This window comes from Panicum virgatum, chromosome 2K, assembly GCF_016808335.1.
Source record: "Panicum virgatum strain AP13 chromosome 2K, P.virgatum_v5, whole genome shotgun sequence".
NCBI lineage: Eukaryota > Viridiplantae > Streptophyta > Magnoliopsida > Poales > Poaceae > Panicum > Panicum virgatum.
Genome location: NC_053137.1, coordinates 44664491 through 44805157, shown reverse-complemented (window position 1 = coordinate 44805157; position 140667 = coordinate 44664491). Strand labels below are relative to the sequence as shown.

The following is a 140667-nucleotide window of genomic DNA, read 5'->3' as shown; positions in this document are numbered from 1 at the left end:
AGCCGCCCACGGCCGGAGCGGACTGCCCTCCTCAGCAGATCTGAAGGTATTCCAAAAACTTTACAGGTGAAATTACGACGTCGTGTCTTTGGATGAGCTGATCTCAGCCTCAGCGTAATAGTATCATCACACATTTCCTCTTGTACGTATGCTAGCTATACGATTATAAGCTGTGCTGATGCTCACCTGAATCCGTGAGTACATTTGGTACAAGGAAATTGGACGTGCTGATTGCCACATGGCGTCGAAATATTGACAGTGCTTTTGGAGACGCAATAGGTCCCCCAAACATATTTTGGGCGCTACATACTGCCTTGTAGGCTGTGTCACAAAATGTATTGTTCTCTTTCTAGTAGTAGTTTAAAATGGTCTACTGGATTAATGTTTGCTTGGGACTCAAAATAGTCACACTGGCACACTGCTAGTGAAACAACATAGGAAAGAGATCATAGTAGTGGTTTGGATGAATCCAGAATGTTGCTAAATGCTAAACTTATCATCTGTTCTAACTTACATTTATGTGCATTTTGGTGTTGATCCATGTAATAAGGTGTTGACTACTAGTACTTCTTTGGCCCTGTTTGGATACTCTAACTTGGTTAGAAGTTAGAGTTAGTTTCTAGCTCTAGACTAACCCTGAACTAACTCTAACCCAAGTGGTGTTTGGATGAAAGGGTTAGAGTTAGATTAAAGGCACTTTTTCAATTATTTGCCTCCTTTAAACCTTCTTTGCAACCGGATCTGTTGTGGCAAGTTTTTGTGGTGGCGGACTTGGAGGCCGCGACGCTTGTGGGCCGGCGCTCGGAGGAGTGCCGCTTGGACAGCCCGCCGGCGCTCGGAGGAGCAGCACTTGGACGGCGGACGGCCAACGCGGGGCTCGCTGCGGTGCGCCGCGTGCGGCTGCCACCACCGGGTCCCCGAGGCGGCGCCCCTCCTCGCGCTACCCCCCTCCACCACCGCTGCCGCAGCCGCCCGCCGTGCGCCGTGGCGAGGAGGCGCCCAAGGACCACCTGGCGGCCGCGCGGAGGGGCGGTGAGGGGGAGGGGGCAGGGCGGCGCTCGGAGGAGGGGCGGAGAGGGAGGGCGCGGAGGGGCGACGCTGCAGGCCTCCGCCAGCGGCTCGGCGACGGTGAGCACCACCGCCCGCGAGGGGCAGACGGCGAGAAGGTAGCGGGCGCGGGGAGGGTCGTCGAGGGGGGGGGGCGCTGGCGGCGCGCGCGGACGGGTGAGGCTGCCGCAGAATGATCCGAAGAGGGGAGAGAAAGAAGGGAAAAGGTGGGGGCCACTCCAATCTAACCCAAATAAGCACCCCTTGGAGAGGATAGTTTTTTGGGGTGGGTTAGATGCATCTAACACAATCTAACCCACCATGTTTGGATATTTTTGGGTTAGATGACCCCAATCTAACCCAATCTAACTCTAACCCATGGATCCAAACAGGGCCTTTGTAAAGAAATCACGGTTGGAATTGCAAGGTAGGAAGCAGTTATGTAGCTATGATACTGTGCTTTCTCTGGAATGGGGATTTTTTTACCAGCACTTGCGGCCTCTATTCTCTTTTCAATTGTCATTATTTATTAAGTTTGAGATGCATGTCATGATATCCGTAAGCTGGTAGTAATTTACGGACCACCTTTCACGGTCTGTTTTACACAAACAAGTATGATTATCTGACTATTAAGCTTTATTTTATTAATAGGATGGTATGGGTTTGATTATATGGTTCACTATCTTTTGCTTTTCTCCAGTGTCACTTCCCCTTTGTAAACCCACTCCTATTGTCTATTTGTCTAGCATCATGGTATGTTTTTTTTTTTGAATTTCAGATTTCCAACACAATGGATCGGCAAAAGCACAGGATACTGATGGTGTCCGACTTTTTCTTCCCAAACTTTGGTGGTGTTGAAAGCCACATCTACTATCTGTCGCAATGCCTGCTTAAGCTTGGCCATAAGGTCCTAATTCTCCTCATGAACTGTTTTGCTCGGATCAAATAATAGGAACTATATAAACGGTCAATTGAAAACTATCTTTTTCTTGAAAAAAATAAGACAGTTTTGTTTGGTTTCTAGGTTGTTGTCATGACGCATGCATATGGAAACCGATCTGGAATACGTTATGTCACAAATGATTTAAAGGTTTATTATGTACCGTGGAGACCATTCCTGATGCAGAATACACTGCCTACATTATTCTTGACATTTCCAGTTGTAAGAACCATTATCATACGTGAGAGAATTTCTGTTGTGCACGGACATCAGGCTTTTTCTACATTGTGCCATGAAGCATTGATACATGCCAGGACGATGGGGTACAAAGTTGTCTTCACAGATCACTCACTTTATGGTTTTGCTGATGCCGGAAGCATTCACATGAATAAGGTGCTGCAGTTTACACTTGCAGATATTGATCAGGCAATATGTGTTTCTCATACAAGCAAAGAGAATACTGTACTGAGGTCTGGGATATCTCCGGAGAAAGTTTTTATGGTTCCTAATGCTGTTGATACTGCAATGTTTACTCCCTCCCCTGAGCGTCTAAGCTGTGATGAAATAGTTATTGTAGTGATCAGTAGGTTAGTGTACCGAAAGGGTGCAGACCTTCTTGTGGAAGTAATTCCAGAAGTATGCCGTCTATTTCCAAAGGTGAGTCGTAGCTACATCAAAATAATATAGGTTAGTGCATGCATATACTAGGGGAGAAGCCTTTGTTATGGAGCATTATACACAGACTGTCTTAATATTATAAATTTGTCAATTTTTGCACCATTAAAACCAAGTGTATGTCAGTCATTTGACGTTAATGTCCAGCTGTTCTCGTCTTGCATCATTACTTTCTTTATGTATATGATGTGTTGGATCGGATCAGGTGCCTGTATTTTGTAAATAAACAACTCCATGGACTCAGGTTCGCTTTATCATTGGAGGTGATGGTCCAAAACGTGTGCGACTTGAAGAGATGAGGGAGAAGTTCTCCCTTCAGGATAGAGTTGAAATGTTAGGAGCTGTGCCTCATGCTCAAGTACGGTCAGTTCTGATCTCTGGTCATATATTTTTAAACAGGTAAGTTTTCTAAAATTTCACCATTTTTTATTAATATATGGTTTCTACCTTTTATAGTGCGTTTGTCCCTCATTTTCTCATTGGATACAGGTCTTGAGCCATTTTGAATATAGGATATCTTTTCTGCACTTGCAGTAGGATTTTGACATTTTTACATCAGATTCATGAAGTGCTTTATGATCATGTGGGCTGTCAACATATATTTGACATATGATTTAATGTCTGGGAAGTTTTTTTTAGGAGTTTGAATTTACGTTAGATGGATCATGGGTAAACAGAAGTAGAGCTATTTTTTCTCATCTTTTATATTCTAACCTCTTTTAGAGAAACTAGATTGTTCTCGTGACTCAGATGAAAGAAGTGTGTCCTGTATGTGGATAAACCACAATAATAGTGAAACATTTTTTTTTACTTTCAGTTCACTTACGGAGGCATTTTGCATTGCCATTTTAGAAGCAGCTAGCTGTGGACTGTTGACTGTAAGCACTAGAGTCGGAGGTGTCCCAGAGGTATATGCTTTCTGATACTCCCTCCAATTTTAAATATATGACATTTAGGACTGTTGACAGTAAGGTTCTCTTTTATAGAGAATGATTTTAGTCAGATGATTTCAGAGTTTCCTGCAAACCATTCTTTCCTTTTCAGGTTCTTCCAGATGACATGATAGTACTTGCAGAACCAGCTCCAGAAGATATGGTACGAGCTGTTAGGAAAGCTATTGACATGCTGCCTGGAATAAATCCTCAAGTTATGCATCTTCAGGTGAAGTTTGACTCTCAGATCTCTACACATTGTACAAACTCAACAATGTACCACGTCACTTGCGAGCATTTTACAGGAGCTTTTTAAATCAGAGATAACTATCCAAGTTTTCTGATATTCATTCAGTTGTCTCTAATGTGGATTAGATGAAAAAACTTTATAGTTGGGATGATGTGGCCAAAAGAACAGAGATTGTTTATGATCGTGCAGTGCAATCCTTGACAACAAATTTGCTAGACCGCCTTCCCCAGTGAGTAAACATAAACTGTCAAAAACTCACCATGACTACAGCAAAATTATTTTGTATCATTATCTGATGTTCCAATTCTAAATCCTGCAAGATAATGTTTGGCTTTAGGCCTAGGCAATATCACTACATATTTGCACTGACATCAAAATTGATATATAATTCACTCACACACCTCTGTAATGGTATTAGATATCTCACTTGTGGAGTTTGGGCGGGAAAATTGTTTTGCCTGGTTCTGATAATCAATTACCTACTATGGTGCCTTCTAGAATTCTTACAGGTAATTGTGTATTCATGCTATTTTTTTCTTTATGAGATTTGAAGGAATCCTTATACGACGAGTTCCCTCCACAGCCTGCTGAAGGTATTGAAGAAGTCCCAGATATAGGGCCGCTACATGCTCATTCAGATTTAAGAGATGATTTATGAAGTTTGGACAAAGTGAGTTAAGAAGAGAGATGTGATCCTTCTCAGAAATTTCTTTCAACGTTTCTAAAAGAGAGGACACCATTCCTCATTTTGGATTTTTTTTTCATGGTGGTTAGAGCCTCAGAAGCAGACACATCTGAATGTATAGTTGGGTTGGCTAGTTGACTCTATCAGCCATGCATGAGCACGAATCGGAACTGTCTAAAGTTCAATGAAACATATCAACCCAGTTGTGCATTGGTGCAATGTTGAAATGAGCAACATGATTTAAGAGCGCATGTTCTTATTTACAAGCAAGCCCTGCTATCAATTGCAGCTGGGAGTCTACTAAACTAGCTATCGACTGATATGATCATTGCTTTGTAATTGCCTAAGCTAATCTGGGGCACTGAAGTTACTGCTGATCTCTTCAAGAAAAAAGGGTGTTGCAGTGCTATTAACTTATATATAGAATCCTGTTCCGTCACCTAAGAAAAGACAGGAAAATTCGGTCGTGTAAACATGCTAACTCAAGAAATATTTAACTACATTCAATCATGATGAAAGATAGAGAGCTCCTTGAGATTTGAAATGAAGGTCACTTGGCATTTTCAACTTAGTAACTTACGTTCTTGTTAAATCTATTTGCCGTTGCTATATTAACATGTTCCTCTGATCAATACGAGTTGGCAACGTAAGATAATAAGAAAATTGCCCAGTTTTCATGCCTTTTATGTGAGCACACATTACTTCGGGGTGATGAGCGGCAACACAAAGTTAATCGCTTACAAGTAACCAAGTAGAAAGTAGGAACTGAGTGAATACGAAAACGTCAACCTGCAGGATTTACCTATCCTAGCCTTCCAGTCGGCACTCGGCAGTCAAGGAGCCATGGCTCCAGATTCAAAAACTAGCCAATGCAGATGCAGGTACCCACTGCAAGGATAATTGGAAGGGAAAATTGGTTCCATAGCACCCAAAGATCACAAGAATCGGATAATACCACTGAAAGAACTCAGTTCCGTGAAATAGCACTGAAAGATGCGGACGTTAACCGGAAATAACATTTCGTTAAGTATCGTCAAGTTTGGAGCTAACGGTGTGAAGCCCGTTCACCTCCATGCGCATAGCGCACAAGCCGGCGCTCGTGCATACGGCCGACGCTCACGCGCTCAGGCGGAGCTCACGCGTGCGGCCAGCCCGACTGCCCGAGCCACGCCACCCCTCATCCCTCTCCTCTGTGCAGCGCCCCGACGGAGTGGCGGCGGTGGCACGCAGCAGCTGCACAGTTGAGCTGAGCAGCGCCCCGACGGAGTGCAGCTGCGCGCCGCAGAGGCTGCGGTGGGGATTTGCCTTCGCTGCCGTTGATGCTTCGCCTGTTTGGTGCTGCCACCTTGCTGCCCTGCTGTAGGCTGTAGCACGCACAGCCACGACCGCAAACCTGGGAAACGAGCCGCCGCAACGCAAACACAGCCCGCAGGCACACTTCAGCGGCAGCCTGTGTTAGAAATCTAAGCTTGACATTGGCATGGTTAGAACTTGCGTGCGTGAGTTGTGTGTGTGCAGCTCAGTGTGTGCGCCATGGGCGCGGGCGTGTCGCGGCCGGCGAGCACGGGGTGGCTCGGGTCGGTGCGGGCGACGCGAGAGGTCGAGCTAGCGCGTGTAGGATGACTAGGTCGAGGTCGTTGGAGTGGTGGCGGGGAGTGCGCCAGGCCGTTGGGCGCGTGTGCGGGTCGCATGGGCGGAGCGCGTCGCCCGTGCGTGACGCACAGCGCACGGCGCGCGCGGCGCGCGCGGCCCTGGCGGAACTGCCGGGCGTGGAGGAGAGCCCACGCGGCTATAAGAGACGCCCTCCCCTCCTGTGTAAACTTGGCCCGGTCTAGTTGAATAACGAGAGCCAACATACAGGCGAGATTGAGCTCGCCGGGGCGTTCCTCGCCATACTTACTGTTCATCTTCCACCTCCCGCCATCACGTGTTCTAGCGTGTGTGAGCGACGGCCGGTGTTCGTGAGAGAGCAAGGGCGTACGAGAGGAAGCTAGGGGCCCGACGGCCTGCAACTCTGAAGTCTGAAGTCTGAACCACCCAAAGCTGATTTAGTACATACACAGAAGAACACATCCGCGAAGAAGGTCGGCAGCAGCGTATCCGACGGCGCCGCGTGCCCTTCCTCTTTGCGGATGCCGCCGTCACGCACATCTCCTCCGCTCCGTCGACGCTGCGGCCGGCGGTCCTCACCTCAGCCTTCCTCTCGCATCCACACTCCGGGCTCGTCATGCCAATTTCGCCTCCCGCGCAGCGCCGTGGACTCCGCGGTCCTCACCACAGCGGCCTCAGCTTTCCTCGCATCCGCACTCCGTACTCGTCATGCCCCGCCCACCTGCGCGGCCATGGCCCTCGTCGCCGACGCCGCGCTGTCTGGAAAGGACGCTCGGGGACGCCGTGGCGGCCTGCTCCAAGGGAGGAAGACGGGCCTTGGCTGACATGTAAGCCTAGATGGAAAGCGTTCACGGCGTGAGACAGCCACCGGACAGAATGATATTTGAAGGTGACGGATGCATCTTTCGGTGGTATTTCACGTGAGGAGGTTCTTTCGGTGGTATTTTCCGATTTTTGTGATCTTTGAATGCTACGGAACCAATTTTCCCTAATTGGAAAATTGATGTACCCCAACAGTCATCACAGCATGATATGCACCCCAGGAAAGAAGTTTAACCATGTACAAACCAGAAGTTACTAATCCCGGGGAGGGATCCACAGGCTGATGCTAGGCTGATGCTGATGTTTTGCCACAACACGATGACAATGTCTAAGCATCAATGAAAGAACAATTATACCACCTGACCTAGGTTAAAAGAGCAATGTACATATTGCAACGGAAACAAGGGTTGTAGAGCAGCATAAGGGCTGGCGGACGCCCTCCTTGGGATGGTGCCTGTCACACCCGGTTCTTAAAAGAAAACTGAATGCATAACTATATGTATGCTAGGATCAAGTTTCATACATATAGAGACATTATAAGTGAATAATCAGTAACAATATCACGTAAAAGAGAAAAAAAACAACAAATAAAAGACTATCAGAGTTATACAGCTTATCCTGAAAACGAAGACTCCAAACTTCACAAGCAATCAACTGGGGGTTGCGTACGCCTAGAACTCAACATCATCTTCAAAAGACTTCACAGCAACTTTTCCTTCTGAGCAGCAGTAAGCAAGGGTGAGTACACTTATGGTTGGTACTCAGCAAGGCCACAAGAAATAACTAGAAAATGATGTAAATCCATCTTTAAATTTATTAATCATGTGAGGGTCCAAGCCGCTCTTGACCGTGAGCACGGCTAATATATCAGTTTTACACTCTGCAGAGGTTGTACACTTTCACCACAATTCGCGTAAAAGTTCCGAAGAACTTTGAACCCAACCACGCATATGTGCTGATCAGGCACAATACCACACTTCCGAGGTGTGATTGCATAGGGACACTACGAGGCCTTTACAAAGAATCACTATATATACGCACTGGTCCCTTGCTAGCTTCTTTTACACGCTCCTCAAATATCGATAACCCAAAATCCACCAATCAAACGCCCCAGGCACGACATATAGATCATCTAATTACTTAGCCAAGACCAGAGCCATATAATATTGTGGTTGTACGGTTTTCTTGGGTGGTTCTCCATGTTCCAATTAAATTATATCATCTTGTAAATAAAGCATAGATAGAAGTATGGTTAGGGTCACTTGACTTTCTCCAACGAAAAGCTACTCTTACTGCTCTTCAGCTTTTGCTCACTTGGAACTCTTGAGCTTCAATCTTCAAACAGCGATCCTTCTACTCGAAGCAATCAACGAGCAACCATACAAAGCAAACAAAAAGATACAACTAAGAACATTACACCATAACAAAAGAAAGGCTTTAAAAGAACATATTAAAGGATAGAGCTCACTGCTATAGTTACGAGAGCGCAAGAAACACGGAAAATGGAGCTAGGACGTGGAAACTATGGGATAAACAATGAGTAAGGATTTAGTCGCGATTAACCAAAGGGTTAATGACTAATGGAAAATATTTGTGAGACACAACAAAGTGTGCTCACAGAGGGTAACGAGGTGATAAAGCTATTGCACACGTCATAAGGATCACGTGAGCGCAAGAATCGATAAAAACGGAGCTAAAACAGAAAAGTTATGGCTAAAACAAGATCTAAGGACTTATTTGTAAGAGAACAGAGCTTCCAGGGGCTAGATCTGGAGAAACCGGGGACTAAAACATAATTAAACCCTATACTTGGGGGTTAGTCTGTAAAACTACAGCTCCTGGACGGCAGGTTCAATTTTGTAAAAGCGCAGGGGTTAAAAACAAAAGAAACAGGACTGGTTCGCAAATACTTTTGAACTGCCATGGACCGTGGTTTGATTTCTAGAAAAGAGAGGGGCTCTTATGAAAAACTACCTAGGGTTGACCGGTACGGGAAAGATTTGACTCTGGTTGAATCTAATCTGGACGCTAGGTTTTTGATCGGACGGCTGAGAAAGATCGAGCGCGGCTGAGCGGTGGTGCGGTTGCCGGCGGCGAGCAGGACGCGGCGGCGGAGCATCGGAGTAACGCAAACCTGCGTTCCCGGGCTTGATTTTGGACGAGATCCAGACGAGGAGAACGGGCGCGATGCGAGGAACACGATGGTGGGGTTAGAAGGGCGCTGCGGTGGCCGGAGTGGGCCAGCGGCGGCGCACGGCGGGTTTCAGCTCCAATGAGCTAAGCGGGCACGCGTAGAGACGAAAAGAAGGGCAAAAAGAGGCCGGCGAGCTTGCTTACCTCACGGCGAAGCTTCTAGTCTAGCTGGCGGCGGCGCGGAGGTAGCAGGGAGGCGGCGCGGCGAGCTCCGTGCGACGGCTATGGCGGGCGCAAACTGCTGCTAGGGTTTGCAGGGGCAATTGGAGGCGGCTGCTAGGGTTGGAGCTCAAGGGGGCCCGCGGGGTCCTATTTATAGGGGCGCGGGGTCGAGCCTTGACGTGCACACCTAGGGCATGGGAGTTCGTGTCCCGTCCGGACTCGGGTCCGAGTTCGGTGTAACCACGCAAGGGAAAAGTGGGTCCGGCCTGGCGCGTGCGCGGGTAGAGCTCCGGGGAACCTCGATGCGTGGCCTAGCTCGGGAGGGGGGAAGGCCCACGGGCAGAGGGGCACTCGGCGAGGGCTAGCAATAGCGGCAGAGGCACTGCGCGAGGTGGAAGAAGGCCCTGGCAGGTGGGGCCCACCTGTCAGCGGCGGCAAGAGAGGAAGGCGCTAGCGAGACGGGCAGGCGCGCGGGGGACGTTGTTGGGCCAGGGAGCTTGGTTGGGCCGGAGGGAAGGAGAGGAAAAAGAAGTACGGGCCGGCAGTGAGGCTCTGGGCTGAAACGGAAGGAGGGAATGAAAAGGAGAGGGAGACGGGCCGGACCAAGCTGTTGGGCTGAAAACGATGTTTTTCTTTTTATTTTCTTTTGCAAAAGAACAAAACAAATTCAATTTGAATTTAAACTCAACGAATTCAAATTCAAACTGAACATTAGGCAAAGAAGTAAGGCAAAGCTGCAAGAGTGCAAACACACAACCAACTTCAATTAATTTTTGAAAATCACACAAACTTTACTTATTTTTACTAAATTCCCTGCGAACAAAAGAAAATGTTGTGAAAATTTTAAAAACCTGAGAAAATTGTGGTTTTATTATTTATTTTAGTCACATCCAGAAATTTGAAAATTTCGGGGTGTGACAGTGCCTACGCATCCGAAGATTGCTTGATATGTCCAAATCGCTCAAGGCACCACAAGGCCCCTTGAGCAGCATGGTCTTGTGCGGCTTTCTTTTGAGGCTTGGGGTCACCGAAGCACTCTATGACAGTGTTGACAAGTCCCTCTAAGCGGACAGTCACCTTGCAAGTGAACCTGCAGAGTTAACGCGAAAGCAGTCATTGCCATTTCAAAGCATAATTATGAGAGGTTATGAGTATATAATAACCAGGTTATCATGGACAATCATGAATTATTCTAGCACACAGATGACAAATGATGACCGCTAACTGAATTTGAGCCACTTTACATGTGCTACTACTTAAGGAATTAAAGGTGAACATCATGATTAGAATAGTGGCTAAAAAAGAAGCGAAGGAAAAAAAATGTCCCCATTGCCGTTTCCTATAACCAGAAATTTTGGAAAAGTCAGATAATTCTCCGTTTAATTCTTTTTGAACTAATTATATTGTTATTTCTCATACATACTAAAAATGATTTGGTTGTTTTATTCTCAGAAACAATATTGCTTTCTTTTCACCTTTGTTTATTCTTTCAGCCAGCTAGATTGGAAAGAGCTTTAAGGTATTCAGTGTTTACATGGCCAAAGTACTTTTCATGCATTTGCAGCGATCATATTCCAGCATTTGCATTATAATATCTCCCAATAAAATCCACCATAAAAGGATATTGTATACAATGTTATGGTTAATCTTTTTTTGGGTGTGTGTGCGTTGGGGGGGGGGGGGGGGTACAGAAAATACTGCATCATAGGTTATTCGGCTGATGTTATAGCATTTTTATACACATGGAAATCACATGAACGTTAAATTTAACATTCATCAGTTAATAGGAAAACTCACAATATGTTGTGAGGAGGTCCTTGCTTTTCGAAGTCAAATGATGGTTCTTTCCAGCCAAATGCAGCGCATATTTTTGGCAACCTCAACCTTGCTGGCCCATTAACTGTATAACCTTTGAATTTCAGTAAAACAATAGCTTACAGGAGAAGTGTAGCATTAGATATCTGATGAAGGAAGAAGTAAGAACACTGATGCATATACATTAAAAAAGCATGCTATAGCTCCTCACCAACTTTCAAGAATGAAAGAAACTAACGCACATAAAGCCAAATCATATCAATTGCCATGTAGTACCAATCACCTGTAAATGAGATACTACGAACGCGCCCCTCGCTGCGACTATTCGCTTCACCAGAGCTTTGCACTGCACAATCAGTGAGTACATCCATGGGATCGTTGCCAGTAGAAACTTCAACTGGAAGACCATCGGGAACATTGTTCTCCATGGCAGAGACTTCAATTTCCTGTTGTGGTTGGACAATGGACCCTGAAAATCCAGTCTTCCTGCGCTTGACTAACTCAGTCTACAAGGACAGCAATTGATAACATCAGAATACAAATATATAGATTTAATCTGCTGAGATTAAAAAAACTCAAGATGCCGCAGTAAATTCAAAAGGTAGATAGGAAAATGGATGCGAGAGATTTTGGCAATCTTTTACATTTCTATCTTGTAACCCCACTTCCTCCTCTGAAGTGTTGATTGGCACAGCACTGGGCTTATGCTTCATGGGAGGCTCCATAACCACTGAACTGAGAGGAGTGGTCCTGACAAAATGTTACTGGTTAGTTATATGCCATTGTTGCGACAAAAGTGTATTGAACATAGTAAAGGTTAGTGGCACAAACAGAAATTGTTCTTCTAATGACAATTTATCCAAAGACAAGTTATTATTGAAACTGTTTACTAAGCTAGCAAGAGAATCATATTTTATCACAGTAACGATACCTCATCAACACGGACTAGAATAATTGTATGCTCAGTAGCATATGGTACAGAACTAACCCTCCGGAGAACATATGCCCCTGGTGATCATGCACCTTATATAAAAGATAGCCTGCATGGTGCTTAGTAAACTCACCAAAAACATAATAACCACTGCAAATTCCACTCAACCACTATGAGGTATGGTTAATGTCATTTGGTGTATCATTTATCAACAGAACTAGTACAAAAGTTTCTTGTTCAGAATGTGTGAAACTTTTGTGAGGATTTCAGCAAAATGCATAGGTCTTTCACGAATCAAATTAAATTTGAAGAAGTTTTGTCAACTTTATAATCCATGTGATAAATAAATTATAAAAGGTTATGCACGTGTGGTGAGGGAAGGGAGTTAACACTGACATTATTGCACTGCAGACTACTAGTAACGGTAGTGACGACAGAACAACTTGCTTTAAGGGGGTGTTTGATTACTTGAGGCATAATACGCCCCAAATAAGCCTATCCAAACACTTAGGTTTAAAAGGTGAGGCTTATTTCCTGTGGGCCCACCAGGAAAAGAGCACTTAACAGCCCCTACCCCTCCACAACCCTATCCATTCAGCCCCTTTTAGGACATTAATGAGGGGCACAAATGTCATTATCTACTACAGAGGCTTATTAAGCCCATAAAACCAAACACCTATTTAGGCTTATGGGCTTATAATAAGCCTCGAGGAACCAAATAGGCCCTAAATAACAAAAAGACAGCCGCAATAACACAGTCGACCATTAACAATCCTGAAAAGGTTCGGCCGTTGCAAGCTCTGATTTGTTGTGAGAGAAAAGTACTGCTGGCTGGCTGCTGGCTGGTGCTGGTTTGTTGTGAGAGAAAAACACTGTTGGCTGGATGCAGCGAACAGCCTTGGACGAAATACTACAGTGAGCAGGTGATGACAAAATACTGCATTTTTGGTTAGCAAGCAGATTTGGTTCCTGCTTGTTATAGAACAAATGCCATTTCTGGTAACCCATCTGCACTTATTCACAGTGTCGTGGTGTGCAAACCCACAGCCGGGTGGCGTAGTGCACCCGCCTAAACCCTGAGGGTGAGTACTCGGGGTTAGCTAGGATTAGTCCAATTTAGATGCAAGAATACGATGAACACAGCAGGTTTAGAGTGGTTCGGGCCGCTGGAGCGTAATACCCTACATCCACTGTGTATTGTATTGCCTGTGCTCTCAAGAGGTTGAGAACGGAATTGTTCGGAGTGAATCCGAGCTTGTGTGTTGTATCTGGCTTTGCTTGGCCTTTTTTTTGGCTTTACGTACTCCTCCCTTTTATATTTCAAGGGAGGAGTGTACATAGTCGTTGGGTCCCCGACAGATGGGCCTAGCGATGTAGTATAAAATAACATACTGTACAGACATTATGGCGTTGCAGGCGACGGAAATCTTATTCCTAAATTTCCTTGCTTTGCCTGTGGGAATCTTCCGTCCTGCATAGCCATGCCCTGTCTTGTCGAAACGGCGCCAGGACGTAGCTTGCGGCGTAGCTTGCCGTAGCCTGCCGCGTAGCTGAACGGCCGTGTAGCTTGCGGCGTAGGCGGTATGATGAAAAAGTGCCGTGCCGTCGTATCCATTTAATGCGGCAGACGGGCTTTGCGCGGATGCGGCGCATGCGGCTGCACTGTACCTCGGTAATATGCGGTCTACAGTGAAGCCTGATAAAAGCTGCCCCGCGTGCCGCCGCGGCAGAGCACGCCTCAACCACCCACATTGAATGCGGTGGGTGGGCGAGTCTTCCAGCGGAAGACTCGCGCCCGCGCCTGCGGCTGCGGGACACGTGGCGCCCCCGGACCCCGCCCCGGCGGTATATTGGTTCTACGCGCGTGGGAGGTCCGGACAGACGCGGGGAGGTCCCGGACCCATATGGGGGTTCCGAGCCCTCGGCTGTTGGCGCGGAGCTTCCCTTCCTCAGGGACACGTGGCGTCGCCGGACCCGTTCCCAGAGCGGAGAACGGGTCCGGGGCCGTTGGCCTGGTGAGGTAAGAGCCGGACCCCTGGGGCCCGGCTGCTTCGCCCCTTAGGGCGTAGTTATGGATGACTACGCGAGTTCTGCCTTGCTGCAGTAGAAGTGGGTATCCCTGCTATAGAGTACCGACACACAGCCTTCAACCTCCCAAGTTTTCTAATCTAGAAACCATCAAGCTGTCTGCTCGTTGCCATACAATCTTGCGTCAACTATAGACAGTAACCTTTATATTGCAAAAGAAATAAAGATGCAGAGGCATGTATCGAACTACGAATAGGGATTTATTTTTACCCCGAGCAAAAGAAAATATGAAATTGTTTTTTTAACAAATAATATGAATTAAGAAGAATTTACCATCACAAAAAGATGCATCAAACGTAGGGAGAGGAAATGTCTCCACGGATGAACGAAGATCCTGATCCTTCTTCAAACCCAAGGCCCAAGGGGATTGGTGCTGCGCGCTGAAGTAGAACCGAATCGAACTACGGGCGGTTAGGTCGGATTTAGTGGGGGGTGAACCACGCAGCACACAAATCATCCACAACCAGCTGATATGGTGAGGAAGAAAGAGCAAAAATACGTCCAATGCTAGAACAAAACCCTAGACCAAACCATCCAGGCGAGCTTGGGTTGCTTACCGGCGAAAGTAGAAACGGGATGACGGATCTCCACCCGCGCGGGTAGAGGAGGTTGCAGACGCCGCCAGGCGAAAAACGATTGCGGTGGAAGAAGGGCCCGGTTTGCCGCGCCGCGCCGCCGGCGGTGAGGTCGCCGGTGGTGAGGCGCGAGACGGGAGGGGAGAGCGATTGCTTAAAAGTGTGTGAGTGGGGGAGAGCGATTGCTAAGGCCTAAGGCACGTCCAACGGGCCGATAGCAGGTTGCGGTTAACAGGTCCACGTAGGAGCGAGAAGATGAGAGAGGAAAGGATGCTAGCCAAGTTGGTTAGTAGCTCGGGCGGCACCCCTAAAGTCGTGAGTTCGACTCTCCGTGAGAGCGAATTTCATGCTGATGATAAAAAAATCTCCTCGCTGGTCTCGTGTGCCAAATCACTAGTTGTGAGACGGCACAGGTCGGCCTGAGGACCCTTAGAGGACCCTTATATGGTCCAGGCACAGTTCCCAAAGGTTACGTCTCCCAGTGTCAGGACGGGGTTAGGGTTCGAGAATTTTCTTGGTCAGAGAAGCCGAGGCTTCCTCTTAAGTTAATACCGGTGGGGTGGTATTTCTCCACCCGGCCGAGTTTTTTTGAGAAGATGAGAGAGAGAGAGAAAAAAAATTGTCGAGCACGGGTGACAGTGGGAGAGGAGCTCGGCCGCCGTCGCGCGGACGAGTGGTGGTGCAGCGATGAAGGAGCGTGGCCTCGGGCGGGGGCCGGTAGGCGGCGTGGCCGAGCTTCTGCGGCCGCCTGTACTGGCCACCCCTACTCCTCGGTGGAGCTCGAGCTCGCCCGCCGCCGCCAGTGCTGGGGAAGCGGGAGCGCAGGCCGCCAATAGCCCAATACCAGGGCCGCTAGCGAGCAGAGCAGTGCGGGCGAGGGGAAGCGGCCCTAGGAGACGGAGGGGAGCAGCAGCGCCGCTGCCGGCAGCGGCAGGGTCCGGCAGCGAATCCCCCTCCAATCCCTCAGATTTTCTCTTTCCGGTTTTGCCCCTAGGCCTGGGGCCCACGCCACCACGCGGGACCACGCGGTGGACCCTGGTCCGACCCAGGCCTCGTTCGGTTGCAGCCGGAACGGCCCGGAACGAGGCCCGTTCCGGCCGGATCGGCCTGGCCCGACTCGAAGTCAGGTCTGACCTGGAACAGCTGTTCGGTTCGGCCTGGTCCGGGAAGGAAGCCGGCCCGGTTTTTCTCCTCCCCCGTTGGAAACGTCCTGGAATGGAGCCAGGAGTCCTACCCTCCGGCTCCAATCCGGCTCCACGCGCGAGGGAGGCGACGCCGACACGACTGGTGGTGTGCGAGGCGACGGCTAGGCGGGGCGAGGAGACTGCGTGGCTTCACAGCGGCGGCGAGGTGACGACGGCGCGACCTCCTTCTCGCCGGTGATCCCCTCGCTCTCCCCTTCGTCCTCCTCCTCTCGCCCTCCTCTAGGTTTCTTGGATCTTGCCGCTGCTGTGAAGCCACGCCATCTCCGCCATGGGATCTTGCCGGTGATGGGAGCGCAGCCTCGCTGGCCGCGGGGGCCGGATTCGTAGGGGCACTCCTCGCCAGCGCGCTCAGTGCCTGGGCCTTCGTGCGCGGCGGGGGTGGCGCCGGCGCCGTCCTAGCCACCGTCCTTCAGATCGGTCCGTTGCTTGCTTGCTGCTGCCGCCGCCGCCTCCGCCGATCCCCTTCCTCCCCTCCTCTTTTCCTTCGTTGGCTTGCCTTCTCCGCCATGACGAATAATCCCCATTACCCCATGAAGATGCAGTAGCAAGATGTAGATTAGATTGTTCCGGTGTCTGAAACATGGATGCAGCTCTTAACGCTTGAAATCTTACCTGTAAGTTGCGATTATGTTTTATTATTCTTGCAGCTGGCCGAGTTGCCTCACGCTAGTTATGCAAGGCAGTAAGTTTAGCAGCTGCACATATCAAGAGGGGCAAACCAGCTCCTGGCCACTGGAGTTTAGTGGTTGGGGTTGAGAATGCTTCACCACGTTACATTATGTTTCTTTACATGTGATTTTTACTTTTCTGAGAATGATTGATTGTTGGCTGACTAATTGAGTTATGATCCCCTTCGAAAGAATAACATCCTCTGCACTGTTTCAACAACATTACCTAGAATCTATTATACATCCTTGCACACATAAACACACTTTTTAATCAGATGGGTTATTAATGTTTTCTGTTCACTTATACATAATTCAAGGGATTTTATTTATCATTGCAGGTGGCCCAGTTGGCTGGCTCAAGTTCTGCTAGTCAGTTCAAGGGATTAGATTATTACAGATTAATATCCTGATTATGGGTTGCCCGTCCTTTGGTGTTTAAGTTATGTGAGCTTGTGTACTGTGTAGACCTGGTATTTGAGCTTTAGCCTAGTTAAACTGGTATTCATGGATGCCTGAATATTTCTGTTAGTTTGATCCATGGTATTTGAGCTCTAGCCTAGTTAAACTGGTATTCAGTTTACTTGCATCTTACTTTTTATGGGAAAATTGTGACTGTGACAAGCTAGCCTGCTTGTAGTATAAAACCGCCAATTATATCGTGATGTGTTAGAACAAATGAGCTGACTTGTTGTAGTACCAAAAAAATTATGTTCATATGCATGTGTCAGGCTTGAAATCTTGTTCTTTGTTTAATCTATCTAGGATGCCTGGAAAAGTAAATTTGTTGGAGCAACAACATTTAACCTTTGTAATCTTTGTTCATGCAGGTTGACGAAGGCAATGATATGCTGCATCAAGTAGCTACAGTGCTTTGTCGCATTTGATGAAGCCCGCATAGCTAGTAGACTAGACTTTTATCATTTTGTGATGGCTAGGCATGATTTGTTCGTAGTTTGGTTGCTTCTTTTCATTTGTTAGCTCTGTTGTGTTGCCCTTTCTTTTAGTTCCGAGCAAAGCCAATGGAAAAACTTCTGAAAATACGGCGCTCTGCGAAAACTCGCTTGTACCATGTGCTCAATGTATGTTTTTACTTGCATCAAATCCAAAATATATATTTATCAACTATGGCAGCAGCAAAATTTCAGAAACAGTAAAAGAGGATATGTGTAATGCTCAACCATTGTTGTGCTCTGCTATTGCTGTTGAATGGTTCCAGACCCAGCAGTCGAACCGAACGGCACCAGCAGGATTGGTTCAGGGGCAGGATCGGTCCAGGCCAGGAATGAGTGGATCCACTCGGTTCACTGGATCCTGGTCTGGATCGGATCTGGTGGCAGGAAGCGATCCAGAGCTCCCGAACGAGGCCTCAAGGTTCGGATTTCGGAACCGATTCCAACGGGCCATGGCGCCGTGCCGCCGTCTCACCGGTATATATCCCCAATTCCCCATGCCGCCTCACCACGATTTCGTCCGCTCGTCGAGCTCGGCGCCGGTGACACACGAGGCGAAGCCGATCGACCCGTCCCCTCGCGCACCGGCGGCGAACCCCAAACCCAACAAGTGAATCAGCTCCGCACGTCCGGTACCACCCCCCGTGGTGTCGCCATGGCAACGTTGTGCGCCCGGCCCGCGGACTGCTTCGCCGCCCGCGCGTTCTTCGAGGCTCCTCTCCGGCCGACGCCGCAGCGGAAGTCTCCGGCCACGGCTTCCCTGCCTGCGCCCGGGCCGACGCGCGGACGGGCGACGGCGAGCAGCGGGCGGCAGCGCGGGCGCCGGTCTCCCCCGGCGGCCGGGGCCGGCTCGCCGCCGCACGAGCGCGCCATGGAGAACGTCGTGATCCTGAGGCGCGGGGAGCGGGTCCCGCCTGTGTTCGCGGAGGCGTCGACGGGACCCACCCCGGCCGAGGGGGCGGGCTTCGCGCTGGCGGGGAAGGATAGCCGCGGCGTGCACGAGTCCGTGGTGGCCGCGAAGCAGAGCACCACGGTGGCGGCGGAGAAGGAAGAGCTGGTGGCTGTGGCTGCCGCAGAGCGCCACGGCGCCGATGCCACGAAACCAGAGGCCGTGGCGGCCGCCGCGCGACGGACGCTCCCGCAGGCGGAGGAGGAGGAGGCCGGGCGGGCACCCTTGTCAGCCGCGACGGCTCAGCCGGCTCCGTACGCGGGCGCGTCGTTCCTCGTGGCCGCGCCCGATCCACGTGCGCTGCCCATCCCGGCGCTCTTACTGAAAGCCCGCGGCAGGGGCGCTCGGCCTCGGATCCGTGCGCTCGACGACGAGCGCGCACCAGCACCCGCGGCTGCGGCAGCATGAGCTTCGAGCAAGCAGTCCGGGAGACGAGACCTTCCACAGGCGTAGGCTCGCTTCCTTGTGCTGTGTCGTCAAGATTGTTGCGTGCCCAACTGTTGTTTATGTGATGCCCCTTTGTCTGTCTGTAGATTTAGAAATTTGGAGCATATTTAGGATCGTCCTGAAGTGACACTTTCACACTCTGTATGCGATTTCAGGCCAGTCTCAGCGAGAGTTTTATGGAGGGTTTCATGACATTAAATATCATCAATTTTATTGACATAGCAAGAAGAGAGAGCGATGAAATTTCATGGGATGTGAGGAGAGTTTCGTCATCATAAAACTCATCTGGCACACTCCCACTGAGACTGGCCTCAGAACATGTTCGTGTGTCACCTATGTGATCCTTCAAATTCCTACTACTCTGTACACGATTTTTTTTCTTTCAATTGAAAATGACAAAATCATCAAGGCTTGAAGAGCATTTTCGCCTTGTTTTCCTAAGGCAGCATGATGTATGTATGGAGTATATCTATGTCCCTGCAACTATGGTGATATAGGTGAGGAGAAAAGGAATAACTGAAGATGTTTTTACACTCTTACCGCTGTCGCCACGCACAAGCATGCACACCACCATGAAAACTAGTACATACAACTTTCACATAAGATGGGTACAGTAAACATCCTCATAGAGGCTACAGCTCGCTCTGCCCCTCAGCTTTCACATAAGTCTACCTATGTCACTTGTGATTCTTGTTGGCAGGCGCAGCGTTGGCCTCAGCTGCTGCGCCCCAGCCGTCCTCGAGCGGCATGTCCGGCATGACCTTCTTCCAGAACCAGTGCTTGCGCCAGAGCAGCACCATCTCCTCGATGGGCACGCCCTTGGTCTCGGGGAGGAAGACGTACACGAAGACGGTCATGACGGTGATCCAGCCGGCGAAAAAGAGGAAGATGCCGAACTTGAAGGCGCACAGCAGCGACAGGAACGCCTGCGCGACGGCGAAGGTGAAGAGCAGGTTCACGGCCACCGTGATGCTCTGCCCCGCCGACCGCGTCTCCAGAGGGAAGATCTCGCTCGGCACCGTCCACCCCAGCGGGCCCCACGACCACCCGAACGCCAGCACGAACAGGCAGATCACCACCACCACCACGATCGAGTAGCTCCGGGACAGCTGCTTGTCCGCCCCGAACTTGACGCCCAAGATCACCGCCACGATCACCTGGCAGACGACCATCTGGATCCCGCCGCTGATGAGGAGCTTCCGGCGGCCGAGGCGGTCGACGGTGCCGATGGAGATGAGCGTGGAGGAGAAGAGCACGGCGCCGGTGAGCACGGAGGAGTAGAGGGACGCGTTCCCGCCGAAGCCCATGCTCTGGAACAGGACCGGCGCGTAGAAGAGGATGGAGTTGATGCCCGTCAGGATCTGGAACGCCGGCATGCACACGGCCATCACCAGCTGCGGCCGGTTGCGCCGCTCCAGGATGTTCCGGAACGGGTGCTCGATGGTGTTGGCCAGCTCGCTCGCCTCCACCATGTCCGTCATCTCGGCGTCCACGTCGGCGGTGCCGCGGATGCGCTCCAGCACGCGCCGGCCCTCCGCGGCGCGCCCGCGCTCGATGAGGCTGTTGGGCGTCTCCGGGAGGAGCAGCCCGCCCAGGGTCATCAGCAGCGCCGGCGCCGCGGCCAGCCCCAGCGACAGGCGCCACCCCCACGGCTTGATGTTCTGCGTGCCGTAGTTGATCAGGTTCGCCGAGAAGATGCCCAGCGTCGTCGCGAGCTGGAACATCATGTTCAGCCCGCCGCGGAGGTGCGCCGGCGCCATCTCCGACAGGTACAGCGGCACGGCCTGGTTGCCGAAACCGATGCCGACGCCGAGCATGATGCGGCCGAGGATGAGCATGGCCAGGTTCACGGCGGCGACGTTGAGCGTGGCGCCGACGAGGAAGCTGACGCCGCCGCAGACAATGCTGGCTTTGCGGCCGTAGTTCCTGGTGACGGGGGACGCCGCGAGGGAGGCGACGAGGCCGGCGAGGTAGAGCGAGGAGGTGAACGCCGCCAGGCCCTGGTTGTCGTACTTGCAGTAGTTGTTCTTGCTACCGGAGTTCTTCCTATGGAACACCGCGGGGAAGAACTTCTCCAGAAATGGGTCCATCGAGGTCACTCCTCCTGCAGCATTCGGTCAGTCAGATTGGCACAAACTTCATCATAATAAAAATGCTAAATTTGTGTTCTCATGTTGTGGCATGCGAATCTTCCTATCTGTGGCGCGACGCACCAAAATTTTACGTTGGATCAGTGAAGGCCCTGTTTAGTTCTCAAAAAAAATTATGCTGTACCTGTCATATTGAATGTTCGGACACATAAAAAAATAACTAATTACACACTCTAACTGATTAGCACAAGATGGATCTTTTAAGTCTAATTAATCTATGATTGAACATTATTTGTCAAGTAACAACGAAATTGGTTACAGTACCAAAACCAACAACTTTTCACCAACTAAACAGGACCTAAAGCATTTTTACATAACCATTGCTAAAGTGTCTTTTTGGAGACCATGTCAATGACCGATTCGACTTGTATTTCTGGAGACCATGCCAATGACCTTTCAAATTTCTGCTAGTGTTGCATCCAAAGGTTCCAGTTTCATCAAATAATTCCAATCCTATCTTTTTTCTTATTCATACATTGTTGATGGAAATCTTGCATGCCAAAAGCCCATGTAGCAAAAACGCATCTTCAGTGTTCAGTTTCAATCTCATGTGCCGACTTCCGAATTTAAGGAGGTTAGCTGGACTAACAGTGTTTGCCTGCCTGATCAACACAACCACTAGCATTTTCTTTAGTTTTCTTTTATCTACAACAGCGATGAACTTCAGTACCTGTTGTTGGAGATAATATCCATTAAAAAAAAGGGCGTACCCAGTGCCGTAGGCTTCCCGCACTGTGCGGGGTCTGGGGGAGATAATATCCATTGACCACAAATATTATTTTTATAATCGCATCGAGCTGGTGGCCATGTATGCTGAGGTAGGTTTTTGTTAAACAAAGCCAATCACGAGGTTATTGTAATTCTGTAGTCGCGATACGATAGAGTAGTTATCGCCGACGGTTTTGCATGCGACGATGTCTTGACTTCGTATCCAACATCCTTTTTAAAAAAAAAGAAATATACAGTAATACTAGTACTTTCTAACAATATGACTTTTGCAGGTTTTGTCTTCGCCTGAGCGGCGAGTATGGCTCCACCAGTCAGTGGACTCTCCAACCACTCCCGGATTTAAATAAAAAGTTTATACAAACCAAAGATTCGCACGGCGTGCGCGCATGTCGTTTCTGCATCTTTTCCCCTTCCCTGCCGTGCGTCATCTGCTCTCGTGTAGGTGTAATCGTGTCACTTGGACCAACCACTACCCAGTGCAGCAAACCGTGTACTGAGAATGACCGGTGGCCAGTGGGTCCGGCGGTCGACCTCGACATCTGCTCATCGGTTCTGGCGAGTCGCAACCGATGTTCAAAGATTCTACAGGGGTTAGTGAAGCGCAAGCGCTCATGCAACACGAGCTAAAAACATCTTTTCGAGGTCGGGTCAAATAATCGGGCTAAAAACATCTGCTCATCTCTGCACTGACGAGGGAGGAGAGACCAGCAGGAGATGGGAGCGCAACGGAAGCTGACAGGCGCCGAACCGAGGCGGGCAGGCCGAACACCCCCGGCCGCCAGCTCGGACTGCAGAGCTTTGCAGCGTCCGCGTGTCGCCTTCCCTGCAGCCTCGTTCCTCCCTCCGAGTCCCTACCCCCAAATCCTAACTCCCTCCGAGTCCGAGTCCCTATCATCCGGTCGCGGCAGGCAGTGGGGGAAGGATTCAGGCGTGTCCGCTCGAGACGCCGTGAAATCCAAACAGGCCTGCGCGACGGGCGCTGATGCGCGGACAGCGTAGTCCGGGCCAAAACTGTTGCTGGAGCGAGCGAGAGAGACGGCCACCTCACACCTGGCCTCCGCCGAGGGCTCGACGCCGCGGGGCTAGTTGCCGGTGCGTGCGAGCCTGCCGGAATGATTGCGGAGCCGGCCAGCGCCCGGCGGCGATTCGGCCGTCCATCCCTGGCTGAGATTTAAAAGCAGAGAGCGGCAGGCTGCGGGGGGGGGGGGGGGGGGGGAGGAAGAGAGAGAAGCGTGCGTACCGGAGATGCCGATGTCGTAGCCGAAGATGGCGCCGGCGACGGCGGCGACGAGGCAGGTCATGGCGACGGCGAGCGTCATGCGGCCCTTGTACTGCGCGGCGCGCTCCGTGTGCACCCCTAGCGCCGCCACCCCGCCGCCCGCCATCGCTCCTCCCACGCCGCTCAGCTAGGTCCTCTGCTCGATCTCCTCCTCCGAGGATCGGACCGGCGGCTGGAGTGGACCGAAGAGCGACGAACCGAGCTGCAGACTGCAGCAGCCACCAACCGCGCCAACGGCCCAACGCCACACCGAAGCAGTGGTCCAACTAACAGCGCGCGGACATATATAGGAGTGGAGTCTTATCTCGCTCGCTCCCCCTCCTCCCCGTCTGATGGCAGCAGCAGCAGCAGCAGCGCTTGACCTGACTTCCCTGACGGCTCGGGGAAGATAGCACCCGGCAACGACGGAGGAGAGTGATGAAGTGAACGCGGACAGCGTGGCTGCCGCTGCCGGGCAGCAAGTTGAGGGATAGGATGGCCGCGGTTGGGGATGCGGTTGCCTTGCCTACAAGCAGCGAGAGCAGGCCGACAGCTAGGCCGTTGCGTTGACCCAGACCCACCTCCCGCGGCTCGGGCCCCGTGGCCACTGCATGTGGGTTGCTGAGCCCAGTCTCAATGGGAGTGTCATTGACATAGTTATTTAGACTAGAATTTTAAAAACTGTGTTAATGGAGTGTTTGATGATGATACTCCTCTCATATTTTATAATATTCCTTTTTTTCATACTATTAATATATATTAGCAAATTTAATATTTATAAAACTTTTATGACATTCCTGTTAGAGACTAGCCTGAGCGAGCGAGGGAGGCGCGCGTGTCGAGTCTCATAAATGACCAGGAAATGGGAGCGGGAGCGAGCGTGACGCGCGCGGCGACGAGCGGCGCCTCCTCGCCCGCGCCGCAGCCGCCCACCGCAGACCCCACGGCCACGGCTCCTCCCCGTCTCCACACGGCCAAGCGCCCAAGCCGCCCAGCCGGTCACCGTGTCACTGTCAGGAACCGCCTGTAACTTTCTGTCCTTGTTACCGGCCGGGAGATCGGCGTTGGTTAGAGGAACAGTAACATTTTAATTGCTAATTATGATGGCAAACAAAACTAGTTTACAAAACAAACTTTAGAACTCTGCGTTATGAACCCTAAAGAATTTTTTTGACCGTGTAATTAGAGAATGATTACTGTAGCATCACTGTAGACAATCATCGATTAATTACCATCATTAGATTCGTCGCGAAAAGTTACACCCATCTCTTAAAAAAATTTAAATAAATTTCATTTAATATTTCATACATACCAGATTTTTTTCTCAAAAAATATGCTGTGCTAGGTTCCTAGCGGGAACCAAAACATGGCCATCGCCCTCTGTCACTCTGGCACTGCTCTGCCGCTGCTTGGCAGAGGCAGTCAGGCAGCAAGGGGAGCCGTAACAAACGGTTGCTGAGTTGTTCAAAAAACAAAAGATTACTACGGCGCGGCGCATGGGATCCTCGAGTGCAAGTTAGGGGGTGTTTAGAAACAGAGACTTTAAAAAAAGTCCCAGAAACTTTTTTAGTATTTAGAAGTATTAAATAAATATTAATTATAAAACTAACTGCAGAACCCTGAGGCTAAACTGAGAGACGAATCTAATGATGTATCTTAATTTATGATTAGCGAATGGTTACTGTAGCATCACTGTAGCAAATTATGAATTAATTAGGCTCATTAGATTCGTCTCGCGAAAAATCACTCAGCTGTCAAAAAACATTTATAAACAGATTTTATTTAATAATATGAAATAGTAAGATTCCTTTTGATGTGATAAGGACTTTTGGAAAAAGTCCTGGAGCCAAACAGGCCCTTAGAGCAAGCCTAATGGTCTGCACGGGCTGTTGAATGTAAAAGTGTCAAATCAGCGTACATGGCAGCGGATTCTACTAGCATTTATCGCACAACACTAAAGCTAAATAGATCGCACCCTATAAACCTCGTAAACACAAAAAAACATCACATCGAATGTTTCGACACATGCATGGAGTACTAAATGAAGTTTATTTACAATTTTTTTTGCATGGATGGACTGTAAATCGCGAGACGAATCTAATAAACCTACTTAATTTATGATTTGCAACAATGATGCTACAGTAACCATTTGCTAATTATTAATTATTTATGAATTAATTAGCATCATTAAATTCGTCTCGCAATTTACAACTCATCTATAAAAAAGTTTTATAAATAGACTTTATTTAGTACTTCAAATTAGTAAGATTTAAAAAAAAATTACATCGAAACTAAACACGGCGTAAGAATTCGGAGTGTTTACGCCGGCTCCCGACTCCCCGGCCAGCGCCTCGCGAGCAGCCCGCAACATTTTCTTTCCTGCTTTCTCTCTCCCCCGCGTAGAATCTCGCCGGCTCTTAAGCCACTCCTTAATATCCGGTCGGCAGCTGCGGCTCCGCACACCGTGTCATCCCGTACTTTTGTGGCAAAGCGCACAAGCAGTGCTAACTGAGCAACCTGATCTCGATCAGAACGTGCTACTTGCTTGGCAGCGTGACATGCCGCTCACGGAGCCACACCAGCCACGGGTCTGCTCTGCAAGTTGATTTTCACTGAGGCCCTGTGTCGGTGTTCCGGCCCGGGGCCCAGATCCCAACTAATAAATATTGTGTGTTTCCTCGTCCCAGATGATGATGCAAGAGGCAACACAGTAACACACGGTTTATTCTGGTTCCGGCCGCGGGGCCGTACGTCCAGCAAAGAGGGTGTGCGAGGGCACTGTATTATCTTACACCCGGTGTGCTTGTAGTAGGGGATACAAGCGAGGCGAGAGAGAGGAAGGCTCTCAAGTCTCTGCTAGAAGAGGGGTTGAATGTGGCGAATATGGATGCCGGAGCGTAAGTGATGATGGATCTCGTCTGGAAGCCTCTTGGCGTCCCAGCGTCCCGTCTAAAGGAAGCCCGCCTCCTCCTTTTATAGTCACAAGGAGGGGCGGCGCACATGAGTAGGGGAGCGTGGAAGTCGTCGTTTTTCCCCGAATCGCGGGGGTACAGTGCTCGGATACTGTAGAAAGTACACTGTGGGGCATGACGACTGGCGAGGCGGTTGCCATGGATATCGTCCTTCGTCCTACGGAGATCGCGCCGGTGTCCTGCGGTCCTTGCGGACGGCGTGGTCGTTGCTGTTGGAGGTACGGTCTTCCGTATGTGGCGTGGTGACACTCGGTGGGTCCCGTAGGTCAAAGTCTTGCGTGCTCCAGCGGGGGTGGGGCACGCGGCGGTCCTGAGCCCCCTGGACGGAGTGCAGGCGCACGCACCAGGAAATCTGGGAGACACATGGAGGTCCCGGACCCCACGAGGGGGGTCCGGGACTCCGGCTGCGGGTGATGGGCATCCCTCTTCGAGGGGCCCGTGGCGACACCGGACCCCCTCCCGAGCAGGAGGTGGGCCCGGGGCCATGCGTATGATGAGGTAGAGTCCGGACGGCCGGAGTTGGCAGAATAGTGACGGGGACTGTGCTGAGCGCGTCTTGTCCCGCGTCGCAGGTTCCACAGTACCGTCACAGCGTCCGGGATGGCGGAGCAGTGACCGTAGGTGAAGGATGGGACTCCTGTCACAGCTACTGTGGGAATGGCGGCCTGACGCCGCCTGTCCTGAGCACTGTGTAAGAGTGATGGGGATTCAATGCCTCCGTAGGGCGAGCGGTTGGGCATCGGGGACGTTCGTCCCTTGTGCCGAGGGGTGGCCTCGAGCGAGGCGGAGATGTCTTACCCGCTTGAGGGTAGATTCGCTGCCCTCGAGCGAGGCGGAGATGACTTACCCGCTCGAGGGTAGGTTCGCTGCCCTCGAGCGAGGCGGAGATGACTTACCCGCTCGAGGGTAGGTTCGCTGCCCTCGAGCGAGGCGGAGATGCAGGGCGCAGTCAAGGGGTCTCGACGGGGACCCTCGAGCGAGGCGGAGATCGTCCCGCGGGTTCGAGGGGGATGCGAATGGGCTGCACGCTGGGCTTCTTTGAGTCCTTTCCTTCCTTCCAGATTTGGAAGGAGGCAGTGAGCCTTTGTGGGCTCAGTCGCTTAACATGTGTTTGCGTTTTTTAAAGCGGTATGAGTACCCCAATTAGGGTGTCCCTAATTGTGGTACCCGACAGTAGCCCCCGAGGCTTTGGTCGAGTCAAAAGACTCGGCCAAAGGGTGGTTTCGGCGATTTCTCTCTTGACGTGATCGGACGAAGTCGTGCACCTGCTAGGCGCGCCTGAGCGCGGGCCTGGCGGATGTGACAACTCGTCGGTCAGAATAGTGCGCCCATGGGGGGAGTACTTTGAGGCGCGCGCCTCTTTGTTTGTTTGTTTCAAGGACAAGACGTGTCCGCGCACTGAGGGGGGCCAGGGCGACGACGGCGCCTGCTGCTCGGCAGTTGGCGCTTTCGTCGCACTGTCCCGCACTTAGAGCCTTGGCCCTGCCTTCCCTGGTTGCCTTGCGGCGCGCCGTTCGAGGGCGGTCGGCCTGGGCCGATGCTGTGCCGCCTAGCGTCCAGGGGCTCAGCTTCGCTTTATTTTGTTCAGTCGTGTCTTGGTGCGGTGGCCGAGGGCATCCTTTGCTCGTGGATTGCCACGCCGTCACGGGCGATTCAAGCCTCCGCCTTTCGACAGGCTTGAAGCTTGGTGCCTGGCGCAGCTATAAATAGGGGTCGTGGGGTTCCCTTTCCTCTCCAACCTCCCAGCTCTTTCTTCCAGCATCGCCTAAATCTTGTAATGTTTCCTTTGCCTTTTTGTGACCGGCCCCCAGATGGGGTGGCCTGGCTTTTTTAGGCTTTTGGCGCTAGAAGAATGCTTGAGAGTGGTGGGGGAAGACCGGAGTGGGCGTGCGCACCATCCCTCAGCTTAAGTGGGATCAGCAGAAGAGCATTAGGCCCATGGGGTCCTGCTCCTGCGATGTCCCCTAGCCTGAAGGGGGATGGAGACGCCTGACCGTGGCCCTGGCGCCAGGTCTGGCGGCTGTTTTTCGCATCGTCCCCCCGGCAACAAGGTTGCTCTCGGGGAGACGGTGCGGAGGGCGCTATCCACCAGTTCGACCCTCCGCGTGGTCTTTGGTGGAGGAGACGCTAGAAGAAGGCTTGCGAGGAGAGCATCCCGTCGGACTCGTGCGGCCTGGGGGCTGCTCCTCGCATCCCTAGCAGCCTGGCCGTCGCGTCAGCCAGGGGCTCGGCACCTTTCTTCGTCGCTCACTCCTCCCTAAGACAGGGAAAATTGCCACGTAGGTGGCAACGTGTTTGTATCTTTCAATGGCATCGCGCCGGTAACCCTTTGTAATCTTTATTTGCATTGAGCAATAAAATCCCCCTTTCTTTTTTACGGGGAGCATGATCGAGGGTATAGGGGCATACAGAGGGTTACAGGCCTCGAATATGTGTGAAGTCTCCTTCGCGGGGCGCGTCAGCGCACCCGCGGGTGTAGCCCCCGAGGCCTTGGAGGAGAGTTTGTGCTCGTCCAAGGGCTATAAATGTTGTCCCAGTGGGTTGCCTTACCGGGGTGGCCGTCCAGCATCTTTTTTTAGCCGGCAACGGCACTCTTTCAGCCACCCTCGTCATTCTCCATGCTGGTAGTTGAGAGTCGTCGACTTATTCGAGGGTGCGATTTGAACCGTGGTGTGCGAGGAGCCCCCGAGCCCAGGCCCACGTGAAGGCGTTCAGGGGAACCCTCGACTTTGACTACGACCCTCGTCGCCCTTTCGCATGGAGGAGGGGTGAAGCGCACCATGCTACCCATGCCCGGGCCGCGAGCAATGGCTGCATCGGTGAGCTATTAGCGGGTAGTTCAAACGGACGTCCGTGCCCCGTTCGATAGGGGTCGGCTCGTGGTCCATGGACACGTCTCATAAAGCGCTCGCGAGGGTTCGCTAGGCGGGGCTCGGACCCATTCGATAGGGTCCGAGGGCTCGATGCTCTCCCTCGATGGGACCCCCCTTCTAGGCACCCTCGACTGGCCTTGAACACTGCGTAGGATGTCTCGAACTCCGCGTTCGAGGGTGGCTTGTACGGCACATCCCCGCAGTCCCTGACTCTGGCGATCTGGGGCGCCTGTCGAACCTCCGAAGGGCCAGGCTTCGAACCCCTGATCAGTAAGGCCTCGAAATGCGATTCCTTCGAGAGTAGAGGGACCCCTGAAGGAATATTCCATCTTGATTCGAAAACGACGCAGAGTCGCGAGTCACGCGTGCGGGTCTTCCGCTGGTGGTAGGCGACGTAGCCTGATTCGAGCGATGCGGTGCAGGCGCGCCTTTTCAGGCGGCAGCCTCGGGCAGACGAAGCGGCGTGGGCGGCGGCTGACGGATGGGATAGTGCAACAGTCGCGCCGCGCCCGCCGGTTGCCGTGCCGCAGTTATTGTTGCGTGCGCGCGTGGGAGGCTCCGCGGTCGTGGGGCCCAGCCGTCAGCGACAGCGAAACTTGCCGCATTCAATGCGGCAGATTCGGGCTGAGGTGGCGGACCCGCCCATTGTGGTGAATAAAAACGAAGAGAAGGGGGATGTTTGGGCTCACCTGGCTGTTTGCCTTCATCTCACTTTGCCTTCTCCGCCTCCCCTGCATCCTAAGCTCGCAGCCAAGAGCGAAAGGGAGGAAGAAGAAGGCGAGGAAGAGAGAGAGAGATAGAGAGAGAGCACCTTAGCCATCCCGGAGCTGCCGGACAGCAGCGAGGAGTACGGGGACAAGATGGACATCGACCCCGCTGCTGCGGCAAGCGCCGCCGCGTACATTGCCGAGTTCGCGTCGGCCAGCGTGGGCATGCTCGAGGCGGGGACGTCCGAGGGGCGTTATCTCGGGGCGATCGTCCCATCCGGGATCCCCTTAGAGTTCCTCCGCAAGGAGCAAGAGGAGGAGGAGGCCTGGAACACGCAGTTTGGCGTCGGCCGCGATATCCTACAAGCTCTTGACCGCGCGTTCCAGCTCCATCAGGGGGCGGATTACCAGGTCAGCCAAGTAAATGCTTTCCCCTGAAAATTGCTCGGATTCGATTCGTCCTATACGTGTTTTTTACCCACGCTTTCCCACCTGCAGTGGCTGAGGGACATCTCGCGTGAAAAGAGCGCCGAGATGACCCAGATGTACTCCCAGATGAGCCAGCTCGAGCAGCTCAACGCCGAGCTGGTGCTCAAGAACATCGACGCCAACACGAAAATGGCAGATCTGGGAGCGCGTCAGCTGGCGCTGGAGGAGGAACTGGCGCGGGTTACCGGTGAGTGGAATATCCAGAAGGCGGCAGCGGAGCAGAAGGCTCGGGAAGCCGAGGCACAAGCTGCCGAGCTGCAACGCCTCCGGACGGCACTCGAGGAGAAGGCTCGGGAAGCCGAGGCGCAGAGTGCCGAGCTACAGCGCCTCTGGACATCACTCGAGCAGCAAAAGACCGAGCTCCTCCACAAGGAGGTGGCCATAGCTGCGCTCACCGGGACCCTCCGGGAAATGGGCGAGGCCCTCGAGGGGAAGGAGGTGGCCCTCCAGAATGTGGGGGCCACCCTTAGGGAGAAGGAGGCCTCCTTGTCCTCGCTCATAGAGGCCGCCCAAGGCCGGAGGAAAGAGGCGCGGAAGAGTATCACGGGTATGTACCTTTTAGGTTTAGTTGGTTTGTTTCTTTTCGTAGCTGACGTTGATTTCCTTTGCTCAGAGCTGAGGCAGAAGGTGGCGGACGAGTCCGCGGCGAAGGAAGCAGTCCACACGGCGCTGACGGCGGCGCAAATGGAGTTTGCTGATCTGGAGCAAACCGCCGTGAGCGTGTGTCAAGAACTCGAGTGGGAGGGTGCTGTCTCGGGCAGTTCGGTGATCAGCCGCCTGCGCGCGCTAGGCGGTCGGATCGCTGAACACGCCAAGAGCACCTTCCACCTCGGTGTCCTGCGGGCTCTCGCCGTGGCCTCGACACACTACCTCATGCATCTCCAGAGGGTGTCGTCGGGGTACGTCGTTCCCGATGACGCTGATGCGGACGCCGCGTCGGCCATTATGGACGAAGCCGACACAACCGTAGAGGAGTTCGCCACCGTACTTGCTGAGAAGCTCGAAGCCGACATCCCTCCCATTGCTGAATTCGACGCCCCTGAAGACCCGCAAGGGGTGGATGGTAGCCTGTAGGAAATCTGGGCCTCGAAGCCCATGTAATAGATTAGTGAATATATCATAGTCGCGCTTTGTAATCGCATCCTATGAATACAAGAGATTTATTTTCGTTAAATTTACTGTGTGGCCCATCGAGGCCTTGTACGTTCGAACCTATGTTTCTTTACTTTATTTCCGTGTTCTCGTATGCGACTTAGATAAATGTCTGCGAGGAAGTTCGTGTTCATAAGCAACGTAGGCGTACGGTGGTGAGGGGGGTGCCGTATCCCGGAGGCGTAGGCGGCCCCACGACTCGGCCGGCCCCGTACCGTAGTTGCTTACGCCTCGCGTCCGTTTTTTTCAAGGATATGAGAAGCTTAGGGTCGAGACGGAAATATTTCGAAAAACATTGGCGACTTTTTGGGGACGTTCGGGGGTTCCCCCCGTAGTAGCCCCCGAGGGAGGCTCGGCTTTGCCGAGGGTAAAGCCGAGCTTACCTCAGTGTTAGCGCGCATCCGATCCTTCGAGGGTCCGGAAGGTTCCCAAAAATAAACAAGTAATGTGTACTTCTTCATTATTTCGGGAAAATTAAAGTGCAAGTACTAATGATGTACAAATAGCTTGGAATGCTAAGAATAGAAACGATGTAGCTGTTGTATGTTCCAAGCGTTGGTGAGGACTTCGCCTTTGTCGTTTGCCAGCTTGTACGTGCCGGGTTTGAGCACCTCGGCGATTATCTACGGTCCTTCCCATCAGCACCAAGTCCCCTTCGTTGAGGTCTCGGCGCCGGACCCTCTGCGCTTGATACCTTCGTAAGGACTGCTAGTAGCGCGCAGAGTGGAGGAGCGCCACGTCTCGAACCTCGTCCACTTGATCCAGCGAGTCTTCGCGAGCTCGCTAGTTTTGTTGCTCTTGGTATGCCTTGAGCCTTGGCGACCCATACTCCAAGTCAGTGGGGAGTATGGCCTCGGCGCCATAGACGAGGAAGAACGGGGTAAAGCCCGTGGCTCTGCTTGGTGTTGTCCTTAGGCTCCAGATGACCGAGGGTAGCTCCGTGAGCCACCTTCGGCCAAATTTGTTCAGCGTGTTGAAGATTCGTGGCTTCAGTCCTTGGAGGATCATGCCGTTGGCACGCTCCACTTGCCCGTTCGTCTGTGGGTGCACCACGGCCGACCAGTCCACACGTATGTGGAAGCTGTCGCAGAACGCTAAGAACCTCTTGCCTGTGAACTGGGTGCCGTTGTCGGTGATGATCGAGTTCGGGACCCCGAACTTGAAGACGATGTCGGTGAAGAATAGGACTGCTTGCTCGGATTTGATCTTGCCGATGGGTCGAGCCTTGATCCACTTGGAGAATTTGTCGACTGCCACCAGCAAGTGGGTGAAGCCCCCGGGCGCCTTCTACAGCGGACCGACGAGGTCTAGTCCCCACACGGCAAACGGCCACGTGATGGGGATGGTCTGCAGGGCATGGGCCGGGAGGTGTATCTTTCGAGCGTAGAACTGGCAACCCTCGCAGGTCCGCACGACGTCAGTGGCGTCGGCGACCGCGGTGGGCCAGTAGAAACCTTGCCAGAACGCGTTACCCACGAGGGTGCGCGGCGCAGCGTGATGGCCGCAGATGCCGGCGTGGATGTCGCGAATCAGCTCCTTGCCCTCGGGGGACGGGGATGCATCGCTACATGACGCCCGAGGGACTGCGCTTGTATAGCACGTCGTCGATTAGAACAAAGGACTTGGCCCTCCTGGCGAGGCGCCGTGCCTGACCACGGTTTGACGGTAGAATCCCTCGAATCATCCAGTCGAGATACTGGACGAGCCAATCATGCGAAGCGAGGGTCTCGTTGACTTCCATTGCTTCGGCCTCGTCTGCGGAGGTGGTCTCGAAGTCAATGTCCATGGCCTCGGCCTCGTCCACCGGGGGGTTCCCGCTGGGGGACCCGGTGGACGAGGGGTCTGGCTCCGCCGGATCTTTAAATTCGGCGGAGGGCTTGGTGATGTCGCGGGCGAAGATATTCGGAGGGACGGTGGTCTGCCCCGAAGCGATCTTGGCCAGTTCGATGGCGTCCTCGTTGTACTTGCGCGGGATATGATTGAGCTCTAGGCCGTCGAATTTGTCTTCGAGGCGGCGCACTGCATTGCAGTTGCCTCCATCTCCGGGTCGTGACAGCTAGACTCCTTCATGACTTGATCAACGACGAGTTGAGAGTCACCGCGCACGTCGAGGTGCTTGACGCCGAGCTCGATGGCGATGCGGAGGCCACTGAGGAGGGCCTCGTACTCCGCCATGTTGTTCGAAGCAGGGAAATGCAAGCGTATCACGTACCGCATGTGTTTTCCGAGGGATGAGATGAAGAGGAGGCCGGCACCGGCGCCGGTTTTCATCACCGACCCGTCAAAGTACATAGTCCAGCATTCGCTCTGGATTTGTGGCGAAGGTAGCTGAATGTCCATTCATTCAGCCACGAAGTCGGCCAAGATTTGGGACTTGATCGCTTTGCGGGGGGCGTAGAAAAGAGTTTCTCCCATCAGCTCCATGGACCATTTGGCAATCCTGCCCTCTGCTTCCCGGTTGCGGACTATCTCCCCCAAAGGGAAAGACGAGACCACGGTGACGGGATGGGCCTCGAAGTAGTGGCGCAGCTTGCGCCGAGCCAAAACCACTGTGTAGAGCAGCTTCTGAATCTGCGGATAGCGTGTCTTAGTTTCAGACAACACCTCGCTGATGTAGTACACCGGCCGTTGGACGGACAGAGCATGGCCCTCCTCTTGTCTTTCGACCACGATCACCGCACTGACCACTTGGGTGGTCGCAGCTACGTACAGATAGAGGGGCTCGCCGTCCGTGGGTGGCGTGAGAATGGGGGCGTGAGTGAGCGATGCCTTCAGCCTTTCGAGGGCTTCTTGGGCTTCAGGGGTCCACATGAAGCGTTCGGTTTTCCTCAAGAGTCGATATAGGGGTAAGCCTTTCTCGCCGAGACGCGAGATGAACCGGCTATGGGACGCTAGGCATCCCATGACCCTCTGTACCCCCTTTAGGTCTAGGATCGGTCCCATCCGAGTGATGGCCGAGACTTTTTCAGGGTTGGGCTCGATGCCCCGCTGGGAGACAATGAAACCCAAGAGCATGCCTCGAGGCACCCTGAACACGCACTTCTCGGGGTTGAGTGTTACCCCCTTTAGGTCTCGTGAGCTGGTCGGACTCTTTCATCTTGATTTGGTGGTAACCGGAGTAAGCATCAAGAAAGGATAGAAGTTCGCATCCCGCAGTAGAATCTACAATCTGATCAATTCATGGCAAAGGAAAGGGAACCTTCGGACATGTCGTATTTAAACTAATGTAATCTACACACATCCTCCAGTTTCCACTCTTTTTCTTCACTAATACTAGATTAGCTAGCCACTCGGGATGGATTACCTCCTTGATGAATCCGGCCGCCAGAAGTTTCTGCAACTCCTCGCCGATCGCCCGGCGCTTGAGCTCGTCGAAGCATCACAGGCGCTGCTTCACCAGCTTGGAGTTGGGTCGGACATCAAGGGAGTGCTCGGCGACCTCCCTCGGTATGCCAGGCATATCCGAGGGGCTCCACGCGAAGATGTCAGCGTTGGCGCGGAGAAAGTCGACGAGCACCACTTCCTATTTCCCGTCGAGGGTGGCGCTGATCTGCAACACCTTGTCGTTGGGGTGGCTCGGGTCAAGGGGCACCTTCTTGATACCCTCAGAGGGTTCGAAGCTCCCGGCGTGTCGGTGCGTGGAGTCCAAGGCCTCGCTTGCCATTTTGTCGAGGGTGGCTGCGAGGGCCTCGTCCTCCGCTTGAGCCTCCGCGCGCTCAACGCACTCGACATCGCACTCGTAGGCGTGCTCGAACGAAGAGCCAATGGTGATGACGCCCTTTGGACCCGACATCTTGAGCTCGAGGTAGGTGTAGTTGGGGACGGCCATGAACTTGGCGTAGCAAGGACGACCAAGGATAGCATGGTAGGATCCTCGAAACCCCACCACCTCAAAAGTGAGTACCTCCTTACGGAAGTTAACTGCCGTGCCAAAGCAGACAGGTAGATCGATATGGCCGAGGGGTTGGACTCGCTTTCCCGGCGCAACGCCATGGAATGGCGACTTGCTGGGGCGAAGCTTGTCCAGTCCGATCCCCATGAGCTCCAAGGTATGGGCGTACATGATGTTGAGGCTGCTGCCTCCGTCCATGAGCACCTTGGAGAAGCGGGTGTTGCCGATGATGGGATCGACAACGAGCGGATACCGTCCCGGGTGCGGGACGTAGTCGGGGTGGTCCTCGCGGCCAAAGGAGATGGTATCCTTCGACCAATCGAGGTAGGATGGTGTGGCTTTGGTCACGGAGAAAACTTCCCGGCGCTCGCGCTTGCGCTGCCGAGAAGTCATGTTCGTCGTTGCTCCTCCAAAGATGAAGAAGGCGTTCTCCACTGGGGGGAACTCGTCATCTCCACCTTTGTCGCCGGATCCTTCTTCTTGTCTTCGTCGCGATGTGCGACGCGGTTGTAGTATTTTTTGAGAAATTCACACTGCTCGAGGGTATGATTGACCGGGCCCTTGTGGTAAGGGCACGGCTTCTTAAGCATGTCGTCGAACTGTCCACCACCGCCTCTAGGGGGGGCCTCGAGGTCCTTTGCGGTCCAGGGTGGCAGCGAAGGCCTCCTCGGAGTCCTCTGCCTGCCCCGACCCGCGCTGGTTCGGTGGGACCGGCTTCTTTCCCTTCCTCCCCCGCTTCTGTTTCTTGGCGGGGGCGTTGGGCTTGACGCTGCCGCCCTCCGCGGGCGCATCGTCCTTGCGCTTGCTTGGCTTGTCGTCGAAGGTGGCACCAACAGCTTCTTCGCCGGTGGCGTAGTTGGTGGTAGCGTCGAACAGCTCGTTGGTGTTGGTCGGACGGCTTCTCGCGAGCTCATGCACCAGGTTCCTGCACGTCATACCCTCGAGGAAGGCGTTGATGACCTCGACGTGGGTGACGCTAGGGAGCTCGGTGCATCGCTTGGAGAAGCGCCGCATGTAGTCGAGCAGGGACTCGTTGGGCTTCTGACGACACCCTTTGAGGTCCCAGGAGTTCCCAGGGCGCACGTATGTGCCCTGGAAATTGCCCACGAAGATCTGGACCAAGTCGGCCCAGTTATGGATCTGATCCGCAAGCAGATGCTCGAGCCACGTTCATGTGGCGTCAGCAAGGTGAAGAGGGAGGTTGCGGATGATGACCGCATCCTCCGTTGCGCCGCCTAGCTGGCACGCTAGGCGGTAGTCGTTGAGCCAGACTGCAGGGTCGGTCTCGCCCGAGTACTTGACGAGGGTTTTGGGTTGTCCAAAGCGCGGGGGAAAAGATGCAGTTCGGATTTCCCGGCTGAACACCCGGGTGCCCGGAGGCTCCGGTGACTCACCCCTGTCGTGCTCGGGGTCGAAGCGTCCACCCCGTCGAGGGGTGTACCTCCTACCGTCGATGATGTCGCGGGCATCGCCGTCACCGACATGCCCGCGCGTGTCATGGATTCGCTCCCTTACGGGAACTCTGCCGACGCGCTCGTGCACCGAGGGTGCCTTCGCACCGGGCGCTACGGCTACCTTGCCCTTCCCTGCTGGCGGTGTGTGCACAGAATCCTCGCGGTCCTGGTGCGCTGTCCCATCAGCTTGCTCCGGGGCTTTCGAGCGCATACAAGACGCAGAACTCTCGGCTTGCTGCACGGTAGCTTGCTCGATGAGCTCCTGTGCCTCGCGGCGCAGGTTGCGGCCCGAAGGCGTCGATGGCTCGGGCATAGCTTGGAGTAGATAGGCCGCGGCGACGAGTTTTTCGCCGGCCGTCTTCAGTTCCGGAGAATTGTCGATGTTGTCGTCGGCCAGGATGTGCTCCCGGGCAACACGACCCGCCGCCTGGGCATGTGCACCATGCGCGGTATGCTGCTGCTCGAGTGCGGCGCGCAGCTCCAGGGTTTGCTGACGCTGCTCGTCGAGCTTGGCTTGAAGTTCCTTGAGCTGCGCCAGCTGAGCTTGCCGCGCCACCAAGCTTGATGAGGAAGGGGCTGCAGGCGGGACCACCGGTTGGTTTGCCTGCGCGTCCGCCCCGCCGCCCCCGTCGTTGCTCGGGGCGTTGTCATTTTGCTCGTCCGCGAGTTGGACCATGAAGCACTCCCGGGAAGGATCGAAATCCCCCTCGCTGGTGTCCTCGGAGCAGGTGAGGCAGTAAGCCGTCGCCAACTGGAACGAGCAAAGAGCGTCGGGGTCGCAGACCCCGGAGTAGTCCTCGGCCTCCTCGGCTGTGAAGTTGTTCATGAAGAAGTTGATGTCGTCGGCGATCGAGCTCGCCGTCTCGGGTTAGGATTCGTCGGGAGACGATGCGATGAGGTTGCGGATCGATAGAAGATGATGACCCGGCAGATCCTCATACTCGGTGAAGTTAGTGCTGATTGAAGAGGCGTAGGTGTGAGCGGCAGTGTTGCGCATCCCGAAGGGGAAGGGCGAAGGCGAGGTCGAGCCCCCCCTGGGAGACACTGGTGCCGCAGCAGGTGATGGTGCCGGCGCAGATGGCGCCGAGGCACGTGATGACGAAACGGTGGCCCCGTTGGCCATGATGCTGAGTTGCAACATGCCAGTCTCGACCCACATGGGGGAGCTGTGGCGTGCCACGCGACGCCGCTCTGCGCGTGCTTGTCGCGAACTCTGACCGGAGCGCCTGTCGTGCCGGGCTGGTGAAGTCGGGGTGATGGGGTTGCGTCTGGGCGAGAGGAGCCGCATGAGGTAACCGTTGCCGGTTGCTCTGAACTCGAGACTCCCGAACCAGATCACAAATCCCGCTGGGTGCGAATCCGATGGGTATCGGTTGGATCTGCCCGCCATCCCTGGAAATCAAATGGGAACAAGAGAGAAAAATGTCACGCAGCGCTCCCCTACCTAGCGCGCCAACTGTCGGTGTCCCGACCCGGGGGCCCGGATCCTAACTAGAAAATGCTGCGTGTTTCCTCGTCCCATATGATGATGCAAGAGGCAATACAGTAACACACGGTTTATCCTGGTTTCGGCCGCGGAGCCGCACGTCCAGAAAAGGGGGTGTGCGAGGGCACTGTATTATCTTGCACCCGGTATGCTTGTAGTAGGGGATACAAGCGAGGAGAGAGAGGGAGGAAGGCTCCCAAGTCTCTGCTAGAAGAGGGGTTGAATGTGGCGAATAGGGATGCCGGAGCGTAAGTGATGATGGATCTCGTCTGGAAGCCTCTTGGCGTCCCAGCATCCCGTCTAAAGGAAGCCCGCCTCCTCCTTTTATAGTCACAAGGAGGGGCGGCGCACATGATTAGGGGAGCGTGGAAGTCGTCGTTTTCCCCCGAATCGCGGGGGTACAGTGGTCGGATACTGTAGAAAGTACACTGTGGGGCATGGCGACTAGCGAGGCGGTTGCCATGGATATCGTCCTTCGTCCTACGGAGATCGCGCCGGTGTCCTGCGGTCCTTGCGGACGGCATGGTCGTCGCTGTTGGAGGTACGGTCTTCCGTATGTGGCGCGGTGACGCTCGGTGGGTCCTGTAGGTCAAAGTCTTGCGTGCTCCAGCGGGGGTGGGGCACGCGGCGGTCCTGTGCCCCCTGGACGGAGTGCATGCGCACGCACCAGGAAATCTGGGAGACACGTGGAGGTCCCGGACCCCACGAGGGGGGTCCGGGACTCCGGCTGCGGGTGATGGGCATCCCTCTTCGAGGGGCCCGTGGCGACACCGGACCCCCTCCCGAGCAGGAGGTGGGCCCGGGGCCATGCGTATGATGAGGTAGAGTCCGGACGGCCGGAGTTGGCAGAATAGTGACGGGGACTGTGCTGAGCGCGTCTTGTCCCGCGTCGCAGGTTCCACAGTATTGCCACAGCGTCCGGGATGGCGGAGCAGTGACCAGAGGTGAAGGATGGGACTCCTGTCACAGCTACTGTGGGAATGGCGGCCTGACGCCGCCTGTCTTGAGCACTGTGGACGAGTGATGGGGATTCAATGCCTCCGTACGGCGAGCGGTTGGGCAGCGGGGCCGTTCGTCCCTTATGCTGAGGGGTGGCCTCGAGCGAGGCGGAGATGACTTACCCGCTCGAGGGTAGATTCGCTGCCCTCGAGCGAGGCGGAGATGACTTACCCGCTCGAGGGTAGGTTCGCTGCCCTCGAGCGAGGCGGAGATGCAGGGCGCAGTCAAGGGGTCTCGACGGGGACCCTCGAGCGAGGCAGAGATCGTCCCGCAGGTTCGAGGGGGATGCGAATGGGTCGCACGCTGGGCTTCTTTGGGTCCTTTCCTTCCTTTCAGAGTTGGAAGGAGGCCGTGGGCCTTCGTGGGCTCAGTCGCTTAACATGTGTTTGAGTTTTTTAAGGCGGTCTGAGTACCCCAATTAGGGTGTCCCTAATTGAGGTACCCGACACCCTATTTAGATCAGACCCCATAAATCCCGTAAACGCAAAAAAATTGTCACATCGAATATTTTGACACATGCATGGAATACTACATGAAGTCTATGTTGGGGATTGGACCTCCGGGTCAAGCTCCCGCCCTCGGAAATGCTCCCTGACTCTTTTGCAGGGCTCCAACGAGAGGAGGGTAAGCGTACCCGAAGGTGACGAAGGGTCACTCAGAAGCGCAAGCTTAAAGACCAAGACCTTCGGTGACCACCTTCGGTAGGCAAAGGAAACAAACCGCCGCTCGGAGGCAAAAAGTCTAAGAGCAAGACCTTCGGTCACCACCTTCGGGAAACGAAGGTGACGAACGGCTACCCGGAAGCATAAGCTCGAAGGCCAAGACCTTCGGGAAAAGTGATCGCCGCCGGGAGCGAAGATGACGGCTGATTACTCGTTCATGGAACCTTCATGGCTCAGACTCTCGGAGGTACCCGAAGGTTGTTGTAACCTTCGTCGGTTGTAGACATGTGAGTAAAACGTGAATATGTGAGAAGGTCGGATTTGTACACCTCCCGAATACGTGAGAAGGTCGGATTTGTAAACCTCTCACCTTGTAATTTTACCCAGGAACCGGCTAAGAGTGAGTTGTAAATGAGTTGGGAGGGGGTAATTTAGGAAGACCTGGCCGAGGGCTAGGGGTATAAATAGCCCCCCTTTCCACAGTGTAAAGGGTTGAATTTTCTAAATATTATTGGAGAGTTCGACATCTACTTTCATTGTCATCTTTCTTACTGTTCATGCTCCCTATCTGGGCATCTAAGAAGCAAAGATCACAACAGTCTATTTACAAAACTTTTTGCATGGATGGGCTGTAAATCGCGAGACGAATCTAATGAGCTTACTTAATTCATGATTTGCAACAGTGATGCTACAGTAGCCATCCATTAATTATGGATTAATTATCACTATTAGATTTGTCTCGCGATTTACAACCCATCTGTACAAAAAGTTTTATAAATAGACTTCATTTAGTATTTCAAATTAATAAGATTCCAACGCAAAAATTTTTGCACATGGAACTAAACACGGCTTAACTCAACTCATGATCATTTAATTTGCAATGGGCTGGCTGTTCGCTCATCCAGCAGCGCCGGAGTCGTCGGCAAGGGTTTGAGCTCTGGGGGGCCGGCCAACACACCACGTTCATTGTCATCTTTCTTACTGTTCATGCTCCCTGTCTGGGCATCTAAGAAGCAAAGATCCCAACAGCGGCGCCCACCATTCCAGCACGTAAGACAACCCTCGATGGCCCCAGCGAAGAAGAAAGCCACCACCGGCACCACAAGCACCTCCACTGAGCCTGGCCGCCTCCTCGACGGCCCTCAATCGCAGCACGAAGGAGCCAACCCACAAATGGAAGACAACACCAACGAAGCTGCTCCACATGGAGACATGATTGATAACACTGAAAACACCGAAGCTCATCAACTCACAGAAGCAGCACTCAATCTCAAAGCCCTCGAAATGAAGAAAAAGAATATCGAAGCCCAGCTTGCCACCAAAAAGAGGGCATTGGACCAAGCAAACAAGCTAGCCGAGGCCAAGCGCAGGCTAGCAGAGATGGAGGCAGAAGTTGAGAGCTTGCAGAGGGCATGCCAAGAAATGCCCGAAGGTTCCTCCCAGCAAGAAAACTGAGTCATCCTCCAAACAGCCTTCGCTCACAATGAGAACCAAAGGCCACCGCCGGTCAACCTCCCATTTGACCCGACCTCGCCACTCTCAGTCGCTCTGCAGCGAACTTCATGGCCCCTCGGCTACAAGCCAACACAGCTCCCAAAGTACAACGCTACAACAGATCCAACTCAGTTCCTCATGGCCTACGAAGCAACCATCACTTCGGTTGGAGGTGACGACTCCACCATGGCCAAGTCCTTCGTCATGGCCTGTGAAGGTTCTGTGGCCAACTGGTACTCGTACTTGCCTCCGCAATCAATCAACAACTGGTATCAGCTGAAAGGAAGGCTCCTACAGGACTTCCAAGGCTTAGAAGGCTCAATGCCAACACTGTAAAAGACTTCAAATGCCCCCAGCATGACCGTGAGCCTCTCTATGACTACTTCCGGAGGTTCGTCCAAAAGAAGGCTCAAATCCCAAACTTCCCAGAGAAAGATGCGATAGAGAAATGCATCGAGGGTCTCCTGCCTGGCCAACTTGCTTCCCACCACATAAGAGAACCTCCGACGACTCTAGACGAGCTTTATTCAGAAGCAGAAAAGTATGCGAAGACAGACGCCGACCACCGCAGAAGGGTCGAACAAAGAAGAATCATGCGTCAGGCAGAGAAATACAACCAACAAACATGGCAGCAAGAAAAGCAGCCAGCTCACCAGCTCATCTTACCCCTGGAACCCTCGCATGAAGATGAGGATCAGATAACCTTCGATCCCTTCATGACACCACCAGAGTCAGAACCCCAACGCTCAAACGACAAGCAGCCTTCGTCCGGGGCGTGGGGCAGAGGTTGTGGCAGAGGAAGGGGCCGAGGTCGTGGACCTTCGTGTGATCCCAAAAAATTCTTCTGCCACTTCCATGGGTCTGATTCCGACCATAGAACAAACCAGTGCCCGGAGAAGAAGAAGACCCTTGGCAGAATGGAGGCCGAGAAAAAAGCCAAGCTAGTCGGGCACACTATATGGCCACAGACCCAACCTCCTCAACAAATACAGTACACGCAACCTTCGTTCGTCCCACCCCCACCATTCACACAAGCATACCGCCCACCCATGTTTAACTACAACTACAATCACAATTGGCAACCGCAGCCAAACCCTAAAATGCAAACCATTCAACCCACAACCCAAGCTCAACCCCCTCAGGAGCAGCTACCACCACCCCCAGCCAACCCACCAAAACAAGAAAACCAAACCACAAATAGCCAACCCGCGGCACTACCATCCTTCGGCATGATCATGCCCATCTCCGGAGGTTCCACCCTAGACTTCGAAAACAAGAGGCAGCGCAGGGACTACTTCAGGCAAGTCCATTGCATCGTCTCCGAAGGTCCAACCAAGAGAACCCAGTGGTCACACTCTCCGATCACCTTCTCCGAAGAAGATGTCAACCTCATCAGCTACCCACACACAGATGCCCTCGTCATCGAGGCAAACATTCAAGGCTGGAGGATTGGCAAGATATTAGTTGACACTGGCAGCTCTGCAGACATCATATTTTCTAACACCTTCGATAAGATGGGTATCGACCGAAACCTGCTTCAGCCTTCGGATATCCCTTTAATGGGATTCGGAGGAAAGAGAGTAAACGCAATCGGCAAACTGTCACTCCCCGTGTCCTTCGGAGACACGGCCAATGCAAGAACAGAGCACATCACCTTTGATGTGGTAGAGATGTCGTACCCATACCGCGCAATCTTAGGAAGAGGGACAATCAACAAGTTCGAAGCTATCGACCATCAACTATACTTGTGCATTAAAATGCCAGCTCCCGCAGGGGTCATCACCGTTCGCGGGGACCAGCAACTTGCACGGGACATTGAGCGGGGATACACCCCAGGACAGGAAAATGTCCACAATCTCCGGACTGAATCCAAGCCCGTTACCTTCAAAGAGCAGCAAAGAGACAGCGAGAAAGCAACCTTCGAAGAAGACTGTGAAGTCAAGAAGGTCCCCCTCGATGTACATCTCCCCGACAAAATGTTGACCATCAATGCAACCCTAGAGCCCGAAGAGGAGAAAGAACTTCTCGAGTTCCTCCGCAAGAATCAAGATGTTTCTGCATGGTCCGCCAGCAACCTTCGGTGAGTCAGCAGAGACATCATTGAGCATCGCCTGGACATCAACCCAAACATCAAGCCGAAGAAGCAGAAGCTTCGCAAAATGGCAGATGAAAAAGTCGCTGCAGTCAAGGCCGAGGTCCAGAGACTGCTAGATGCAAATGTCATTAGAGAAGTCAAGTACCCAACATGGTTGGCAAACACCGTGCCGGTAAAAAAGAAGAATGGCAAATGGCGCATGTGCATCGATTTCACTGACCTCAATAAAGCCTGCCCGAAGGATGACTTCCCCTTGCCAAGAATCGATAGAGTCGTTGATGACGCAGCAAATAGTCAACTCATGTCTATGCTGGATTGCTTCTCCGGATACCATCAGATTTGGATGAGAAAGGAAGATGAAGAGAAAACAAGCTTCATAACCCCCTTCGGCACCTACTGCTTCGTGAGGATGCCCGAAGGACTAAAAAATGCAGGACAGTCTTTTTCAAGAATGTCTTCTGTAGTCTTAGAGCATCAACTTAGAAGGAATGTCCTGGCTTATGTTGACGACATTGTTGTAACCAGTTCAATAAGAAGCAACCATGTGGCAGACTTGGCCGAAACTTTCGCAAGCTTAAGAAAAGCTGGACTATCCTTGAACCCCAACAAGTGCATCTTCGGAGTCCACAAAGGGAAGGTACTAGGACGCCTAGTATCCACCAAAGGCATCGAAGCAAACCCTGACAAAGTAAAAGCTCTTTGGAACATGGAGGAGCCAAAGTCCATCAGGGACGTACAGAAACTCACAGGGCGGATTGCAGCCCTAAACAGATTCATCCCCCGCTCTGCAGACCGAAGCCTACCATTCTTCAAGGTCCTTCGAAACGTAAACAAATTTGAGTGGGGCCCCGAGCAAAGAGAAGTCCTCCAGGCGCTCAAAAACCACCTACAGAACATGGTCAAAATGACCTCACCTGACCCGAAGGATGTGTTGCTCCTGTACATCGCAGCATCCTACTCTGCCGTCAGTGCAGCGCACGTGCTCGAGAGAGAGAGCGAAGGAAAAAAAAAGCAACTACCTATTTATTTCGTATCCGAAGCTCTCGCAGGCTCGAAGCTCCTGTACTCAGAGCTAGAAAAAATCGCATATGCAGTAGTCATGTCTGCCCGGAAGCTTCGACACTATTTCGAAGCTCACAAGATAATAGTTATCACAGATCAACCTTTGCATGACCTGTTCAGTAACAGAGAGGCCTCAGTTAGAATTGCCAAATGGGCTTCGGAACTCTCTGAGTTTTACATAGACTTCGAAAGAAGAACGGCCATCAAGTCTCAAGTATTGGCAGACTTCATTGCCGATTGGACATCACCAACCTTCAGGGAGGAACCTTCGACTGAAACCTGGATCGTGCACTGCGACGGGGCTTGGTGCAACGACGGAGCCGGTATTGCTGCAATCATAGAGTCTCCTGCGGGAGCAAAAACAAGATACGCAGCACGGCTGACCTTCGGCAACCTCGAATCATCAACCAACAACACCACCGAGTACGAAGCCTTGCTGTTGGGCCTTCGCAAAATGAAAGCCCTCGGCCATCAAAATTTCATAGTCAGAACAGATTCGAAGGTTGTCAGAGATCACATCGAAAAGGACTCAGAGGCAAGAAAACCAAAGCTCATCGAGTACCTCGATGCCGTCAGATCCATGGAGAAATATTTCAAGGGCTTCGACATCGTTCACATCCCGAGGCACATGAACGACGAAGCCGACAAGCTGGCAAAAGCAGCATCAAGAAAAGAGCAGTTACCTTCGGATGTATTTTTCGAAGAAATCACACAACCTTCCGTCAAACCGAAAAAAGAAAAACAAGTTTCAAACATCTCATCTGAAGATTGGAGAAAACCTATATTGGAGTACCTTCGGGGAAACATCGACCTGCCAGATGAGAAAGAGGAGAAGAAAATGTTCCAGAGAGCGAGGGGCTATGTCATCTCCGAGGGAGAGTTGTTCAAGTCAGGTGTAACCAGCCCTTGGTTAAAATGCATCTCTATAACCGAAGGAATCGAGCTCCTCAAGGAAATTCACTCCGAGTTTTGCGGTTCACACATTGGTTTCAGACAACTTGTATCCAAAGCCTTCAGGCAAGGATTCTTCTGGCCAACGGCGCTGAAGGATGCTCAGCACATAGTGAAAACCTGCAAAGCATGCCAAATGATGGGTCCAAAGTCCTGAAAGCCTTAGGAGCCAACTCAGCTGATACCTCCAACTTGGCCTCTTCAAAGATGGGGAATTGATCTAGTGGGCCCCCTACCCACAGCTCAGGGCAATTACAAGTACGCAGCAGTTGCTGTTGAGAACTTTACAAAATGGATCGAAGCCAAGCCACTCATCAACATCACATCAGAAACAATCAGAAAATTCTTTTGGCAGAACATCGTCTGCAGGTTCGGGGTCCCAAGGGAGATCACCGTCGATAACGGAAAACAGTTTGATTCACAGCTCTTCAGAGAATTCTGTTACAGTCTGCGCACGAAGGTAATCTTTACTTCGGTGTACCACCCACAATCCAACGGGGCTGTCGAAAGGGCCAATGGCATCATCTTCGGCAGCATCAAGAAGTGCCTGTTTGATCAGAAAAAGGCCAAATGCGCAGATGAACTCCCGAAGGTCATCTGGTCCCACAACACCTCCGAATCAAGAACCACCAAGTTCACCCCATTCAGGCTACTATATGGTGCCGAAGCAATGACACCAGAAGAGATTAAGAATCGAAGCCTAAGGGTGACCCATCAAGTCGAGGGCACAACCTCGGAGGAGAAATACCTCATAGAGCTAGACATCCTACAAGCTTCAGAAAACCTAGAAAAGTATCAACAAGAAACCACGAAGTGGAGAGACAAGAAAATAGTGAAAAAGGACATCGCAGTAGGAGACTGGGTCCTAAAAAGGAAGCCAAATGCCGAAACTTCCGGCAAACTTCAACCCAAGTGGGAAGGACCATTCCTAGTCATCAAAAGCAACAGGCCAGGGTCGTATCACTTGTCCGACGCCGAAGGCAATGAGCTGCAGCATCCTTGGAATGCCGACAGCCTCAAAAGTACTACATTTAAGTTTGTAAAAAGGACGCATCGCGAAGCTATAAGCGATCGCGGACCTTCGCATCTATTTTTAGTTATTTCTTACATTGTAAACGGGCCGTACTCTTTTCCTCACAAGGGGAAACTGCGCACATGAGGTGAGGTTTTTGACGAGGCGGACCCAGTGTAAACAATCTCAATACAATGAATTTTCCCCAAACAGTGTCACTCTCGCCTAAGCAGCCAAAATGGCAAGCTTCGGCAAGCATCTGCATGCTAAACAAAATAGTAAGTTAACAAAGTATGCAGAATCCGCAAACTTTGCATACTTATCAAAACAAATGCACAACAAGTGCAAAAAACGTCAAGGGGCTTCGACCTTTCAAAAGGTCCGAACCAAAAAACCTTCGGCACAAACGCACAACAACTGCAAAAACGCCAAGGGGCTTCGACCTTACAAAAGGTCCGAACCAAAAAACCTTCGACACAAACGCACAACAAGTGCAAAAATGCCAAGGGACTTCAACCTTTCAAAAGGTCCGAACCAAAAAACCTTCGGCACAAATGCACAACAAGCGCAAAATCGCCAAGGGGCTTCGACCTTACAAAAGGTCCGAACCAAAAAACCTTCGGCACAAACGCACAACAAGTGCAAAAACGCCAAGGGGCTTCGACCTTACAAAAGGTCCGAACCAAAAAACCTTCGGCACAAACGCACAACAACTGCAAAAACGCCAAGGGGCTTCGACCTTTCAAAAGGTCCGAACCAAAAAACCTTCGGCACAAACGCACAACAAGCGCAAAATCGCCAAGGGGCTTCGACCTTACAAAAGGTCCGAACCAAAAAACCTTCGGCACAAACACACAACAAGTGCAAAAACGCCAAGGGGCTTCGACCTTTCAAAAGGTCCGAACCAAAAAACATTCGTCACAAACGCACAACAAGTGCAAAAACGCCAAGGGGCTTCGACCTTTCAAAAGGTCCGAACCAAAAAACCTTCGGCACAAACGCACAACAAGCACAAAAACGCCAAGAGGCTTCGACCTTTCAAAAGGTCCGAACCAAAAATGGTACAATAAGTGCAAAGCGAAGGCCAACAGGCTGCCTCGGAAAAATTGAAAGATGGATGCCAGAAAGGGGGGACGTTTTTTCTAGAAGAACCTTCGGTACCCATCATTCGATTTACCCAAAACCAAAAAAACTAAACCCTTCGAGGACAGTAGCGCGCAAGAAAGGGGGGAGACGTTTTTTCACAAAAAACAAAGTTTCCGCGCATTGCCTCGTTGGAAAACAAATCATATATCGAAATAACAAACACTTCTTCTTCACAAAATACCTCCGGGCAACGACCCGTTAGGAAGGGGGGAGACGTTTTTTCAAAAACCACCCTAACAAGCGTCGCCTTGGACAACAGCAAACTACCTCCAAAAAGATCCTTCGTCAAGAAAAAACGAAGGCCGGGGGGGAGACTTTTTTCTACAAGAGCCACACGACAGTACTACTCTGCAAACCTCAGGTACAAATATGCCTAACACATCACACAAAAACAGCACCTCGAAGGATACACATCACAAGGCACCTCGAAGAATGCACAAAAACAACACCTCAAAGGATGAAAATCACAAGGCACCTCGAAGGATGCACATCACAAGTCACCTCGAAGGATGCACAAAAACATCTCCTCGAAGGATGCAAATTAAAAGGCACCTCGAAGGATGCACATAAAAAGGCACCTCGAAGGATGCACATAAAAAGGCACCTCGAAGGATGCACAAAACATAGCACCTCGAAGGATGCACACATAAAGGAAACCCGAAGGATACGCAAAAAGAAGCCATTACAAAGGCAATCGCGAAGGTCACATTCAGACAGGAGCAAAACATGTTACAACGAATTTCTACCGGTCCAGCTCAAATATTCCGCTACGCTGCATCCAGGACGAACAAGGCTAAAAGCCTCCCAGCTCATCAATACCATAGCGTTGTTCACATCCTGCACCATGGCAATATTTACAGACCAAAGTGCCAGAAAACTACCAAAGTAAACTACAAACCAATCTCTACACCTGAGCCCCGGAAGAACCAACAGCAACATTCCCCGAAGGAGACCTCCGATCCTCGGACATTCGATTGCCCTCCGAAGGCCGATCAGGAGTCGCCTCCTGCACCAAATAGACGAAATCAATTAAGATCAAAAAAAAGAAAAAAAAGAAAGGTTGCTGGAACAAACCCTACCTCAGCAGCTGCGGCCGCCAGAGTCCGAACGGCAATTTTGCCAGAAGTTTCCCAGAACCGCTCAAAAAACGCAGCCTTCACCTCTTGAATTCTTCCCACCTCTGCTGCCAAGCCTTCGTAGGGTACATACTGAAAATCATCAAGTCGGGAAAGATCAACTGCGCCGGCACGAAGAAGATTTCCAACAAGCCCCTCGAAGGAGACAGAGGCCGCGTTGTCATTTGCAATACTCATCACCTCACCGAGGCCCTCGAACTCCGACAGCAACCAGTCCAAAAGTACGAAGAAAACTTGGGGACCTTCGACCGGCTCAGGCAAAGGCAAAGGCTCCGCTCCAAGGGCAGCAATAGTCTTTTGTATTCTAGGTACACCCCATCGGCTCATCTGGCAACCTCGGGTAAGACCCGCTCGAGTTCAGAAATTTTAGCCTGAACCCACTCCAGCTGGTGATCCTACTCTTGAGGGCAGCCTTCTCGTTCGCATCCCCCTCAACGGTCCTCCGAAGGCTCTCAAGAACCTTCTCGTTATCCGAAGCAGCAGACTCCAGCCTCGAACACCTGGCCTTCAGTTACTGGTTCTCGTCCTTCAAAATGAGAATTTCTGCCTCAACCCGCTGGAGCTTGTCAGCCAAACCCAGTCTCTCGGTGGCACTCGCCACCTGAAGGTCCGCGTCCGCCTTGGCCTTCTGCATCAAAGCACGGTTGGCGTGGGCAAGCTTCTGCTGAGCTCAGCAACAATGAAAGCAGCGTCGGAGGTAGACGCCTCTGCCACCGCCGCATTAAATCCTGAATTAAAAACAAAATCACCTTCGGGAACACTAAAAATTGATCAAAAGACAAAAATAAAACAAGACCCCACACCTTTCTCGGGAGGGAGAATCCCAGTCGCGCCAGGCCCGTGCATCACGGCCAAGAGCTGCTGCATTAACGCCGATACAGCTGCAAAAAATAACATAAGTAAAAAACCCTTCGGGAGCAGCGAACAAGTTAGGTAACCAGGAAAAGCCAAGTAGGTGAAACATACCAGACTCGTCGAAGGCCATCCCCTCCAAAGCATCCACCTCTTTGTCCGAAGGTGGAGCAGAGGAACCCCCCCCCCGAGCCTCTCCACCTCTGAGCGCCATCAGCTTCTCACCCACCAAGATCTCCCCCTCCTCGATGTTCACCGCAAGAACAGGCTGCACATCCTTCGGCGCCGGAGCCGAGTCCTTCGGGACATCAGCCGTCAAGGCAGTCCCCTTCGACACGGGCAGCTTTAGAAGGTCCGCAGGCTTGGCCCCAGTCTTGACGAGGCTTTGAATCCTCCGGCGTTTCGTCGTACCTTCGGATGAACAATGAAGATTAATTAACGCTTTTGCCACCTCAACCCGACGGCCGGAACCGAAAAGCATGGTCCCGTACTCATCGTTAAGATCATAACGGGATCTAAAAAGCCACCCTTCGGGAACTACAATCTCCCCGCCCACCGTGCCCATGAGCTCTTCCATGAATGAGGGCGTACCGCTGTCGCCCGAAGAAACCTCCTCATCTTGCGCCTTCCTCTTGGCGCTCTCAGCCCTCGCAACTGAAACCTTCATGCTCGAAGGTTTCCGACCACGGCCGCGCCCCCACGTACCATGAGCCCCGGAGCTCCCCGCCTCCTCCACCTTAGCCTTACCTCTAGACTTCGTCTCAGGAACCTCCGAACCTACGTTCCCCGGCGGCGTCATTCTTGGAACAGCGTTCGCCGGAACCGGACGAGGCTCGTAAGCGACGCCCATCTCAGCTTGGCACCGGTTCAACCGAAGGTTCCCTCCGCACACCTCCAACAAAGAGCGGTACTCCTTTTTGTTCCATGGCCCTAGTATATCCGCAGCCCGACGCTCCAGCTCATCAACAATAACTTCGTCACTGGCACCTTCGGGTCTCCGAAGCCCAAAAACCGGAGAAGTCACATCATACTTCAAACCAATAAAACGCTTGCGCTCGAACCTCGACGGAGACCAGCCAGCAGCCAACGGCCAAACCTTGGCAGCCAGAAATTCTTCGACAGCATCCCTGCCACCACAAACTTGACAAGCCGTCATGAAGGCTTCCAGACACGATTTGAAACCTAGCCCACGTTTGCTGAAGGTAGGCTGATAAACGTGATCGAACATCTCAATGTCAGAAGCCAGAAGATACTTCTCCTCGCTAGAACCTTCGGGGTCAGGGAAGCCAATCTTCGCGTAAAACCAGTATCCCAACCAGTTCCCCTCCCACTTGTTCCTGTAAGCTGTCAAGAGCATAACCTTTAACAAACCGGTCCTCTTGTTCGCCTTACGAGGAACGAAGGTGCAGCATCCGTTCTGAACCTCGCTAAGCTCCGAATCATCATCCACATAGACCTTACGAGGCTGACAGTGTAGCTGGAAAAGCCTACAAAAGGCATCCACAGACACTTCCCCTCCGAAGCTCCGTACCACCCACAGAAATTTGGCCAATGCAACAACCCGTTCGAGGTAAAGTGATGTAGCTTCACATTGAATGGCTCCAAAAGCTTTGGCACAATTGGATCCATCGGAAGTCTAAGCGCCGCTGTAAAAAAATCCTTAAAGACAACAACTTCGCCGGTCTCCGGTACAGGAATCAACTCTGCCCCCGGAGGTCGACAAACCCCCTCGGCAAAATAGCCCTTCGTAACGTAGAAGTCTATCATGCTCTGAGATACGACAGATGGCTCGAAAAGCAAAGTCTTACGTTTCTCAGGAGCCATCAGTTCCGACACATCCGCGGACACCGCCGAAAGACTCTCGCTGGATTGCTGTAGCTGCTGAGACGGCTGCGAACCACGGACCTCTCCTTCGGGAGCTGGACCTGAGTCTGCACGAAGAACCGCCCTCTTAATGAATGTCATATCTACAAAAAACAAAGTCAAATTAGAAACAAAGGCTCAAACGAACCTTTGATCAACCTCGCTGTTTGTTTAGTGCGAGCCATGAGCCACAAAGTCACTTACACCGAAGAAAACAAGCAGCTTAACCGCGCACGAAACCAGAACCTTCGAACAAAGCGCTTTATAGCAAAAAGCGACGAAGGAAAGCAAAGATCCAAAGGGCACAGGTTTTACCCCCCCTCTCCTCCGCTTATATCGGCAGTGAAAAGGAACAGTTCTAGCCGTAAAATCGAGGAGACGGCAGCCCAAGCGGCGCAATCAGAGCACGACACGTATACAACAGAAACCGACCGTTGCAGCCGACGGTTCGGGAGACGTTTTTCCTCGGGAGCTTCCCGAAGGTTGCACGCAATCTTCTTCATTAACAAGGGTTCGGACCGTCGGCTTCGGACCTCGCCCTCGAGGGTCTACTGTTGGGGATTGGACCTCCGGGTCAAGCTCTCACCCTTGGAAATGCTCCCTTACTCTTTTGCAGGGCTCCAACGAGAGGAGGGTAAGCGTACCCGAAGGTGATGAAGGGTCACTCAGAAGCGCAAGCTTAAAGACCAAGACCTTCGGTGACCACCTTCGGTAGGCGAAGGAAACAAACCGCCGCTCGGCGGCAAAAGGTCTAAGAGCAAGACCTTCGGTGACCACCTTCGGGAGACGAAGGTGACGAACGGCTACCCGGAAGCATAAGCTCGAAGGCCAAGACCTTCGGGAAAAGAGATCGCCGCCGGGAGCGAAGATGACGGCTGATTATTTGTTCATGGAACCTTCATGGCTCAGACTCCCGGAGGTACCCGAAGGTTGTTGTAACCTTCGTCGGTTGTAGACATGTGAGTAAAACGTGAATATGTGAGAAGGTCAGATTTGTACACCTCCCGAATACGTGAGAAGGTCGGATTTGTAAACCTCTCACCTTGTAATTTTACCCAGGAACCGGCTAAGAGTGAGCTGTAAATGAATTGGGAGGGGGCAATTTGGGAAGACCTGGCCGAGGGATAGGGGTATAAATAGCCACCCTCGCCACAGTGTAAAGGGTTGAATTTTCTAAACATTATTGGAGAGTTCGACATCTACTTTCATTGTCATCTTTCTTACTGTTCATGCTCCATGTCTGGACATCTAAGAAGCAAAGATCACAACAGTCTATTTACAAAACTTTTTGCATGGATGGGCTGTAAATCGCGAGACGAATCTAATGAGCTTACTTAATTCATGATTTGCAACAATGATGCTACAGTAACCATCCATTAATTATGGATTAATTAGCACTATTAGATTTGTCTCGCGATTTACAACCCATCTATACAAAAAGTTTTATAAATAGACTTCATTTAGTATTTCAAATTAATAAGATTCCAAAGCAAAAATTTTGCACATGGAACTAAACACGGCTTAACTCAACTCATGATCATTTAATTTGCAATGGGCTGGCTGCTCGCTCATCCAGCAGCGCCGGAGTCGTCGTCAAGGGTTTGAGCTCGGGGGGCCGGCCGACACACCACGTTCTACGTTGCTAGGTTTAGGTCCTGTTTGTTCCCACCCCATAAACCCCGTAAACAAAAAAAAATTGTCACACAAAAAAATTGTCACATCGAATGTTTCGACACATGTATGGAATACTAAATAAAGTCTATTTATAAAACTTTTTGCATAGATGGGCTGTAAACCGCGAGACGAATCTAATGAGCCTACTTAATCCATGATTTGCAACAGTAATGCTACAGTAACCATCTGCTAATTATTAATTAATCATATATTAATTAGCATCATTAGATTCGTCTCGCGATTTACAACCCATCTGTATAAAAAAATTTATAAATAGACTTCATTTAGTACTTTAAATTAGTAAGATTCTAATAAAAAAAATTTGCGCTTAAACTAAACAGGACCTTAAGTTACTCCATACAAATCCACATCTACGCTGCTATGCATGCATGCATGCGTGCCTGCCTGCAGATCCGCGTCCATCCCGTTTGGGGGCGGCCATTTGCTCATTTCATATACCTCCATCTGGATGCAGGCAACGCCAGCTGCCATTGCTTGCACTTGCGGCCGGTAGGTCTTCAGGCTTCAGCTGCACTTTCTTTTTTGGACAAGAACAATTGTGTACAGATAGAACACCAACCGAAAGCAAATCAGGGCCTGTTTAGGCATTGACTAACCGGGGATATTTCGGTGGCGCCCGTGCGATAATCCGAGCGTGCAGGACCGCGCCTTTTGGACCAAAGCCTCCACTTTTCCAACTGACTGTTCTCCCTGTTGCTTGGGAGTGTTTTGGTCCGGGGGGCCGGCAGATTAGGAGTGGTCGTGCTCGTCATGATCGCGCACTCCTTTGACGTGCTGTAGATATCCCAGGATATCCCTAATCCCCAGTGCATCAGCAGCATGCCAGCACGCTCATCCTAAAGCGATCCCCTTTCCGTCTTCCGACTCTTCTCTCTGCTAGAGTTGGATTAACGAATTCTTGTTTTCGTCACGCATAAAGCAAGTGACGTCTCTGCTAGTGTGCGTGAATCGTCCCAGCCGAGGCCATGTTTGGTTTCCCCGTGTAATTTTTTTTCAAAAAAAAAACAAATGCATATATGGAGTACTAAACGAAATTTATTTGCGAAACCTTTTTACGGATGAGTGTAACTTTTCGAGCCGAATCTAATGAGCCAAGTTCCATCATGATTAGCTACAGTGATGCTACAGTAACCGCCCATAACCATCCTCCAATCATGCGGTTAAAGACGTTATTAGCTACAACACATGTTACAATACCATAATTTCGAAGATTATTTTATGATTAGATTTCATTTAATACCTCTAATTAGTGGTCGAAGGGGTGAAAAGTTTTTATGAAAACATTTTCACCCCATAACCAAACATGGCCCCAGAATCGAAAGGGGTTTAGGCTATGTTTGGTTAGGGGTGAAAAAGTTTTGATGGAAACTTTTTGCGACATTGACCACTAATTAGAGGTATTAAATTAAGTCTAATTATAAAATCACCTCCACAACCATGGTACTGTAGCAATTTTGTACCTAATGAGCCCTTTGACCGCATGATTTGACGATGATTAGAGCATGGTCACTGTAGCATTACTGTATCTAATCATGTATTAATTAGACTCATTAGATTCGACTCGCAAAGTTGCATCCATCTCTAAAAAAATTTATAAATAGACTACATTTAGTACTCCATACATACGAGATTTCTTTTTCGCGAAATTTTTATTGTTACAACCAAACACGGCCCGAAAGGGAGAAAGAGAGATGCAGCGCCGAAGCAGAGAGGAGCAAGCCCCTCCACTCCCGAAACTTCGACAGACCTAACTCGAACGGTGTATGATCCGACCCGCAGCAGCTCCGAGGACAGAAGGTTCTACACAGCTACTCCCTCCGTCCCAGCAAAAAATGCAATCCAAGGACTGGACACAGGTACCAATGCACACTGAGAAATTACCAAAATACCCCTATAAAGTGATTTGATATGTTTGTCTCCATCCAAATAGCAGTAAATGCAATCAGTGAGGTAATACACGTGTAACGTTGATAAGTTCTAAGAGAACAATTTAGAGGTACATGTGTCCTTACAGAAAATGTTGCCAAGTTTTGGGAGAGCAATCTAGAGATACAGCTGTCACTACATTTGTGGTTCAGAATCAATCACTCAAAATTCAAAATTTCAACCAGCGCGCCTGGGCATTTCCCGCCTGTGCCACAGCCCTCCTTCCCTCATATAACTGCAGGACACGAGAGCATCCACTCATCAACCTGGAAGCCATTTCCTTCATCAGCCATGTCCATAGATCTACACACTCTTTCTGATCTTCATGGAGAGCTCCTACCTGATCTCAATGAACAGTCTCAAAATGAGCAAGAAGATGAAATCATGAGTCTCCAGCAAGATCAAGTGTATGACAACATACCTTGAGGGCCTAGATGCTTACAATCTTCCCCTTTTTGGTGATTGATGACAACACAAACATAAATAACGAGAGAGCGAGAAAGATAAAACAGGATAAACACAAGCAAAACTCGAAAGCAGGACCAAAGAGCTTAACGGCTCAAACGAAATCCATAGATATGTCTCAAAGAATGGCATACTCAAGCGACAAATGTACATATCCATGAATTAAAACCAAATGAGATACAAAGAAGATAAGCAAGGTCCTGAAACTACGAGCTCTCTCTAGCTCTACCCTCCCCCTAACTCTGAGGCTCCCCCTAACACCTCTCCCCCTTTGGCATCAAAGCACCAAAAGGCGAGCTACGGGTCGTGCTGTCGTGGTACGGCGAGGAAGCGGTCCGGGTCGTCGTCGTCGTCGTCGTCGGACGGAGAACCCTCACCCTCGGTGACAGACGGAAGCTGCTAGTCTGGGTCGGAGCTCACTGGGGGAGTGACTGTCGTGGAGGCTCTCGTGCTGGCACTGCCTGGTAGAGGATCCGTAGAAGTCGTAACCGGGTCAGCAGAAGAAGTATCAATATCTGAAGAAGTGACCGCTGAGGCTGCCGGCTGCGTCGACTGTGGAAGCAGGGACTCCTCTACTGCTCCTCCCCCTGAAGGTGCTGCCTGAAGTGAGGAAGGGAGGGCGACCGACTGAACCGCTGACGGTGAGTCCTGAAAGAGTGTGGTCGCTGGCAGTGGTGAAAAGAGCGGACGACCGGCAGACCCAAAGAGTGCGGACATCGAGAACGTGGTCTCCGGTGTCGCTGTGGTAGCTGGAGCTGCAGTAGGGGCTGGAGGAGGAGGAGCTGGTGTGACTGTAAGCTGAGGTGCTCCTACACCCTGAAGTCCGGGCTGCTGCTGCTGTGGGGCGAGTCCGGTGTGAGAGTAAAGCTGGGAGATCATCCCGAACATCGCCATCATGCCCTGCTGCATCTGCTGGAACTGAGCGTCTGTCCTCTGTGAAACTCTGTCAATGAGGCCGACAAAACGCTCCTCTGTCGCTGCACGCTCTCGGGCTGCCTCTCTCTGAATAGCTGCAATCTGGGCCTCATGGGCTCTCCTGGCCTCCTCCTGAGCAAGTCTGTCCTCCCTCTGCTGAGTCACGAGCTGCTGTAGTAGTGCAGTGAGCTCGGACGGCTGAGTCACATGGGACTCAGAGACTGTAGCAGCTGCTGAAGTCGGAGGAGCTGGCTCTCCGGAACCTCCTGCCTCGTGGTCGTGACTGGCTGGGGCAGCTGAAGGAAAGTACTCTACGTCGTCGGAGGAGTCTGACTCAAGCTCAGACCAGTGAATCTCATCATCTCCCCCGGGAAGCTGTGCCTCTGCTGCCAGGAGTGCCTCATCCTCCTCTGCCACTCGTGCCTGAACCTCCGGTGACAGTCGAGCCATCGCTGCTCTATCTGCGTGTCTGCCCCTCCTCCTGTCCTGTGGAGCTGTGGGTCGGTAGACAGGGAACCTGGGAGCCTCATCGTGACGGTAAGGGGCGCTGATGGGTGACTCTGCTGGCACTATCATAGAGCATATGTAACTGATCCAGTGCACATAAGGAAACTGTCGCACCACACCCATCCCATCAGTGATCACATCCTCGATCTCAGCCAGAATAAAGTCAACTATATCAAATGGCTCGTGAGTGAGGATGTGTAGGAGCAAGAGCTGCTGCAAACCTGTGAACCCCTCTGGGTAGCCACTCCTCGGTAACAGAGTCCTCCGGAGTGCCATGTGAACAGCGTATGCCTCTGGAGTCAGCAAGCTCGGCACTCTGGCGTAAGAGGCTGGGAACGGCTGGCGGAAGCACTGAGTGATCGCCTCGTGGGAAGGAGCAATCCCGCCAACCATCGCCCTGTGGGGTGGATCTGAGTCCCCGTAAACCCTCTCGTGGAGCGAGACGTCGACCAGGTCAACTCCAAGTATACCAGCAATGGTCGCCCTCGACAAACCAAAGTCCTGCCCTCCAAACATGAAGTGCACGGCTCTGCGCTCGGGAGCTATCCAAGCTGTGGCGTAGAACACTCTGACCCAGTCCTCGATATAACGGTTCTGCTCCATCTCTAGCAGCCTGGGCAGTCCTCTGAAGTGAGCGAAGTGTGCTCTCACATCTGCTCCCCCTGCGGCTGTCCTCAGTGAGACCCAGTCAAGAACCCTGTGCTGGAAGATCCGGTGTCCCCTCCGTTGGAAGGTCTCGACTCTGCTGTCTCGGGTCACTGGGAACCAGACCTCCTCCTTAACACTCCACCTGATCCTCTTGACCTTGGCCGCATTGGCTCGGGTCAAGTTCTAGAGCATCACACCTGGCTCCAGACGCACAACAGTGTCCATACGGAACACTGCGCGCTCGGCCTCTAGGGCCTCGGCTCTGCGAGCTGCTGCTGCTGCTGACCTGCGGGGCTCCTGTGGCTGGTGTCCTCCCCGAGTCCTCGGTCCAGTGCGACGCTCTGTCGCTGCTGGGGAACCTCCCTCAAACGACTGCTGTGGAGAACTCTGCCCCTCTGACTGTGCTGCCTCTGAGTCAGAACCATCTGAATCTGTCGCTGCTGCTGCTGCTGTCGCGGCTCTGGTGGCCCTGGCACCTCTCACTCTGCCCATACCCCTGCCTCTGCCTCTGCCTCTGCCTCTGGGGTCCTCTCTGATCTGGAACGGACGAGCACGGCCTGATGCCTGCTCCTCGGCGGCCTTGGCCACCATCTCGGCCCTCTCGGCCCTCTCGGCCTCCTTCTCTGCACGAGTCCGCTTGCGAGCGGGCTTCTCGACCACAACTTCCTTTCCCTACCTCTTCTCGCGACCCATCTCTACTGGCGAAGGCAAGAACGTGGCGCGGGAGCGGTGCGAAAAGCGGCGCGGGCAAACCCTCGAACAGTTTGCGTGCGCGAAGCGGTGGTGGCTGCGGCGTGAGAAAGCGAAGGCGGTGCGTGGTTGCGTGGGCTGCTCAACGTGTGGATGGCGTGGAGGCGTGGAGCACGGCGGCGCTGGAGCACGGAGGAGCGCGCGGGCGGAGCAGGTGCGCACGGGCGGCGCTGGGCGAGCGCGAGGGCGCGCGGTGGCGGCTTGAAGCGGCGGTTGGCGACCGTGGCGCCGAGCAAGGAGCGCGGCGGCGGCGGCTCGGCGTGCAGGCGAGCGGCGGCAAGTGGTGGCGGCGCGGAGGCGGCTCGAAGGGAAGGCGGCGGCGTGACGGGATCGAGTCGGGCGGCGGCGGCGTGAAGGGAGAAGGGAAACAGAGGCCGGCAGCGCGGGCAAGAGACATATATGACAGGTGGGCCCGCGATTTTCCTTAACGCCGGTCGATCCGATGCCTAGGGTTTGAGCGCCGGTTGATTGCGTCGGTGCAGTTCACCCGAGACTTCTGCAGATCTGAAACTGAACGCCGGTTGAACCGATGCTGTCAAAAGTGAACTCGTCGGTTGATTGATCAAAACGCCGGTTGATTGCTAGGTCTGATCTGCTTTTATGATCACCGGTTGATCCGATGCTCTGACTTTTGAATACGTCGGTTGAACGTCTGAAACTTGACTGAGCCGAGCCACAAGTTAGTAACGCCGGTTAAACCGATGGGTATAGATCCTTTGAACGTCGGTTTAACCGGTGAAGCCAAAAACCCCACACTCAGCTCACTCTTCTATGCTAAGTCCAGTAAACTTATAAAACTCAAATAAACTCAAGTTAATGGACTTGCATAGGCGACTTTACCCCTCAAAATAAATAGGATAGCATACTTGCTTAAATAATTTTCTTTTCAAACACAAGAAAAAGCCGCAAGAGAGACAAAGCGCCAAATAAAATGTATGAGCCTTGTCATAGGAATATTGAAGATAGAGAGCTTCAAACTCATTATGACATGACTCACTAGGTAATAACGTACCTAACACTTTGCTCTTTTCACTTTTCATGAATTAAGATCTTGTATATGAAACAAGTCTCATTTTCATCAAGTGATCTCCTTTGAGACCCTTACACATGCAATGATAATGCAAGCTACAACCACATGCGAAAGAAAAGTAAACATGAAGTGCACATCTATATGACAAGAAATGCATAACAAGAAATTAAGATCTACTTGTCAAGTTTGAACCCACGGGAAGCTTCTTCATGATGAGCCTTTCTACAAGCCTAGAGGAAAACAAGTGGACCACCACCTCTAGCTAAACCCTTGCTCATCACTATCTTACCATGGTTAGACAAGTGTCCTATATGTATGCCTTTTTCTATATGACATGGCAACTTACATGACATTTGCCGCATCTAACACATTAAGCTCATTGCTTAGCCTAACAAAGGTACTCTCGTCTAATGGTTTTGTGAAAATATCCGCCAATTGCTCCTCGGATCTCACACCTTGAAGAGATATGTCTCCTTTGGCTTCGTGATCACGCAAGAAGTGATGGCGAATATCAATGTGCTTTGTGCGAGAGTGTTGAACCGGATTCTTGGCAATTTTTACGGCACTTTCATTGTCACAAAGGAGTGGGATCCTATCTAGTTTCACACCAAAGTCCAAAAGGGTTTGCTTCATATATAGGATTTGGGCACAACATGCACCGGCCGCTATATATTCCGCTTCCGCGGTGGACAAAGCCACGGAATTTTGCTTCTTACTTGACCAAAGAACCTAGAGAACGCCCAAGCAAGTGGCAACCTCCGGAGGTACTCTTGCGATCCACACGGCTTCCGGCAAAATCCGAATCCGAGTATCCCAAGAGATCTAAACTAGCGCCTTTGGGGTACCACAAGCCTATGCAAGGGGTGTGCTTGAGATACCGAAGGATACTATTCACAGCCGAAAGGTGTGACTCTTTTGGGTTAGCTTGAAAGCGGGCACACAAGCACACACTAAACATTATATCGGGCCTAGATGCGGTAAGGTAAAGCAAAGACCCTATCATAGAACGATAGAGGGATTGATCAACCGGTTTACCGTCCACATCCAAGTCGAGATGCCCATTGGTTGCCATGGGTGTCTTGATTGGCTTGCACTCATCCATCTTGAACTTTTTCAAGATATCTTTAGTATACTTTTCTTGATGGATGAATGTCCCTTCCTTCATTTGTTTGACTTGAAAACCAAGGAAGAATGTCAATTCGCCAATCATGGACATCTCGAATTCCCTAGACATCATGGTAGCAAACTCATGGCTTAGTAAATCATTAGTTGAGCCAAAGATAATATCGTCAACATAAATTTGACAAATGAAAAGATCTCCGTTGACGTCTTTTGTGAACAAAGTGGTGTCCACACTCCCGATCTTGAAGCCTTGCATGATTAGGAAGTCACGAAGCCTCTCATACCAAGCCCTTGGAGCTTGTTTGAGCCCATAGAGTGCCTTGTGCAACCTATAAACATGGTTAGGATTCCTCGGATCTTCAAACCCGGGAGGTTGCTCAACATAAACAAGTTCGTTAATAACGCCATTTAAGAATGCACTTTTCACATCCATTTGATACAACTTAATGTTATGATGTGAAGAGTAAGCAAGAAGGATACGGATAGCTTCAAGTCTTGCGACCGGAGCAAAAGTTTCACCAAAATCCAAACCTTCGACTTGAGAGAACCCTTTTGCCACAAGTCTTGCTTTGTTGCGTATCACCACCCCATGTTCATCTTGCTTGTTTCGAAAGACCCACTTGGTGCCGATGATGTTCTTGTCTTTCGGAGGAGCTTCGAGGACCCAAACTTCATTGCGGGTGAAGTTGTTCAACTCTTCTTGCATGGCCATCACCCAATCCGAGTCCTCAAGCGCTTCCTCTATGCTAGTGGGTTCAATACAAGAAACAAACGAGTGATGTTCGCAAAATGAAGCATGTTTAGAGTGAGTTCTTACTCCCTTGGAAGGACTACCAATGATTTGACCAATTGGATGATCCTTGGAGATGCGACCATGCTTCACTAGCGGCATTTGCGTGGATGCTTGTTGGGGTGGATCATGGGTGACTTGTGTTTGTGGTGGAACACTTTGCTCTTCTTATTCTTGGACTTGGGGTGTTGGCGTTGACACATCTTCTTGTGGTTGTGTATCATCTTTTTCTTGATCTTCATCCACTTGGGGCGCCGTGGAGGTGCTTGGTGTAGATGAGGAAGGTCCTCCCCCTTGATCATTGCCTTCATGCACCTCTTCCGGCTTGATATCCCCAATGGACATATTTTTCAAAGCTTCATCAATCTCCTCATCACCTACATTTTCATAGCCAACAACCTCCTCTTGGGAGCCATTAGATTCATCAAACTCCACATCACATATTTCTTCAACTAACCCGGAGGTTTGATTGAATACTCTATATGCTTTGGAGTTTGATGCATAACCAAGAAAGAAACCTTCATCACATCTACTTTCAAACTTACCGAGCCTTTTCTTCTTATAGATGAAGCATTTGCAACCAAAGACTCGAAAATATGATATAGTTGGTTTCTTCTCGGTGATGAGCTCATATGGAGTTTTCTTGAGGAGTCGGTGAGGATATACTCGGTTGGATGCATGACACGCCGTGTTGATTGCTTCCGCCCAAAACTTCTCGGACGTGCCATAATCATCCAACATTGCTCTAGCTAGGGTGATGAGAGTCTTGTTCTTTCTTTCCACCACTCCATTTTGTTGAGGCGTGTAGGTGGCGGAAAACTCATGCTTGATGCCCTCTTCATCGCACCATTCTTCAATCTTCATGTTCTTGAACTCGGTGCCGTTGTCACTCCGGATCTTCACAATTGGGGAGTTGTACTCCCTTTGAGCTCTTCTTGCAAAAGTCTTGAAGATTTCCGGAGTTTCACCCTTATCGCCTAGAAACATGACCCAAGTGTAACGTGAAAAATCATCAACAATAACTAGGCAATAGAGGTTACCACCAATGCTCTTGTATGTAGTTGGACCAAAGAGATCCATGTGAAGAAGCTCGAGCGGCTTGGAGGTAGACAACATCGTCTTGATGGGATGATGTGTTGCAACTTGCTTCCCGGCTTGGCATGCTTTACAAAGCTTGTTTTTGTCAAACGTGACATCCTTCAAGCCGGTGATCATCCCTCTCTTGTGGGCTTTCTTGAGGTTGCTCATGCCAATATGAGCAATTCTTCTATGCCAAAGCCACCCAAGAGAAGACTTGGTGAAGAGGCATGTCATGGTGCTTGTTTGCTTTGAAGAGAAGTCCACTAAATAGATGTTGCCATGCCTAAACCCCATGAATACCATTGACTTGTCTTCTTCAAGAGTTACTATAACACCATTCTTGTCAAAGGTACACGTTAGTCCAAGATCACACAATTGAGCAATAGAAATGAGATTGAAACTAAGTGCTTCTACAAACAAAACATTTGAAATGGATAAATCTTTAGAGATAGCTATTCTACCCAAACCTAAAACTTTTCCCCTTGAGTTATCACCATAGGTGACATGTTCATGATCGCCGGGGTCTTCAAGGGAGGTGAACATGCTATCATTGCCGGTCATGTGTTGAGAGCAACCGCTATCAAGTACCCAATGTTTTCCACCGGCTTTGTAGTTCACCTACACACATGAGAATTCACTTTTGAGTTTTAGGAACCCAAACAAGCTTTGGGCCTTGCACATGTGTGACAAGAGCTTTTGGGACCCAAAGTTGTTTGGGGAGCTTCTTCTTTGACTCCTTAGTGAGTTTGCCAATGAATTTGGCCTTCACCTTGCCCTTCACTTTACTCAAGAGAAAATGGTTATTTTGAAACATTGAGGAGTAATTCTTGGGTAATTTAGGAAGAGGACGTGATGGTAAAGTGCACTCCCTAGTGTGGTGCCCGGTGACTTGGCAATGTTGGCAATATGATCCAACTTCCTTGATGAAGCTAATCTTTATCTCCGGAGAAGGAGTAGTAGCTATGTTTGGCTCCGAAAATGAACCAAGACCTCTCTTGCCATAGTCACGGGCATTGTTGAAAAGAATCTCTTTGTGGATGTATTCTCCTCTTGAGAGCTTCTCCACACTACTCTTGAGGCTTGCAACTTGATCCATCAATTCCTTTTCCCTAGAAGGTGCAAGCTTGGGCAAAGCATTAGTAGCATTTGCATTAATGAGTAGGTCATCACATGAAGTAGAAGCATTGACCTTCTCAATAGTTTCATGAGCAAAGTTCTCAAGACTTGGGTCAATTGCTTCATAGGCAAATTCAAGTTCTTGATACTTGTGAGCCAACTCTCTATGCTCTTGTTTAAGCTTTTTGTGGCTCTCTTCAACTTGCTTAGCAAGTACAAGTGACTCATTGTGCTTTTTAAGCAAGTCATTGTACTTGCCAAGCAAATCGGAGTGGGCAAGCTCTAACTTTGCACGAGTGCTCTCAAGAACCTTGACTTTGCCCTTTTCCCTCTTGATAACGGATGTATACTCATTAATGAGGTTAGCAAACTCATTAGGGTCAAGCTCATCATCACTATCATCTTCACTCTCACATACCTTAGAGTTACCTTTGGCCATGAGGCACATTGGAGGTGGAGGTAGTGATGGTTCTTCATTTGTGAGGGCGATGGTGACTATGTCTTCTTCATCACTTGACTCTTCGCTTGATGAGACATCGGTCACCCACTCTTGTTTTTCCACCAAGAAGCTTCTCTTGGTGTGCCCTTTCTTCTTTGGGAAGAGCTTGGTCTTCTTGTCATGGCTCTTTTTCTTCCCAAGTCTCTTGTTCTTGTTTTTCCTTTTTTCTTCTTCATCATCGCTTGAATCATGGCGATGCTTGCTCTTGTTGTCCTTGTTTCTTTTGTCCGGCTTGGGGCAATTTGGACGGATGTGACCTTTTTCTCCACAATTGTAGCAAATTTTGTTCTTGACATCCATTGGCCGGAACATTCCCTTTTTTGAGTCAAAGTTGAAACCCTTCTTGTTGATCTTGTCATTCAAGCGGGTGAACTTTCTCATCATGAGAGCAAGCTCTCCATCATCTTCAACATCGGATGAGCTTTCATGATGATCATCTTCTTCATTGCTTGAGCTTGAATCTTGCTTGATCATCTTGAGCTTGCGGGCTTTGTTTGCCTTGGTCTTTAGAGCAATTGATTTGCTTGAAGTTGGCTCTTCGGACATACCAAGGATACTCATCTCATGAGCGCGAATTTCGCCCACAAGTTCTCCTACTTCCATTGTGTCAAGATTCTCCTTTTGAAGCATAGCATTGATGATGTTATACTTGGGCTTCGGGAGGAACATGAGAATCTTGCGATTGATGGAGGCACTGTCAATTTTAGATATTTCAAATGCATTAATGTCCTTGACAATGACATTCAAGCGAGAGTACATATCATTGCAATTTTTATGAGCTAGCATTTTAAAAGAATCATACTTAGCTCTAAACAAGTGATATTTTTGCTCACGAACTTTAGTGGAGCCTTCATGAATTTCAATGAGCTCCTTCCAAATATCACTTGCTAAGTCCATGCCATTAACTCTAGCAAAGACTTCCTCACTAATGGCTTCGAAAATTGCATTTCTAGCCTTGGCATTCCATTTTAATTGTTCGGTGGTGGGAGTTCCGGTGAACCCGGTCTTAGTGGCTAACCACACTTCGGGGGCAATCGCATCAAGATATGCGGCCATGCGAACTTTCCAATAAGCAAAGTTCTTGCCCTCGAAGTGAGGCTGCGAACCACCCATCTTGGCCATAGCTCTAGGCGGTGAAGCATAATGATCCAAATGAGCAACGAGGCTCTGATACCAATTGTAAGGATCGATGGACCAAGAGGGGGGGTGAATTGGGCCTTTTTCAATTTCTAAAACAAAGTAAAGCAATCTTAACCTATGCAATGCTAGTAGGGCACCAATTCACCAACCGGATAACTAAGCTACCCACACAAGCTAAGAGAGATAAAAACAAAGTAAAGCCTAGCAAGGTAGAGCTAAGTTATGATCTCTAAGTCAAGCACATGAGTAAATTGCATGAAAGAAAATGCTTGAATAAAGAGAGTGGACAAGAGACGACCGGATTTTTTCCCGTGGTATCGATGTGTTGGCACACACCCCTAATCCACGTTGTGACACTCACAAAGAGTATTGTCACCTCCCAAGTCACCGAGACGAGGGCGCTCACTAAGAGTCTCCGTTCACCATCCCAGTGTGGTGGAGATCAAGCCACGTACAATCTTCTTCTCCGGGCTCCCACAATCCTTGGCAAGCTCCGCGAGAAACACCTCGATCACCAAGATCGCCTAGGTGATGCCAATCACCAAGAGTAACAAGCTAAGGCCTTCACTTGAGCAAGAACCGATCACCAAGAACAGATGCACACTAGCTTCTCTCTACTCAAGTCCTTAATCTTGCTTCTTGATTGATTGAATGCACAAGTATGTGAATGATGAAGCTCAATGTGGCTCTTGACTATAGTATGAGTGTATGGATGTTGCCTGGTGTCAAGAGTAGCAAAATGACCCATTGGAGGGGTATATATAGGCAGCTCACACGAATAGAGCCGTTGGAGAAAAGCTGCCAGAAAACTGCGTAGCGCCGGTTAATCCGACGTCCCTCCAATAGTCATCGTCGGTTTAATCGGTGAATGTAATCTGCCCCTTCTGAAAACTAGCCGTTACAACTTGGGCAGATTAACCGACGTATCATCGGTTTAACCGGTGAGTGTAGTTGTCCACTGAACCACTGAAAAACCAAGTCTCTGGACAACTGCACCGACGTTAACTCAAACCTATCGTCGGTTTAACCGGTGAGTACAACTTTTGAATTCCTTTGAAAAACCATCTCACTGGTCAATTGCACCGACGTCTTGATTCAAACATCGTCGGTTTAACCGGTGTATAGAACTTGAAATACCCTGGAAAAACCAACTCTGGACTAATGCACCGACGTTAAATTCAAACACGTCGGTTTAACCGGTGTATTGAGTTTGTCCTGACTCTGCTGACTTCGTTCAACCGACGTATAGAAAATTGAGAGCGTCGGTTAAACCGGTGTATAGACTTTTTCTGATTTTGTCTTTTCTGATTTGATTCTTGAATGAAATCCAAATATTCTTGAGATATAGTTTGAGAACTACTTATTTGAACTTCTAGAAACCTGAGTGACCATAGTGTGCATCCATTTTCAAATGACCATGTCCATGCTCAAGTTACTTAGCCTTAACCCCTCTTAATAGTGCGATCACTACAAAACTATAAAACCTATACTAACCTAAGTGTCCTTCTCAACCTTGTGACACTTAGGACTAGAAAGATCCTTAGCCTTGACATATATAAGTTGAAAACCGAGATCGCCTTTTTGAATAACCGAAATTGAGGGGCCTCTTTTGACATATGACCAAATGAGCGATAATGATCTATTAAGCTGCACAAACTCATTAGTCACAATAATGGTTGTAATTAATCACCGAAACATACCTTGAGGGCCTAGATGCTTACAAAAACAAAATTAACACTTACAAATCTGCACCAAATTGCTCCCGAACTCACCATTTAATTCTTGTGTACATAGCAGGCATGATGGAGGACATGCATGACTATGCTGTTGATGCTGACACTATGGACATAATATTTGATGAAGAGGAGTTGGATGACTCGGATGTTGAAGAGGACCACCATGCAATTGAAAACAATGGACATCAGTCCAAAAAAAATTTGACAGAAACTCAACGACAGCAAATCTATGCAGCATTGCTTGAGAGAAGTGCTCGTGAAAGACTAAAAAGGAACACTACAACTATAGTAGCACAAATGTTCCAGGTGAGCAGGTATAAAGTGCAACGTATTTGGCAGCGAGCAAAAGAATGTCGTGCCCAAGAAATTTCAGTTGATGTTAGATCAAGGAAGCCTAAGAGAAGTGGCTGCAAAAAGGCGCAAATAGACCTATCTGAGGTTCTTAGTGTTCCGTTGCATAGCAGAAGCACTATTCGATCTCTAGCAAAAGCCATTGGTGTTAAAAGGAGCACTATGCATAGGTGGTTCAAGAAAGGGCTGCTACGGCGTCATTCTAGCACACTGAAGCCTCTATTGACGGAGGAAACCAAAAGAGACAGGCTCAAATGGTGTCTTTCCATGTTAGATCCCCGGACACTACCACATGAACCCAAGTTCAGGTCAATGGAAAACATCATCCACATGGACGAGAAGTGGTACAACAACACTTCAAAGTACAGGAAATATTATATGCTCCCAGGAGAGGACGATCCACATAGGACAGTGCAAAACAAGAATCTTATTGGCAAAGTTATGTTCTTGACGACCCTAGGAAGACCTATATACGATGATGAAGGTAATTGCATCTTTGATGGGAAGATAGGAGTGTGGGCATTTGTTAGAAAGGTACGACACCAACTTATTTCACTTTGTTACATCACTTTGTGATAACACTTTTGATCCTTAAAAGTCTTCATTGACTCCAGGAACAAGCAAAGAGAAGAAGCCGTAATAGGGGAAGAGGGACCGAAGTCACTAAGCCTATTAATGTAGATCGAAAAACTATGAGGTCATATTTGATTGGTAAAGTTCTAAAGCTATTGTTCAACGGTGGCCACAAGAACTGAGAGGACAAACTATATGGATTCAGCAAGACAATGCCCCTTCACATGTACCAGTAGATGACGAAGAATTTGCTACGGCTGTGGCACAAACAGGTCTAGACATACGACTCATCAACAAACCTGCAAATTCACCAGATTTGAATGTACTCGACTTGGGATTATTTGCTTCTCTACAATCCAAAGACTATGAAAAGGTATCTAGGAACTTAGATGACCTAATTCAGAATGTCAAAAAAAGAGTTTGATACTATGATGCAGATACTTTGAATAGAGTGTTCCTCACACTTCAAGGGTGTATGATTGAGATAATGAAAGATGGAGGAGGAAACAGATACAAAATTCCTCACATGGACAAAGACAAGCTGGAGGCACTAGGCATGCTACCTAAAACACTTAGTTGTGACCGACAACTATATGAGGATGTGGTCGCATCCTTGGGACAAAATCATGCACATGATGACCCACATGTAGCTGCTGATGTAATATAGAATCATGAACATTTTGGTAGTGATGTAATATAAGTCATGCGTATGTAGGTGCTGGTGTAATACAAAGTCATGTGCTGTTTGCTGTAATATAAAGTCAGGAGTAATGTGTTGTGGACCTCTCAGAACGTGTGGGTTCTATGTTATGATCAGGTAGTTGTGTAGTTGGCTTGACTTCGCCACTCAATCGCTTCTGGCACAAATATCCACAATATAATACCATGTCATTTTCAGCTATATTCAGTATGCACTAAAATAAATATGTTATTTATTTATTGATCTGAGCTATTGGATACAATCAGTAAGCATTTACCATAAGCACTCCATCACACACATAAAGCCATATAAACTAGGGACGGAAGAATATAGGTACCATAATCTTGTACATGCTGATGAAGACCTCATGGTAGATGGGATCCATGTTAGCAAGCACCTCCTTCAAACGTGCAGCCACTTCAGGGGCCACCGTTATTCTGGAAGCGTCATCTGGAGACACCACCGTAGGGCCGAGGGGCAAATCCTCGCCGGCAGCCTCGGTACCAGCCATCGGAGGTTTGTCCAAGGACTGACCCGCGCCATTTGCGGTCGCGGCACCTTTGGCAGTCACCGCTACGCCGTCCGCGTCAACCTCCATTCTAGAGTCTTCATCCTCGGAGTCGAGCACATACGGGATGCCTTCGGCGTTGACGCGCAGGCGACTCCATACGGTACGGCGGTCACGCACACAGATGGAGTCTTTGGCATCACTTTGGATCCCAACATCGCCCGGCTTCACGACACACTCCACACCATCCTCAGCATCGCATATCTTGACGCCACCCTCATGCCGGCGGCGGCTCCATCGGCGGCGGCTCCACCGGTGACGCCTCGGGCACCTGCCGCCACCAGACATGCCGGAACGGGGACGAGAGCTGTAAGAGGAAGACTAGAAGAGGAACAAGGGAACCGGATCTAAAGAGAGGGGACTCGATCTGGGTAGCGTTGGGAGCTCCGGATGGAACTGAGTGCATAACGGGTGCGGAAGGCTTGGGCAGAGGATGCGATGCCGCCGAGGAAACAGGGCAGGAGTGGATGAGGATTGAGGAGAGGGCGACACACTGTGAGGATGAGGGTGCGGTCCATTTTTTTTATTTTTGTGTGGTCGTGGAGGCCTGGAGGGCATGCGGCTGCTGGTGGCCACCTTGCCAAAACGAGCGGTGGAGAGTGGAAGCATGTTGGGATTTTTTTTCTTTTGTTTTCTTTTTGACGACGCTTGGCAGCAGTCTGTACGCACTGACGAGTAAGGCTAACTTTAGCATTTGTTGTGGGAAAAATTTTGAACTTCTGGATTGCATTTTTTGCTGGGACGGAGGGAGTACCTATCTATGCTTCCACACGCAAATTTCTTCACTCTCCACGGCCCCATCCATTTCTTCAGCTCCGTGGTTTTTCTGATCACCACTCGCGTTTTGCGTTGCGTGTGCTAACAAAATGACCATCCCTGGCAAGGTTTCAACCAGAACTAACAGAGGCTCAGAGTCAAGCCACGCTCGTCTCTGATGGTGCCCAACGCAAAGTAATCTAGAAGTAACGAAAGGCAGAGACAGCCGCTCCATGGCGCGGCGCCGGCCAAATCAACCCGACCAATTCTCCAGTTTGCGCGGCCCTAATCGTCCCCATTATTAGCTAGCCAGCCAAATATCTCGCGGACCACCACCACTTTGTGTGTTAGTGCGACGTGATCCAATGCAATTTGCAGAGCGTAACCATCGGTCGGTCACTCGCCATCATGTACTACCAAGACTAGGTTTAGGCTCCCGCAAAGTCTCCCAAGACCTGACCAGGCACACGCCTCAAACAAGTCCCGGGTGCAGAGAGAGAGATGGCGCTCTCGCTCGCTGGTGGTAGTCATCACCCGCGCGGCCGCGCCGTGCAGGTGCAGCCTTCGTGCGCCCGGGTCAGCAGTCGCCGCGCGTGTGAGAGTGAGACTGTTCTTTGCTACTATAGGAGTAATACTGGCCACCGGTGCCGGCGAGCCCCTTCCCAAGTTCCTGGCGCTGGACTTGGCTGATCGGAGGCGGCGAGCCCGCGGGCGAAGCGTGAAACACAAGGGGGGTGACGGGGCCGGTCGGTCTCCCCTGGCCCTGGGCCTGACGTCAGCTGCGACGACCTCAGGTAACGGGTACTACTCCAATCACAAGGGCTCGTGCCGAGTCGAAAGCTCGGACCTGGATAGGTAATACCGAGCGTAATCATCTGAGCTGCGCTTGGTTGGTCGTGGCCCGAAACGGATGCGCGCTCATCCAATTGGACCCCGAGCCCAAAACGACCCACACACACCATTAGGCCTTTCCAGCCCATCGGACTGCTTCGTCAAACGATCTGATCCAACGGCCCAGGATCCGCTGCACCAACCAACCCCCGCGCCGTTCGCCCCTCTCCTCCCTTCGTCCCCGCCACCTGGAAGCCCTCCTCTGTCGGTCCGTCCCCACTCACAACTCCCGCTGCGTTTCTCGTGGGTAGGGTTGAAAATGGGACGGGAAAATCCCGTCCCGACTGGCTCCGTTTACCGTTTAAACCGACCGTAAACCGTTTTTTGGAAAAAATAGGAAAATGGGAAAACAAAACGGGAAAACGGGCGGGAACGGGAACGGTTGGGGTGTTTTCCCGACCGTTTTCACGGTTCCCGTTTTCAGTCGGGAAAATTCCCGCGGAAATTCCCGTATTTGTCGTAGTCGGCTGTGTTACCTGTGTTGGAAACGTGAATTGTTGTTTGCATGTGTTACAACGTGAATTGTGAATTCGTGATTCACTTTACCTGTGTTTCTTAGTTATACGAGTCTTGTTTCCATGTTATTTATGTATAGTTGTAATTATTTTATCGAGTTAAATGTTTGAAGCGGTTGTATGTATTTTCCCGTTTTGAGTTATCGATTCCCGATCGTAATCGGCATGCTCCCGACCGATTGATTCTGTTCCCGATATCCCGTAATATCGATTTCGTTTTTCCGTCCGTTTTTTCCGTTTCCGTTTCCATTCCCGACAAAAAAATACAGTTGCGGGCACGGTTAAGTGGTTTTCGCGACTGTTACCGACCCTTTTCATCCCTAATGGTGGGCCTCCCGACGTGCGGCGGCCCCCTTTCTCCCGGCCTTCTTTCCAAGCGGCGACGACTGGGGAGTGGCGCCGCCTTGCCAGCTCGTCCTCGTGCGCTCCGCCGGCCGACAAGGTATGCCCGCCCTTTCCCTTCCCTTCCTTTCCTTTCCTGCTGCGAAATCGAACGCCCAAACCCCCAACGTATTCGGATCTGACCATGTCCTATACTGGGTCCACCTCTGGCTCCAATGTAATGCACTTTTGCTTGTGTCATGTTGACTTTTGTTTGCTCCAGCCCCTGCGAGTGCCCATGGTTAGGTTGTTATGAACATAGATGGGCTGTGAGCTCGATCCCAATGCGGCCATGCCAGCTTTAGCTTCATCACTAGTACTGAATTTTTTGAGTTTTGCCGAACTGCCAGTGTATTTAGCCTTCAGGTAATGCGTAATGGTGTTCTGTGTTAAGATACTCAGAGTCTCAGATACTAGGTGCTTTGGCTGTGGCCCTTATTGTTCTTATTTGGGTTACTACCCATCACTCATATGAAATGTGACCATCATTTTTCTATAGGACTGTTAGCATCAATTAACATTCAACTCACTGAATTTCTGCTGCAGATTAGTGGGCAAGCAAACTGTAAGCTTCATGTCCTTATCTGGGATGACCGCTGCGTTTAAAGCGAGTAGTAGTTTTGTTACACAGCAACAGTGGTGGCATCCAACAAGGGACCAATGTCAGTATGGTTTCACCTCCTTAAGCGAGCGAAGGTTCAGAAAAAGACCTGTGCTGCTGCGTGTTAAAGCTATTTCTGGGAAGTTAGACCTAGATTTCAGTGATCCTTCTTGGAAGCAAAAGTATCAGGAAGACTGGGATAGGCGTTTTAGTTTGCCACACATTACTGACATATATGATTTGGAGCCCAGGACCACTACATTCTCTCTGAAGAAAGATAGGTTCATTCCCGCTATTTCTTTGTTTGACATAATAGCTGGTTTAAGCATCTGAACAGGATAGCTGGATCTCATACTTCAAGAAATCCATCGTTTATTCTAACAGAACTCCCCTGGGTGATGGTGATGTCTCGTCAACTGATATGCGGAATGGTTATGTTAATAAGGATGACCGAGCACTTTTAAAGGTCAATATCGAGCACATATGACATGGCGTATAACTTGTTCATCACTTACAGATGAGTACATAAAACAAGGCATGGTCTCGAGAAGAGGCTTTGTTTTTTCTACTAGTGAAACTATCGCTTACCGTAATGTGTTTATTTAGGTGATAAAGTATGTGTCTCCTAATTCTGCTGGAGCTGAGTGCATTGATCCTGATTGTAGCTGGGTGGAACACTGGTATGATCTCATGCAGCACATTGGTTATTTTTCTTCTTTCTAGGGGGCTGATTCGCCTTTTTATGCAAAAGTATGAATGTTTCCATGAAATGCTCTGTGTTGCCAACTTACGTCACTGTTCACCTTTTATCATATCATGTCTATACCTGATAGAGAACAATTGACAGTCTCTACATTCTTGTTCTTTGGTCCTGCTAATTGTACAGTGTTTATTTTCTTGTTTCTTTGTTTTCTCTTCTTTTTCACACTTCCTGTTTCAAAAAAAAATCTCTTTCACACTTCTAGACGTTCAAGATCCCCTGTTAATAAAATACCATCAGATGTCCAGTTGCTTAGGAAAACAGTTTTATTTCAAGAATGAGAAAAGGATGAGAGAATGATTGTTGCTTTACATAGGGTTCATCGTGCAGGCCCTCGTAAGGAGATATACTATGAACCTGAAGAAGTAAAGGCTGCCATTGTTACCTGTGGAGGGCTCTCCCCTGGGTTAAATGATGTCATTAGACAGGTATGAGTTTGATTCTTTTAACATTGCTCAAGTAATATTGCATTGTTTTCATTCTCACTGTGTAGAATCCATGATGCACTATCAAGGCATTTGTGGCACATTTACAATTGTAAAGTTATAGAATTATTGGCCATTTTAGGAGTGAGATATGTTCATGGGCTATGACAACCCATTTGATCAGAGCTAACAAGAAAAGTGGGAGACAAAATGCAGATGAAAGTTGATTAGTGAATGTATATGTGAATGGCTATCCGTTGATCTTGTAGATGTCATTTGAATCCTGAGTAGCACACTTTCAAGTATATGCTGAATAATTAAAGAATTTTTTATTGATCTAATTTAGGACAGTTATTCAAATTTTCAATATGATTTCCTTGCATTTAGTATTTATTTGACATACCCAGAAATAATCTGGTAAAGGGACATTTTTGCATGCGTGTAGTTTAAATTAATGTCGTATACTGTTAACAAGATTATGGATCCACGAATAATCAGAACTGTATTTGTATATGCTTTACTTATATTTACAGATAGTATTTACCTTGGAGACCTATGGGGTGAAGAATATTGTTGGAATCCCATTTGGTTATCGTGGATTTTTTGAGAAAGGCTTAAAAGAAATGCCGGTAAGGATGCTTTTCCATTATCCCTTAGGTGCTAAAGGGAGTTAATGTTCAGGACACTGTTGAATCATTATGGTGAAAACCTTCAGCTTTCACGTGATTTGGTGGAAAACATAAATCTTTCTGGAGGAAGTTTCCTTGGTGTCTCTCGCGGAGGAGCTAAAACTAGTGAGATTGTAGATAGTATACAGGTAACTAATCTGAAGTGGAAAACACTATATTCTGTTTTGCAGCTTCAATGTTGTTTCTGTGATCATCTTATGTTTGTAGGCCAGAAGAATTGATATGCTCTTTGTAATTGGTGGAAATGGTAGCCATGCAGGAGCTAATGCTATTCATGAGGAGGTTGCTACTGACTCTTCCTTTCATACTTCAAGGAAATTTTCGGGCATGTTTGTAGTATTTACATTTAGTTTCATTCACTTCAGCCTAGTAGCCAAATCCATATATGACCTAATTTCACTACCTTGGTATTTTTTGCAATACTGAGGTAAAAGTTAGCAAGCTTCTTGAATTTCAGAGTTAACAAAATTGAATTGAACCCTATTTTGTACCTAAAACTATGGGTATGAGTAAAATAAAACAGGAGTGTGTTTCTCTCATCCATGGAGGTCACTTGTGCACAAAGTATTCCAGTGGCCCAGTGGGTGGTGGGTGTGATTTTTCACAAAGTCCTGAAACTAAACTATATTCTATTCTGCGCATTACCTTGGTTAGGTTTCAGGAAGAGTTCCAAATTTCCAATGAATCGTCTACTCTCAAACATATATCTCTAGTTCTGCAGAATGTGATTTCATTCATGATTTTTGTTTTTGTCTTTTTCTTTTCTGCTCTCAGTGTCGTAAGAGGAAACTGAAAGTTTCAGTTGTAGCTGTTCCAAAGACAATCGATAATGATATACTTTTTATGGATAAGACATTTGGTTTTGATACGGCTGTGGAAGAAGCCCAGCGTGCTATCAATTCTGCCTATATAGAGGTAGGCTTCTATTGCTCAGTTGTGTGTTTCAAAATGCATAGTCAAATGAATATGGATTCTACCTACTGTTTGAACTTGCTTTACTTGAGTTCTTCTGTCAGGACGTTGGCCCCTCAGGGCGTAGGAGTGGGACACCGGCGGCCGGGAACGAGGATCCCGGCGGCGGCGTGGAGTGGACGCCGTCCTGACGGCCGGCGACCGTGCGGGCGTGACTGCAGAGCGTGGGGAAGATGCAGGGGAACAGAGGGAGACGCAAGGGGGCGCCTGAGATCAAACTGATCTCTAGCGTAACCTCTTCTATTCGCGATTACCATAGATGTAGAGTATATTACATAACTGACGGAATTACGAAATTCAAACACACACACACACATGCTAACTGAACTTCCAGGACGTGGCTGGATGCCTAACTGCTCTAGCCACTCTTCCTCCTCTCGTATACACGTCCAACCATAACATCTCTCCCCTCCTCCGGAAACAGCTCGTCCTCGAGCTGGAAGTCGGGGTAGGATTGCTTGAAGTCTGGAACAGCTTCCCACGTTGCTTCTGAGTTTGGAGCCTGCCATTGTATGAGGACATGCCAAATGCCTCGGCGCAGCTGTGACTTGAGAACCTTCTCTGGCTGTTGTAGCATACGGCCATGGTGGAGAGGTGGCAATGGCTGAGTAGTAGATGGAGGTGTCCCATGAAATGGCTTTAGGACTCCAACATGAAAGACATCATGGATGTGAGCTGCTGCAGGTAGGCGCAGGCGATAGGCAACGTCTCCAATGCGTTCACTGATTTGGAATGGTCCTGCGTAGCGAGGGCCAAGCTTTCCACGAGCTGTTGGCTCCAGTGAACGAGTGTGCCGATTGAGGATGCGCAGCCATACCCAATCATTGACGCTGAATGTCAGTGGCCGATGATTAGCATCATAGTGTTTCTTGGCATGCTCTTGAGCTTGAAGAAGGCGATCATGGACATCAGCGAGAAAGGTGTCCCTTTCCTGTAGTAGTGTGTCAACTGTTGTTGTTCTGGCTGAGGATGCCTTGTATGGAACTAGTTCAGGTGCAGGCCGGCCATAAACAACATGGAAGGGAGAAGTGCGTAGCGCTGAGTGATATGCTGTATTATAAACATATTCAGCCCATGGTAGCCAATCAAGCCACGCTCGAGGGCGATCACCAGTGATGCATCTGAGGTACATGACAATTGTTTTGTTGACTGCTTCGGACTGTCCATCAGTCTGAGGATGGAAGGCTGTGCTCATCTTTAATTTGACGCCAGCTTGTTTGAAAAGGTCTTGCCAAACATGTCCTGTGAATACAGGGTCTCTGTCACTGACAATGGATTTAGGGAAACCATGTAAACGGACTATGTCATTGAAGAAGGCACGTGCAACTGTTGCAGCAGTATATGGGTGACCCAATGCAATAAAATGGGCGAACTTGGAGAACCTGTCGACCACTGTCAGGATCACACTCTTGCCATTAACTTTGGGTAGGCCCTCAATGAAATCAATAGAGATGTCAGCCCATACTTGATCTGGTACCTCCAGGGGTTGCAATAGACCAGCTGGGTGAAGGGCTTCAGTCTTGTTTCGCTGGCATGTTGTGCATGATTGTACAAAATCACGGACTGTTGCCCTGTCACGATCGACAATGAAATCCTTTCTCAGGTGCTGCAAGGTCTTTTGTATGCCCTCATGAGCTGCTGTGTGTGCCAGTTCTAGTACTGTAGATAAGCAAGCTGACTGTGGGTGAACATATACCCTTGATCCTTTGAGAATTAGGCCCTGATCAGAATGCCAATTATCACCACGAAGGTCTGTAATGTTATCTCTGAGAGTTTGGAGATGTGGGCTCTCATTTATTTCAGTGCGAAGTTCCTCAAATAACTGAAAAGAAGGGCTGGACAGCACGCATAGTTGCTGATCATGTTGCCTGGAGAGTGCATCAGCCACTATGTTGAGGTACCCCGGTCTATATTCGACAGAGAAATCGAAGTCAAATAGCTTGCTGACCCACTGATGTTGAGGGACAGTTGATAGACGTTGGTCTAGCATAAATTTGAGTGCATAATGATCTGTCCTGATAGTGAATTTGCGTCCCCACAAATATGGCCTCCAGTGGCGAACTGCTTGAACAAGTCCTATTAGTTCCCGCTCATATGCTGCTATTTTGAGGTGGCGAACTGCAAATGGTCTGCTATAAAATGCCAATGGCCCTTCATTTTGGTGAAGGACAGCACCAAAGCCCGACCCCGATGCATCACAGTCGACCACAAATGGTTTGGAGAAATTGGGAAGGTGGAGAACAGGTGCTGATGACAATGCATTCTTGAGATTATGAAATGAGTTGGCTGCTGTGTCAGACCATATAAATCCATTCTTCTTGAGCAGGTTTGTGAGAGGAGCAGCTATGATGCCATAGTTTTTGATGAAACGGCGGTAGTAGCCAGCAAGGCCTAGAAATCCTCTCAGTGCTCTTGCAGAAGTGGGTTGGGGCCTGGACTGAACTGCTTTAATCTTGTCAACATCCATTGCAACACCTTCTGCAGAAATTTCATGGCCCAGGTAGTGGACAGATGAAGTAGCAAAGGAACACTTTGACCTTTTGACTTGTAATTTGTGCTCACGTAGGACAGAGAACACAGCCCACAGGTGCATCAAATGTTCAGACCAAGAACTGCTGTAGATTAGTATGTCATCGAAGAAAACCAACACACACTTGCGGAGGAATTGGTGCAAAACTGAGTTCATAAGACTTTGAAAGGTGGCTGGTGCATTTGTTAGACCAAAGGGCATTACCAAGAATTCAAAATGGCCATGGTGAGTGCGAAACGCAGTCTTGGCAATATCATCAGGATGTACACGTACTTGATGGTACCCTGCCCGAAGATCTAACTTTGTAAAGAAGCGGGCTCCTTGTAATTCATCAATTAATTCTTCTACAATGGGTATGGGAAACTTATCCTTGACTGTTTTTTCATTCAGAGCTCTATAATCCATGCAAAAGCGCCATGTGCCATCTTGTTTCTTCACCAATAGTACAGGAGCCGAGAAGGGAGAATTGCTGGGCCGAATGATCCCTTGTTCAAGCATTGTGTTACACTGCTGCTCTAATTCATCTTTTTGAAGATGTGGGTAGCGATAGGGTCTGACGGCCACTGGTGTAGTGTTTGGAAGAAGATGGATGCGGTGATCACATTCCCGGGTTGGTGGTAAACCAGTAGGCGGCTCAAAAACATCTGTGAAAGAATCCAGAAGCGGCTCAAGTAATGGACGTGCTGTGTCGCTGAGGGAATAAAGCCGATTCACCGGAGGCAATTCTCTTTGCGGGGATCCAATGCCTCTCCACAGCACTTTATGGCCACGATGCCAAAAGGACATGCACAGCTCATCAAAATCCCAAAGAATTGGACCCAAGTGCTTGAGGAATGCTATGCCAAGCACCATGTCGAAACCATCCAGGGGGATTGCGTAGCATTCCACGGAGAAGAAATCAGAGCCAATTCTGGTTGCTACATCACGAGCTAGGCCTTGACATCTGACTCGGTCCCCATTGGCCACTATGACACTAGCACCCATGCTGTCATGAAAATGAAGGCCAATTTCATTAGCCACATCTTTGTTGATGAAATTGGAAGTGGATCCAGAGTCCAGGAGTGTTGTGAGTATACGGTCTCCAATTTGCACACGGATGCGCATTGTGTCATTTGTTGTGAGACCTGCAATGGCGTGCAGAGAGATGAGTGGAGGCTGCTCCTCGTGTTGCTGCTGTTCTGTTGACTCCTCAGTGTCATCTTCTTCAGCATCTGTCACCTCCAAGTAAAACAGCCGGGGGCACTTGTGGCCGCGGGTATATTGCTCATCGCAATTGTAGCAAAGTCCTTGCTGCCAGCGCTCGGTCATCTCGGATGGTGTGAGACGACAAAGCGGCCGGGGTGGGGCTGGAGAGGTGACTGAACCTGCCGCAGAAGTGGGCGTCGTGACTGCTGTTGGAGTAGAAGAAAGTGCAGTAGTGCGAGGTGGCAGTCTTGACGTGCGGCTGAAGGTAGATGACGAAAGTGCAGACGAGCGTCGTTCGAACGCGCACGCCAACGCCATGGCGCGCTGCAGATCTTGGGGAGCTTGCAGCTCGACGTCAGTGCGGAGCGGCTGCGGTAGTCCCCCAGTGAAAAGCTGGACCTGTTGTTCCGCGGACAGAGGACCCGCGTGTGCCAATCGCGTTTGGAACGACTCTTGGTAGTCAGAGACAGAACCACGGAATGGCAGACACGCAAGCTCGGCGAGATGATTGGTGCCGAGAGGTGGTCCAAAGCGCTGCTGGCACAAAGACTTGAACATAGGCCAAGTGATGGCGTGGATGTCGCCTGTGTCGCGTTCCAGCATGTAGAACCAATGTTGCGCGACGCCGGTCATGTGGAAGGATGCCAGCCACACCTTGTCGGCTTTACGAGTTCGCTGCGCACGGAAGAAGTGGTCGCTGCGATTGAGCCAGCCAATTGGATCTTCCTTGCCGTCGAAGACTGGAAAGGACAATTTGTGATAGCGCGGAACGGCAGCGCCATCATCATGGTCATCGAGATGATCTTGTGGCGGTTGTTGGAAGGTTGGAATTTGGGATGGAGAGTGGGGAAACGGGATTTGAGTGATGGGAATTGGCCGGTGTGGGGCGTCGGTATGGATGATGACCGACGGTGAAGGCTGCAGAGGTGGAATTCCGCCGTACCCCGGCATGCCGAGGGATGGGTACCCTGGCGGCGGTTGTGGCGGAGCGGTCTGGGCGATGCCGCGCATGTTCAGCGAGGAATCGGCGGCGACTCCCGACGACCTGCCCTCCACGGTGGCGAGGCGAGTGGCGAATTGGTTCATCTGCCGCTGAAGGCCATAAATGGCGGATGTGAGGGTGTTCAGAGCAGAGGAACTCTCGGAAGCCGATGCCGTTGAGACGGATTGGTCTGGAGGCGGTGGGGGTAATGGAGGTTGGTGGTGGGCGGCGGTGGAAGCGGTGGACATCGGCAGCGCAGCGCCGGAGGCGGAAGTGATGGCGAGTGCGGAAGAATGCGCGGCGGCGGCGGTTACGGATGGGAAAGCGGCGGTCCCAGACATCGAGGAGACGTCTGATACCAAAATGTCAGGGCGTTGGCCCCTCAGGGCGTAGGAGTGGGACACCGGCGGCCGGGAACGAGGATCCCGGCGGCGGCGTGGAGCGGACGCCGTCCTGACGGCTGGCGACCGTGCGGGCGTGACTACAGAGGAGCGTGGGGAAGATGCAGGGGAACAGAGGGAGACGCAAGGGGGCGCCTGAGATCAAACTGATCTCTAGCGTAACCTCTTCTATTCGCGATTACCATAGATGTAGAGTACATTACATAACTGACGGAATTACGAAATTCAAACACACACACACACATGCTAACTGAACTTCCAGGACGTGGCTGGATGCCTAACTGCTCTAGCCACTCTTCTTCCTCTCGTATACACGTCCAACCATAACATCTTCCCTCTGTCTCTAGGCACGTAGTGCGTACCATGGAATTGGGTTAGTCAAACTAATGGGAAGAAGCAGTGGGTTCATAGCCATGCATGCTTCTCTTTCCAGTGGACAGATTGATGTTTGCCTAATCCCTGAGGTCTGTAAACACTGAACCCTATGATGAAAATTTGGCTTTGCTTCACATCTACCGACAAAAGATTACAATATGAATGAAGGTATCTTTCACACTTGACGGAGAACATGGTGTCTTGCAACACCTTGAGCATTTACTTAATACAAAGGGATTTTGCGTGATTTGTGTCGCTGAAGGTGCGGGGCAGGTAAGTTGGCGTTATTGGTTTCTACTTCAAAAACTTTGGTGACTGAAGGGTACACGTATGAATTATGAGATTTGAGGAATGTATTTCTTTGACTCTTCTTCCAGGATTTACTGCAAAAATCAAATGCAACTGATGCTTCAGGAAATGTGATACTTAGTGACTTTGGTGTCCACATGCAACAGAAGGTATCCGCGTCTGAAACTCCTTACGCATACATTTGCATCTAGTATATTAAAAGTCAGTATAAGGGTTGGTTGTGATCTGGTCCCCAGACGGAGGTTGCACCTCGTGCCAGGGATTCATGCAAAAGTGACAGTGAAAATGTATCACATTAAACTATGATAAAAACTTTCAAAAAATGGAGCCTAAGCCTATCCTACAACCACTGTGCGTGTTGCAGTACAGCACTGTGGGTGGTGAGTTAGGTTTATTACTTGTTAGGGGTGTGGTTGTGTGGACCTCCGGTTTTCAGAGAATCCTGATTGAAGTTTTACTCTTAAGCCTGGTGTGCGTGCCACGATCATGTTCTTTTTCTTGATGTTAACCATATGCATGTGATTAATTTTGAATTTTTTATTCTGCTCAAGTTTCATATTTGGGGAACATACCAACAATATAGGTCTGATACCAGTCTTACCAGATTTATAAAGTGCAAACAGTAGTTAAGATAGCATCAGTTGTTTTTTCATGGCCAGTATGTAGTTTATATAACTCTGTTTTCGCTATGCATACCAAATACATATGGAAAATCAGTAGATAAAACCTCTAATTTTCTATAAAGTGCAAGCGTAACTTGTTTCAACTGGCAGATCAATGCGAAGATTGCTGAACTCTTTCTTCCATATGGTTGTTAGCTTTGTGTTCCATTCTAAACAGTTTTCCCTCTTACAAATTATTCAATAGCATTGGTTTCACCTTGCAGATCAAGAAGCATTTCAAGGACATTGGTGTTCCAGCTGATCTAAAATACATTGATCCAACATATATGGTTCGGGCCTGCCGGGCAAATGCATCTGATGCTATTCTCTGCACCGTGCTTGGGCAAAATGCTGTAAGTTGATTTCTTTCATCATCTGCTAGTGCTCATTTGAATGTAAGAGTAAAGTTTTTATCCATCTTAATTAGTTGGACTGTAAGAAAATTGTACGAATGTTCTTTTAGGTACATGAAGCCTTTGCCGGGTTCAGTGGCATCACATCAGGTGTTTGCAATACACACTACGTCTACCTTCCCATTCCAGAGGTCATCACAGCGCCAAAGCATGTAAACCCTAATAGCAGGATGTGGCACCGCTGCCTGACATCCACTGGCCAGCCTGACTTCCACTGATTCTACCTTGCCATCACCACACCGCAAGGTACCAAGAGAATCGTCCATCATGTGTTGCTAACGGGAAACGAGAAAAAATTCCTTGTGGCACCAAATTTTCATCCCGGAAACTAGAATAAATCCTTCTAGCACCAAATTTTGCGTGTGAAGTTGGAGGAGGTTATAGTAAACTTTCCAGGGTAGCCCCTTGATCACTCTGATTTGCCCCAGAGGGAAAATTTTGTAAAATGCTATCTATCACTGCAAATGATTGGATCATAAATCCCATCACAAAGAACCTTTGGAGACTACGTAATCCAGATGCAGCCTGATGAAATGTTTAACTGACGGTAATTTATTACTCTCTGATGGACAATCTGACTGGAAAGTGCAGCATCCTCAGCAGTCTGAGATGTTTTTTTTTCTTTTTCTTTTTTTGCCTTTTGATGGAATCGATGTTGCTGTGGGAAGTTTGCAGCCCCTGCATGGAAGAGGCAGCCGTGCAGGTCCCACTCCCAGTCCCATGTCATGTCGACCGGCGCGCCGCCGTCGACGAAGAGGGTGCGGCAGCGTGGCTGCCACAGGAGTTCCACCGCAGCCACCGGAGCACCGGCACCTTGCGTCCGTCCACGCGGCGATTGGTATCCGCCGTGCAGCCGCTCGACGTACTCGCGGCTCGGGTCGCCAACCACAGTGGCACGCACTTGGCTCGATCGCCACCACCGCTAGAGGTTGAGAGCCGCGACCGGTAGACGGTGATCACTGCGCTGACCACCGCCGTGATCCCTCCCTCTTCCGCCGGCCTCAGGCACGCCCGCATGGCGCGATCCACTAACCGCTCGTGTTCGGCCATCGCCACGTGGACGTCGTCGCGGAGGAACTGCTGCCAGAATTCTTCGTCAGCGGGCGGCGGCGACCTTCGGTAACCGCTGGTACAGCTTCTCCTTTGCGTGAATTAGAACTTGGGCAGGCCAGGTCTTTCTAATTTGCGCGCGTGCCAGCAGCTATCCTGGCGATCGATCCGACAAACCCCATCATTATCGGCTCCACTCTCCACGGTCCGCACACTCGTGAGCCTGACTTGCCACTGCCTGCGGCACTGCAGACCCGTCCGAGTGTCCGACTCCCAATTCCCAAAGGACCAAAAGCACACTTGACACTATCCACCCAGGTGAACGTCCATGCACGTAGTGCCCCCCGTTCTCTTTCATCATTCCAAACAAAATATATATATAAACAAAAATATAAAACCAAAATTTGTCAACATAAATTATACAAAAATATATGTAAAGATAAATTATTCAAAAACAACTACAAAAAGGAAAAAATATATACATTATTTATTAAAAACTATAAAACATAAATTTACATATAAACAATCTATTCATAAGTTATGCACAAAAGCACAAAAATATTTGCATAAATTGCATGACACAAAAATTATGTGCATAAATTGGACTAAAAGATTAGCCACATAGACTCCTGTTCTTAAGTTATGCAAAAAAAACACAAGTTGTATCCACACGTTATATGAAAACAAAACTTATGTTCATAAGTTGTGTAAAAATATTTAAAAAAGTTATAAAGTATTAAGGAACAAAAAATCTAATAAAAAAAAGATGCTCAGATCAGCGGCCTGGTTGCCGAGGTCACCGTGGTACTGTACGAGAGTTTGTGCTTCAGCACGGCAACACCACTTGCGCCGGCTGCTGCTGCATTTATTTGGTGCCTTGGTTTACGGTTTCACGTGGAGAAAGAAAGGAAACAAGGCCCTGTTTAGTTCCCTTCAAAATTCCAAAACTTTACAAGATTCCCCATCACATCGAATGTTTCAACGCATGCATGAAGTATTAAATGTAGCTAAATAAAATAACTAATTACACAGTTAGATTGTAATTTGCGAGACAAATCTTTTGAGCCTAGTTAACCCATGGCGGGACAATAATTATCAAATACAAACGAAAGTGCTACAGTATTTTACACCCAAATCTTTACGCAACTAAACAAGGCCCAAACTAAGGAATGCATCACACGTGGCGTGGGCGTGCGTCCGCGCGGCCGGCACGGTTCGTCGGAAATCCAGCGCCCGGATCACAGCCAACGCTCGCGCGTCCGATTGGATTTGCGACCACACCGAGCTGCGGCGTCCCGTCCCGTGGGATGTCTTGCGGCGTACGATTCCACCGAGTCATTCCATCATGCTTTGCTCGCTGTAAATACCTCGAGGAGACGCGCCTGACGGTTCGAACAGTTTTCAAGGTGATTTCCAATTTTTTGAGAATTAAAATTATTCAACTTTGAACTAAAAATTCATTTTAAATAAAAAAATTACAAAACCCAAAAAAAATTACGAAACAGGTATCAAATGTTTTCTAAAAATGTAACATATCTATTGTCACAATACTTGTCAGCTATTCAGATTCAATTTTTTTATCTTCATAATATTTGGTTGCTTGTAGTTATGTCTATTATTTTTTAATAACTAAGATTCAAATGAAACAATAATAGATAGGTTACATTTTTAGAAAAATTTGGATACTAGTTTCATATTTTTCTTATTTAAAATGAATCAGTTTTGATTTTTTTTAGAACTTATTAGATTTTATTTTTCTAAAAAATGCAAACCACCCAAAGTGCCAAATTTGTCCGGTTTCGACAGTTGGATGGTTTATGTTGTCTGGTTTTGTAGTTGAAGATTGAAAATCGAACTGTTGCAATAGTCGAGGGTGTAAATTGAAGTTTTCACTATAATTAATGGTCTTTTCATTCTAATACTCTATCTGAGAGTTCTTAGTATTTAGCAAAGTTATTCCTATCTAACGGAAGGCTCCTGGATCAAATGACAAAGATATTATTTTGGAGAAAGAGGTGGTTTTTTCTAAATGAAATGAAACATTTGATATGTGTAACAGGAGAAAGATTTTTCACTCCTTAGCCATAAAGATATGTGGCCATGAAAAAGGGAGGGGATTTAGGCCAGGGGTAGACTCTTTAAATAGCCGGCTAGCTTTTAAGGGAGGAAAAATCTAAGATATCCATCTTTTATCTCTAAAAGGCTAAATTCTCTAATAATAGCCGGCTATATCTTGCTATAAGAGTTATTAAGCTAGTTAAACCACATAGTTAGTCTTTATTTATTATTAGTTTAGTATTGGACTTCATCATTTATAAAATTTAGTATTTCGTCAACGATGTAACGATGAAATGAAACCCAAGACGTACTTTAGTATATAATTTTTTTTCATGTTTATATGCAAAATTACTTATAGATTTATGTATGGTGTTGAAGTAGAAATGCATAATTATTAGAAGCTTCTAGAAGATTAGAGAGTATGCTTCATGATGAAATATGAAATATTCTAAAAATTAGATACCGGTTAAATAAGTATGAGAAAAATTCTAGAGTTAGATATTTTGTAGGGAAGTGTGTAGAAGATGGACACAACAAAACCATATGAGCCATGAAGATCTATAAATAGGAGTGCTCCCCTCCTATCTTGCCATACCATGGCATAAGAGGAGTTAAGTAGAAACTGCCAATGCTGTCATGTAGTACAGTAGTGTCATGGTAGTGTAGCTAAATAAAGAGTGCAAGAGTATTATATTGTACTAAGTTATGGTGAATAAAGAGTCGAGTTCCCATATAGAGTTTATTTCTCATATTAGTGTGTAGGTGAATGTCTTCTTAGTGTAGTGTGGGTATATGGTCCACGGAAGAAGTGGTATCACACTACTTTCTAAACACAAACCGCTAAATGGGTTAGTCGCTATAATATTTCTTAGCCTTTACAAACAATATCCGCTAAATGTCTCAGCCCGATATTTTAAACACTACTCCTACACAATCGTCATCAATGGAATGCTCAGGAGGTACATTGACAGTCTCCCCTACCGCGCCAAGGCCTCCGGTGGCGAGTTTGCTGTCAACGCAGAGATCCTCTGCGACCACTTATGAGCATACATGGAGGTCGCCTCTCGCGCGAAGGACGAGGCCGACGACTCCAATCTCAGACCTCACGTCGCCGCGCTCCTCAACAACATGTCGATCCCCACACTCGACAACACACTCATCCCCACTCTCAGCTACACGATTATGCTAGACGACATTGTGGGCGGGCCAAGGCATCATGGAGAGCCTAGTGGCTACTGCTCAGGAAGGGGAGAGCGACAGAGAGGTCATGGAAGAGATAGAGGCAGGAAGGGAAAAATGCTGGTGCATCATTTGGAAGAGGCGATTGGTAGCAAGCCCAAGGTGGCAGAGGAGGAAGATGAACAAGAGTACAGAACAAAGGGATAAGATAGGAAGGGGAAGATCGCTGGGAGATATGGCTTGGGTGGATCAACCGAGTAAAAAAATGGTAAGGTTTATGATCGGAGGGACATATTTCTTTGGGCCCATTTGTCAGTTACATTCCAGTAGAGAGAGAGATGCAAGTAGCATCACGGTGGTGAAATGGCCAAGGAAGGCGACAAGCGTTGGGAAATCCTAAGTACCTGACGTCTTCTAAGGATGGAGCGAGCGGTCGGGGTGCTTGAGGTACTCGAGAAGGTGCTTCTACCTACGCTCGCTGAATACCCCGACGATGACATCTCGCTACTCGCTGCCGTCAGTATCTACCACCACAACCTACTCAAGCATGCCATGGGAGCGGATGACACCTTCTCCACCAAGGCCGTCGCCCTCGCCCACCATCTATTCGAGTTGGAGGGTAAAATGAACACCACGGACACCAGGTCGGCCAGGTCAAATATGATGGACGAGACCGGGGCCGACGAGACGGACGACACAAACACCAGGTCGGCCAGGTCGGACGCTGCGAACGAGGCCGTGGTCGAGGAGACAGACGCAACGACGAGAGACGATTGGGAGCAGCTCTAGGCGTTCCTTGCCCTCCTCATCGCCGAGGTAACAAGCCTCCTCGATGACGATGCTACGGTTGCTAAAAGCGAGAAGTAGTCAATTATAACTCCATGAGATGTTGGGGTTGCTCATCATTGATAACTGAACGCGTGTGTGGAGAGATCTTGATGATGATGTTACAATAGCTCATAACTAGAACGTGTGTGTATAGCTTTTACTAAATCTAGTGGCAAGTGTTCTGTTCCTGCTGAAAATCATGTTCTCTTATTGTTGAAAATTAGGTTCTCTTACTGCTAAAAATCATGTTTGTCCACCATTACGCCCTGCTTGCTGTCAGTAGACTTGTAATGCACCCACAAAGAGCATTACCGCCTTTTTTGTTTCAACAAAAAAAAACAGTACATAGGATAGATACCTAGCATACTAGGGAGGAGATTACAGGTGTGGAGGAAGAGAGGGTGCATTTAGGAATGGAGGGAGTTTAGAATAAAACACCATCTTAGTACAGTTTTCAATATACTCCACAGGATAGCCAGTCGATGAGCACATATTGACAAATCCCATGGTAGCCACAACTCTAAAGCTGTTTCCAATCTGCAGACCAACAATTTCAGATATCCAATACCATATCACTTTTGCAACCCTGCCATGCGTGCACCTTTTTTTAATCAAATATGTAAAAGAATTGCACATCTTTGTATTAAGATAGAAGAAAGAGTTACAAGAATACAACGCGCTGCAGCGCCCTCAGTCAATGTCGTACATTACACTAGAGATACCACCAAAGGGAGGAGGAGAGGCTAGGTGACTACTCGCTCTCTAAACAACCTTGGTTTGTCGCCCCTACACTAAACCAAAGCTCAGTCTCGGTTTTGATCTTCTGGAGCAGCCTCATGACCTCTGTACATTCCCTGCAGCGCATTCCTTTCTTTTCAAATTCCCCAAGTTAATACTGCAAATAGAGAAACAATGCCTTTTCTGTGATGCGACGTCCACAAATTTCTTAGCTGCTCTCGACGATCTTGCAGGGCGTTGCAACCCTCTGGCTCGGGCACTGTTTGCCAAATAATGATAGGATGAACTGTCTCTAGAGTCAGCATTGATCCGAAAAGATTTTAATCTTTTCCTGCTTGTATTGGCACCTCCATTGATCTGCATCTCTGTTCTTGCACAGAGGACTGTCTCTAGAGTCATCCCAGGCATAAGAGATTAGCACATTCCAGGCATTCCGACAGTAAGATCATGCCCAGTCTGGCTGAAGTAGGAAGATCCAGATTCGTGCCAATGTGCCACAGCTGACATCAATCACCTTCTGTCAGCTTGATCCCAATGCAGTTCCAGCTCGTGGACAGGCCACAAAAATGTGATCACCGGTTTCTAGCATCCCATGACAGCTCTGGCAGCACGAGTCCTTAGGCTTTCCAGATATTTTTAGAGCAGAGATTGGCCCTATACACAATGTAGTGAAATAAGATTCATAGGTACCAGTTGCCTGTAGCAATCTATGTCTAGGAGAACAGATCATATAGAAGCAGATTACAAATTCACAAAATTACATTGACGTACTAGCTGTAGCAGAAACGCGGAATTGCAGAACATAGCACAGACTACACCTACACGACGACACAAGCACATTGCAGACACAGGGGCACACAAGAACATTTCTGAAAGGAAAACTGCAAGAAGAGGAGCGGAGGTAGTACTTGAGGAAGCAAGATTGCAGGAGATGCAGGAGGCCGGGAGGTCCGGGCGTCAGGCTGGAGGGGTGCCGGAGGGAGCAAGGGAACTGTGAGGCGTGCCGCACATAAGGCGCAATGGGCGGTCGCGCCGGATTTCGCAATTTCACCGGGCACCGCCTTTGCCCTGCCGGCGGCGGATCGGGGTTCATTGGGGATTGGGGAAAGAAGGCCGAGGGGTCGCCATGGTTGCTGACGTTGGTGCGCCAGTTTGAGCTGGTCTAGTGTATGCCGTATGTTAGTATTAGCGCAAGCTATGTTTTGCAAATTTAAAAGGCTGTGTAACTGAGAAAAGGAGGTGATTGAAAATAATTGCATGTAAAACTAAGAGTTCATATGCCTAGTAATATTAAGTGAAATTGAACTCCCGTCGTCAGCCACTCCATGGAATTTACTCATCATTATATTATGAATAATGGTCTTTTTTTAGATGTATAGTTCATCTGGCAATGTAAACTGCAGTAATCCATTTCAATAAGCAAATGGTATGCATGAGAATACATGAAAATTAGAAGCAAACAATCTCCCATATTTGTAAGTTTCTTTATGGCTAAAAAAAGAACTATGACCAGCTGATGCTCTGGTATTGAATCATATACAAGTACAACAGCTACACTATTTAAGTAAAATGGTTTATATGAAGATAGAAGAATAGCAATAGCAACGATAGCGATACAGCAGCAGTCATACACATGGAAGGTTCTGAAAAAATAAATCCAGGACAACCCTGAAAGTTTATTAGTTCTCCAATCCAATTTAACCGTATGATGTTGACACCTCTGAAACTTTAATTAACTGCCCAATAACCCTAGTTATTTGCTCATTGGATGGAAATTAGTAGACGTTGTGAAGTAAACTTGGTAAGCAATCATGAATCAAGATAATCATATTGTGAATGCAACATTATTCAATCTAGGGTCATTTAATGATTTCCAAAAAATATCTTGGTTGAACATTTAGGTAATCAAAACATGAAAAACAGTAGTAAAAGTACACTTCAACTTACGCATATGAATGAAAAGTTGTAAGCGCAGCTGAAGGGCATCGCATTATGTTTACCAGTTCATCCAGATTTATTATAGTCCACCAACAAGCATAATTGAATGTCTATGAATCAATGGGCTTACAAAGATTTGCTTCTTAAATATGTAAGCATAATCACAATTGACGTCCAATTTAATTCCCAATATCTAGTTATTACTATGTTATCCAAGAAAGTTCAAGAATCAACATGTCCAAAAAGAAAGAGGGCAAAACAGATAAAGGAAGTATACCTTTACATGAGGATAGCTATATGCAACTATAAATGGTAAAATGTTTGAATTTAAACTGAGCATGGAAATTGCAAATGATGTGGCCCATGCTATTACATATCTTCAGGATGTACGTCTCCATTGAGTCAAATATGCATCTTAATTTCCAAATAGCTGTACTCCAACTTAGCATTCAGTCAAATATGCATCTTATTTTTGCAATAGCTGTAGTCCAACTTAAAACCTTGTGCTCGAATGTCATGAACACAATTCAGTATAAGAACTACAGCATCTCTGAATATAACAACCTAAAAAAAATGAAAGAACACTTTAGATACATGTACTAAAATACTGGAATCTTAACTGATTTTGGAAATTGCAACTGCTGTGGCCCATGCTATTACATCTCTTAAGGATGTACCTCCCCATTGAGTCAAATATGCATCTTAATTTTGAAATAGTTGTAGTCCAGCTTACCATTCAGTCAAATATGCATGCTAATTTCGAAGTAGATGTACTCCAACTTAAAACCATGCAGTCTAATTTCATGAACATAATTAAGCATAAGGACTGCAGCATCTCTGAATACGACAACCTAGAAAATGGAAGAACACTTTAGATACATGTACTAACAAAGGAAAAGGCTTGCTGAAAAGAATACAGCCATGTAAGCAAATAGTAGTACTGCAGCACAGCAGCAGCGGTCAGTCATCTGCACGAAGGGGAACACGGTGGGATGGAGAGCCTACGGGAGCAGCCATGGAACAGAGGAGGAGAAGAAGAGGGTGAGGGCTCACCAGATCCGGTCGCTGAGCTGAGCCGGGGCAACGGAGAGGAAGAGGTAACACGCCGCGGCCGTGGCCTCCCCAACACGGGTGACGCCGGTCGCCGGCCGCCCCGGCCATGCGGCCGCGCTAGGACGGTGGCACGACGCCACCCGACGGCGCCACCGCCCCAGCACGGACCTGCGTGGTCGCCTCTTCTTTTGCCCCTGCTGTTAATGCGGCATCAGGAGCCGCCGTTATGTCCGACGAGCACCTCGACCATGTGGCTGATCCAAGTTTTCTCTGCAGCAATCTCCATTCCATGTAGTAGAGATCTTCAAGCTGAGCAGGGAGCGGGAAGAGAGATCGAAATCCAACCAATATGAATCCTACCTGAGCCAAATCCACCTACCGTAGATGCACTGCTCCGTAGCGGAGAACTCCAGGCCGGTCGCGTCGGGGACGTCGACCTCCACTAGGAAACAGATCGAGTGAGGAAGGGGAGAGGGGTCAACGCAGCGAAGGACGCCGACCTCCGTTCGGAAGGGGACCGAGCTGCCACGCGCCGGCTGCAGCGCACTCGCTGCCCGACGCGCGGCCGCTCGCCCGCAGCGCGCTCGGCGGCCCCCGGACGCTGCGCGAGGGCCTCCGCCGCCGCGCCCCGCCATGGTCGAGCTCGAGGCCGCGGCGCCGCCCGCGCGAGGCCCCGCGCCGTCGTCCGCCCTTGCTCCGCGCGGTCGCCGGTCGCGTGCCTTTGCCGGAAGCTGGCCGCAGCGAGGCCCGTCCGCGACGCATAGCTCCACGGCTCCGAGGAGGGAGGAGGGGAGGGGCGTCGCGGCCGGGGCGGCGGGGCTGTGCGGCTCCAGGGAGGGAGATGGGGAGGGGCGTCGCAGCCGGGGAGGGAGGCATTTCCGTGGCCGTTCGATCGCCGATCCGACGGCCGTTCGTTTTTAGGGTGACGTGGCGCGCGGACAGGCCAGGGAATGACACCGGAATCGTGTTTAAGAGAAGAGATTGGAGATTGGGGAAAGAAGGCCGAGGGGTCGCCGTGGTCGCTGACGCGTAGGGCCTCTTCGCCTCGTATCCACCGTCATGCTAGCTGTCTGGCGTTTTTTTTTATATTTTTCAAAATCATTTTTTACAGAAATATATTTTCAGCTTTATAATTTACAGATTTGTACCCCTACTGCCCGGCTGCGGGGCGGCCAGCCCCCTGCCGGGTAGTAGGGATCTTAATGTAAATAAAATTTATTTTTAATCACATTTTGGCTCCTGGGGGAGCCTGTTGGCCGGCAGCCGGGCGGCAGGGCCCCCCTCTATATAAAAGGCTGAGCTCCCCCTCCCCCTCATTTGCTTCCCACGACATCCAGAGAGGGGGAGGGGGAGAGGAGGGGTGAGGGAGGGAGTTGCAGCGGCGAAGTCCTGCTGGATTTTGGATCCGAACTGAAGGTAATAAATATTTCTCAACTTTTTTATTCTAAATTTTTTGTATGTTTAATTCTATAATTAGTGTACACAGCAGTAATGATATTTTAGCGATTTAGTTACTGTTTTTATTATAATTTATATAGAATTAGGATTAGTTTTTAGAAAAACCATTTAAGTTTACCAAATATTTTTGTGGTATTGATTAGTCGTTTAATGCGAGAAAATTTTAAAAAAAAAAGCTCAGAAATTGTAGAAAATGCTAGAAAAGTATATGAAAAATTCAGATATATTGTAGAAAATGCAAAAAAATTGTAGAAAATGTTAGAAAATTTTATTTATAAAAATTTATTGTACAAAAATTGTAGGAAATGCTAGAAAAGTTTATGAAAATTTCAGATAAATTATAGAAAATACAGAAAACTTATATTTTTTGTGTTAGGTATGGCCGAAGATACGCCAGCTCTACTTGACCGAGTCATAGACTCGTCGCACCGGTCCTTCCTTACAGTGGTTCAGCGCGTGAAACTTAACGTGTTGCGTCCACGTCCACCAGCGGAGTTGATTCCTGTTGACCCACGATGGGTGCCCAGGTGATATGTCGTCGGATTATGTTTCTGAGAATATGTTTGTTTCGTATACGTTTCCTACATAATATACTTATCTTTGATCGTTCTACTTTGGATCCCACCAGCGGAGTTGATTCCTGTTGACCCACAGGATGGCTATGCACGACATAGGGATGAGGCATTAGCTGGGGCGGTGAGTCAAAGTTATCATCGCTTTTCAAATACTTTGAATTAGAGTGTTAATGTCTTTCTTTTTCTTGCATGCAGTTTGAAATGTGCAGGTTGATGGACGTAGATGCCAGGGCGAATTTGATGAGGATTCGAGCGGGATCTATGATGGATATGAATGAGCAAGAGTCGGCCTGGACCCGAGTTTCACAAAGAGCTCATTCCATGCTTGAAGCCTTTGGTAGCCGGACATCGTACGAGGACTCCTACGGTTCGTCTCAAGCCTCGACCTCGTTTCCTTGTGGTCCCACACAGCAGCAGCCTTCCCCAGCACCTTATTGGTCTCAACAGCATTATCCAGGTACGTGAGGATACTTACTGACTTCCTACTTTGATAACAACAATTAATTCTCAGTCCATACAGGTGATGGACACCCACCTTATCAACCTCACGGAGGGACCCAGTTTAGTACCATGGCACCAGCTGCAGGGATGTCATTTCAACCAACACAGGCACCACCACGACATTTCGGTAAACATATAGTACATATCTTAATTTCAATTAATTTTGGTACGAAGTCTAATTCTTTTTACATTTACATATAGGATCACAACACTTATATGATGCGGGACCTTCTTCGTATTACCCTATGGTGACAGCAGAAGGAACGCAAGGTAAATACCTAATCCGTAACCCGAATTTATCATATTCTTCTTATTTCTATGAATATTTTAAATAATTTGAACGGTTTAAAGGATCGCACCACCAGCTTCCTGATATGCGTCCTTCTTCGTATCCACCACCAACAAATACGTATGATGAATATGTACCTAAATAGATGACTTATAAGAAGATGATTAAGATATCTTAATTGCTACTGTATAGGGGCCACGCAAGATATCTTGGAGGCGAACTTCGAAGACTGGAGTCGGTTATTTTCTAGACCTAACCAGCAGGCCGATCCTACCTTCCAGACACCTGTGGCCACCAGACGTCCAGGTAGAAACATAGAGCCTCCAGACCGACACACATACCCTACAGACCACGTCCACGCACAGCGTAAAAGAGGTCGACATGGCCGGGGTGGTTAGGAGGTGCTTCTAGTTGTTTCTGTATTTTTGTTATGAACATGTCGTCATGTTATACTTATTTCGTTCGCATGCATCACCTATTTCATTCTCAGTTGCGTATGTGTATGAATTGCTAAGTTATACTTTTCATATTCATCTACTTTACTAACGGTTTTTATTTCTATCCAAAATATTTAAAACCACATCTAATGCCGCACTGCCGCACTGATGGACCTGCGGGAGGGGCCTGTCGCCCCCCTGCCAGGCGGCGGGTACCTGCCGGGCGGCAGGCTCCTCCAGGAGCCAAAATGCGATTAAAAAAAATTTTATTTACATTAAGATCCCTACCGCCCGGCAGGGGCGGCAGGGGGCCGGCCGCCCCGCAGCCGGGCGGTAGGGGTAGAAATCTGTAAATTATGAAACCGAAAATATATTTATGTAAAAAACGATTTTGGAAAATATAAAAATAAAAAACGCAGCTGTCTGCATGAATGGCCCAGTGCGGCCCAGTCCGTTCCCGTTTTTGTCTTTGCATGGGCCAAACACAAATGCGGCCATGAGGATGGATATATGAGAGCTGCAGGGCCCCCTAAAAAAAAGGAGTGCTGCAGGAAGCAACAACGGGCGAGCTGTGTCGCTCCAGCGCCTCGCAAAAAGAAAGAATAAAGTCCCACTTCAGCTACAAAACAAGCTCCTTCTCCTACTGTTTCTGTGTTTGACTTGAACCGTTGTTTTTTCAGGTCCAAATTGCAAACGAGATTGACTACACCAATTGCATTATGACATCACATTTGTGCGGTTTATTCAATTCTTTACCACTGTCACATGATTAAATCATAAAAAACGTTCACAGAAAATTTTATCTCTAAGACTTTTTATCTTCTTCGTAATATTATAGAACATTGCAGGGTAGAACTAAAATATTTGTACAGTTCTTTAGAAAAAATTCTAGAAAACTTTTACCCGAAATTCATCCTGTTCATGTGTGAAACTACTTGTGGTTCCCAAGCAGAGAATTCGTTTCAACAACTTTTTTCTCTATGAAATAAATAAAGAATAGTTTAACACCCCGAACAAACTAATCTTCAAAGTGCGAAAAATGGCTTAGGCATGAACAAACGTATCAAGGCCGTGAATAGAAGTGTTCTTACCGACAAGGCCGTGAATAAAAATGGCTTAGGCATGAACAAACGTATCAAGGCCGGTGATACTAAGGCTGTGTTTAGTTCACGAAAAAAGTCTAGGTTTTGTTACTGTAGCACATTTCGTTGTTGACAAATAATGTCCAATCATGGACTAATTAGGCTTAAAAGATTTATCTCGTGCTAATCAGTTAGACTGTGTAATTAGTTATTTTATTTAACTGCATTTAATGCTCCATACATGTGTCAAAAAATTCGATGTGACGGGTACTATAGAAAATTTAGACTTGGTTTGTTGTGCCTTGGGCCTTTACTTCATCAGCAGGAGCATTCAATTCAACACTAATCAAGTTATGATATTCTAGAATATTCTCTTGATAATCATGAAGACGAGATACCCTGTATTTGTTCACACTAATCAAGATGATCTCCGTATTGTTTCAAAATTCGGCCCACTGCTCTTTCGGGTTTGGCACCAGCGTGTTGCAACATTAAGCAGCCATTGTTTCTTCAGAATCATTCAGGAGCGCATACACAGATCTGGGCTTTTTCAAAATACATGCGCGCCTTGATCTGCATGCCACCGATTACAAAAAGAGGCTACACACAAAACAGTACGGGGATCCGTAAGAAATTTTCTGAGATGGGCAAGCTTTTGAACAGAGTATCCAGTTCACATGAGGGCTTCGAAAAATTACAAAATTGTTACAACATTATATGGCGGCAGCTATCTCCAGCAAGCTTGGTATCTTGGCTGCTTCAGTGCCACCCCCCTACAGTGGGTCATTTCCCTTACACAGGATGACTCCCTATGCTAATTGCTGGTCAGGTAAGGTTGGATTGCAGATTTTCTCGTGTTAGAAGCTTGGAAACGTCCTTGCTTCAAGCTACAGCCGTCTCATTTCCACCAACCCAATACTGCTTTACAGCATACAAGATCTTCTCACGCATGAGGGGGCCGTCCTCATGATCGACCATCTTTGTGTTCCACCTCATGCCCTGAGCAAGGCTATTCACCTTAATCAAGACGTCGACATCATCCCGCATTATGACGGCACCTTCTGGCCTCAAGATGCGGTCCATTTCCAAGATAATGTCTTCCATGCTGCACCTATTGTTAGTTTCAATAGATAAAATTGATCGACAATCAACACAGGATATTAGAGCAATTAATTCACTATATAAGGCAAGACTAGCTTACTTGTTCTTATACAAGGTGAAAAGACCACTAGCATGGATAAGATCATATGTCCTTGGATAAGTAGAGAAAGCCTCGCACCTGGCATACATTGTGTCAAATTGTAGGTTCATGCTCATTAGAACCCAACTTTTGTGAGTACAAATTTGAGTGTGAAATGCCATACCAGTCATGGTATATGCCGATCAATCCTCGCTCATACACAGCCCCCAAGGTAGACATCTTCGCAATGGTTGGCACAACATTCATCACCCAAGATTTCGGGGACTCTATCGCGGCAGCGAATCCCCCAAAACCTGCATTCATGTCCATAATATTTCTGTATCTACCAGTAAGTAAATATTTGTTCACAGTGCTATAAGCCTTCACATGCTTCTTCCACATTTTATTGTCTTTTTGAAAGGCCTCAGATGAAACCCCTGGAATAAAACCATTAGCAATTCTTGGAGGAACTGCATGAAGCCTGTCTGGGAAGGGCTTGATTGCTCCTCCAGCTACTTCACTATCATCTTTTACATCTGGAAGGGGTGTCACACAGGCCTTCATCTTCTTGTACCTGATATAGCAGCAGCAATTACAATTTAGGAACAAAAAGGGATTATAAAAATGATTGATGTTGCAAGCACTTAGCAAAATTACATGAATAGCATACCAGACATCATCTGGGTTTGTTGATTCACACATCTGCACAGTGGATACATCTTGCCTAGAAGGACAAGACTCGGTGTTCACCCTTTTCCTCCATATCGCCATCTCATCCTTCTCTGAGACTTTTTCCCAACATAGAAGGTCAGCTATTTCCTCTATTCTGTTCTGCTCTGCTTCAAGATCCTTCTTTGTGCGCTGCCAACCCTTATAGTTCACCTTCCAATTAATTGGAGGACCAGACAGAACCCAGTAGCCACCAGGCCTTAGAACCCTATCAACTTCCATCAAGTACATCCCATCTGCGAAATGAAAAAATGATTGAGTTGTAAAACAAAATGTGTAAAAATATAACATGAATATTCAAAGTATTAATCGTAACAAATGTTTGCTTTGATGCAGAATATGAAAGGACGCATAGTTAGGCTCACCATTTGCTCCCCAAGGAATCAAACACCTGGAACAATGTGCCATGTCAAAGGCCCTCGATGGATAAGGAAGTTTTATTGTACCAAGAACACCAATAACAGCAGGGACACCTCTCTCCAGGGCAAACTGCACTTGTGCCTCATGCGAATCTCTTGGTGCAAATGACATGGCCAAGACATTCCTTTTCAACAAATATGCTCCCCAACTGGCTACCTGAAATAGTTTAGTGTGTTAAGACATGGACTAGACTTTGTAACCTAGCTTAACGTAGTATCAAGTAATATGCATTTTGACATTTCCTCTTACCCCGCAACCAGTGTCAAGTGCAGTCCTGACAGTTCCATTAGCGATCGGAATGACTGATGCCAGCTGATCAATGTACTTATCCGCTCCTTGAGGAAATTGTGTCCCTCCACCAGGGAATCTGAACACATTGCCCTCATATTGAACCCAGTTCTGGATGGCTTTCTCAACTGTCAAGCTCTTGTATGGGCAATTCGCGAAAGGAACATAGTCCCGACTCTTCGGCCATGGGAACGGAGCCACATATCCCTTCGGCGGCGGTATCAAACAGTGCAGCTTTTCCTTCTGTGGCGGGCAGTGCCTCTCTCTGTAGTTCATGTTCTCCCTAGGGAACTTCATCGCCCTGTTCTGATCTTGACAAGGGGTATAATCCGTGTACCGATCAGGGCACGGCTTGAACTTCTTCACCGGTGAAACAAGATCACTGGAGCTGCTGCCAGCTTTAGAATGGTGTGTGTCGAAGCTGAGGTTCGGCAAGACGGTGCAGTCCGTGCGCTTTGTGATCTCCAGCGCGATGCTGTCTCCCTTGCCAAACCCGCTCTTCTGCCATGCTCCAAGGATGTAGAAGAAGCAGCACATGCCAATGACTATGCATAGGGACACCGTGCTCCTGGTCCTGTTGTCGACGGAGCTCGCCTTCACAGCCATGGCTTACCCTGAGTAATTAGACATTAAAAATACTAATTAAATTTAGCAACTAGTACGAAGCAGTAGGAGAAAGATTAAAGGCAACAGGGATTAAACTAAATCAAGAAATTTCCCCTGACGCAAGCATAGGCAGTACTACTAACACAAGAAAGCCGTGCCATTCATCTACCACATCAGTGCGCCCTAACCACCGAACTTTACCAAAATTGTAAATGCCGTCAGATCCCTAGTTGCCAAGGCGAGAACGAAGCGACAATGCCAGTAAGACGGTCTCCACAGCAAATCGGTCATCGCATTGCGGGTTGAGCTACAAGCATCCGAAGACACCCCCACGGCGACAGCAACGGATCTTGGCGACGGGCACGAAGAAGGCATCTACAAGAAGTGGGGGGGGGGGGGGGGGGGGGGCGGTTGCAACGGAGACGACGGCTCACCGGATGGATCCAGGACAGAGGGCGCAGCCTCCTACGCGAACCCCAGCTTCGGCGGCGGCTGCAAAATCTGAGGCTTTGAGCAGGGGTTTTTCAGGCCGTGGCCTGTGGGTTTCTGCGATTTTGAGGTGAGGCCGAGTGCGGGCTCCCCCACCCGACGGCTTTTACAGTTCGGCTCCCACTCGGCCACTCCCCCTTCTTCCTCCGCCGACGGGCGAACACCCAAGTGCGGCCGTGGATGGGGATGGGGATGGGGAGAATCGCGGGGTTCCAATTTTTTAGCGCGGAGAATAATAAAGCGGAAAAAAGGTTACGAACTCGGGGCTTTCGATTTTCGAAGGATGGGTGTGCTGATGTGCTCTGCTTCCGTTCCGTGCATAGATCTGGCTGAGCTGGCGGTCTGGCTTCCGGGTTTGTGGATGGGAGCCTGTAGCTCTGAGACCCTGAGACCCGACCTACCAAAAATGTTTTAGGCAAAGGTAGAAGTAGAACTGTCATTTAGATCCTGTTTGATCTAAGTAATAACAGGTGAGTGCTAAATTTTAGCACTAGTCGTTCGTCCAAACAGAAGTGCTAATAGAGTGAGTTAAATTTTAGTTAATTTTAAAAAATTTAGCATGTGTATGAGTGCTAATATTCGCTAAATTTTAAATATATATGCTAAAGTTTAGCACTTAATTTTAGCTAACCTTAATCTTTGATTAATACTATTCACTCTTTCTCAATATGGTTACAGAAAATCGTACGAAAAGAGGAAACTGTACTTGGCACTGCCGTAGAAATAAACATGTCAGAGTGCGGAGATTGCTCCTATGCACTTCTTAGACTGTCCACAGCGGCCGGAGCATCTGGTGGAGCAAAATGCTCCTTCCCCTCCTCGTTTCCCGTGCCTCCACTGTCTGCAGTGCCAAACAGTGCATCTACAGTGCCAAACAGTACATTTGCTCTCTCCACTGTGGACGGTCTTACAAACATGAATTAACGATGTTTTGTGGTTATCTTGATTCAAACGTTTCAAACGCATAAGCTACTTTTATGATTAGGGCCACCTTTGGCACAGCTTCGTCCGGGCGAGCTTCAGGGTCGCGCTACAGTAAATGATATTGTAGTGCGATTGTTACATACTGTTGCGCACTGTAGCAAAGAGCTAGAAGAGTCAACATAAACCGGAAAAGTGGTGAAGCTGATGAAGCCAGAAAACGGAGCTTCACCAGCTTCAGCTTCACTTCGGCACAGTACTACTACAAACGCAGAAGCTGCGCCAAAGGGGGCCTAGATTCTCTTTGGTCAAGCTTCATGAGGTGCTAGTCATGTAGCGGTCCGGGGTACGAGACTGGAGCCCGGTACCCGGAATAGAGATATTTTTCTGTTTTTGTTTGTGCGGGAACGACAAACATCCTGGCCCGGCGTTCGTACCGATGATGATGATGATGATTTCGCGTGGAACAGAAAAATTCACGCATACGAATACAAAATGACTCGCACAGCGACGAGATCTCGTTGCGTGAGCACCCGTAGGCCGTAGCAGTGCATGTGCAAGCGCGTGGCCAGGACCGTGGCCCGCTCGACGCGCGTACTAAATCACGTCGGGCCCACTGGCAGCGAGGAGTTGGCTGGGTAGTGGACCCGCACTAATGAGGGCTCACGTGCGTGTGGGCCACGCGCGGCGAGTGCCCGGCTCGTGCGCGCGTGGGAGGGTTGGATGATAGAGCGTCAGGTGGGCCCATCCACCAATTTGGCCCGTGTGGAATCGTTTCTCGTTAGGCAAAGGCACCTTCGGGTCGTCCAACAAAAAAAGAAAAATGTGATAAAAAAAAAAGAAAAACAGACGACGGGTACAATGCACGATGGCGGCGTGGTCGCGGTCGCGCACGCATTGGCGCATACTCTCTAGGCCGCCCAAGGCTTGGCAGTCGGCCGGCGACTAGTCGTGACACGCCTCTCGTCGGTTAGGGGCGCGCGCACCAAACGGAGTTCGTTCACGACGCACCGGCAAGTCCGGCACCGGCCGCTCAGGTTTAGGGCCGCGCCAGATGGGCCTGCGCACGCCGCCATGTCGCTGGCGGCTGGGGAGTGGTGTGCTTTTTTCATTTTTATATTTAAAAAAATTCAAAAATATATATCGAATAGAGAAATTTTCAAAAATGGGTGCCTGTCGCCGGGGTGCCTGTCGCCCATCTAGTTGGCGACAGGACCTAAATGTAAAAAAAAATACATTTAGGTCCTGGCGCCCAGGGCGTATTAAACAGTAAAATTGTAAAATCGATATAAAATCATAGAAAAATAAAAAAAATACAAACTCAACTGTTCTGGATTCTATGAAACAAGATATACAACTTTTGTTACATAAAGTTTTTCATTTGATCAATGTATCTTGCTCTATTTTAAATACCAATTTAATGCACTTTTATTTAAATCTCAAGATCCATCCTTTGGATGCATGTCATATTTGGCCAGAGTGCTTCATATGGTGAGCATAGGCTTGTACAAAATTGGTAGGCCCAGAAAATATTTCTAGAATAAGTTTTTAAATTAGATCTTGCAATATGTCTAGTTTAAATGAGTTATTTATCCATGCTGCTATACTAAGTATTAGAAGCCATAACTTTTAAAGTACCATTGTTTTATTTCCTAAAAGCTATAAAAAGAAGTTTGGTAAATTTTAGATAAGCACAACTAGACCAAATGAATTATTTCAGATTTTTCTAGGTACAAGAACTATTTTTTGGGATTTAGATACATTGATCAAATCAAAAACTCTATGTAACAAAAGTTGTAGATATTATTTCATAGAATCCAAAACAGTTGAGTTTGTATTTTTCTGATTTTTCTACGATTTTATATCAATTTTACAAGTTTACTGTTTAATGTGCCCTCGGCGCCAGGACCTAAATGTAAATTTTTTTATATTTAAGTCCTGTCGCCAACTGGATGGGCGACAGGCACCCTGTCGCCCATTAAGGGGGCGACAGTCACCCATTTTTGAAATTTCCGTATTTAGCATATATTTTTGAAATTTTGTTTTTTTAAATATAAAAATGAAAAAAAGGCGTGGAGTGGTGGTGGTGGGCAGCCCGAGGCAGCCCAAGCTTGAGAGAGAGTTTCTGGAGGTGCTTCTGGTGGAGTGGTGGGTTGTCTGGGATCAGGGATTAGTAGACCCTCTACGGTATTGACGTTAAAAGCATCTCTAATAGATTATTCATCTCTCTCCCTAATACTAAAAAATTGATGTTTTGGTGATGGGGGTACTCGAGCAGATTACAAATCCGATCCCCATTATCTATAAATTTTTGGTAATCACCAAAACACACCTCTCTCTCACCTAAATGAAAGGGATTTCTCCTCTACCCTATTCTTGGTGATTAGATTTTGATAATATACTGCAGCAACCATTACCTAAAAACAAAAATAGCTATTGGTAATAGAGAGAGAATATTTAGGGTATGAAGTATAAGTAATTTGTTAGAGATGCTCTAAAGCCTCCCAATGAGAGTTTTATAGGGATTTCATGCACATTAATTAGCATGTCATGTTGGATTATATGATTAAATGACATAGAATTTAAGAAAAAAGAGAAGAAACCAGTTTCATCTAGATGAAACTCTCTCTACACAAATACCAACACTCTATGAGTCTTGAAATTAAATACAACATAAACCCTAGGAAACCACAACATGAAATTATGCATTGGGAGAGGTAGTTTCAACCATTGTTTTATAGTCATTTTGCTTATGTGGCTATCTTGAAAACATCAATATGAAACTCTCCATTGGGATTGGCCTAAGTGAGGCTCTAAATAGATTGAGAGTATCTGAGCATCACTTTCCACACTGCAACTACCAGTGCCAGAGTGATGCCATAGCTAAAAAATCGATGCCAAATGGTTAAACAAAGGAGAGAAAAAATGAAGATTTTCCATCCTCTACTCTCCCTAGCCGCACATTACTTCATTGTTTATTTGGTTTTATTTGTACCGTGGGATCAAGAAGTGGTGTCTGCCAGTGCAGCCGGACAAGAGCAATGCCCATTTCGTGCAGTAAAGCTCTGTTCATTTTGCGGATCACTGTCACACTATGGATGGCCTTATGGACTCCTTTTCCAGGTTTTTCCTAGAAAAATGAAAAAGGAAAAGAGAGAGCAAGATGGCGTGGCACAAAAGTAGCAGTGAAGCGGCAGATAAAAGTGCACCTGCTGCAGTTTCTAAATTCGAGATATGAGTTGCATGAACAATGTAGAGTTTATTTATATTATATATAGTGGCGCAGCCAGCTACATATAACCGCGGGCTCTGGCTGTTTAATTCTATGCAGGCAGGGCAGCAGCATGAATTGCTGTCAACGGATGGCAATCTATAGGCTACGTTATGGTGAGGATGTGTGGCGATACACTAGATTTGCATCGCGGAGGATTGCAATAAGATATCTGTGTTGGAGTGTAGCACATCAATCGCTGGTATTCTTGAGGGTGTACGCCTTGGAAAGATCGAAGCAGCCAAATTATTTGTCTAGTTATTCACTAGTTATTGTTGATGACTCAGTTATTTACTATGATGACTCATTTATTCACTATGCATTTCTTTTTCATGTAAAATATTTATCTACGTGTATAACTTGTTCACAACACCAAATTATTTGTTCACTTTCTAGATTAAATTGTAACGTGATATTGACTCATTTGTTCGCGATATTTATTTTTTATTATTTATTCTATAAAATCAAACGTTCGATGTGTAATATTTTGTTCGTTGTATATTATTATTTGTTCGTTATATTTAACTTTTATTCATAGAAAATAATTATTTATCCGTGTTGTTAAAATATTTATTCCCAGTAGCCAAAATTTATTATTGAGTATTTGAAAAATACTTTTCAAAATGTCATACAAACATAGACAAGTGTGATTTTATTTTGAAGATCTTGCCATAAGAAAGATAATGATGCAACCTAAATTTGATTTGGATGCTCAGTTTAATATTTATATTTTTTTAGTTTTGAATTTGCATGCATATGAGCAATCTGTCATATTGTCTTTTTTGTATGCACAAAATTTTTCTCCACTTGAATAGTGTTGATCTGCTGAAACAGTCTATCTAATGTGGACCTAATTACGGACCATTACGCTGGCGCCCGCGGTCCTTTTGGTTCAATTGATGATCTCAAAACACGAAAGCGCGTCCGTGCTCCGGCCATTTTCTAGCTTCTCATCACGCCACGTCGCCCAAAAATAGATCGGCCGTCCGATCGGGTCGCCTCTCCATCCAAATCGTCTCCTTGGTCCTCTGCCCCGACGCCTCTGCTCCCATCTTCCTTGCTCCGCCACTGCCCGCCCCCTACCTCGTCGTCGCCCCTGCTCTGCCGCTTGCCCGCCCCTACCTCGCCGCCCTCATCGATGTCCCACGCCGTCGCCGCTGAGCCGGCCGCATCCCCCTCCCGTTCGCTGCCCCGCACCGATGGCTCCCTCCACGGGGAGGCGCCCCGGACAACGGGTAGGCAACCTTCTCGGTCAGCAATCCCGCCCTGGCCCCACGCCGTCTCCCTCGGTTGCTGCCCGCACCGCCATGGTCGACGCGGAGACCCCGCCTTGACGCCATGCTCGTCCAGTTCTCCGTCCCACTCGCGAAGTTCGGGATGGAAGTTAGAGGCCGACGAGCGACAACGGTCGGGGCTGGACGGCTGCGTTTGCCAGGGGCGCGGCTCCTGGACGAGGATCGCCGATGAACCCGCCTGAGAAGGAGAGCATGGCGGCTGGCCCTCCTCCGCACCTCCATGAGACCACTCTCAACCAGGGTTAACCAAACCGTCGGTAACTGGTCCGGTTTGACCGGTTACCGATCAAACCGGTCCGGACCGGGTCCGGTTTGGTCCGGTATGAAACCGGTCCAAATTCAAAATTTAAATTTAAATTCAAAAAAATGAAAAATTCCCAAAAAAATTCCTAAAAATATTTCAAGGTGCGATGAATCTAATGGTGTCAAATTTTTTCAAAAATTCGTTCATTTAGTATAGTTTGCGGGGATTTGAAGTTAAACAAAAAAAAGTGTGCATACAAAAATATACAAATACAATGTAAAAGTAGTACAAAAGAGGGTTGGAGGGTTCATTTAGACTAAAATATGTTATACAAACATTTATTTAGTATACTTTACGGGCATTTGAATTTAAATAAAAAAAGAAAAAAAAATTGAATTTGACCGGTTACCAGTCAAACCGGCCGGTATACCGGCCAAACCGGCCAGTATACCGGTACGAACCGGTTGAACTGGGAAGTTTAAATTCAAATTTGGCTTTGACCGGTTCCGACCGGTAACCGGCCAAACCGGACCGGTATACCGGAACCGGAGGCCGGCGGTTACCGGTCACCGGTCGGATAATTAAACCCTACTCTCAACACCTTGCCTCAAGGCGCGTTCATCATGGCTGCTGATATTCCATTGCTCCTGAGTCGCTGGAGTGACGCCCCCTTGATGTTCGATAAAATGTCCAAAGAACACAATAAGTTGCAAGTTTCTACTTGCCTACCCTGTGCTTACCCATTTACTCTTGCCTGAACTCACTGCGGCAGATGAGGTAGCATTCCTGTATATTGCTCATTGCATGAAGAGAGATTCACAGTAATCTTTTTCTGTAGTTCAACGATCATGGTTCAAGAGAAGAAAAGCCATATGTCAGCCATATTACTGGGCCAGTTTCACTTGGTTGGAATAAAAAACTTCATCACAAACTTGGAATTTTGAATCTAAAGGAACTGAAATGGCTCTGATACAGAATATTTTAATTTTGAGTTTACCAAATGGTATATGAGTACATATGTAAGTTAAATGAATATATAACATTGCAGATGCATGAAACATAGCTTCTACTAATGCCATCTTTTAACCAATCCATTTGTACTCTGTAAAAAAAATCATTGGTGCTCTTGTCCTGGACATTCAAATTATGTTCAAGAGACACAGAGTCAAACATTATGGATTAAAGTTTTTTTCTATGTAGTATCATGCAACCGAAAAAAGGATCGTTTCAAACCTGTCCATCCCAAATGTTGAGCACCATTTACTAAGTGTGGGAACTAGCCATATTCGTTGCTTTTAAACATAGTATGCATTCTAAATTTTCTAATACTTGCAATTTTCTTTTCATTTCTTTTACATTGTCGGGTGCCACGATTAGGGACACCCTAATCGGGGTACTAAGACCACCCTAAAAGCGCAAACACATATTAGGCAACTGGGCCCACAAAGGCCTACGGCCTCATTTCAACTTGAAAGAAAAAAAATGACTCAAAGAAGCCCAGCATACGGCCCATCCGCACTCCTCTTGGACTCGCGGGGAAATCTCTGTCTCGCTCGAGGGCTCCCATCGAGACCCTCGACTGCGCCCCGCATCTCCGCCTCGCTCGAGGGTTCTACCCTCGAGCGGGCAAGACATGTCCGCCTCTCTCAAGGGGTGGCGAACCTACCCTCGAGCAGGACAAATCATCTCCGCCTCGCTCGAGGTCAACCCTCGACGAAGAAGACAAACGTCCTTTCCGCTCGCCCACCCGTCGTACGGAGGCATTAAATGCCAACCACTCCTCCACAGCGCCCAGGACAGACGGCGTCAGGCCGCCATTCCCCACAGTGGCTGTGATCGGAGTCCCGTCCGCCAACTCCGGTCACTGCTCCGCCATCCCGGACGCTGTGGCAGCATTATGAAACTTGCGACGCGGGATGGGATGTGCTCAGGCACAGCTCCCGTTACTATTCTGCCAACTCCGGCTGACCGGACTCCACCTCATCACACGTATGGCGCCAGACCCGCCTCCTGCTCGGGAAGGGGTCCGGCGTCACCACATGTCCCTCGGGGAGGGACGCTCAGCATTAGCAGCCGGAGGCCCGGACCTCCCCCTCGAGGGGTCCGGGACCTCCACGTGACTCCCGGACCTCCTTAGTGCACACGCCAGCACTCCGTCCAGGGGGTCCGGGACCGCCACGCGCCCTGCTACCGCTGGTGCACGTATATATGCAAGACCCTGACCTGCAGGGCCCACGGAACGCCACCACGCCACATCTGGAGGACTGTACACCCCACAGCGACGACCACGCTGCCTGCTGGGGCTGGCAGGACGCCGATGTGATCTCCGCAAGACCAAGGACGATATCCAGGACGACTGCCACGCCCGACGCCATGCCCCACAGTGTACTTCCTACAGTGTTCGACCACTGTGCCCCCACGATTCGAGGGAGAACAACGACTTCCACGATCCCCTTCTCATGTACACCATCCCTCCTTGTCACTATAAAAGGAGGAGGCGGGCTTCCTTTAAGGGAGAGGTTCGCGATCATCCTCACACGAGCACAACGCTCAGTACTCTCGATATTGGCACTCGCCTCAATCAGCTTCTCCTCTAGCAGAGACAGGGGAGCTTCCCTCCCTCTCTCGCCTCGCCTGTGTCCCCCTACTACAGGCACCTCCGGTGCAAGATAATACAGTGCCCTCGCACACCGCCCTTGCTGGACGTACGGCCCCGCGGCCGGAACCAGGATAAACCCGTGCGTTACTGTGTTGCCTCTTGCATCAACATCTGGGACGAGGAAACACGCAATATTTACTAGTTGGGATCCCGACCCCCGGGTCAAGACGCCGACAGTTGGTGCGCCAGGTAGGGGCTCGCTGCGTGACATTTTCTCTTTTGTTCCCATTTGATTTCCAGGGATGTCGAGCAGATCCAACCCATTCCCCATGGGCGTCTCGGATCCGCTCGCAGCAGGATACATGATTTGGTTCGGGAGTCTCGAGTTTAGAGCAACCGGCAACGGTTACCTCATGGAGCTCCTCTCGCCCAGACGCAACCCGGACATTCCGGCTTCTCCAGCCCGGCGCAACAGGCGCTCGGGCCAGCATTCGCGGCAAGCGCGCGCAGAGCGGCGCCGGGCGGCACGCCTCAGCTCCCCCACGTGGGTTGAGGCTGCTATGTCGTGGCTCAGCGTCGCGGCCGACGGGGCCGCTGCTTCGTCATCACATGCTTCGGCGTCGGCAGCAGCGGCACCTTCACCGACTACAGCTCTAGTGCCTCCCAGGGGGGCGCGACCGCAGCGTCGCCCTTCCCCATCGGGATGCGCAACGCTACGTCCTACGCCTCTTCATCTAGCACCAACTTCGCCGAGTACGAGGACCTGCCGGGTCATCACCTCCTGTCGATCTGCAGCCTCATCGCGTCATCTCCTAACGACTCCTACCCCGAGACGGCGAGCTCGATCGCCAACGACGTCAACTTCTTCATGGACAACTTCACGGCCGAGGAGGCCGAGGACTATTCCGGGGTCCGCGACCCCGGCGCTTTCCGCTACTTCCAGCTGGCGACGGCTTACTGCCTCACCTGCTCCGAAGACTCCAGCGAGGGGGATTACGATCCCGCCCGGGAATGCTTCAAGGTCCAGCTCGTGGATGGGCAAGACGACAATGTTCCGGGTGATGACGGGAACGGCGGGGCAGACGCGCAGGCGAACAAACTGGTGGTGCCGCCTGCGGCCCCTTCTTCTTCGTCAAGCTCGGCAGCGTGGCAAGCACAGCTAACGCACCTCAAGGAGCTTCAAGCTAAGCTCGACGAGTAGCATCGGCAGACCCAGGAGCTGCGCACCGCACTCGAGCAGCAGCATACCGCACGTGGTGCACATGCCCAGGCGGCGGGATGCGTTGCCCGGGAACGGATCCTAGCCGACGACAACGTCGACAAACCTCCGGAATTGAAAACAGCCGGCGAAAAACTCGTCGCTGCGGCCTACCTACACCAAGCGATGCCTGAGCCATCGACGACTTCAGGTCGCAACCTACGCCGCAAGGCACAGGCGCTCATCGAGCAAGCTGTCGTGCAGCTGGCCGAGAGCTCTGCGTCTCGTATGCGCTCGAAAGCCCCGGAGCAGCCCGGTTGGACTGCACGCCAACACCACGAGGCTTCGGTGCACACACCGCCAGGAGGGAAAGGAAAGGCAGTCGTAGCGCACAACGCGAAGGCACCCTCGGTGCACGACCGCATCAGAAAGGCTCCCGCAAGAGAGGGACTCCACGACACGCGCGGGCATGCCGGCGACGCCCGCTACGTCATCAACGGCAGGAAGTACACCCCTCGGCGGGGTGGACGCTTCGACCCCGAGCACGACAGGGGTGAGTCACCGGAGCCTCCGGGCACCCGGGTGTTCAGCCGGGAGATTCGAACTGCTTCTTTTCCCCCGCGCTTTCGACAGCCCACCACCCTCATCAAATACTCGGGCGAAACTGATCCCGCAGTCTGGCTCAACGACTACCGCCTAGCGTGCCAGCTGGGCGGTGCGACGGAAGACGCGGTTATCATCCGCAACCTTCCTCTTCACCTTGCTGACGCCACACGAACGTGGCTCGAACACTTGCCCGTGGATCAGATCCACAACTGGGCCGACTTGGTCCAGATCTTCATGGGCAACTTCCAGGGCACATACGTGCGCCCTAGGAACTCCTGGGACCTCAAAGGGTGTCGCCAGAAACCCAATGAGTCCCTGCGCGACTACGTGCGGCGCTTCTCCAAGCAATGCACCGAGCTCCCCAGCGTCACCCACGTCGAGGTCATCAACGCCTTCCTCGAGGGCACGACGTGCAGGAACCTGGTGCACGAGCTTGCGCGAAGCCGTCCCACCAACACCAACGAGTTGTTCGATGCCGCCACCAACTACGCCGCCGGCGAGGAGGCAGTTGGTACCATATTCGACGACAAACCAAACAAACGCAAGGAAGATGCGCCCGCAGAGGGCAGCAACCCCAAGATCAATACCCCCACCAAGAAACAAAAGCGGGGGAGGAAAGGGAAAAAGCAAGCCCCTCCAATCCGGCACGGACCAGGGCAGGCGGAAGACTCCGACGAGGCCTTCGCTGCCGCCCTGGACCGTAAAGGACCTCGAGGCCCCCCTCGGGGTGGAGGCGGCCTATTCGACGACATGCTGAAGAAACCGTGCCCTTACCACAAGGGCTCGGTCAACCACACCCTCGAGCAGTACGAGATGCTCAAGAAGTACTACAACCGCATCGCGCATCGCGACGAGGACAAGAAGAAGGATGCTGGTGACAAAGGTGAAGATGACGAGTTCCCCCCGGTGGAGAACGCCTTCTTCATCTTTGGAGGACCAACGACGAACATGACCTCTCGGCAGCGCAAGCGTGAGCGCCGGGAAGTCTTCTCCGTCACCAAGGCCACGCTGTCCTACCTCGGCTGGTCGAAGGACACCATTTCCTTTGGCCGCGAGGACCACCCCGACTACATCCCGCATCCGGGATGGTACCTGCTCGTTGTCGACCCCATCATCGGTAACACCCGCTTCTCCAAGGTGCTCATGGACGGAGGCAGCCGCCTCAACATCATGTACGCCCACACCTTGGAGCTCATGGGGGTTGGATTGAACAAGCTTCGCCCCAGCAAGTCGCCATTTCATGGCATTGCGTCGGGGAAGCGAGTCCAACCCCTTGGCCAGATTGATCTACCCGTCTGCTTCGGCACGACAGTGAAGCGTCCCCTCATAAGAGAAGACTTAAATGTGATACAAAACATCAGTCCCAGGAGGCTGATGCCACATTTATTACATCAGATGGTTCAAAACCTTACAAACCTTGGCGGACACTCAATACAGATGATAACAAGGATTAACCAAGCTACGACAATACACCAGAGTGCTACTAATACGGGATCTAAATCAGGCTCAGAGTACTGCGACAGCGGAGGCATCGCGACAGGGCCGGTACCACAGGCAAGGTTGGGTGTAGAACGATAACCCTACTCGGCGTCGTCTGGCACGAAGTCTGGGTCTTCTTCTGTAAAAAGTAAAAGTGGGGTGAGTACAAACGTACTCAGCAAGTCCAACCACACCCACGGAGGGGGTTATAACAGAATAATATGCATAGGTAAATCAAGGATAAGGTTACGGTTTAATTTGCAGAAAAACGACATTTTATGCAGGGGTTTAATTTACGAAAAACCTTTTAGAAATCAGTTTTTGCAGTAACACAGAGTTCAGGTTTTAAACTGCTACCGGACTCCCCGTCCGTCGTAGCACACGGCACAACTGCCGGAACCAAATCCAAAACAACTCACACCAGCCCATCCCAAAGAAACACTAGTTATGTGACCACACCATAACTCGCCCAATACCGTGGGCACGGACTATTCGAATAGATTCTTAACTCTGCAGAGGTGTGCAACTTTACCCACAAGTAGGATACCACAACTCGAACACCGTCGTGTCGGTGTAGATCCCAACATAGCCATTACCCACCATAGCTAAGCCTGACTAGCCATCACGGGATGCACCAAGGGGCCATCGACCATTCACTTAGGTATAACCGGGCATAAGTCACTCTGGGCTTATCCCTTCTCCTTAGTCACCCGTTGCTCTCAGCTCTCCCGATGGCTATCACACCAACTAGTGGGATTTATGCTACGCCGTTGCCCATACAACGGTCGAGTGGTTTGCACGATAGTGGAGTTAGGTGAGATGACACACCAACTCGGTCCTTACATGCGACAAGATGGATATCTCCCTTCATTGCCCTGCCACACAGGCATAAGCACACCAATCGGCAATCCACGCAGAAATGCCGTCCATCTCGCCCATACTCATCTTTCGAAAATCCACATTTTATCCCTTCCCATACGCACACATTTTCTTTATAAAATAAAGCATATTATGAGTAAAGTCCTGAGCGTTCTATTATCGATTAACGTCCAAACAAAATCAGACATTAATCTAGGTGGTCAAGGAATGGTCATCACAAATCAAGGGGGTGGCTATCCAACCGTGTTTTCATGCAAGCAAAACATATGCAATTTATAAAACAGGCCTTTGGGTTGTATTTATAAAAACTAGGACAGAAACATGCATCAAAGGATGGGATTGAACTTGCCGTCTTCAAAGCCTTCGGGGAAGTCCTGTCCTTCGGGCTCGGGGTCGCGGAACTGGTCCTCGTTCTCCTGCTCACAGAACGGCTCGACAACGGGTTCTCCTTCGTTCACTCCGTGGTCTACAGCGCACACAAACAGGCACACAATCAAAATACAGAAAGTAAAGATCTGTCGTCGAGCTCGGTTCGGAAACACATAAAATATAGAGCATAGAGTATTATTTTCGAATGGTTTCTGAATGGTAGGGCCAAAACTGGATTACGAGAGGCCTGGTAAAATTTTAGGTTAATCTGGGGTCGTTTGGCACATAAACTGATAGGTCAAGGGAACGCTTAGGCCCTAAACAGGGGTCCAGGGACCTAATTGTAATTAGGATTAAGTAGGCAGGGGCTTTGTTTATAATTTAGAAATTAGTTGGGTCATTCTAAAAGAGTCAGGGGTTTATTCGTAATTAAGTTTATATGGAAAGGGGGCTTATTTTGAAATAAGGTGAAGGGTGGGGTTGTTTTTGTATAAATGCCAAAGGGTGGAGGGATTCTTTAATGAATCTAAAAGAATGGAGGGGGTTTAAGGGCAAAACGCCCTTTCTTCCTCCTCCTCGCGTCCAGAACAGGGGAGGGGGGTGGGGAGCGCCGGCGGCGGCCGATTCGGCCGCCCTGGACCTCGACGGCGGCCCGGGGTAGAGGGAAAAGGGGGTGGGGGCCCTGCGGGGTTGATTCCCGGCCTCACCTTGGGCCGGGGCGGCGCTCAGGGGCGGGGCGACGCGAGCCGGCGGCGGCGGCGCCACTGAAGCGGGGCGGCGGTGCTAGCGCTGAGGAGGGAAGGCGTGGGGTGGCGGCGCGGTTCGAGGCTGTAGGTGTGGTGCTCGGGGAGGGCTCTACGGCCTCTTTTATAGGCGGTGGCGGGGTGCTGGCCGGCGGCAAGCTTGCAGGCGGGTTAATGGCGGTGGGGGCCGGCGTCAACGGCGGTCGGGCTCGGTGAGGCGACGTGACGCCCCAGGCAGGCGGCGACCGCTGCAGGCGCCACTGTGCCGAGGTCGCCGCCGCCTGTTCGGCGTCAACGGCGGTCGGTGGCGTGGCGTGAGCGCGCAAGGCTGGCTCGGGCGGGCGCGTGTGCAGCGGCAGTGCGAGCGGGGGGGAAAGGCAGTAGCAGCGCGCGCGAGAGCGGGGGTCCCGGGGGCGTGCGTGCGCACGGGCGCTCGTGTGGGCACGGCCCGGGGGCGGTGTGCGCGGCGAGCTGGGGCGCCGGGCTGAGCGGCGCGCGGGCGGGCCGAGCGGGGCGCGAGCGCGAGGGGGAACGAGGCAGGGCAGGCTGGGGTGCGCGCCCGGTGCGCGTGGCGAGCGGCGCGCGGGGCGTGCTCGGGCCAGCGCAGAGGGGGGGGGTGGTGGCGCGGCCGAGCCGTGCCGTGCAGGAGGAGGGGCCGGGGTGAGCGAGAGCGGAGAGGGAGGAGGGGCCAGGCGCGCAGGGTAGGAGAAAGGAGAGAGGAAGGAAGAGGGAAGGAAAAAGAAAAGAAAAGAGAAAGGAAATGGGAAAAAGAAAAGAAAAGAAGAAGAAAAAGGAGGGGAGAGAAAAAGGGAAAAAGGGAGAGAGGGAGAGATTTGCGGTGATCCCGCCGGTGGCGACAGCGACGCCGGTCGGGCACGCGCGGCTGTCGCGGCCGCGGCCGCTGCCAGGCGTGATGCACGGGTTGAGGGGAAAACAGGGTTCTGGATGCGGGTGTCGGGTCTTTGGGGAATCGGGAGATCTGGCGGAACAGGGAAGATTCCGGAAACTGGGGTTAGGGTTTCAAGGAGGGATCTCGAGCTCAACGACGAAGCAGAATTTTAGCGCACGATTTATTTAGGTAATTTTCGGGATGTTACAAACCTACCCCACTTAAAATGAATCTCGTCCTCGAGATTCGACTGGTTCCTGAACAGGTGGGGAAATTCCTTCTTCAGAGCATCTTCGCGTTCCCAAGTAGCCTCCTTTACTCCGTGTCTGCTCCACTGAACTCTGCAAATTCGTACTTCGGAGTTTCTGGTCCTCCTGGTGACGGTGTCTAGAATCTTAACCGGTATTTCTTGGTACCGCAAATCTGGCTGTAAATCTATTGCTTCAACCGGCACATGTTCCACTTCGGGTATCCTCAAACACCTTCTTAATTGCGAGACATGGAATACTGGGTGGATATCCGACATTTCCTCTGGTAGCTCCAAACGGTATGCTACTGCCCCAACCTTCTTCAGGACTCGGTATGGTCCAATATACCGAGGGGCCAACTTTCCTTGTACTTGGAATCTCCGGGTTCCTCGCATAGGCGATACCTTGAGATACACGAAATCTCCTGGGTTGAAACTTATTTCCCGTCTTTTCTTGTCGGCGTAGCTCTTCTGTCGGGACTGGGCCGTTTTTATCTTTTCTCGAATCTCGGCGACTCTTTCTTCGGCTTCTTTTATGAGTGCGGGGCCGACTAGGGCACGTTCTCCAACTTCTGACCACATCAGAGGGGTTCTGCATTTTCTTCCATAGAGAGCTTCAAACGGTGACATGCCCAAGCTTGCTTGGTACCCATTGTTGTATGAGAACTCGGCGTAGGGTAGACTCTGCTCCCAATCCTTGCCATAAGTGAGGACACATGCTCTCAGCATATCCTCCATGATCTGATTTACCCTTTCTGTCTGACCATCTGTCTGTGGGTGATAAGCGGAGCTAAAATCTAGCTTGGTGCCCATAGCTTTATGCAAACTTTTCCAAAATCTAGAGGTGAACTGGGTTCCTCTATCTGAGACGATTCGGCTGGGCACACCATGCAATTTCACTATGTTCTCTATATAGAGCTTAGCTAGCTTCTCCCCGTCATAGTTGGTCCGTACGGGTATGAAGTGAGCTGATTTAGTAAGGCGATCCACTATTACCCATATGGAGTCATGTCCCTTCTGGGTTCTGGGCAAACCTACTACAAAATCCATTCCTACTTCATCCCATTTCCACACCGGGATGGGTAGGGGTTGCAGTAATCCTGCCGGCTTCTGGTGTTCAGCTTTGATTCTCTGGCAAGTATCACAACGGGCGACAAATCGTGCAATATCTGCCTTCATCCCATTCCACCAATATTTCTGTTTTAAGTCCATATACATTTTGGTGGATCCTGGGTGAATTGAGTAGGCCGAGTTATGGGCTTCATCCATGATCATCTGCCTGAAATCTCCTTTCTGGGGCACACAAATTCTATCTTTATACCACAACGTTCCCTTATTATCAACTCGAAAGTCTGGGGCCTTATTTTCTCCGGTTTGTCTCCGGATTTCCATCAGTCCCTTGTCCGACCTTTGGGCTTTCCTGATTCTTTCTTCTAGAGTGGATTGAACGTTCAGCACTTGGCTGGAGCCCCGAGGGACAATGTGCACATTTAATCGTGCCATTTCCTCTCGTAAAAGGTCATTCTTAGGCCCGTAAGATTTTCGACTTAGAGCATCAGCTACTACATTTGCTTTTCCTGGGTGATAATGAATTTCCAAATTATAGTCTTTGACTAATTCTAGCCATCTTCTTTGCCTCGAGTTCAAGTCCGGCTGGGTGAAGATATACTTCAGACTTTTATGGTCGGTAAAGATTTCGCACTTATTTCCAATTAAATAATGCCTCCAGATCTTAGGTGCGTGCACTACGGCTGCAAGTTCCAAGTCATGGGTCGGGTAGTTTTGCTCATGGGTCCTGAGCTGACGGGAAGCATATGCAACGACTTTCCCATCTTGCATCAGTACACAACCCAATCCTTGTCGGGACGCATCACAATAGATGACGAAATCCCGATGAATATCCGGTAGGGTTAGCACTGGGGCTGTCGTCAATCTTCGCTTCAACTCCTGGAAGCTCCTTTCACACGATTCCGTCCAGGTGAATTTCTTCTCCTTCTTGAGCAGCTCCGTCATGGGCCGGGCTATTTTAGAAAATCCCTCAATGAATCTCCGATAATACCCAGCTAATCCGAGGAAACTCCGGATCTCGCTGACATTGGTTGGTTGCTGCCAGTTGGAGACTGCTTCGACCTTCTCGGGGTCTACTGCCACTCCTTCCGCGGTCAGAATATGTCCAAGGAAAGCTACTTTCTCCAGCCAAAATTCACACTTGCTGAATTTGGCGTATAGCCTATGCACTCTCAATTTTTCCAAGACTACCCTCAGGTGCTGCTCGTGCTCCTGAATGCTCTTCGAGTAAATAAGTATGTCGTCAATGAAGACTACGACAAACTTATCTAGCTCGTCCATAAAAACTTTATTCATGAGGTTCATGAAATAAGCAGGTGCATTTGTTAGTCCAAAGGACATCACTGTGAACTCAAATTGTCCGTATCGGGTGACAAAGGCTGTCTTCGGGATGTCGCTTCCCCTAATCTTGAGCTGAAAATATCCGGACCTTAGGTCAATCTTGGAGAAGTACTTGGCTCCTTTTAACTGGTCAAAAAGGTCATCGATCCTGGGGAGAGGGTACTTGTTTTTGATAGTGACTTCGTTCAGTGCTCGATAATCAACACACAACCTCATACTTCCATCTTTCTTCTTGACAAATAGGACCGGGGCTCCCCAAGGAGACGAACTTGGCCTGATGAAGCCAATTCGTTGTAGTTCCTCTAATTGTTTCTTTAATTCTGCCAACTCGGTGGCTGCCATCCTATAAGGTCTCTTGGCTATAGGGGCAGTCCCAGGGACAAGGTCAATGACAAATTCTATGTCCCTATCTGGTGGCATACCGAGAAGTTCTTCGGGAAAGACATCGGGATATTCATTCACTACTGGGACTTCTTCCAAGGACTTGGCTTCCATGCTGAATACCATCGGGTTTGCTCCACTTTCCCGGGTATGGCAGGTCACTCGGACTCCCTCTGGGTTTGTTAGGTGTACCACCTTATCCGTACAACCTATGAGGCCATTGTGTTTGCTTAGCCAGTCCATTCCGAGGATCACGTCTATTCCTTCTGACTTAAGTACTACTAGGTCTGCTAAGAATTCTACCCCACTTAAATTGATCCTTACCCGTAGACAACCCAGTTGACACCTGATGTCTCCTCCGGGCGTCCGGGTTAATAGGGGTGTTTTTAGTAGTACTGTAGGTATTTTATGTTTCTCCACAAAACTTGAGGATATGAATGAGTGTGATGCTCCAGAATCAAACAGTACTGTTGCAAGAGTTGAGCTGACTAGGTACTCACCGAGTACTACGCCCTGAGCTCCTTGGGCTTCCTGTGCGTCGATGTGGTTGACGCGGGCTCGTCCAAAAGACTGCTGGGGTTGCCTCTGCTGGCTGTTGTTGTTGCTGCTGTTGCCGCGGAGGGGCACTCGGTTGGCACCGGTCAGAACTGGCTTAGGTCCGTTCACCGTGTTGGAGAAAACTGATGTAGCCGGCTTGTTCTTGGCATAAGGACAGTCGGCGATGAAATGTCCCGTCTCTCGACAGTTGAAGCAGGCCCTCACGTTGCTGTTGTTGTTGGTGACCTGGCTTGCATTACTCTGGGGGGCCCTCATGGTGTTCTGGCTTCTGAGCTGGGTGTTAGGGGCACGTGGTCCTGTCACTTGAGACTGAGTTTTGTACTGCATTGGGGCTTGGGACCTCGGTGCGTTGTAGCTGAGACTTCTGGTCTTCTGAAAACGATCCTGCTGGCGTGACTTACTCTCCAAGAACTTGCGCTTGTTCTCTTTTCTTTCCTCAATCTTAGCCCTCTCGGTGAGGATTGCCTTGTTCATCAAGGTGTTGAAATCAGGGTAGATCTGAGGAGTGAGCAAGGTCCTGAGTTCAGGGTTTAGTCCCTTCTTGAACATATCTTGTTTCTTTTCGTCGTCGTTTACTTCTTCGGGTGCATAACGAGACAGCTCCATAAACTGGTGAGTATACTCTTCCACCGACATACTCCCCTGCTGAAGTGCGCGGAATTCATCCGCCTTGCGCTTCATGGTGGCCGAGGGGATGTGATATCGGCGGAACTCCCTTACGAATTCATTCCAGGTGATGGTGGAAGCATCTCGGGCAGCAGCGCAGTAATTCTCCCACCAGGCTAAGGCAGTCCCGGTGAGTTGATGTGCAGCCAGAAGAACTTTATCTCGATCCTGGCACCCAAATGGCTCGAGCTTCCTTTGGATCACGCGGAGCCAGTCATCTGCATCCAAGGGGTTGCTGGATCCGGCAAAAGTGGGTGGCTTGGCCCTCAGAAAAGCTGTCAGCTTGTCATTAAAGGTTTGCTCTCGTGGCTGCCTGTTCACTAGAGCATTGGCCAGTGTCTCCAGTATGAGAGTCTGGTTATGGATTACTTGTGCCAGGTCCACGAAGGGTGGTGGTGGTGGTGGTGGCAGCTGTGCACCAAGATTTTCTCCTCTGCCCTGGCTCACTTCTTGCTCTTCTTGAGGATGGTTTTGCCCGTCAGGGTGTACTCCGGCATCAGCGGCTGCAGGGTCCCTGACGCGGGAGGCCCTCGTGATGCTCCGGGAAACCATCTGCAGATCGAGTGGGGTTTTTGTGAGATTGGGATTAGATGATGTTTAAGTTGTTTAATTCGCATTTTTGAAAAGGCAGAATTAACCCTCTGCCGAAGGGCACACACACAATCAAGCACACAACAAGGCAAACAAGCCACCTTCACTAAAGCGAGACAGGGTACAACACGGGGACACGACTAGAACGCGTACTACACGTCCGGGTACAAAGCTTCAAAGGAAAAAGGGACACAACACTTCCTCGGACCACACGGCTTCAATCCCGGTTGGTTACTCGCGCTTTAGGCAGACTCATTGGCTTGAATAGGTCCTTCCCTCGGAAGGGAACTCACGTCCTCCGGGGAAATGAGGGGTCCTGGCTCGCCGTCCTCTAGATCTCCATTTTCCTGGGGTTGTGCCGTGGCTTCTCTTGCGGCGGCGGTCGTAGACCTCCCAGGGTTCTCGGGTGGGGCTAGTGGGTTTCCAACGAGCGGTCCCCATCCTAAGACGGGCGTCCCGAGCAGAACATGGTCTTCTCCTATTGCCGGGACTGGGGTTCCACTTCTAGTCCATTCCAACATGCGCTGGTCCCGGGCTTGTCTGAGGCTCTCCTGAGCAACTGCTTCACTGCTGGCCGCGGCTGCGGCCCTTGCCTCGGCTTGGACTGCTCGGATCTGCTGCAGTCTTAGCGCGAGCTCTGCTTGCTCGGCTCGATGGGTCTGCTCCCTCAGCAGGTTGGCCTGTTCGTCAAAGAGCTGATCCAAGGAGGCTAGGTAGGTAGCTACTTGGTACAGGAGGACTTCTTCATGGCGACGCCGTTCCAGGCTTCTCATTCGAGCTTCCCAGATTGGTGTTCTGATGGCTGGTGGGAAGAACCTCATTGGTGTGGGGGTGAGGTGTCTTTCAAAAATCCGGCACAAGTAACGAAGTGCTTTCCTGACGGCTAGGGGATAGGTGTCCTGGTGCCTAAACCCTGTAGCAGTCACTCGCCATGACAGGATGTCGGGGGTAGCGGTCACTTCTGGCGACGACTAGGATCACCCTGCAGCGGAGAGTACCATGATGCTCGTACTCTCTGCTGTAGTACCTTGGGCGTTCCGAGACTCCAAGGCTTTCCAGGGCGTTGATCAACAGGCTGGGGAAACCAGGTGCAGCTTGGCAGTCGCCCTGGGTCCATCCTTCCTCAGCCATCTGAAAACAAAGATATGGTGAAAACTTGCACAAATATTTGAGGTACACAAAGAGGGTGGATGATTTTTATTTATGGCAACATAGTGGAGTACAACTTCATGGGTACATGATTATTATTAGAGCAAAGGTTCTAGCTTGGAGACAACTCCTATCATGGGGATTCTTCCTCAATCCTAAGGGAGCGCTTCTTCAGTGGAAGGTACTGATCCATCAAGTTATCCTCGGTCTGAGTACCTTTGTCCCAATGGGTTTCCTCGGGTTCTTCTTCTTCAGTTTGAGTTCCAACATCCCAATGGGTTTCCATGGGCTCTTCCTCTTCGGGTTCTTCTTCTGCGTCTTCCTCTATCCATCCTCCTATTCCCCAGCGAGCCTCATACCTCCGCATACGAGCTTGGAGAGCGGCTAGCGAATCCTCGGCGCGTGCGGCTCTTGCTCGCTGTTCTTCCAGTTCTTCTTCCTTTTCATCCATTTGAACTTGGAGGGCGGCTAGGGAATACTCGGCATGGAAAGTCCTCGACCGTTGTTCCTCCATCTCCTGGGTTGCTTTTTCTGCTCTGTGGACCTGCTGTTTCAGTTGTGCTGCTTGCTCGCGATAGAGCTCATCCAGGCCGGTGAGATAGATGGATAGGTGAGAGACTGTGTCTTCCAGGTCTTCTTCTTCTCTTCCAAGTCCTCTCATCCTGGCAATCCATGTGCGTCCTCTTCCTTCAGTCGGCGGGAAAAATCCCATAGGAGTACGCTGAAGGTGATGCTTGTAGATCACTCGGAGCCGTCGCAGGGCTTTACGGGCGGCTTTCCGATAGGTATCCGGGAAACGGAATCCAGTGGTGGAGATGAACCAAGGGTCCACATCAGGGTAGCGGGTGCTCCTTGCTATGAAGATCATCAGGTCACACCGAAGAGTGCCCTTGGAGTCGTATTCCCGGTAAAGAAACTCTGGCGGATCCACAACTCCAATGCGTTCCAGGCTGAGTATCAACAACTTAGGAAGGCCGGGCTCTGCGAAACAGATTCCGCCGATCCATCCATCGTCAGCCATCTGGAACAGGGCAAGAACCAAAGGTAAGTGTTTGTGTGAGGAAAGGATTAAGGATAGAAACGTCCTAGAGTGAAGGGTCCTGAAAACGGGTTTCGCTCCTAGGGTCACGTCCTACGGCCAACCTACGGCTCTGATACCACCTGAAGCGTCCCCTCATAAGAGAAGACTTAAATGTGATACAAAACATCAGTCCCAGGAGGCTGATGCCACATTTATTACATCAGATGGTTCAAAACCTTACAAACCTTGGCGGACACTCAATACAGATGATAACAAGGATTAACCAAGCTACGACAATACACCAGAGTGCTACTAATACGGGATCTAAATCAGGCTCAGAGTACTGCGACAGCGGAGGCATCGCGACAGGGCCGGTACCACAGGCAAGGTTGGGTGTAGAACGATAACCCTACTCGGCGTCGTCTGGCACGAAGTCTGGGTCTTCTTCTGTAAAAAGTAAAAGTGGGGTGAGTACAAACGTACTCAGCAAGTCCAACCACACCCACGGAGGGGGTTATAACAGAATAATATGCATAGGTAAATCAAGGATAAGGTTACGGTTTAATTTGCAGAAAAACGACATTTTATGCAGGGGTTTAATTTACGAAAAACCTTTTAGAAATCAGTTTTTGCAGTAACACAGAGTTCAGGTTTTAAACTGCTACCGGACTCCCCGTCCGTCGTAGCACACGGCACAACTGCCGGAACCAAATCCAAAACAACTCACACCAGCCCATCCCAAAGAAACACTAGTTATGTGACCACACCATAACTCGCCCAATACCGTGGGCACGGACTATTCGAATAGATTCTTAACTCTGCAGAGGTGTGCAACTTTACCCACAAGTAGGATACCACAACTCGAACACCGTCGTGTCGGTGTAGATCCCAACATAGCCATTACCCACCATAGCTAAGCCTGACTAGCCATCACGGGATGCACCAAGGGGCCATCGACCATTCACTTAGGTATAACCGGGCATAAGTCACTCTGGGCTTATCCCTTCTCCTTAGTCACCCGTTGCTCTCAGCTCTCCCGATGGCTATCACACCAACTAGTGGGATTTATGCTACGCCGTTGCCCATACAACGGTCGAGTGGTTTGCACGATAGTGGAGTTAGGTGAGATGACACACCAACTCGGTCCTTACATGCGACAAGATGGATATCTCCCTTCATTGCCCTGCCACACAGGCATAAGCACACCAATCGGCAATCCACGCAGAAATGCCGTCCATCTCGCCCATACTCATCTTTCGAAAATCCACATTTTATCCCTTCCCATACGCACACATTTTCTTTATAAAATAAAGCATATTATGAGTAAAGTCCTGAGCGTTCTATTATCGATTAACGTCCAAACAAAATCAGACATTAATCTAGGTGGTCAAGGAATGGTCATCACAAATCAAGGGGGTGGCTATCCAACCGTGTTTTCATGCAAGCAAAACATATGCAATTTATAAAACAGGCCTTTGGGTTGTATTTATAAAAACTAGGACAGAAACATGCATCAAAGGATGGGATTGAACTTGCCGTCTTCAAAGCCTTCGGGGAAGTCCTGTCCTTCGGGCTCGGGGTCGCGGAACTGGTCCTCGTTCTCCTGCTCACAGAACGGCTCGACAACGGGTTCTCCTTCGTTCACTCCGTGGTCTACAGCGCACACAAACAGGCACACAATCAAAATACAGAAAGTAAAGATCTGTCGTCGAGCTCGGTTCGGAAACACATAAAATATAGAGCATAGAGTATTATTTTCGAATGGTTTCTGAATGGTAGGGCCAAAACTGGATTACGAGAGGCCTGGTAAAATTTTAGGTTAATCTGGGGTCGTTTGGCACATAAACTGATAGGTCAAGGGAACGCTTAGGCCCTAAACAGGGGTCCAGGGACCTAATTGTAATTAGGATTAAGTAGGCAGGGGCTTTGTTTATAATTTAGAAATTAGTTGGGTCATTCTAAAAGAGTCAGGGGTTTATTCGTAATTAAGTTTATATGGAAAGGGGGCTTATTTTGAAATAAGGTGAAGGGTGGGGTTGTTTTTGTATAAATGCCAAAGGGTGGAGGGATTCTTTAATGAATCTAAAAGAATGGAGGGGGTTTAAGGGCAAAACGCCCTTTCTTCCTCCTCCTCGCGTCCAGAACAGGGGAGGGGGGTGGGGAGCGCCGGCGGCGGCCGATTCGGCCGCCCTGGACCTCGACGGCGGCCCGGGGTAGAGGGAAAAGGGGGTGGGGGCCCTGCGGGGTTGATTCCCGGCCTCACCTTGGGCCGGGGCGGCGCTCAGGGGCGGGGCGACGCGAGCCGGCGGCGGCGGCGCCACTGAAGCGGGGCGGCGGTGCTAGCGCTGAGGAGGGAAGGCGTGGGGTGGCGGCGCGGTTCGAGGCTGTAGGTGTGGTGCTCGGGGAGGGCTCTACGGCCTCTTTTATAGGCGGTGGCGGGGTGCTGGCCGGCGGCAAGCTTGCAGGCGGGTTAATGGCGGTGGGGGCCGGCGTCAACGGCGGTCGGGCTCGGTGAGGCGACGTGACGCCCCAGGCAGGCGGCGACCGCTGCAGGCGCCACTGTGCCGAGGTCGCCGCCGCCTGTTCGGCGTCAACGGCGGTCGGTGGCGTGGCGTGAGCGCGCAAGGCTGGCTCGGGCGGGCGCGTGTGCAGCGGCAGTGCGAGCGGGGGGGAAAGGCAGTAGCGGCGCGCGCGAGAGCGGGGTCCCGGGGGCGTGCGTGCGCACGGGCGCTCGTGTGGGCACGGCCCGGGGGCGGTGTGCGCGGCGAGCTGGGCGCCGGGCTGAGCGGCGCGCGGGCGGGCCGAGCGGGGCGCGAGCGCGAGGGGGAACGAGGCAGGGCAGGCTGGGGTGCGCGCCCGGTGCGCGTGGCGAGCGGCGCGCGGGGCGTGCTCGGGCCAGCGCAGAGGGGGGGGGGTGGTGGCGCGGCCGAGCCGTGCCGTGCAGGAGGAGGGGCCGGGGTGAGCGAGAGCGGAGAGGGAGGAGGGGCCAGGCGCGCAGGGTAGGAGAAAGGAGAGAGGAAGGAAGAGGGAAGGAAAAAGAAAAGAAAAGAGAAAGGAAATGGGAAAAAGAAAAGAAAAGAAGAAGAAAAAGGAGGGGAGAGAAAAAGGGAAAAAGGGAGAGAGGGAGAGATTTGCGGTGATCCCGCCGGTGGCGACAGCGACGCCGGTCGGGCACGCGCGGCTGTCGCGGCCGCGGCCGCTGCCAGGCGTGATGCACGGGTTGAGGGGAAAACAGGGTTCTGGATGCGGGTGTCGGGTCTTTGGGGAATCGGGAGATCTGGCGGAACAGGGAAGATTCCGGAAACTGGGGTTAGGGTTTCAAGGAGGGATCTCGAGCTCAACGACGAAGCAGAATTTTAGCGCACGATTTATTTAGGTAATTTTCGGGATGTTACAGACAGCCAACTTCCACAAGAAAGTACTCACCTTTGAGGTGGTGGGGTTTCGGGGACCCTATCATGCCATCCTTGGTCGTCCCTGCTATGCCAAGTTCATGGCCATCCCCAACTACACCTACCTCAAGCTAAAGATGCCGGGTCCGAAGGGGGTCATCACCGTCGGCTCTTCGTTCGAGCATGCCTACGAGTGCGATGTCGAGTGCGTTGAGCACGCTGAGGCTCAAGCGGAGGACGAGGCCCTCGCAGCCACCCTCGACAAAATGGTAGGCGAGGCCTTGGACTCCACACACTGACACGCGGGAAGCTTCGAACCCGCCGAGGGTATCAAGAAGGTTCCCCTCGCCCCGAACCGCTCCGATGACAAGGCGTTGCAGGTCAGCGCCACCCTCGACAGCAAATAGGAAGTGGTGCTCGTTGACTTTCTCCGCGCCAACGCAGACATCTTTGCGTGGAGCCCCTCGGACATGCCTGGCATACTGAGGGAGGTCGCCGAGCACTCCCTTGATATCCGACCCAACTCCAAGCCGATGAAGCAGCGCCTGCGACGCTTCGACGAGCTCAAGCGGCGGGCAATCGGCGAGGAGCTGCAGAAACTTCTGACAGCTGGATTCATCAAGGAAGTATTCCATCCCGAGTGGCTAGCTAATCCTGTATTAGTGAAGAAAAAGAATGGGAGTTGGCGGATGTGCGTAGACTACACTAGTTTAAATAAAGCATGTCCGAAGGTTCCCTTTCCTTTGCCACGTATTGATCAAATCGTAGATTCAACTGCGGGATGTGAACTTTTATCCTTTCTTGATGCTTACTTCGGTTACCACCAAATCAAGATGAAAGAGTCCGACCATCTCGCGACTTCTTTTATCACACCTTTCGGCATGTACTGCTACGTCACGATGCCCTTCGGCCTCAGAAACGCCGGAGCTACATACCAGCGGTGTATGCTCCATCTCGGGCGAAACGTAGAGGCATATGTCGATGACATCGTTGTAAAATCTAGGAAGGCAGACGACCTGGTTGCCGATCTCAGGATCGCATTCGATTGCCTAAGGGCTAAAGGGGTAAAACTCAACCCCGAGAAGTGCATGTTCGGAGTCCCTCGAGGCATGCTCTTGGGCTTCATTGTCTCCCAGCGGGGCATTGGACCCAACCCTGACAAAGTCTCGGCCATCACTCGGATGTGACCGATCCGAGACCTAAAGGGGGTACAGAGGGTCATGGGATGCCTAGCATCCCTTAGCCGATTCATCTCGCGTCTCGGCGAGAAAGGCTTACCCCTGTATCGACTCTTGAGGAAAACCGAGCGCTTCACATGGACCCCCGAAGCTCAAGAAGCCCTCGACAGGCTAAAGGCATCACTCACTCACGCCCCCATTCTCACGCCACCCGCGGATAGCGAACCGCTCTATCTGTACGTCGCCGCGACGACCCAAGTGGTCAGCGCGGTGGTCGTTGTCAAAAGACAAGAGGAGGGCCATGCTCTGCCCGTCCAACGGCCGGTGTACTACATCAGCGAAGTGTTGTCTGAAACTAAGACACGCTATCCATAGATTCAGAAGCTGCTATACGCAGTGGTTCTGGCATGGCGCAAGTTGCGCCACTACTTCGAGGCCCATCCCGTCACCGTGGTCTCGTCTTTCCCTCTGGGAGAGATAGTCTGCAACAGGGAAGCCGAGGGTAGAATTGCCAAATGGTCCGTGGAGCTGATGGGAGAAACTCTCACCTACGCCCCCCCGCAAAGCGATCAAGTCCCAAGTCTTGGCCGACTTCGTGGCTGAGTGGACGGACACTCAGCTACCCACACCACAAATCCAGACCAAATGCTGGACCATGTACTTCAACGGGTCGGTGATGAAAACCGGCGCCGGTGCCGGCCTCCTCTTCATCTCACCCCTCGGAGATCACATGCTATACGTAATACGCTTGCACTTCCCTGCATCTAACAATATGGCGGAGTACGAGGCCCTCCTCAGTGGCCTCCGCATCGCCATCGAGCTCGGCATCAAATGCCTCGACGTGCGCGGTGACTCTCAACTCGTCATCGACCAAGTGATGAAGGAGTCTAGCTGTCACAACCCGAAGATGGAGGCATACTGTAAAGCAGTACGCCACCTCGAGGACAAGTTCGACGGCCTAGAACTCAATCACGTCCCGCGCAAGTACAACGAGGACGCCGACGAACTAGCCAAGATCGCCTCGGGGCGGACCACCATCCCCCCGAACATCTTCGCTCACGACATCACCAAGCCCTCCGTCGAATTCCAAGATCTGGCGGAACCAGGCCCCTCGACCGCCGGGTCCTCTGGCGGGAACCCCCCGGCGGACGAGACCGAGGCCATGGACATTGCCTTCGGGACCTCCTCTGCGGACGAAGCCGAAGCAATGGAGATCGACGAGGCCACCACTTCGCAAGATTGGCGCATCCAGTACCTTGACTGGATGTTCGAGGGGTCCTACCCTCGAACCGCGCTCAAGCGCGGTGCCTCGCTAGGTGGGCCAAGTCCTTCGTCCTAATCGACAACGAGCTATACAAGCGCAGTCCCTCGGGCGTCTTGCAGCGATGCATCTCCATCCCCGAGGGCAAGGAGCTGATCCGCGACATCCACGCTGGCACCTGCGGTCATCATGCCGCGCCGCGCACCCTCGTGGGTAACGCGTTTCGGCAAGGTTTTTACAGGCTCCCCGCGGTCGCCGACGCTACCGACGTCGTGCGGACATGCGAGGGTTGCCAGTTCTACGCTCGAAAAACACATCTCCCGGCCCATGCTCTGCAGACCATCCCCATCACGTGGCCGTTTGCCATGTGGGGACTGGACCTCGTCGGTCCGCTGCAGAAGACGCCCTTGGGCTTTACCCACTTGCTGGTGGCAGTCGACCCATCGGCAAGATTAAATCTGAGCAAGCCGTTCTGTTCTTTACCGACATCGTCTTCAGGTTCGGGGTCCCGAACTCGATCATCCCCGACAACGACACCCAGTTCACAGGCAAGAAGTTCTTGGCGTTCTGCGACAGCTTCCACATACGTGTGGACTGGTCGGCTGTGGCGCACCCACAGACGAATGGCCAAGTGGAGCGTGCCAATGGCATGATCCTCCAAGGACTGAAGCCAAGAATCTTCAATAAGCTGAACAAGTTTGGCCGGAGGTGGCTTACAGAGTTACCCTCGGTTATCTGGAGCCTGAGGATGACCCCAAGCAGAGCCACGGGCTTTACCCCGTTCTTCCTCGTCTATGGCGCCGAGGCCATACTCCCCACGAACCTGGAGTACGGGACACCAAGGCTCAAGGCCTATCAGGAGCAGTTGAACCAGCGATCCCGCAAGGATTCGCTGGATCAAGTGGACGAGGCTCGAGATGTGGCGCTCCTGCACTCTGCGCGTTACTAGCAGTCTTTGCGAAGATATCAAGCGCAGAGGGTCCGGCGCCGAGACCTCAACAAAGAGGACTTGGTGCTAAGGCTTCGACAGGACAACAGGGGCCGCCACAAGCTCTCACTGCCGTGGGAAGGCCCATACATCATCGCCGAGGTGCTCAAGCCTGCACGTACAAGCTGGCGAACAAAAACGGCGAAGTCTTCACCAATGCTTGGATCATACAGCAGCTACGTCGCTTCTATCCTTAGAATTCTGAGATATTTGTACATCGTTTGTACTCGCATTTTCGATTTCCCAAAATAATAAAGAAATACGCTTTACTTATTTATTTTTGGGAACCTTCCGGACCCTCGAGGGCTCGGATGCGCCCGAACACTGAGGTACGCTTGGCTTTACCCTCGGCAAAGCCAAGCCTCCCTCGGGGGCTACTACGGGGCGAACCCCCGAACATCCCCAAAAATCTCCAATGTTTTTTAAAAAAAACTTCCGTCTCGTCTCTAAGCTTCTCGTACACTTGGAAAAAATAGACGCGAGGCGTAAGCAACTACGGTACGGGGCCGGCTGAGCTGTGGGGCCACCTACGCCTCCGGGATACGGCACCCCCCCTCACCACCCCACGCCTACGTCGCTTACGAACGCGAAATTCCTCACAGAAGTTTATCTAAGTCACATACGAGAACACGGAAGCAGAGTAAAGAAAACGAAGGCTCGAATACACAAGGCCTCGATGGGCCACACTGTCGATGTCAACGATAACAAATTTCATAATTCATAGATACGATTACAATGAGTACTAATTCATTACATGGGCTTCGAGGCCCAGTCTATTTACAGGCTATCATCCCCCCTCTGTGGATCTGCAACAGCATCGAACTCTGCTATCGGGGGGATGTCAGCTTCGAGCTTCTCGGCTAAGGCAGTGGCGAACTCCTCCGCGGCTGTGTCGGCGTCGTCCGTGATAGCTGACGCGGCGTCCGCATCGGCGTCGTTGGGAACAATGTACCCCGATGACACCTTCTGGAGATCCATGATATAATGTGTCGAGGCCACGGCGAGGGCCCGCAGGACACCGAGACGGTAGGTGCTCTTGGCATGCTCGGCGATCTGGCCACCTAACGCTCGCAGGCGGCTGATCACCGAGCTACCAGAAGCGGCGCCCTCCCCCTCGAGCTCCTGGCACACACTCACGGCGGTTCGCTCCAGGTCAGCGTACTCCGCTTGCGCCGCCATGAGTGCAGTATTGACCGCCTCCTTTGCTGCAGTCTCGTCTGCCACTTACTGCCTCAGCTCTGATCAAAGAAACAAGGATGAGTTACGAAGAACTACAACCCAACAACATCGAAATTTCGAGCACTCACCTGCGATGCTCTTCTGCGCTTCTTCTCGCTGGACTCGGGCGGCCTCCTCGAGGGAAGACAAGGAGTTCTCCTTCTCCTTGAGGGTGGCCTCCGTGTTCCGGAGGGCCTCCTCCCTTTCCTCGAGGGCTTTGCCCTTCTCCTCGAGGGTCCCGGCGAGCGTGGCACCGGTTGCCTTCTCGCGCTGGAGCTCGGCCTCCTTGTCTTGGAGCTCGGTCTCCTTACACTGGAGTTCGGCTTCCTTCTGCTTGAGCGTCGTCCTGATGCGCTGTAGCTCGGCGGCTTGCGCCTCGGCTTCTTGAGCCTTCTGCTCTTCTGCAGTCCTCTGGACATCGCGCTCACCGGCGGCCCGCGCCAACTCCTCCTCCAGCACCTGCCGACGCACCTCCAGATCCGTCATCTTCGTGTTGGCATCGACACTCTGGAGCACCAGGCCAGCGTTGTGCTGCCCAAGCCAGCGTACCTGGGAGTATAGCCGGGTCATCTCGGCGCTTTTCTTATGCGAGATTTCCCTCAGTCGCTGCACGAGGAAAGGCGTGGGTAAGACAAATAAAATCAGGGCCAAAATACGAACGATTCTCGGGGAGGAGCCACTTACCTGGCTGATCTGATAATCTGTCGTCCGATGGAGCTCCATGGCGTGTTCGAGGTGGTTCTGAATCTGAGAACCTGCCTCGAACTGCGCCTGCCAGACGGCCTCCTCCTCTCGTTCATCGCGGAGAAACTCCGGGGGGACCACGGACTGGATGATTGCCCTGTGGTGGGGCCCCTCGAATGTCCCCTCATCGAGCACCTCCGCGCAGGCCGACGTGAACTCTGCGATCTTGTAGGCGGCGCTCACCGCAGCAGCGGGGTCGATGTCTCTCGAATCCCCGTATTCCTCGCTTCTGTCCGGCAGCTACACCACCGGGATCACGCTGTCACCGTCGGCGCCGCCTACGCCGTCACCATCGGCGCCGTCATCGCCGTCACGACACCCTTGTCCTAGCCCTCTGCGGGCACTGAGACGTGGGCTTCCTCCACTATCGGCGCCCTCTGCACCGACTCCTCCGCGACTCCCTCGACCCCAGCCCCCGGGGGCCCGGGGACGAGGGTCTCCGCCACAAGACAGGGCGCTCCTACGCACCCCCACCAGATCCTTCCTCTGCGTCCGGCCGGGCGGCATCATCTGCGCCACCCCGGCCAGCCTCCCTCACGGCGTTAGCCGGAGCGGCTGCTTCAGCTCCACTCTGGCCGACAACGCCCCCATTCCCCGGCGCTCGAGCCTGTTGGGCCGCCTGGGCCCCGCGAGCCATCGCCTCTCGCAGCTTTGCGGCCTCCACCACAATGTCCACAACGGGCGGGGCCTACCGCGCCGAGTGCGGCGTGGCGAGCGCCCCGGTCTTGAGGGCTTTGGTTGGCGCGAGCGGGGCTGCGTCCTTGGCGACGGCTGTGGAGCTGGAAATGGGGGAAGGAAAGCCAAGGTTAGCCGGATTGGGGGAGCGATCAAATGAACACAACAAATAAAACCAGAGACACTTACCCAGACCGGGCACTCATGCTGCGTTTGCCCGTGCCGCTCCTTCGGGCCCGCGGCACACCAACGCCCCTCGGTGACTGATCCGAGGGTGTCACCCTCGGGGCAGGCTGAGGCCTTGAGGCCGTCTGCGCGGACGTCTCCGCGCTGGCCATGGACCCATCGCTGGCCGTCGACATCGTGGGCACGGGGACCCCCTCGCCCATCCCTGGCAGGGGTGACCTCTGCTCTGTCGCGGGCGTGGATGATCCTTCGCCCACCGCCGGCGTGGGTGACACTCGTCTCGCCGTTGGCGTGGTCGACTTTCGCTCTGTCCCCATGAGGGGCGAGTCCGCCAACAACTCTGGTGCGGGCCTCGCCTCATGCGGTGTCGCTGGAACGTCCTCGTCGCCGGCCTCTTGATAGACCGGCGGGGAATCCGCACCTGTTGCCGCCTCGCCACCACCCGGAAGGTGGGCCTCGGCATCCGAGGCGTCCTCCTCCTCGTCCGAGGACTCGGGCGTGGCAGGACGCGGCTTCCCCTCCACGCGAGCGATTTTGCACGCCTTGTCGTGCTTTGCCTTCCTCTTCCTCTTCCTCTCAGTGGCAGCCTCCGCCGCCTCCTTCCGCTTCTTCACCACCTCTGCGTGGAGGCGGTTGGCCTCACGTTCCTCCGGGATCGGAGGCCTCGAGGGGTGGCACCTGCAGCTCACCCCCTGCAAGACACAATCAAATCGGAGTCTGGAAGCAGGAAGGAGAAAGGAACAACACGAATCGACAACGGATCGAAATCGAGACTTACCAAGGAAAGGAACCCCGGCTCGGGGCGCATCTTGATCTCCCAGAGATCGTTTGTGTCGTTGGGAAACTCCGCCACCGCATTCCTTGCCCTCCGGGCAGCGATGCCTCGAGGGAGCAGTACCATCGACGTCCTCGACCCCGAGGCCGGAACCCCGGGTGTGAGGCCGAAGATCGGCAGGCTTCTCTCCGTCAGAGGAATCACCCTCTGCCGGTGGAAGTTTGCGATGACGGCAGCCGCCGTCAACCCCTTCCTCGCCAGGTGCACCAGCGCCTCGGTGAGGCCCTCGAGCCTGGTTTGGGGCACTGGGGACGACATCCCCTAGTCCCACTGAGCTGGTCTCTCCCGAAGTACCTTGTTGGTGAAGGCCGGGAGCTTGTTGCCGAAATTGCGCAGGTAGAACCACCCACGAGCCCACCCGGCATTGTTGGTGGTCATCTTGTTCGAGATATACAAGTTCTTCCAGCTCGGGCGCAGATGGAGCATCAAGCCTCCGGCGCGCGCGAACCTCTTCGGCTGCCCCCTCACGTTCTCGACGAAGAGCTCGCCGCGGAAGAGGTGGATCCACAGATCCCAGTGGGCTTCGATCCCCAAGTATCCCTCATAGACGGCGACGAAGACCGCCGCCTGCGAGAAGGAATTGGGGCCGAAGTTGTGCAGCTCCGCTCCATAGTACTCGCACAGGGCCCACAAGAACCTGCTGACGGGGACGCCGAATCCCCGCTCGTGCAGACGCACGAGGCTCACGACGTAGCCTTCGGGGGGGTTTGGCTCGGTCTCCTTCGGCCGCGAGGCAATCCACGCCGGCCACTCCGGGCTGACATTCATTGGCAGCAGCCGGTCGGCCGCCAGCTGCTCCAGAACCGCTTCTGTGGCGGTGGACTTCCCCCATGGCACTGGCTCCCGGATATCCGACACGGCCTCGAACTACGGGGAGGTGTGCGAAGGCAAGCTTTGTGGTGCCCAAGGTACGCTCTCGCTCCCTCCTTCGCCTTCCTCTCGCTCTTGGCTATGGGCTCAGAATGCAGGGGAGGCGAATAAGGCAAGAGAGATGAAGGCAAATGCCAGGTGAGCCCAAGCAGTCCCCCCTTCTCTCGCTTTTATTTCACCACAGCGCGCGGATACGCCGCCACGGTCCGAATCCGCCGCATTCAATGTGGTAGATTTTGCCGTCGCTGACGGATGGGTCCCACGACCGCGGAGTCTCCCACGCGCGCACTCGGCAATAATTATGGCGCGGCAATCGACGGGCGCGGCATGACTGTTGCGCTGTTCCATCTGTGACGGAATACCCGCGGAAGACCCATGACCACGTCGCCCATGACTAGCGGAAGACCCGCGCACACGATTAACAACTCCGCGCCGCTTACGAACTGTGACAGAATATTCCTTTTGGGGGGCTCTTTACCCTCGAGGGAATCTTATTCCGAGGCTTTACTGATCAGGGGTTCGAAGCCTGGCCCGTCGAGGGTTCGACAGGAGCCCCAGATCGCCAGAGTCAGGGACTGCATGGACGTGCCATACAAGCTACCCTCGAATGCGGAGTTCGAGACGTCCTACGCAGTGTTCAAGGCCAGTCGTGGGTACCTAGCAGGGGGATCCCATCGAGGGAGAGCATCGAGCCCTCGGACCCTATCGAATGGGTCCGAGCCCCGCCTAGCGAACCTTTACGAGCGTTTTATGTGACGTGTCCATGGACCACGAGCCGACCCTTATCAAACGAGGCACGGACGTCCACTTGAACTACCCGATAACAGCTCACCGAAGCAGCCATGGCTCGCGGCCCGGGCATGGGTAGCACGTTGCGCTTCACCCCTCCTCCCTGCGGAAGGGCGATCAGGGCCGTAACCAAAGTCGAGGGTTCCCTGAACGCCTTTACGTAGGCCGGGGCTCGGGGGCTCCTCGCACGCCGCGGCTCAGGCTGCACCCTCGAATGGGTCGATGACCGTCGATTGTGAAGTTCCGTGTGTTTAATCAAAACACCTACTATTGACGCACACCCGCCTGATGGTTAAGCTGGATACTGGGTCGCTGTGCCAGCACTGAGAATGCCGAGGGCGGCTGAAAGAGTGCCGATGCCAGCTGAAAGAGACGCTGGACGGCCACCCCAGTGAAGCAACCAAGCGGGGCGACGTTTATAGCCCTTGGACGAGTGCAAACACTCTTCCAAGGCCTCGGGGGCTACACCCGCGGGTGCGCTGACGCGCCCCCACGGAGGAAACTTCACACATTCGAGGACCGAAATCTCCTGCAGGGGTGGCACCCACCCATACACTTTCAGTCGTTCCCTCCACGAAGGAGAAGGAGACTTCATTGCTCTTTACAAACAGAGATTATAAAGGGCTACCGGCTTAAAGCCGTCGAAAGGTACAAACGCATTGCCACCTGCGTGGCAATTTTCCCTGTCTTGGGGAGGAGCGAGCGACGAAGAAAAGCACCGAGCCCCTGGCTGGCGCGACGGCCAGGCTGCTAGGGATGCGAGGAACAGCCCCCAGACCACACGGGTCCAGCAGGATGCTCTCCTCGCAAGCTTTCTTCTAGCATCTCCTCCATCGAAGACCATGCGGGGCGTCGAGCCGGAGGACAACACCCTCCACACCGTCTCCCCGAGAGCAACCTTGTCGCCAGGGGGGACGATGCGAAGAACAGTCACCAAACCTGGCACCAACGCCATGGTCAGGTGTCTCCATCCCCCTTTAGGCTAGGGGACATCGCAGAAGCAGGACCCTATGGCCCAGTGCTCTCCTGCTGATCCCACTGAAGCTAAGGGATGGTGCGCACGCCCTCTCCGGCTTTCCCCCGGTGCTCGCAAGCATTCTTCTAGCATCAAAGCCTAAAAAAGTCAGGCCACCCCATCTGGGGGCCGGTCGTGAAAGTCAAAGGAAAACATTACAAGACTTAGGCAATGCTAGAAGAAAAAGAAGGTAAGTTGGACAGGAAAGGGAGTTCCACGACCCCTATTTATAGCTGCGACGGGCGCCAAGCTTCAAGCGTATCGAAGGGCGAAGGCTTGGACCGCCCGTGACGGTGCAGCCCTCCACGAGCGAAAGATACACTCGGCTACCGTGCTAAGACATGACGAGACAAAGCAAAGCTGAGCCCTTGGACGCTGAGCGGCGCAGTATCAGAACTGGCCGACTGCCCTCGAACGGCGTGCCGCGAGGCGACCAGGGGAAGCAGGGCCGAGACCCTGAGCCCAGTACAGCATGGCAAACGCACCAGCTGCAGAGCAGCATGCGCCATCGTTGCCCTGGTCCGCTCAGCACGCTGATGCGTCTTGCCCCCGAAACAAAACAAAAAGGGGCACGCGCCTCGAAGTACCCTCTTTGTAGGCGCACTACCCCAATCGACGAGTTGTCACATCCACCGGCCCGGCACCCAGGTGCGCCTGGCGAAAGCACAGCCCCGATCGATCACGTCAAGGGGTAAAATCGCCGAAATACCCTTTCGACGAGTCCCTTGACTCGACCAAAGCCTCGGGGGCTACTGTCGGGTGCCACGATTAGGGACACCCTAATCGGAGTACTATGACCACCCTAAAAGCGCAAACACATATTAGGAAACTGGGCCCACAAAGGCCTACGGCCTCCTTTCAACTTGGAAGAAAGAAAAGGACTCAAAGAAGCCCAGCATGCGGCCCATCCGCACTCCTCTTGGACTCGCGGGGAAATCTCCGTCTCGCTCGAGGGCTCCCATCGAGACCCTCGACTGCGCACCGCATCTCCTCCTCGCTCGAGGTTAGCAAATCTACCCTCGAGCAGGACAAATCATCTCTGCCTCGCTCGAGGCCACCCCTCGACGAAGAAGACAAACGTCCTTTCCGCTCGCCCACCCGTCGTACGGAGGCATTAAATGCCAACCACTCCTCCACGGCGCCTAGGACAGACGGTGTCAGGCCGCCATTCCCCACAGTGGTTGTGACCGGAGTTCCGTCCGCCAACTCCGGTCACTGCTCCGCCGTCCCGGACGCTGTGGCAGCACTGTGGAACCTGCGACGCGGGATGGGATGTGCTCAGGCACAGCTCCCGTTACTATTCTGCCAACTCCGGCTGACCGGACTCCACCTCACCACACATATGGCGCCGGACCCGCCTCCTGCTCGGGAAGGGGTCCGGCGTCACCACATGCCCCTCGGGGTGGGACGCTCAGCATTAGCAGCCGGAGGCCCGGACCTCCCCCTCGAGGGGTCCGGGACCTCCACGTGACTCCCGGACCTCCTTAGTGCACACGCCAGCACTCCGTCCAGGGGGTCCGGGACCGCCACGCGCCTTGCTACCGCTGGTGCACGTATATATGCAAGACCCTGACCTGCAGGGCCCACGGAACGCCACCACGCCACATCTGGAGGACTGTACACCCCACAGCGACGACCACGCTGCCTGCTGGGGCTGGCAGGACGCCGACGTGATCTCCTCAAGACCAAGGACGATATCCAGGACGACTGCCACGCCCGACGCCATGCCCCACAGTGTACTTCCTACAGTGTTCGACCACTACGCCCCCCGCGATTCGGGGGAGAACGACGACTTCCACGATCCCCTGCTCATATACACCGTCCCTCCTTGTGACTATAAAAGGAGGAGTCGGGCTTCCTTTAAGGGAGAGGTTCGCGATCATCCTCACATGAGCACAACGCTCAGCACTCGATATTGGCACTCGCCTTAATCAGCTTCTCCTCTAGCAGAGACCAGGGAGCTTCCCTCCCTCTCTCGCCTCGCCTGTATGCCCCTACTACAGGCACCTCCGGTGCAAGATAATACAGTGCCCTCGCACACCCTCCTTGCTGGACGTACGGCCCCGCGGCCGGAATCAGGATAAACCCGTGCGTTACTGTATTGCCTCTTGCATCAACATCTGGGACGAGGAAACACGCAGCATTTACTAGTTGGGATCCCGACCCCCGGGTCAGGACGCCGACAACATCCTTCTCACCCTAAATTCTAGATTTCATCTCAGAAGTACCTGATGTAGCACTTGAATCTGATGACTTCAACTATTGGGAAGCGAAAAGTAGAACAACAGATAGTACGTCTAACTCCTTTTTGTTTTACAAATATCTCTTTGCCTGCTCCTCTGTGCTTATATAGCACTTGTACCGTTAGATCCTATACAATTTTTGATTCATTGTAACTTCAGAGATAGTGTTGAATAGAGTGCACAAGCATTGTACATATGCATTACCCCAAGATTTTCAAATCTCCTCTCTTTTTCTCTCATGTTGCAAAAGAAAAGGAAGAGCCCTTGAAAATTGGCTATCTCTGCTGCATATCCTGGATACCTTTATGCAGACACAAAAGGAGAAATAATGATCTATTAATTTTTTAGATACTAAACAAAGTTCCCAAAAGAAGCCAGCGGCGTTATCTTCTCCTCTCTTGCTAAAGGCATCCACAACTCGCTGAAACATAGAAAAATAGCAATACCAGTGAAAACTGGTATAAACAAATTGGATCCATCTACAGAATACCAGACCCTCTCACTGGCCATACGCGGCAACGCCGCATGGCTTTTGTAGTTTGCCCGAAGCGACGTACAGTATAGGTATAGCCACACCACGGTCACACGGACACGGTTTTTCACCCCGGGCTGAGAGCAAGACTAATAATACAACCAATTATTAACTGTAAGGATTCTTATAGCTTATTTCCCAGCCAACTAGTATGGTAGTTTAGTCCTTCATCATTAATATATTGCCCACATGTCCCTCTCGCAAGATTTTTTGATTCTTATGTCCAAGCTGGCTGCAAGCTTGCAGTCCACCTCTCCTCTCTCTCCTTTTCTCTCTCTTTCATATCAATATTTAGTTTTCTTGTAGCCTGCTGTAATACTTTGAGAGAATGCGCATGCGCGCGGTTGCATCTCGAGCGTAAAAAATGCTCGGAATTCTGAATGGTGCGCGCGCCTCGGCAGGCCAGCAGGGAACAAGGCCAGCGCTGGGGCTCCGATGGGCTCTCACGGTCTCTTACGAGCCCACCTTACAGAAATGTGAAGCCCATGCTCGGGTCCATGTAGCCCAGGCTACCTATGATCCAGATTAGAGAATCTGGACCGAGGCGCGCGCGAAGCAGCTTGTTGGATGGCCAGGGCCCAGGGGTCTAATTTAGGCCGAAATACAAGTCTATCAACGAGAGCTTGGCCCGGAAAATCAACGAAGCCCATTCTGACGAAATACGGCATACATCAGCACGGCTTTGGGTGGGACGTCTCGGCAGGGTCCGGGCATGCTGCCGCTGTCCTGTCTCGTCCGTCGTGCAATCCCGTCAGCCGGCGGGCGGCGGCCAAACATGGGAATTACCAGTTTACCACCACTGCTCTGGCTGCTGACAATTTTTCAACACCCGGGCCTCTGCAGAGTGCAAACTGCACGAGAAACGGATCTGATAGCACGCCACCGGTCGTTGTTCTGCAGCTCGCGGCTCCACCCAGCCCAATTTAATTTGGGCGTGGTCACGCTCGCCCCCGTCGTCCCGGCCACCCCAGCACCGGTGGTGTGCTCCCCCACGGCCACCAAGGACAGCACACCATTAACCCGATCACATCGCGCTCGCAGACGCAGGGTCAGCACCGGGCGGGAGCGGGGCCAGCGCGGCTCGCGTCGCATCAATCCTTTCCAGTTTCCACGGGCCACACACACCCGCGCGAGCGACGCCCCGCGGCGTGCGTGCGTGCTGTCAGCGGCCATTAACTAGCCAGCCCCAGGCCAGCTCGCCGCGCCGGTGGTGTCAACCCTGACAGAAAAACCGTGGCCCGGTCGGCCGGCCGGCACCCCCGATCGATCGACCAGGCGTCGGAGCGGTTTTGGTCGGGGACCGCGTGCTCGCTCGCTCGGTCGAGGACATGTCGCCTGCGTGGTGTGCTTGGCCTTTTTCACTGTTGGCTAGCTTGTCCCTTGTTCGAGCGGAGAGCCTTGAGATGCCGCTTGGGTTGGGTTGGGTCCTCTGCGTCGTGCGCCTGCCTGCGTGTACCGCGGGCCGGGGGCGACGTTACGTACATTGTTGACCGGGCGAGGTTTGTTCTGTATCATCGGCCTACTCTTGAATGCTAGGAGTACTCAGTAGGACTGTAGGAGTTAGTAGTAGTGGCCTGCTGGGTGTCTGCACGCGGAACAGTGCCAAGTAGCCGCACCAATAATAAATCCCATCTGAAACAATCACTGCGCGAAATGGAAACAGTGTCTACCTACACACTCCTGGGACACAGTGGCGGCCGTTGATCAGATCAGCGGTCCAGACAAAACATTGGCGAATCCGCGCTGTCTGTGGCGCGACGCCCCCCGGGCATCTCCAGATCTGGATCGTCGAGCGCCGATCGGACGCCCCGCACGCGCTGCGGTTTGACTCGGGTGCCACTGCTCCGGCTGGCCGGCAGAAAGCGAGAGGGCGTGACCGCGTGAGGCTGCAGTGTCCTGGCCCATGGCCCTACGATCGCCAGTTCGCCACCGCGGCCTGGCATGTGCGCCCCCCATCCGACCACCAACCCAACACGGCAAGCCAAACCCACCCGGCCGGGATCCGGTTCTGAACCTGAACCTCCCCGTCTCCATCCACCTGCCGCCACGCCGGCGAGAGGGAGGGAGCCCCACTCCCCCGCCCGCCGGCGCGCCCACTGCCCCCGCGCGCGCAGCAGCAGCGTACATCGGCCGCACCGCACGCCACGGGCGCGCGCGCCCCCCGTCCGGCGCCCAACGGAGCGATCCGGGAGAGGCACGCAGCTCCCTGCCTCCTAGCGCCTACCCCACGTGGTGGGCGGCCTCGCGGTTTTCACAGCGTCACCAACTGTTTCGTTCCGTGGGGCTCGCCGTCGCGCGCCCCTCCGTTCTGCCCGCCGCTCCCGGCAGGGAGGGACAGACAGCATGCGTGCGCGTGGTCAGCGCACGGGATTCTGTTCTCCGTGGTCTGCACCGGCTATCGCCGGGGCTGCACAGCACGTGCGCTGCCGCACTGGGCCAGAACATTCCGAGCCCCAGCCGGTCGGTCTTGGGCTCATGGCCAAGGCCGGGCCTCCAACCCCGGAGCCGCTCACTATATATCTATATGTATATGTAAACGATTCCACTCTGTTTTGTTTGGTTGTTTATAGCTGTTGGCCGGTGCTGATTTGTTGTGAAAGAAAAAATACTGCTAGTTGGTTGTGACTGGTAGCTGGTGCTAATTTAGTATAAAAAAAGAAAAAGTAGTGGCTCATAAAATTACTCAATTTAAATGGTACCTTACTTACCAGCGGCACCGGTTGCCCCGGCATTCCTGATGCCAGCGGCCCAGCGCACCCGCAGCCACTGGGCGCTCTCACTGTGCTCTTTTGACCCCCACCTTTGCGTACCACGCTGCAATCGGCAAATGCTACTTGCTAGTTGCCGGTATCTGTATTTACTGCGTCACCAGCGCCATGGGGCATCCCTGCGCACTGTACCAAAACCACGATGCGTCAATGGCCCCCTATGCAGCGGCGGCTACTGCACCACCTCACGTCCAACACCATCAAATGCCCCAACCCCGAAACGGTGCTAGGAACGCGGCTCCATTTACTTCACCACCATCCATTTTAGGGCCTGTTTGGCTCCAGGACTTTTTCCAAAAGTCCCTATCACATCAAAAGGAATCTTACTATTTTATATTATTAAATAAAATCTGTTTATAAATGTTTTTTGACAGCTGAGTGCTTTTTCGCGAGACGAATCTAATGAGCCTAATTAATCGATGATTGGCTACAGTGATGCTACAGTAACCATTCGCTAATCATAGATTAAGATACATCATTAGATTCGTCTCGCAGTTTAGCCCCAGGGTTCTGCAGTTAGTTTTATAATTAATATTTATTTAATACTTCTAAATACTAAAAAGCCCCTAGGACTTTTTTGAAGTCCCTCAATCTAAACACCCCCTTATTTTCATCACCATCCGACGGCAGACGCTGCGCGTTGGGATCCGGCGCAACCCGTCTCGGCCTCGCCTCTTCTCACACCATCAGGGAGTAAATGGCCAAATTTATGAGCACCAACTCTTCCATTACCTCCGCTTGTTCCCGTGTCGTGTCATGTCATCACCCTTCCTCGCCTCTCTCTGACGGTCTGGCCTCTTCCCGTTTCGCGATGGGGTTACGCTCATGGCGCAGCCTCGCATGGCTAAGGTGACTTTCAGGGAGACTGTTATCGATACAGTTATTTAGATTGAAATTTTAAGAACTGTGTTAACAAAAAGTTATTATTATGACACTTGTATCACATTTTATGATACTTCTTTCTTCTCTCTTTATACTATTAATATATATTAGCATATTTAATGTCATGACATTCTTATCACCCTAGCACTGAGACTGGACTAAAAGCTACTAGGAGGAGGGGCTCGTAACGTGGCGCCAGCCGGGCTACACTTGTTGCATCACCTGCATGCGCCTGCGCCGCCGTGGAAGCGTCGCGTGTCGGCACGGCACGGCACGGCTGACGGCTGACGCCGCTGCCTGAATGCCACGGTAACACGGTTGTCTGGTTGATGGCAGCTTTGTTTGTTCGTGACCGTGGTGTGGATTAACGGGTGTAGTGTGCAGGACGGCTGGACGGGAGGAAGGTTTTGCTGGAGCATGCGTTGACGGGTTTCGATTTGGACCTAATGCTAATGGCCCGTGCGTGCTCCTTTTTCTCAAGGACAATGGCCACCCCTCCGGAAGGTGATACTTGCTTCGTTCAGAAAAAGCAAGATGGCACTGTGGATAGGAAGTTTGTCATCGCGGAGGTACACAAAGGAGCTGACTTTTCCACGAGGCGACCCGGCGGCAAAGGTTGCACAATGACAAAGCCGTGATCGCACTGTGCATTACGCGGCACCTGTAGAAGCCGCGCAAGGACCGCTGCATAATTGGTCTTGGATCTAGTACTGTGCAAGTTGGCATCAGCCTAAGTATCAGATGTCAAATTTCCAACCCTTTTACTAGAAAAGTAAGATTTATGGAAAAACTTCGTAGAATCGGAATGCTATATAATTTTTTTTATACGACTACCCTTTAA

At 50.8% G+C, this 140667-nt stretch overlaps 7 protein-coding genes and 1 long non-coding RNA gene across 33 annotated transcripts in view; 3 read left to right on the top strand and 5 right to left on the bottom strand.

The window, feature by feature from the left end:
- LOC120695643 (phosphatidylinositol N-acetylglucosaminyltransferase subunit A-like) overlaps positions 1-4792 on the top strand; it is a 5200-nt gene extending 408 nt beyond the window's left edge. The window contains exons 1-10 of one of the 9 annotated variants that reach the window (XM_039978849.1): positions 1-46; positions 1826-1954; positions 2072-2644; positions 2907-3061; positions 3480-3570; positions 3707-3823; positions 3970-4073; positions 4263-4353; positions 4428-4514; positions 4619-4792. The exon at positions 1-46 is cut by the window's left edge and continues 403 nt beyond it. In XM_039978849.1, the coding sequence (XP_039834783.1) occupies positions 1838-1954; positions 2072-2644; positions 2907-3061; positions 3480-3570; positions 3707-3823; positions 3970-4073; positions 4263-4353; positions 4428-4502 (1323 nt within the window). In that variant the 5' untranslated portion in view covers positions 1-46; positions 1826-1837 and the 3' untranslated portion in view covers positions 4503-4514; positions 4619-4792. Of the gene's footprint in view, positions 47-1825; positions 1955-2071; positions 2645-2906; positions 3062-3479; positions 3571-3706; positions 3824-3949; positions 4354-4397 lie in introns of those variants that run through there. The other 8 variants (XR_005683763.1, XR_005683762.1, XR_005683764.1 and 5 more) reach the window with 8 other exon arrangements.
- A 2376-nt stretch (positions 4793-7168) lies between these two features.
- Positions 7169-14942, bottom strand: LOC120695641 (endoribonuclease Dicer homolog 4-like). 7 transcript variants are annotated; one of them, XM_039978843.1, is made up of 7 exons: positions 14709-14942; positions 14425-14531; positions 11777-11882; positions 11416-11638; positions 11115-11226; positions 10242-10407; positions 7169-7416 (listed from the first exon to the last, which is right to left on the bottom strand). In XM_039978843.1, the coding sequence occupies exons 3-6, from the start codon at positions 11855-11857 to the stop codon at positions 10242-10244; spliced, it is 582 nt and encodes a 193-aa protein (XP_039834777.1). In that variant the 5' UTR covers positions 11858-11882; positions 14425-14531; positions 14709-14942; the 3' UTR covers positions 7169-7416. The 7 variants fall into 7 exon arrangements, with proteins under 7 accessions (XP_039834777.1, XP_039834778.1, XP_039834776.1 ...); XM_039978844.1 differs by lacking the exon at positions 7169-7416 and having other exon boundaries at positions 10053-10407; positions 14425-14552; XM_039978842.1 differs by lacking the exon at positions 7169-7416 and having other exon boundaries at positions 10053-10407.
- Positions 14943-18204: 3262 nt separating this feature from the next.
- Positions 18205-18906, top strand: LOC120695343. The gene has a single exon (XM_039978618.1). It carries the CDS (start codon positions 18205-18207, stop codon positions 18904-18906), a length of 702 nt encoding a protein of 233 aa, XP_039834552.1.
- Positions 18907-19307: 401 nt separating this feature from the next.
- LOC120695640 (sugar transport protein 7-like) lies at positions 19308-23649 on the bottom strand. The gene is made up of 2 exons (XM_039978841.1): positions 23065-23649; positions 19308-21049 (listed from the first exon to the last, which is right to left on the bottom strand). The coding sequence occupies exons 1-2, from the start codon at positions 23207-23209 to the stop codon at positions 19623-19625; spliced, it is 1572 nt and encodes a 523-aa protein (XP_039834775.1). The 5' UTR covers positions 23210-23649; the 3' UTR covers positions 19308-19622.
- A 43074-nt stretch (positions 23650-66723) lies between these two features.
- Positions 66724-69498, bottom strand: LOC120695639. Of its 3 annotated transcripts, none has more exons than XM_039978840.1 (2): positions 68760-69498; positions 66724-66938 (listed from the first exon to the last, which is right to left on the bottom strand). In XM_039978840.1, the coding sequence occupies exons 1-2, from the start codon at positions 69276-69278 to the stop codon at positions 66882-66884; spliced, it is 576 nt and encodes a 191-aa protein (XP_039834774.1). In that variant the 5' UTR covers positions 69279-69498; the 3' UTR covers positions 66724-66881. The 3 variants fall into 3 exon arrangements, with proteins under 3 accessions (XP_039834774.1, XP_039834771.1, XP_039834773.1); XM_039978837.1 differs by having other exon boundaries at positions 66768-68579; positions 68760-69497; XM_039978839.1 differs by having other exon boundaries at positions 66768-68576; positions 68760-69497.
- Positions 69499-71444: 1946 nt separating this feature from the next.
- Positions 71445-82395, top strand: LOC120695637 (ATP-dependent 6-phosphofructokinase 5, chloroplastic-like). Of its 7 annotated transcripts, none has more exons than XR_005683760.1 (14): positions 71445-71594; positions 72080-72415; positions 72519-72600; positions 72741-72814; positions 73211-73322; positions 73853-73948; positions 74035-74136; positions 74216-74290; positions 74783-74923; positions 80426-80542; positions 80622-80726; positions 80831-80911; positions 81630-81777; positions 81888-82162. XR_005683760.1 is itself a non-coding variant. In XM_039978831.1 (14 exons), exons 1-14 carry the CDS (start codon positions 71476-71478, stop codon positions 82053-82055), a joined length of 1737 nt encoding a protein of 578 aa, XP_039834765.1. In that variant the 5' UTR covers positions 71445-71475; the 3' UTR covers positions 82056-82395. The 7 variants fall into 7 exon arrangements, 6 of the variants coding, with proteins under 6 accessions (XP_039834765.1, XP_039834769.1, XP_039834768.1 ...); XM_039978831.1 differs by having other exon boundaries at positions 81649-81777; positions 81888-82395; XM_039978835.1 differs by lacking the exon at positions 81888-82162 and adding an exon at positions 81581-81602 and having other exon boundaries at positions 81649-81773.
- Positions 82396-87568: 5173 nt separating this feature from the next.
- Positions 87569-91096, bottom strand: LOC120695636. Of its 4 annotated transcripts, none has more exons than XR_005683759.1 (4): positions 91042-91096; positions 90682-90961; positions 89906-90479; positions 87569-88344 (listed from the first exon to the last, which is right to left on the bottom strand). It is a non-coding gene; the product is annotated as an uncharacterized LOC120695636 (long non-coding RNA). The 4 variants fall into 4 exon arrangements; XR_005683758.1 differs by having other exon boundaries at positions 90682-90951; XR_005683757.1 differs by having other exon boundaries at positions 89906-90192; positions 90362-90479; positions 90682-91080.
- A 4536-nt stretch (positions 91097-95632) lies between these two features.
- Positions 95633-99066, bottom strand: LOC120695635 (probable methyltransferase PMT2). The gene is made up of 7 exons (XM_039978830.1): positions 98681-99066; positions 97602-98254; positions 97298-97508; positions 96874-97168; positions 96388-96777; positions 96225-96302; positions 95633-96134 (listed from the first exon to the last, which is right to left on the bottom strand). Exons 2-7 carry the CDS (start codon positions 98244-98246, stop codon positions 95906-95908), a joined length of 1848 nt encoding a protein of 615 aa, XP_039834764.1. The 5' UTR covers positions 98247-98254; positions 98681-99066; the 3' UTR covers positions 95633-95905.
- Positions 99067-140667: the final 41601 nt, after the last annotated feature.

Coding starts and splice junctions, on each gene's coding strand:
- LOC120695641 (XM_039978843.1), bottom strand. CDS start 11,857: ATGGAGCCTCCCATGAAGCATAAGCCCAGTGCTGTGCCAATCAACACT. Junction 11,639..11,776: donor TGGGGTTACAAGATAGAAAT/GTAAAAGATTGC, acceptor CTGTCCTTGTAG/ACTGAGTTAGTCAAGCGCAG. Junction 10,408..11,114: donor GGACCTCCTCACAACATATT/GTGAGTTTTCCT, acceptor TTAACTCTGCAG/GTTCACTTGCAAGGTGACTG.
- LOC120695343 (XM_039978618.1), top strand. CDS start 18,205: ATGGCAACGTTGTGCGCCCGGCCCGCGGACTGCTTCGCCGCCCGCGCG.
- LOC120695640 (XM_039978841.1), bottom strand. CDS start 23,209: ATGGCGGGCGGCGGGGTGGCGGCGCTAGGGGTGCACACGGAGCGCGCC. Junction 21,050..23,064: donor CTACGACATCGGCATCTCCG/GTACGCACGCTT, acceptor CGAATGCTGCAG/GAGGAGTGACCTCGATGGAC.
- LOC120695639 (XM_039978837.1), bottom strand. CDS start 69,278: ATGTCTGGTGGCGGCAGGTGCCCGAGGCGTCACCGGTGGAGCCGCCGC. Junction 68,580..68,759: donor TCAGCATGTACAAGATTATG/GTACCTATATTC, acceptor TATTTGTGCCAG/AAGCGATTGAGTGGCGAAGT.
- LOC120695637 (XM_039978831.1), top strand. CDS start 71,476: ATGGTGGGCCTCCCGACGTGCGGCGGCCCCCTTTCTCCCGGCCTTCTT. Junction 71,595..72,079: donor GCGCTCCGCCGGCCGACAAG/GTATGCCCGCCC, acceptor TTTCTGCTGCAG/ATTAGTGGGCAAGCAAACTG. Junction 73,323..73,852: donor TAAATGATGTCATTAGACAG/GTATGAGTTTGA, acceptor TTATATTTACAG/ATAGTATTTACCTTGGAGAC.
- LOC120695635 (XM_039978830.1), bottom strand. CDS start 98,246: ATGGCTGTGAAGGCGAGCTCCGTCGACAACAGGACCAGGAGCACGGTG. Junction 97,509..97,601: donor CACTTGACACTGGTTGCGGG/GTAAGAGGAAAT, acceptor AAACTATTTCAG/GTAGCCAGTTGGGGAGCATA. Junction 96,778..96,873: donor ACAAACCCAGATGATGTCTG/GTATGCTATTCA, acceptor CTGCTATATCAG/GTACAAGAAGATGAAGGCCT.